Source organism: Globicephala melas, chromosome 2 (assembly GCF_963455315.2).
Source record: "Globicephala melas chromosome 2, mGloMel1.2, whole genome shotgun sequence".
Lineage (NCBI taxonomy): Eukaryota > Metazoa > Chordata > Mammalia > Artiodactyla > Delphinidae > Globicephala > Globicephala melas.
Window position 1 is genome coordinate 23,666,752 of NC_083315.2, and position 144,179 is coordinate 23,810,930.

The 144,179-nt window shown below is 44.1% G+C and overlaps 1 protein-coding gene and 1 non-coding gene across 2 annotated transcripts; both read left to right on the forward strand.

Moving 5' to 3' along the window:
* Positions 1-20,564: 20,564 nt before the first annotated feature.
* Positions 20,565-95,230, forward strand: ITIH5 (inter-alpha-trypsin inhibitor heavy chain 5). The gene is made up of 14 exons (XM_030836910.2): positions 20,565-20,750; positions 29,818-29,862; positions 40,322-40,485; positions 41,423-41,524; positions 43,351-43,601; positions 57,419-57,588; positions 61,179-61,295; positions 80,233-80,401; positions 83,817-84,126; positions 85,157-85,713; positions 88,615-88,668; positions 90,635-90,751; positions 91,482-91,859; positions 93,427-95,230. The coding sequence occupies exons 1-14, from the start codon at positions 20,661-20,663 to the stop codon at positions 93,714-93,716; spliced, it is 2,814 nt and encodes a 937-aa protein (XP_030692770.1). The 5' UTR covers positions 20,565-20,660; the 3' UTR covers positions 93,717-95,230.
* Positions 95,231-117,769: 22,539 nt separating this feature from the next.
* LOC115842349 (U6 spliceosomal RNA) lies at positions 117,770-117,876 on the forward strand. The gene has a single exon (XR_004035227.1). It is a non-coding gene; the product is annotated as a U6 spliceosomal RNA (small nuclear RNA).
* Positions 117,877-144,179: the final 26,303 nt, after the last annotated feature.

A 144,179-nucleotide genomic window follows, 5' to 3' on the forward strand; every position in this document is an offset into this window, starting at 1 on the left:
AAACCATGCCAAAAAAGATAAACTGACATATTAAAATATGCAAAATGATCTTTAAAAAAGGACAAATTTATTTGTTAAATCCAAGCACATGCCCCAAATAACTGGAAGTGCTGGTTCAAATGTAATATAAAATGCAAATAGATTAAATTTATCTGTAAGATTATGAAGGGTTACTGATGATTGTTTTAAAAATGTTCAACTGTATGCTGTTTCTAACAATTACACTTTATCTCCAAGAGACAAAAACAGACTGAAAGTTGAGATAGCATTAAAATCTATCTTATTTATTTCAAATACTTGAAAATGGGGGTTACAAAGTTGGTATAGGGTTAAATTAGATGTCACAGCAAATAATACTAAAAAGAAAGTCAGAAGAGAGAATTAAATCTAAGATTATTAATTGTATGCAAATTGTTGTGAAGTACCTCTCTAGAAATTGTTCATCTTGCAAAACTAAAACCCTGTCCCCATTAAACAATAATTCCCCATTCTGCCTGCCCCCAGCTCCCGGCAACCATCATTCTATTTTATTTTTCTATGAGTATGATTACTTTACATACATCATATAAGTGGAATCATCCAGTATTTGTCCTTTTGTGAATGGCTTATTTCATTTAGCATAACGTCCTCACGGTCGATCCATGTTAACGCCTGTCAGGACTTCCTTCTTTATTTAAGGCTAAATATAATAGTCTATCATATGTATATATCACATTTTCTTTATCCATTCATCCTGCTATGGACACTTAGGCTTTGTCTGTTAAACAAGTGTATTTTTAAACTTTTCTCTGAAATACTTCATAATTAAACATTTTAAAAACAATTTAAAGAGCAAAAAAAAATCAGTTTCAAATCAGTTAAAAATATTTTCAGCAAGGAATAAAGGTAAACTTGGTGGAATAAAGAAAATCCCTTGTTTTACGTGCCACCTCATTTTGCTTAAATAGAATAGAGATCTATAATAGATAGAATAGAGATCTAAGCTAAACAAATAAATCTATTAGCTGAAGGTGTTTGCTACGAATGAAGATGACGTGGGTTCGGATCATGTACGTTGATTTGGTTTTGTTAAGTGTGGACTGCATGATTTGGGTAGTGAATTTACACGCCCCTTCCCCCCCCCCCCAAATGCTTGGTCTCAGCTAAGAGTGAACGTGGTAAGCATTTCTGGGGACATACCAACCGATATGGATTGCACTTTCTCTCCATTCCCACTGTCACTACTCTCATTAATTTTTCTGGAATGATAGCGATGTTTTCTAGGGACGTCTTGGCTGCTGTTTCTGAATCCATCACACCACGGCTGAAGCAGCGTCCGAGTGCAGCTGTGAAGCGGTTACTCCCTGCTCCAAAGTTTTCACTCTCTTTCTATAGAGGATCCGGCCAAGACTGATTTTCATGGTGGTCAGTGCTCTACCTTTTCAGCCTGAGCTCCAGCCTACACACCACAAAACCAGATTATTGGCTCACCTCCAAACCTTTCAACCAAGTGCTTTCCCCGACACAGTTCCCCTTGCCTGGAATTCCCTTTTCCTCCAACGTCTCTCTATTAAAACCACATCCCTCTTTCAAAGCCCGTCTTAGTTGCGACTTCCGTCACCAACGTTCTGCAGATTCCTCTGGCTGACATACGTCATTCGTGTCATTTGGGGGCATAAGTGCAACACACACCTCCATGCCTTGCTACGTTTTCTCAAGTGTAGAGACCACACACTCCTTCATTCAACGCTCTTTATAGAGGAAGACAAATACCATATGATATCACTTATATGTAGAGTCTAAAATATGACATATGACACAAATGAACTTATCTACAAAACAGAAACAGACTCCCAGACATAGAGAACATACTTGTGGTTGCCAAGGGGGTGGGGGGTGGGAGAGAGAAGGATTGAGAGTTTGGGATTAGCAGATGCAAACTATTATATAGAGAATGGATAAATGACAAGGTCCTACTGTGTAGCACAGGGAACTATATTCAACATCCTATGATAAACCATAATGGAAAAGAATATTGTAAAAAAGAATGCATATATGTATAACTGAATCACTTTGCTGTACATCAGAAACTAACACAACATTGTAAATCTACTATACTTCAATAAAATACACTAAAAAACCCACTCTTTATAGACAGCCTACTATGTGCCCAGCACTGCGGACAGTACTCACCACAGTGCCTTTGAACATAACTGGCCCTTAAGTATCAACACTGACTTGAATCACTGTTGGAAGGTGACCTGGGCCCAAGAGTAATAATTCTTTCCTTTCATACATTGTCCTTTTCAAAGTATGTCCACATCGAGCTATTTAGCTCCCAATAATGGAACATAATATTCAATACCATCTTCAAAATCTAGAGTCTACCTCTTACTAGATTAGTCACTGTAGCAGGTTACTTTATCTCTCTGTAAATCAGTTTCTTCACTTGTAAGATGGGGCTATCCCATTCACGTCATGGGGCGGCCATGAGGAAGAGTAAGTGAAGAACAAGATAGGTGCCTGGCGCAAATCTAGGAGCTCTTCTGTGCTTGTATCATTACTGTCACTGTTCTAAACAGCAAAAGAAGCCCAGCTTGGAATGTAAGACAGAATCAAGGGCATATAACTGAGAGTTGTCTCTAGTTTTCTGCCTAAGTTTTCCCTTCAGCCTTTGAAATTGCACAGTGCTATACCTTCTGGAAAAATGTATCTTCTGGATACCGGAAGCGGGAAAAACACCCCTCCCCTCCCTTGTGTAGCGCCGGCTGGGGGAGTTCCCAGCCCAGTGGGTGCCTCAGCCTAGCCCTCATGGAAAAACCCTGTCACAGCTTTGCATTCTCTGCTGAGATAAAGACAATTAAGACCTTATGGGTTGAGTACCAAACAGAACCTCCAAAATTTGAACAAAACCATCCTCACCTAAGAGGTCCAAGATAATCTCTCGGTGGATATCTTTAACAGTTATTAATGTTGAAATAAATTCCATAGTATACTGTGGATACTGAAGTTGAGAAAGCAAAATTAACACGGTCTAAAAGAAAGTTACTTAGCACATTTTGCTGTTTTCTGAGATTGCTAGTGTGTTGGCGGTGGTTGGCTGTGGGCCAGGATAATGTGGAACATTTTTGTTGGTCTGCTAATAAAAAAAAAGACCTTATGGCATGTTTTGCAAATATAAATATGATTTCCAATCTTCTGGCCCCTTCCATTGGTCATTTCATCTCTGATGACTATAATCTGATATTTGGAATGACCTCAGGACAAGCCAAGCTAAGGGCAGCCTGGGTCACGCTTCTCTTTTTATGCTGACAGCCTATCTCCAAATTCCAAGGTCTTGGGAAAAAACCCACCACGTTTGATCTCTCCTGCTGTCCAGAAGCGCCAGGCTCCCTATCAGGGCAGGTGTGTATTCAGGTCACGGGGTCCTGCACCTGGGGCCCTTCCACCAGCCCTGGCCCTGGGCGGCTCTCACTGGTGAATGGAATGTATCGGTTGGTACTTACATTCTCCCGATGTATAGCATGGAAATCGCTACCACAAAGGCTGCCAGAATCTTCACTTTCATAGATGTGAGAATCAGTAGGAATCTAAGAGAAAAACATTTCAGTACGCTTCATAATGTTTAAATAAAAGAATAACTCATTTCGGGCCCAATGAGAATTCTCGGGAATATCAATACACTTGGCATTTGTGGCTCTGAGCATAAGGCATGGTGGCTTAGATAACGGTGCGGCGATAACTATCACACATTTACAAAATCCAGTTCTAGTTCTATCATTGTGAAAGAGTATATTTTTAAAAGTCCAAAGTCAAAGGTGAGCTAACGTACAAATAGCTGTATCTGACCCTTACCTGCTTGTTTCGCTAGTTCAGATGGGGCATGACATGGAGCAGGTCTGTTGTCTACACGTATTTGAACTCTCATACCTGCCTTCTAGTAGTCAGGTTAAGATGTTCTGTCTTAGGTTCTTCAAAGATTATTTGTTTTAATTTCTCAAGATGATATTCCATTATTCTGTCACATCTTTTTTCCTCTCTCTTAGGTGTAGGTGTGGGCTGCTGTAATTTGGGACCAGAACACAAAGAGATTTCAGAAGAAAAATGTTAGACATTGGGTAGAGGTTTCATGAGCCAAAAACACAAAGTTAGAGTGTGGGGGGCTGATTTCCTTGTTCATTCTTTTTAAAAAATTGTTTATTTTATATTGGAGGATAGTTGATTTACAATGCTGTGTTAGTTTCAGGTGTACAGCAAAGTGATTCAGTCATATATATGTATATATACAGATTCCGATGTTCTTCCCATATAGGTTATTACAGAGTATTGAGTAGAGTGCCCAGTGCTATACCGTAGGTCCTGTTGATTATCTATTTTCTATATAGTAGTGTGTATATGTTAATCCCAAACTCCTAATTTATCTCTCCCCCCCCCCACCTTTCCCCTTTGGTAACCATAAGTTTGTTTTCTACGTCTGTGAGTCTGTTTCCATTTTGTAAATAAGTTCGCTTATAGCATTTTTTTTAGATTCCATATATAAGTGATATCATATGATATCTGTCTTTGTCTGACTTACTTCACTTCATATGATCATCTCTAGGTCCATCATATTGCTGCAAATGGCATTATTTCATTTTCTCTCTTTTTTTAAAAAAAATTTGGGGCTTCCCTGGTGGCGCAGTGGTTGAGAGTCCGCCTGCCGATGCAGGGGACGTGGGTTCGTGTCCCGGTCCGGGAAGATCCCACATGCCGCGGAGCGGCTGGGCCCGTGAGCCATGGCCGCTGAGCCTGCGCGTCCGGAGCCTGTGCTCCACAACGGGAGAGGCCACAACAGTGAGAGGCACCCGTACCGCAAAAAATAAAATAAATAAATAAATAAAAAATTTTTGGTTGTATTGGGTCTTTGTTGCTGTTTGCGGGCTTTCTCTAGTTGGCGGCTAGCGAGGGCTACTCTCTGTTGCGGTGCACAGGCTTCTCATTGCGGTGGCTTCTCTTGTTGCAGAGCACGGGCTTTAGGCACGTGGACTTCAGTAGTTGTGGCACATGGGTTCAGTTGTGGCACGTGGCTCATGGGCTTAGTTGCTCTGAGGCATGTGAGATCTTCCCGGACCAGGGCTCGAACCCTTGTCCCAGGCATTGGCAGGCGGATTCTTAACCACTGTGCCACCAGCGAAGTCCTAGTTCATTCTCTTTTTATGGCTGAGTAATAGTCCATTGTATATATGTACCACATCTTCTTTATCCATTCATCTGTTGATGGACATTTAGGTTGCTTCCATGTCTTGGCTATTGTAAATAGTGCTGCAATGAACATTGGGGTGCATATGATGTTTCCAAATTATGGTTTTCTATTCCTTGTTAATTCTTGAGCCACGAAAACTTGGCTTTGCCGTTGAGTCGTTTCCATTATTTTCTGCTCTGTGTTCCCTGTCTCAGAAGTTTGCATTCAAACCCATTGCCAAAAGGGAGACAGTTGGGTCCATGGGTGCCTGGGGACTGACCAGCCGTTATAGGTCAATTCCAGTGTAGCGGCTTCCTGCATCCCTCCCAGGGAATCTGGGTGTTTCTGGCGGGGAAGGGATCACATCTGGAAGCTGCTCTCACTATGACACTGACAGCTGGTATTGCTGTCCCAGGTTGGGAAGCACCTTCATATGAGCTATTGTGGTTGCCTCTGAGGTGTAAATAGGGCAAGGAGTATGTGGGTATCTGAGCCACAAGGGATGCTCCAAGTCCTCTAGCTGAGAGTCTAATTTAAAAGATGATGAAAGTGAGGCTTGAGAAGCTAAGTCCGGGGCTAGAGTGATACAAGCTGGTCGTGGACAGAGGAGTGACATAGGGTGGGGGACAGACTAGTGGTGGCAATGGTGTCTGAACTGGGCAGACTGGTTCCTCCTCATTTCCAGCCCCAACCCTAGCCTGCTAACTCACCAGCTGTCTTCATGACTTTGGGCAATTTTCTGCGTGCCTCCATGTTCTCATCTGAAAAATGGGGATAAGAAATAGTACTCAACTCTGAGCACGTGTAAAGGGCCTAGAACAGTGCCTGCAACATATTAAGTGCTCAGTTAATGTCAGCAGTGATCAGTAGTGGTATCAAAGCACATTTAATCCATGGAATTCTGATCTCCAGGTAAGTACTCGGTGGTTTTTTTCATTTCATGTTACATCTCTTGTGTCCTCAAGGGTGTCTCAAGGGCATTTCAAATGGAACGAACACAGCCAAGGAGAAAGGCTGTCCTGTTAGCCTTGCATCAAGGAGGGGCCTCATGAGCCTCCCTCACTCTCATCCCTAACGTACCTCTTGCAGTTTGGTGTCGGGGCAACAGGGTAAACTCTCTCCCTCTTTTCCAGTGAGATGGCAGGTGAAAGGGACTTGGAAGGAGAGGTGGATTGAAGGGGTCATTACCAAGAAGACCAGCACACTTGTGAGAGCAGTGCTGGGAAGTCTAAAAGAATAAATAGATGTGTGAGAGATCCCAACACCAAAAGGCACCTTTAAAGCTGTGTTTGGAGCATGTGGGGGACAATGAAGAACAATGCTAGGCCTACAGCCGGGGAAAGAAGCGGTAATGTTAACTGGGAGTTTATTTAGCTTGGTTTTTCCTTGGAATAGGATAACCAACTGGAAGGTGTAGCATGAGCAATGGGTAACACCCAGGAGGAATGTACCAGTAATAAGGCTGCACGGAACTAATTCAAATTAATCATGTCTCGGCCCAGGACTAATTACATGCCAGGGAACCACAAGAAATTCTGGAGAAAGAGCTTGTAAATGATGCTCCTTTGGCTCCTTCAATTTCCGAAAAGGAAGCCATTTAGATTCTATAAATTATAGGTTGGGCAGCTTGAGGTTGACTTTATTTTTTTTTAGAAAAAGTATGAATGAATGAAACCATTCAAAAGAGGGTTTGAGAACTCTTGAGAAGGAAGCATTTTGACAAAGTCATGTGTGCGGAAGGGGTTTGGTGACTAAGGCTCTCTAGATTCTATGGGATAGGAAGAAAGTGGGAGGAATCAATGTGAGATTTGGGGGCAGATGGACCAGAGATGGCAGAGGAAGACAGCCTGGGCTCTGAAGTCTTGGGAGGTGGGCACCCAGGAGGCAGAAGGGGAGTCTGAAAACCACGGGAAGGTGCAAGAATACTGTATAAAGACCTTCTCAAGGGTCAGGAAGTGGGAGGAACCAGCCACCTTCCGGTGCGTGCTGCTGGTGGCTGGAGTTGAAACCTGAGGCATGGGCCCAAGCCTAGTCGGGTCCTGAGATGCAAACTAATTTGTCAGCAGAGTCAGGGGCTGGTAACACACACACATAATCCATTAACATGCCCGTACTGTGTATCATAGCCTAATTCTTCCCCTTGATTTGTAAGCTTGTGAATGGCAAAGGGCCATTTCCTGCCTAAAGGATCAGTGATTAAGCAGTGCTTGATTGAACTAATTTCACTTCTTTTTACCCCAGTGTTTCTATGCTAGAGACCCAGACTTCTTATAAGCACAGATGGTTTCCAATGTGCTTATCATGGATGAGGTGGAAAATGAAAACGAATGAGCTTTAAACTGCTTAATTACAGAACCCGTTGTTTGAACAAATCCAAGCAGAAGAGCTTTGATGAATAGATTGATGTTAAATTGAAGGAATGGATTTTGTGGTGAGAAACAGCATTCTAAAACTCACAGAGGGACTTCCCTGGTGGCACAGTGGTTAAGAATCCGCCTGCCAATGCAGGGGACACAAGTTCGAGCCCTGGTCCGGGAAGATCCCACATGCCACGGAGCAACTAAGCCCGTGTGCCACAACTACTGAAGCCCGTGCACCTAGAGCCTGTGCTCTGCAACAAGAGAAGCCACCACAATGAGAAGCCCGCGCACCGCAATGAAGAGTAGCCCCCGCTCACCGCAATTAGAGAAAGCCAGTGGGGAGCAACAAAGACCCAACGCAGCCAAAAATAAATAAATAAAAAATAAAACTCACAGAACTTGTTCAAATAAAATATACTTGAAGTAGACGTGAATGAAACACTGGACAAAATTTCAGATGACAGGTTGTTGGAAAGAATGCCTAATATTCTGGTGGACAGATGGAGAATCCAAAGACATCTGGATAGGCCAAAATAAATTCCAGAAGCAGTGAAGACTCAGTGCGTTCACCAATGTAGACTCTACCTGGAATATTGCATTCAATTCTGAATGAAATTCAGAATTTGACTCTCTTCTCTGTGGCCTCCCCACGTGACCTGCACTTCTCCCTGCATGGCTGCAGGGCCACAGGAGTATTCCTGGTGTGTGACAGTGGAAGCTGTAGATGGGTAAGGCCCGTCCATGGAAATTACACAGTCACACTTCTGCTGCATTTTACTGGGTCAAGAGAGTCTCCAGGCTCCCCAGATTCAAGGGCAAGAATTCCACTCTGTAAACAGCAGGTTCACCATAATCAATGATCAATCACGTCACTTCTTTCACGGTCTTTCTGTGATTGGCCGCTAAGCGTCTGTTATTGGGTTCAAACACAGACAGCAAAGCATGTACTTGTGTTTCCTCCTTGTCTCCCGGTGATAAACCCATGTGACATTTTACAAACACGGATGATCGAAAGGGAGAATTGGCCCAAAAGATGAAAGTGCAGGAAGAAAATGAAAAGCAATCATGTTGGGAGTGGAATTTGGATTTGAACGTAAATGGAGTCACAACGAAAAGCTGACATGGGGGATGTGGACACTATAGCTGGGCAGCCACAGAAATTCTGTGAAGGTGAATTTATTGCATAAATGAGGAAAGCAGTTGTGATGGAAAGAAGGATGTCTTTTAGAGAAAGTGACACCGCCAAAAGAACATACTTAAAGGAACCCTTGGAGGTGTTTCACAGCACTGAAAGCTCAAAGGAAGAAATTTGGGAAGCGAACCCAAACTTAGAAAGAGGTAGGGCAATTTCCCCAGGCATAGAGAGGGTGCTCACTTAATGTCAGAAGTTACACAGCAGGAAGAAGGCCAGCACTGTTCAACTACTATTGGTAAGTTTTTACCAAAAAGTGAACCACTTTCTCAATGTTTTTGATGTCTGAACTTATGGTGTATTCAATAAATACTAGTTTTACTCTTTTTAAATTTTCCTATGCATTTGTAACCAACAGTAAGAGAGTTTTTAAGGTTTTGACAAAAAAATTTTAAAGGTCAAGGAATAATCATCATTTTTCCCATTTATTATTCATTGGTTTGCACAGTATTAGCATCTAGGGTCATGTTTATGGTCTCACGTTGCAAAGGGAGGACCACCTCTGTGTGTGTGTAAATATGAAAATAAAAATAAATACACATACACATGCACACAATAGCTTGCTTTATGGTAAAAAATGGGGCCCCCTTGGAATGTTTTAGAACCATGAAGTGAGCCTCCGCCAGGGGCTACTCTGGGAGTTTATGGGGCCACCTTCTGGTTGTCTTAATGACTCTAAGGTGCTGCTAGCAATTGGTGGGTGAGGTCAAGAATAACAAGTGTCCTGCTTTGCACAGGACAGTGAAGGCCACAAGGCATCTGAATAACCCACCAGACATCTGTGTAAGTGAAAAGCATGTTTAAAATTATTTGGTCTTCCAACCTAATTCTATTTCACACGATAGTTTAAAAATGTTTTAATGTAATTGAATTTGTGGGAATGCAACTACTGTGCAAATTAATGAATGATTGTACTTTGAACCAAGAAGTTTGCACCATTTTGGAAAATAGCATCATCGATGACAAAGGTGATAATGGAATCTGTATCTTTTTTTTTTTTCTGGTCAAACTTTTTTTTTAACATCTTTATTGGAGAATTGGTGCGTTAGTATTGGTGCGTTAGTTTCTGCTTTATAACAAAGTGAATCAGTTATACATATGTCCCCATATCTCTTCCCTCTTGCATCTCCCTCCCTCCCTCCCACCCTCCCTATCCCACCCCTCTAGGTGGTCACAAAGCACTGAGCTGATCTCCCTGTGCTATGCAGCTGCTTCCCACTAACTATCTAGTTTACGTTTGGTAGTGTATCTATGTCCATGCCACTGTCTCACTTTGTCCCACCTTACCCTTCCCCCTCCCCATATCCTCAAGTCCATTCTCTAGTAGGTCTGCATCTTTACTCCCGTCTTGCCCCTAGGTTCTTCTGACCATTTTTTTTTCTTTTTTTCTTTTTTTTTAGATTCCATATATATGTTAGCATACAGTATTTGTTTTTCTCTTTCTGACTTACTTCACTCTGTATGACAGTCTCTAGGTCCACTCACCTCACAACAAAGAACTCAGTTTCGTTTCTTTTTATGGCTGAGTAATATTCCATTGTATATATATGCCCCATCTTCTTTATCCGTTCATCTGTTGTTGGACACTTAGGCTGCTTCCATGTCCTGGCTGCTGTAAATAGAGCTGCAATGAATACTTTGGTACATGACTCTTTTTGAATTATCGTTTTCTCAGGGTATGTGCCCAGTAGTGGGATTGCTGGGTCGTATGGTAGTTCTATTGTTAGTTTTTTAAGGAACTTCCATACTGTTCTCCATAGTGGCTGTATCAATTTACATTCCCACCAACAGTGGAAGAGGGTTCCCTTTTCTCCACACCCTCTCCAGCATTTATTTTTTCTAGATTTTTTGATGATGGCCATTCTGACCGGTGTGAGATGATATCTCATTGTAGTTTTGATTTGCATTTCTCTAATGATTAATGATGTTGAGCATTCATGTGTTTGTTGGCAATCTGTATATCTTCTTTGGAGAAATGTCTATTTAGGTCTTCTGTCCATTTTCAGTAGGAAGCTGCTGTGCGAAATCAGGAAGAACAGTCTGGCAGAGTCTGGAAGAATGATTCTAGAGCGCCTGCTTACTGGGGAAAAGATTTTAGTTTAATTCGAAGTTTCTGTTTTTACCGCGATTCCTAAGTCTAACCAAAGCGGCTTTTGGAAGGTGTGGATCTGCAAATCTCAGCCGTAAATAACTGGAAATATTTTATATGTGTCTCCACTAGATGGCGCAAGGTGCTCACCTATTTTGAGGCGATCCAAAGGCCCTTGGGCAAAATAGGGACCAAGAACAGTAAAACACTGACCAGGTAGTGGGTGGATACGAACTCCTGTGTCATTCTAGAATAATCATAGGAGCTCTACTGTAGTGGCACTGCATTAGCACACGCCTAATATCACCAGTCAACCATGCAGTGTTCCCTCCAAAAACGCTGGCATCGCCACGTATTAAAATTATTGATTCTGACATACAACACATAAAACTCATGAATACCCAAGAGAGATTCACTTCTAAGTCTTATTTAGGAGCCGCACCTAGAAAACAGAAGATGTGGATAATTACTTATAGTAAACTAATCAGCCAGTCGAGCAAGGCACATTTACTGAATAGTGGAGTCCCACATACCCTTAACTCGACTTCCCTGTTGGTAACACCTCACATAATTATAGTACAAGATCAAAATCAGGGAAATTGTCATTGGCCCAATCCACAGCCTTAGATTTCACCAGTTTTATATGCACTTGTGTGTGTGTGTGTGTGTGTATGTGTGAAGGGGGGTCAGTTCTTTGCAATTATATCACGCATGTAGATGTGTGTAATGACCACCACAGTCGATACAGGACAGTTTCATCACCACAAAGATGTCCCTTGAATTGTTACTCCTTTAGAGTTACACCCAATCCCTCCATCGCTCAGCCCTTCCCTGCATCCCTAAACCCTGGCAACCAGATGGGATGATGCACGTGCCAACATTAATGGGTGTATTAGTCAGCTCAGGCTGCTGTAACAAAATTCCACAGACTGGGGGCTTAAACAACAGACATTTATTTCTCAAGTTCTGAAGGCTGGAAGTCCAAGATCAAGGTGCTGGCGGATTCGGTTCCTGGTGAGAGCTCTCTTTCTGGCTTGAAGACAGCTGCCTTCTCACTGTGTCCTCATAGGGTGGAGAGAGAGACAGCTCTGGTATCTCCTCCTCTTCTTATTAGGAGGAGACCCCACCCTTATGACCTCATCTCACTCTAATCACCTCCCAAAGGCCCCACCTCCAAATACCATCACATTGGGGGTTAGGGCTCCAACATATGAATTTTAGGTGGACACAAACATTCGGTCTGTAACACAGGTGATGACTGAGGACCAGTGGACCCTTCCTTATACCCCCCAATCCATTCCCTAATGACTTGATGGAACTTAAGACCCATCCAATGGAGAGGAAGGAAAGCAAAGAACCCTAAATTGACTAAGAAAACAGTAATTTGATTTTTAAAAGACCCATATGGATGGTTTATCATGAACAGGCAAGAGTAAAGTTCGTTCTACACAGGAGGTTGGGAACTCAGTATGGAGAAAACCTTGAGATACAGGGTAAAAAGGATTACATATTTTGGTTCAGCAAGTCTGCACCTGTGAGATTCAAACCTGCTGCATGTGTTACAGAGACAAGAGAATTTCTCCCTCACCAGCCAGGCAGCAAGCCTGTGAGCACCGGAGAAAAAACTCGATGACAGCTCTGTTGTTAAGTCTTGATTTCAGAGAGTGCGATCTATCTCTTGGCATCAACCACAAACCCAACAATGTTTTGCTTTAGTCAAAACCCTTCCAAAGACACACCTGTGGCTTTCAGTGAAGTTCTCTGGACATCTCCCAGCATCTGTCTGGAAAGGATCCAGCAGGTCATCAGGGAGAAAACTCACACTGTGGATGAACTCCAAGTTTTGCTGGCTTCTCCATCTTCAGTGCCTGAGAGAGAAAGAAAAAGCCTGCTGGGGCATTCACGTTGGGTACTGAGGCAGGTTGAACTGATCCTCTGTCCCTGTTGTAGCATCAGCAAAGCCTCTGTGCTATTTCAAGTCTTCTGTGGTCCCCGGTTAAATCCCAGAAAACCAGGACACCTCTCGGGGCCCTAGGCATTCTTCCAAAAGATAAGATTAATTCCTAACTTTGCACTGAGCTTGTTCAGTGTTTAGTGAGCACTTCTACAGAAACAAACCATTGCTCAACGGACAAATATTTCTTCAGAATGATTTGCCTGGCTTTGAATTACTCTTTAACACAGATGCAGAAAAGTAAAGACAGCCATCCACAGCTAATGCCGAAGAGTGAGGAACTGGCTTTGATTTTTTGTGTGTGTGTGCATTTCAGGAAATAAGGCCAAATTCATGCTAGTTGTGCCTTCTGATGACCTCGGGAATAATAAAAATACATTACTACATAATCCTTAAAATTTTTCAAGGGAAGGCGATGATTTTAGTCCGTATGTTTGGAGAAAGATGATAGCAATTTCTGAGAGCAGATTTTTGGGGGGAATCTTTGAAGGGGCAAGGGTCTCCAGCACAGAAGAATAGAGGTAGGAGTGGGGAAAGTGACAGATTAGAACTCGCTTCTCTCACCATGAGAACTCAAGCCCATCAGGATCTAATCCTCTCAGAGAAGATTAAACATCGGATAGAATGTTATATTGCAGGTCAAATTCAGTTGTCTTTCCCCTGTTCTTTTAATTATAACTCTCACAAAGATGAATAAATAATAAAGAGAGATGACTGTTGGCTAAAAACATTTTCAGCCATTGAAAGTCAATATTCTGCTTTTTCTTGGAAAATATTCACCCCCAGAGAGGTAAACACTTTGTCTAAGGTCTTATGGCCATGCAGGCTGGTGTGGTAGAAATTCCCAATGAAAGGCACACCGTGAAGAGCAGGCCATTCTGAGTCTTCCTTACTGAGTCAATAAATATTTCTCAAGCTTAGAGGACATGCTGGGGGCTGACGAAGCATACGAAGATGAACAGAACACAGAGCCTGCCCTCCGCTGGGTCTTGGTTTAGTAAGGAAGACAGACGTGTAAACAAAGAGATGAGGTCTCTCCTAGAGGCGCAAATAGCACTCACCAACCTGATGAGTCAGTGGAATGCATTCCGTGCAAAGCAAGGAAGAGAGACAGAACAAGGGAGTGTATAGGAAACCAGAGTCATTGAGTGTGTGGAGGATGTGTGTGTGTGTGTGTGTGTGTGTGTGTGTCTGTGTGTGTGTGTGTGTGTGTCTGTGTTTCGGGGCGTACAGGTCCCTCCCGTGTGTGCTACTGAGGTTAGCATTAACCCAACAAGCCCAAGTGAGATCAAGTCTGATGTGAGAGAACCCTCAGGAGTCAGCTTTTCCATTATTATTGTTGTTTTTGTTGCAGCTACAATTTTAAATTAATTGATCAATTGAGCCCGAACGGGTAATATATTCACAGTGTTCAAAAGTAAAAAAATCAAATATTATGTGTAAGAACAAAATTCTTCCCTTCCTCTCCTGGATTCTGACCTGTTCCCACCCTCTCACCATCCTGCCTTCCCCAAACACGCTTCTTCTATGTCTATGTTTCCTAGAATTGCTCTATGCAAATACAAGGGATCATGACTACGCTTCCTTATCTTCTTCTTTTCTAACACTAAAAACGGCACACATTACACTTGCTCTTTTTTCTTAATTTTATAATATATTGGGTATCTCTCTACAGCAACACAGAGGAAGCTGCCTCATCCTTTCTTCCAGCTTCATGCTATCATGTTATATTTAACCAGACTCCTGTTAATGAACGTTTGGATTCATTCCAGTTTCTGGGCATTACAAACAATGCTGTGATGAATAACTTTGTACCTACACCATTTTATATGTGAGCAGGTTTATTTGCATGATAAATGCCCCAAAGTGGGACTGATGGGTCAAAGCGTAGATGGATGTCCAGATCTGGTACAGACTGCTGCCAGAGTTACATTTCTTTGGCTTTTCATTAGTGGGCCTACCACGTAAATCTATAGAGAGTTCTACATATATGTAACCATAGACTGGCATCACAGTCACTTAGCCCAGATGAATCCTAGGTGGGGAGTCCACAGCGTGGGTGTCATTAAAAAGCATGTGTGTTCTTCTCAAGACTTGTCATTGCCAAGGAGGGGGTAGGTGGGGGAGGGGTGGATTGGGAGTTTGGGATTAGCAGATGCAAACTATCATATATAGAATGGATAAACAACGAGGTCCTACTGTATAGCACAGGGAACTATATTCAATATCCTGTGATAAACCATAATGGAAAAGAATATGAAAAAGACTGTAAATATATGTATAACTTTGCCGTACAATAGAAATTAACACATTGTAAATCAATTATACTTCAATAAAATAATTTTTTTTTTTTTTTTTTTTTTGCGGTACGCGGGCCTCTCACTGTCATGGCCTCTCCCGTTGCGGAGCACAGGCTCCGGACGCGCAGGCTCAGTGGCCATGGCTCACGGGCTCAGCCGCTCCGCGGCATGTGGGATCTTCCCGGACCAGGGCACGAACGCGTGTCCCCTGCATCGGCAGGCGGACTCTCAACCACTGCGCCACCAGGGAAGCCCTAAAATAAATTTTTTAAAAAGTATGTGTGCTCTTGCAAATGCATAATGCATCACATGAAATGTTTATTGAGCCTAATTTACACTGAGAGCTTTGGAGGCTGTGTAAATGTCTCTGTCAGATTCCTAAACAACATAACCTATCAATACAGCATGTGGCAATGAGCCATTTAATTTAACTTTAATGGTTTACTAAGAACAAGTTACTTGATTTACAACTGGTTGCTCACTTCTACCTGGCTGTACTGAAATGTCAAGTTGACTTGATTTGAAATTGTACTTTTTCCTTACATGAGAAGGTTAGACCACATGTTTATCAAGTAAAAATGTATTTTTTAAAAGTTTCATTAACATGAAAGGTTTATTCGAAAAAGCAAAAAATATATATATTTAACTACTCATTTTATAGTACTAATAATGGCAGCAAGTATGGGTCACTGAAACAGTAATAGTTTTTATAACATCTAGGTATACGGTGCCGTTTGTGGAGGGTGTGGGCGGGATTTCAGAATCATCTGGGAGATTTCCCAAATGGCAAGTTTTCCCCCCAACGCCTTCCTGAGGCTCTGGTTCACCGCCTCCTCCACTGCACCACCCCTGGGGACATACTCTTCTCACCCAAGGACCCCCAGTGAGACACTATCACTAATAGGAGTGACAAAAACACGATCACTAATAGGAGTGACACTATCACTAATAGGAGTGACAAGGACAGTTCTTTAAAAAAAAATTAGCTTGATGAAAAAAATATACCATAATCCCTCCATTTATTTATCTCCTTTTGCAAGGGGCTGTAGAAAACGTTGTCACGAGCCTGCACTGGTCTGCAGGTTTGCCCCTGGGGACTACTGAGATCTCCTTTCCCACCTGTTAGCTCAGGAACATTCTACAGGTAACTCCCCAAACTTGGACCTTTCCTCCAGCATTCTGTGTTCTTTTCCCCGATGTCAAAGCCTTTTCCACTCTTGGACCTTCTCCTTCCCCTGTCTCCTGAATGCCCTGTCTTCTCCACCTGGCTTTCAAATCCGATTCACGCAAAGAATAATTTCCACTTCCTCCCCGAGGCCTTTTCTAATTATTCTAGACCACAGTCACAATCTCACCCTCCTCTCCACTTAGCATCTCACCACTGAGCTCAAATTATGTTGTCTGTTAGTTCCACCTTCGTATCTAAATGGTAAATTCTTCCAGGTTGTGGACTGTGTCTAAAACCCCTGTTATAACACAGCTAGCACAGGGCATCATAAAGCCAGAAACACATTCTTTGAACCATCCATCAAATGCACTGCATGTCGACTCTATTCCAGGCAGACTGGGAATATAAAAATGAGCATGAGACAATCCTTGCCCACGAGCAAATCAAGTCTAATTAGGGTCTCAAATCTCTAAGCAGATAATTAAAATAAAATATGATGTGTTACACTTTGTGAATAGTTGATAAATTCAGCAAATCATCAATCAGAAGAAATTGGAAAACTGTATTCTCTGCTTCCAGTTTCACAAATCTTCTGTCTGGGTAAAACTCACTGTCTGTAAACTAGGTGAACAGTGGGTATAACTAGACTCCCAAGATATCAAGGGCTCCTGAGAAACCGTGGAGCCAAGGCCAAAATGAATCCGTTTCCTCCCCAGTCTTCTTGATTAAAAAAAAAAAGGCAAGTTGTAAGAAACTGTCAGGATTATGCAAAGTTGTCAGGGGTCCAGGAGAAACACAAGGCCATGTAAGTAGATAAAAAGGTGAGACCAGGGAGGTGAGAAAGAGCTGGCCCAGAAGAGAACAATGGCCTTGCAAACACTCAGAAAGGAACACAGACAAGGGAGGGACTGATGTGGGGGCCGGAGGAAGGGCTTGAATCTCAGAGCAGCTGGATAGAGGGACCAGGGGGTGACCCTCGGGGGTAAATTCAAGGGAGAAGAAAAGAAACCAAATGGACAGCCTGCCTTCCCTCTTCAGTCTCTGCCCTGGCTACGCTAGCTGGGCCCATCAGTTGGTGGTCTCAAGTGGGGGACCAGGGGAAAGACCCTAACGCTAATGAGTCTGATTCTAAAATTCTGGAATCCCTGGCCCATCCTTCAGTTACACAGGGGAGCCATTTCCTGGCAAGAGCCGGCACGGGGGCCTCTCCGACCGGCAGCTCCTCTTCGTTCTTGCACTATGAAGCCCTTGCTGCTGAGCCCTGGACCCAGATTCTGCCAATGAGCACCTGGGTCCTGGCTGGAGATTTGTGCCTAACTGGAGTGTGGGCCTGGTAAGCCCCTGACCTGTCTCCTTGGAAAAGTCAGGATAGGGTTTTGGCTTTGAGGTTCTAGAAGCTTTGTGGTCTCAAACTGCAAAGTCAGCAACTCCTGGCATCAAAGGACACATGCACGGGGATACCTCAGCCCCTTTTGGGGGAGGACAGTTAATTTTTTTTCATCCATATTTATAAGGTCAATATAAATCACTGTCTATGCTTATCAAGAGTTTTGTAAACCTTTCACAGGGTTCTTTTGGTTTTTTTGTGGGTTTTTTTGGCAGCGAGTCATGTGGGATCTTAGCTCTCCGACCAGGGATCTAACCTGCACCCCCTGCATTGGAAGGTAAAGTCTTAAACACTGGACCGCCAGGGAAGTCTCACTGTGTTTTATTTGTATCACACTACCTAGTTTTTAAAGATCATCCCTATCTGGTCGTGCAGATGCTCTGACATCACACAGAAGCCTAGGCTATTACAGTCTGCAAATACTAGGAAGTTTAGAAACTCTCTCAAGTCACATAGCTAGGAAGTGAATACAGCCCAGGCCTCCTCTGCCTCAGCACAGCCAGCTTGGCGGCAGGGGTGGGGGGCACCCTCAGGCCTCCAGTCTCCTAATTCCATTCATGGAATGCTTCTTCAATGCTAACTGTACCCTCAGCACAGTGTTACAAGTTGTGGAAGATGCTTGCCCTCAGGGAAGGTGGGATCCATTTGGTCAAAGGGGCCACAAAACAATGTAACAACCGCTAGCACCACAGCCTAGAGTACAATTGGAGAGTCCTACCAGATGAAGAAAATAAAACTCTTCTCTTGACTGTTTGACCTCTGCTGAAACCAGTTGGGACAAATTGGGACCAAGAGCAGATATAAGGTCAAAAATAGAGTCCAGTAGGAGAGGGATGGTAGAGACAAAGACCGGGTCCCAGTCCTGTTGGAGGATTGATGGAAATAACAGTAGCTGTTACTGTTTCCTTTCAAATAACCCGGCTTTGTCCAAATTCAACTTTCAGTTCACCAGTAGGTACTTCCCTTTGGCGGCGAGGGGTGGGGGGGCAATAGGCAAACCTTGATTCCAGATTTGGGGCTCTCCTCCTTAGTTTTAAAATGAGGATGGGGGTAGGCAGGCTTTGTAGGCTGCAAAGTTTCTAAGTGCGCCTGGGATACATCTGTAACTCACGGTTAGTAAAGAACTAAAAATAAAAATCCTTTGACTTCCTTCTCCTTTACCAGTGTTTTTGTTGCAGAAACTCAGCTGGACCAGCTACTGTCACTTCATGTTGGTGGCATTTTTTAAAATTAGTCAGTGGTTAGCCTATTAAATGTTCAACTGCTAATGACAATGATCTTCCTTTCATTTATTTCACCATAGCAACATTTCCCCTTCTCTTAATGTCTTTGTTTAAACAATCAGCGTTTCAACAAGAGTAAATAAAATATTTTAAAAAGAGATATCACCATAAGCTAACCCACCCACGGTTTTCATTTTTCCCTGCTTCTGATGTCCATGCATATGTATTTTTACCTAATTACACTCATACTCTCGAGACGGCATGTGATCTGACTTTTTCCTTTAGATTATGCTGTAAACATTTTCCCTGTTTCCACAGACCTCGTGATTATTATTTAATAGCTGCATAACATTCCACAGGATGGACGTTCCATCATTTGAGTTAACCATTTCCCTGTTCTTGGCCACTGAGATTGATGCCAACTTCTATTACTCAGTGTATTGATTTAGATGCAATTTTTACAGAGACATAAAAAATGTCTTTGAGGTGCTTGTCTTTTGGAAGAGGAAACAAACAGCTCCAACTCATTGTGTGTCTACCAGGTACAAAGATGGAGCCCAGGGCTTCCCTGGTGGCGCAGTGGTTGAGAGTCCGCCTGCCGATGCAGGGAACACGGGTTCGTGCCCCGGTCCGGGAGGACCCCACATGCCACGGAGCGGCTGGGCCCGTGAGCCATGGCCGCTGAGCCTGCGCGTCCGGAGCCTGTGCTCCGCAAAGGGAGAGTCCACAACAGTGAGAGGCCCGTGTCCCACAAAAAAAAAAAAAAAAAAAAAAGATGGAGCCCAGACTCTAAAAGGCCAGTCAGTGGGTGAGTGGTTGCCAGATAATTATTCTATGACAGACAGAAACATCACCGATAGTTTGTAACTATGATAACAATGACATTCACTTTCATGATTAACAGCCAAAAAATCAGAAATACTACGACATGGTGCCAATCCTAGCTTCCTCTTTTCTGTTGCTTTACGCCAGAGCCACATAAAACGGGACCACATTGCTAATGCCATTCTGCATTAGACTACAAATTAGCACCCCTTCATTGGGCCTGTGAGCGTCAGAGTTGGACGCCAAGGGGAATGCGCTGTTCTCTCAGAAGAAGGCAGAAGGTCTCTTGTTGCCTTTAGGCTGGCAGGTGGGGGAATGGTGGTGGTACATACAGTAGGTGAGGGGGTGGTATATATTAGCAGTGGGAGGGTGGTACATATGGGGGGTATATATAGCAGGTGAACGGGTGGGCTGTGTACCGAGGGTCAGGCTGGCCCTTACCGTGTTCTCCTGCGACAGTAATGAAGTGAGTCCATGAAGAAGCGGGAGAGGAAGAGAGGGTCGGTCGGGGGCTTGGAGGTGGAGGGAGGTGCCACAAGAAGCCGAGGGAGGGGCGGGGCTTACGGGTGGGGGGGGAAGGACAAGGGAGGGGGTGTGAGCTGTGCGCTCTGGGCGGGGTGGGGGGGTAACCGGTGTGGGTGCACGGGCGCGGGGCAGGATGGGGGCGGAGCTCGCGGGAATGCTGGGCCGGAGCCAGGGGTCTCGCGGGAGTGCAGGGTCGGAGGGGCGGGGCCGGAGGGTGCGGAGGTGGGGCCGGGGAGGGGTGCGCGGTGGGGCGGGGTCTGTGGTGGTGAGGGGCCCAGACGGGGCGTGCGGGGGGCGGGGCCTGTGGGGCGCGGGGGCGGGGCCGCGCGCGTTCGCAGCCGCGAGCCCAGCGCTGCACCTCGCGCTGTACCCCGCGCTGTACCCCGCGCGTCCCGCCGCGTCCCGCCGCATTCCGGTGACACCACCCCGGCCCTGCCATGCTCCCGCTGCTCGGGCTGTGCTTGGCCCTGCCTTTCTGCGCGGGGTCGCTGGAAGAGGTGCAGAGCTGGGGGGACACTTCGGAGCAAGTAAGTGGAGTTCGGGGGGCCCAAGGCGGGCCCCGGACGCGGGCTGCCGCCCTTTCCCACCGCCTCCTTCGGGCGCGTGGCTGCCGGACAGGATCCTGGACGCTAGAGAGGGAGGGTTCACCCCCATCTCCTGTCACATCTTTCCTCCACCTCCTCTCTGTCCCCAGCCTTCTGCTCGGGAACTTCCCCATCTACTGGTCCCTCGAGGAGAGCGTCTGGCTGGCGAAGTTTCTTGCAGAGTTGTGTCTGCCACTTCAAAGTCCTGCAGAACCAAATCTCCTTGGCTCCTGTTACCTGCGCGGGTTTCTGCTAGTTTTTTGTTGTTCATTTCTGAGCCAGAGCCCCAAGTTAACTACAGGATTCTTTAAGACTCGTGTGTGGGGGTAGTGTGTTGTTGCTGTCGGTTCCTAGTTGTTCCAGAGAGAAAGCACATATAGGAAAAGTTCCAAACTCCTGGAAGCCTCTGCTTTTTCCATCTGAAAACCGGGAGAACACAACTTTCCATCAGGTTCTTATCAATGCTTTAGCAGTTTAAAGGTGGCCAGATGATGGGCAGAGGATCAAGAACCAAAGGGTCTCAGTTACCCTGGTTAATATTCTGTGTATCTGCCAGAGTTTTTTAAATGGCTTAACCTCACAGGTGAATGAAACCTGCAAATATGAAATCTCAGTACAACGCCCCATGGATAGGAAAGCTCTTTGAAGAGTATAAAACAGGTTGGAACAGTTTTCAAAGCACAGACCTTATAGGGAGAAATGGCTCTGTCCTGATTAAAGTAGACAGTGCATTTCTAAAGTAGACAGTGCATTTCTGTGTCTCCTGGTGCTGTTTACACACACGTATTTAAATTGTTTAGCTGATAGCATGCTTTCACAGGATGGGAAGAAGAGATAAGCAAGTATACTTTGTGTCCCCTTTCCCAGCACCTTGGTTTGAAGAGCAGATCTGGAAAACAGAATCTACCTAAACATCCCGTAGTTACTTTCATGTTGACACTCCCTCAAGGATGTGCTTATCTGTGAAATGGAAGAAATGGTCATTCTCTTGTAGGACTATCAGGAGGAATAACCCATAAAAATTCCAGGAGGCTGTTCGGTGGAGGAGAAACATGCAGGCTTCGGATCCAGAGAGAAAGGCTGGTCTCTCCTTTGCCTTTTACAGCTGTATGGTCTGGACAAGCTGCTTACCTTCTCTGAGCCTTCCTTTACTGTCCATCACAGCACGGAACACACCTCCTCTTGAGCATACTTGTAAGGATCCAGCTGCTAGTTTATGTAAAGGACCTGGTATACAGTGGGTGCTCAAGAAATGGTAGCTGTTTTGGTCAGTGGTTAAGGGCATAGACTTGGTGCCTGGGCTCGATTCCTGATTCTGGCACTTACCAGCTCTGTGACGCTGAGCAAGGTCCTGGGTGCTTCAATCTCCAATTCTGTGAAAAGTGAGAGAACAGGGTGATGAGGATTGGATAGTTAATACACCTAAGGTGCAGGGAATGGTGTCAGCACTTAATGTTGGTGGCTGCTGTCAGGCTTGGGCAGCTGAAATGCTGAGGGTAGGAATTTAGGGTAAAGATCCTAAAACTTTTTTTAGGGGGCGGAGGGAGAAGAATGTGGGAAGCACTGAAACAAAGATTCTGTTTATGAGCTGGGAGGAGGGATTAAAGCTCTGACATCTGCAAGTCCAAGTAGGCTTAACACTGAACTTCCCTGAATAGAAGAACATAGGTTTAGCCCATTTTAGTGACTTCATGCATTCGTCAACTCACGGCACTATTTATTCATCTGGAAAATGACTAAATCAGAAAAGACTCCAAATATAAAGTTCTGTGAAAATTTGCGATTTTACCTTTTTATACTCTATTAAAAAAATTTGTGTGTGTGTATAAGATGTAGGATTTGAGAGCACAGGCTCCAGAACCAGACTTCCTGGGTTTGAATCCTGGCTCTGCAGTTACTGGGGAGTTAATTAACATCTATGAGCCCCTATTTACCCATCTTGAGAATGGGGATGATGAGATTACTTAATTAAAAGGATTTTGAAGATTAAAATAGTTAATATACTTAGAATGGTGCCTGGCAATGCAGTTAGTGCTTTGGTCTCAATAATTATGGTCTTCAAAATTATATGTGAACAATTTTTTAAAATTTTATTTTTTATTCAAGTATAGTTGAATTACAATGTGTTAATTTCTGCTGTATAGCAAAGTGATTCAGTTATACATATATATATATTTACATTCTTTTTCATATTCTTTTCCATTCTGGTTTATCACAGGATATTGAATATACTTCCCTGTGCTATACAGTAGGACCTTGTTATTTATCCTTTCTGTATATAATAGTTGGCGTCTGCTAATCCCTAACTCCCAATCCAGACCTCTCCCACCATCCCTCCCCCTTGGTGACCACCAGTCTATTCTCTATGTCCCTGATTCGCTTCTGTTTCATAGATAGGTTCATTTATGTCCAGTTTTAAATTCCACATATAAGTGATATCATATGGTATTTGGTGAACAATGTTTAAATGTCAATGAATATGTAAATTTTAATGTACCTGAACTTGCCTATTAGCTTGTGTTACAATTCTTGTGTTGCAGCTTGCCTATTAGCTTGTTATATACCCTTTAATTGAAAATATTACTAATAATATCCTAGATTCAAGTCCCTTCCTCCCTCTCCACCTCATCTGTAAACAGTGTTACCGTAGTGTAATAAACCTACTATCTGCAGTGGTTTTCAAACTTCATCTTGCAGAAAGACGCTCAGGGGGCTCTTCAAACATTCAGATTCCTATGCCCCACCCCCATCAATTTCCATCCACTAGGTTTGGGTGGGACCCAGATGGTCCTGATGCAGGTGATGCATGGACCACACTTAGACTAATTCAGCTTTGAAAGAATCTTTCAGGAAATCAATATTAAAAAGCAAGACTCTTGTATAAAATCAGCCTGCTTTCAAATTGATATGGTTTCTTTTTTTTTTTTTAATATTTATTTATTTATTTTTGGCTGTGTCATGCCTTCATTGTGGCTCGCGGGCTTCTCTGTAGTTGTGGCACGCGGGCTCGCGGGCTTAGTTGCCCAGCGGCATGCGGGATCTTGGTTCCCCAACCAGGAATCGAACCCGCGTCCCATGCATTGGAAGGCGATTCTTAACCGCTGGACCACCAGGGAAGTCCCTCAAACTGACATGGTTTCTTTAACTAAGGATGGAGCTGTGTTCCCATTATTACAAAAGCAGTTTTTAATTTACATAATAGTAGTAGGCACCAAGTGTTGAGTGTCAGGGAGAGTTTGCTAGGAGCTCTGTGTAGAAATAATAAGAAGCAATAAAGTATATGGTTAAGAGCACCCCAAGTGGAACCAGACTGCCTGGGTTCAAATCTGGATCCCACCACTTACTGGCTGTGTGTACTTGGGCAAGTAACTTAACCTCTCTGGGTCTCCGTTTCCTCACCTGCAAGATGGCGTTGTTAATGGTTCCTACTTCATAGGCAGGGGTGGATCTAAGTTTTGAGAGAGGAGTCAAGTTTATATAATGGGCAAAGCCCTCTTAAAGAAAAATGCTAAATGCTAAAAGTGCTAAAATAAACATTTATTTAGAAGGATATAAATCACAGCAAATGACACATTTTGACAAACACTACGAATACCACCGTTTGTTAAGGGACCGTGCAAGTGAAGGATCCTGACGCTCACCTTTTATTAGCTTCTAAACAATCATAAACTATTAAATAAAAAGTAACAAACCCACTTCTGCTCCTGTTTGTTGTGAGGATAAAATGAGTTGATTTAGGCACAGCACTTACATATAGTAAGCACTCAGGTCCTATTAGCTATTTGGGTTATTTATGCACAGCCTGGTTGAATCTCTGCCACTGCAAGGAAGGCCTCAGCTAGCTTATGCTCCAGGGGAACTGTGGAAGTCCACCCAGGGGAAGTGATGCACGCAAGTGATATTTCAGAGCCTAGATTAGAACCCAGGAGTGCTGAATGCCAAGCCGGGCTCTCAATGACGCCTCCAAAGACCGCCACTTTCATATTTACAATGTAACGTAATTTGTTTAAACACGATTTTAATTTGTAGCTCCTGGCACATAGATTGTGTTCAGCGTAGGCTTCTGGTACCGCACGCACAGTGGTGATACATTTCTAATTCCCTGAATCGAGCATTTCTGCGGTTTTAAGTTTTATAGTCTCTCACTCAGAACCTTTGCATTTGGGAAAACAAAGAAAATCAAGACCAGTTTTGTTTTTTTCTTAACGCTTTGAAAAGGAAAGTCACGGAAAGATTCTGTGAGCTCCAGACCACTCGATAATGTCTCCTTTATGTGCACGGGTGTGATCGTTGCAATGGAGTCCTAAGGCTGGATGGGGAAGAAGGGTATTAACAGGAGAGATTCCAGAGATTTCCTCCCTCCCGAACCAGAGCCAGCCATATCTGGTTTCTTTGAGGGGGAGGTGGGGAGAAGGATGGGGGAGTCCTGCGAGCTGGGCGATGAGTCGTATGTGGCTTAGTGTTCCTAACTAACGTTCTCCTAAAGTCTTGGATGCGCTAACATAAAGCATCCGTGCCCACGGTGCTGTCAGAGGTCCAGCTGGAGGTCCTGTAAGCTTTCTGTATCTAAGGAGCAGAGGGTCCGTTTAGGAAAATGGGGCCATAGGATGGAGACCTGAGCTTTCTTTGTGGGGTTGGGGGGTGGTCCCACCCTCCTCATTATCTTCCCACAAACCAGATCCATTTCCCTTGTTTCTCACAGGTTAAAAGAAACAAGGTGACTTGCCTAAGGATAGTTGGTTTGGGTTTTGTTTTTGTTTTTCCAGCTGCCTGGAAAATTGTTTGGAATTTCAGCCCCCCAAAGAAGTTTCTTCTTCCATTGCTGAGGTTATGGGCCCCCCAAATGGCAAGAGGTTCATAGCAGGACAACCTGCAGCAACATTTCTCCAAAGGAAGAGAACTTTTGAGAATTGGGATCCTCCCAGACTAACTGTCCTCGGTCCAGGTGATGGGTGGCAGCTCCCGTGCTTTGCAGCCTGTAGCCCTGGGTTTGGTGTCAGGTCGTGTATCAGATCTCTGAGGCAGCAGACTCCTGAGTTCCTGGCTCTTGGTTTCAGGTTTTCAGCATGCCCTCAGAAGATGGAGCCCGGCAGGTAGATACATTTCTGGCACAGAGCCCGCCAGGAACTCATGTCTTCAGCCGTTTGATGGTGTGTGGCTGAGGCTGGCCTAAGTACAGCCTGAGGACGTGAACCCTGCCTTTCTGTCCCTCTTTCAGTGCACGCGGGTCACTAAAGCATCCATCCGTAATGGGCATGTGTGTGTGTGTGTTCTACGTGTTCACGATATCCCTCACCCTGGGTGGAATTAGGGTTCCCTCCTCTTCTCCTTTCCTGTGCTCTTTCCCATCTGTGGATTTTCTGGAACGCTTTCACGGTGCTTCTCTTCCCTCCCAATCCTGTTCCAACCCTGTGATCGATTCTGGCGGGAAAATACCATCTCTGTTATCCAAATTACGAACATGAAGCAGTGCCTGCTGTTTTCTACCTCTGGCTGGACTGTCCGATGATGGAGTGGATGGAGATTCCAGTCCTCCAGCTCTGACGGTGTTACCGCTACATTCTTTGTGCAGAGGCAGTCTTCAGCCACCCTTGCACATCCTGGTAGGGAATGCTGCTTGGTCCATGTGAGCTAAAGAGGCAGATTCTGAGCTTTTTCCCAGCATGCTTCCCGTATTGAACTGGATGCTCTGTAAATTTCCCTTCCCCTTTCATTCCACGCCAACAAACATCCTACACAACTACTTCTAGCCATCCCTCCCTCCATTGTAAAGCCTCTCACGGTCATCTGAGAACATAGTGAACTCTTCTTTTTTCCATTTCCTTTGTAAAAATTACCTCGTCTACTAAGTGTTCCTGAGTGTACTTCTTTCCGGTTAGGTAGTATGGTCCTTGATGACAAAGGTCATGGCTGGTATTTCGCAGTAAACACTGTGGTCTGGACATCTGTTCTGATGCTGGAGAAGCAAGCTCAGCTCAGTAGGAGCAAAAAATCCTGTTTGAGCCATCTCTTAAGTCTATTATCTGGCGGTCCATGCTCTGAGATTACTATTCATGGCAGCCCTTGACATTAAGCTGGAGTCGGTCACTCACCTGTCCTTAACCCACACTCCCAGGTTCTTACAAGGCAAGGGGAAAACTCTTGAACAATAAAAGGGATCAGGAATTCCTAACTAAAAACAATGAAGATGACTGCTGTCATTTCCACTTCTAATCCTAGCTGGTACCAGGAAGTTTTGATTCTGGTTCAGTCCGAGTCTAAATTTGGACTGAAGTGTAGCCATCGTGATCCCCTGAGAGGCCAGTCATCTCAAAAATGAGAAACCAGCCTCTCTTGTTCTCCTTAATGCTTGTTTATTTTCTTGGAAAACCTACTTTACAAAGGAGGAGACTTCAAAGAAATACTTTAGATCAACCGGAGAACATAATACCTGCGCAGGCCTGAGCTTCCCTTCTGACCATGGCTCTCTTAAGTGGTCCCCAGCCTATTCCACAATTTTAGGAAGGGAGAGGCCTGAGCTGAGCCTGCAGACCCGATGGAGACCTTGCCCAGGAAACTTATTCTGGCTTTCCTTGGACGGTCCCAATCATCCCATGTCATTTTAGAAATAGAAACCAGTGTCCTCCTAGTCATTGTTTGGTTCTCATGGAGCCAGGGCCGATGTCAACCTAAAACCCTGTACTAATTCTTTCTATTCCATGTTCTGTAGAATAGGAGACTCTATAATGGCTTATAATGGTAATGTACAGTAGCATTATCTATTTTCAGGAGGGATCAGGGAGAGGATAGTGGTTAAACCAGTTTCTGTCATACTTTGAGTTTACAAAATGGAAATATCTTTATTGTTTTTTTTTCCTATTTGGAAATGATACACAGTAATTTGTCCAAAACTGAGGTAGTCCAAAAAAGTTTAAAGAAGAAGAATTTAATCGCTCAAAGGTAACAGCCATTAGCATTTTGGGCACATTCTACATACGTAGACACTTATAAAAATGAGATCATGTTAAAGATAGCGTTTTGCTCCCTGATTTAATCACTTAAAATATGGCTGAATGTATAAGTGAGGACAGGCCAGGCTGTACTGGGGTAACAACCCCCAAATCTCAGTGACTTAAATGACAAACGTTTGTTTCTTGCTTGTATGACTTGTCCATCTTGGATTGTCGGTGCAGCAAGTGTGATCTTGGGCTTGGTGGAGCAGTGACCATATCAAACGTTGCTAATTACTATGCCGGTGAGAAAAGGCAGTTCTGGAGGACCTCACACCTGCGATCAAATCCTTGGCGCAGAAGTGACAGATGCCACTTAACATTCATAACTTATTGGCCAGAGCCAGTCCCGTGGCTCTGTCTTCCCACAAGGGGGCCAGGAAATGCAATCCTTCTGGCAGAGAGTTGGAGAAATATTTGGTGAACAGCACAGAAGTCTAGTAAAATTAACATTGATGTCAGTAAATATAGGCCCATAGTATTATTTTCAATAGCTATATTCTAATTAATCAATGTATCATAATATATTGAACCAAACCATTTTTAAAGGATATGTTAGGGTATTTCCAATGATTAGCAATTGTTTTAAAAGTTGCAAAGAATTTTTTTGTACATTCATTTTTTTTCCTATTGATTTTTCGCCCATATGATGCTTTTCTGAAACTAGGATTTCTAAATTAGAAGACGTGCATACTGGTGGAAATGTAAAATGTTGCAGCTGCTTTGAAAACTGGTTTATCTATTTCTTAAAAGTTAAATTTATCATATGATCCAGGAATTCCACTTGTGGGTATCTGCCTGAGGAAACTGAAAACATATGTCCAACACAAAGAACTCTATGTGAATGTTCATAGAGTTCAAGTTCCACATTATAAATAATAGCCAAAAAGTAGAAATAACCTAAACGTCCATCAACTGGCCAATGGATAAACAAAATGTGGTGTATCCACCCAATGGAATATTATTCAGACGTAAAAAAGAACAAAGTGCTGATAAACGCTACAAGATTACGCTAAGTGAAAAAAGCCAGTAATAAATGACCACATATGGTATGATTCCGTGTATATGAAATGCCCAGAATGAGTAAATCCATAGAGACAAAGTAGATTAGTGGTTGCCTGGGCCCAGGGCAAAGGCTGGGGTTGGGAGCCTTTCTGTTAGGACAATAAAAACGTTCTAACTTGATTGTCGTGGTGATTGCACAACTCTGTGCATACACTAAAAAACATTGAATTGTTTTAAATGAATGAATTTTATTGTTTGTAAATTATACCTCATAAAGCTGTTGAAAAAGGCATGCATACAGTCTAAGCACATTTTCCAAGTCTGTGATCGACATTGTCAAACTGCCCTCCAGAAAGGCCGATTCATCACTCACAGCAGCGGTAGTTAACACTTCTGTTCTTTAAACAGTGATGTGTCATGAGAAATAATCAGCAACCAGCTAGGACTTTTAAATTAGTCCAGAGGGGCTGGTTAATTATTATATGATTTTTAAAAATAAGGATGTTATTACCATCCCCTGCCCCTCCTCTGCATGTGGGAAAGTATAACAAATCATCCACAAAAAAACACAGTAAGAAAGTTCAAGGTAAGTTCAGTTTTGCTTCCAGAGTTTCCTGGAGTTTTGAGCAGAGTAAATGAGCCCATCAGAGTTGAGCTGACAGGTTTACTCGTTGTAGCAGACACAACAGCAAAGAGCCGATTTTTAAGCCAAAAATGAATGGAAACCGAAAACAGATATTCTAATGAACTCTGTCCTGGCCATTTCATCTGTCTTCCCCTAACAGATGTAAGAACCCTCAGGTGAGGAGGGGGTGTGACATCATGGGTTCAGCAGTCAGCCAGGTCTGAGAGGGATGAATTCTAATCCTGGCCTGGATGCTCCCTGGTTACAGGTCAAAACTGCTTTTCAGGATGGATAACCCTTTGCATGAATTTGAATTGGTTTTAACCCCACTCATGTAACTCACATGAGAATGACCTCACGATCATATTTCATGTCTCTTTTCTTCTTCTAGGTTGCACTCAGGGTCCCAAGGCAAGTCAGGCTGTTGCAAAGGCTGGTACGTATATTCACGTATATTCTCTTAAAAATCTGTTCCCCTTGCTATTCTGTGTATTTTGAACCAGGCAATAACTATGTTCGCAGCTCCCCCAAAGCTTATAAATTGCATGTAGAAGAAATCGAACATGAAACAGTGTAGCTTCTGTAAGGCTTTCTTTTATAGGCTTTTATAAGGCTTTCTTTAAGTGGATTTTTTTTCTGAAAAGAGACCTGATTATTCCAGTAGAACCGTAAGGACAAAGTATGGAGTTTTCAAAGACCTTCTTAGAAAAAAGCCCAACACCTAAGTGAATCTTTACTTTTTTATGATGTTCTTACACAAGAAATAAAGGCTGTGTTGTGAAGTCAACAGCTAAAGCAAGCAAAGAATTCCCATTTTTAGATTAAAGCTTTGTGTAATGGAAGTTGGTCCAGGCTCTCAGTGCATGCTGGAGGTTTCCAGATGGAACTTGGGCAGATGTTCAGGATTCTAAGCATTTAACTGAAATGATCTCAGTCCTTCCTTCCCGCTGTGTGTGCCGTGATCTATCAAAATGTGGGGACACGCCTTCAGTCTCTGAGGCTGTGGATTCCTCTGTACATCCTCAGGAATGAGCCATTTACCCAAGGCCTCCGCACTCCTGGCTGGTGGTCGAGTCAAGGCTGGATTGACCATGACCAATGTCGCAATCATTACCATCTTTATTTGGACCAGGACTTTGTATTCTCATCGTTTTCTGCATGGCCTCTTCCTCCCCTCCCTTCTCCTATCCTCCCAATCCCGACTCCCCATACCCCAGGTTTGCTAACCTCATTGTCTCATGTTTTTGTTCATGTTCACATCATCATACACAGACATATGTGAACATAAACGGGTAAAGAATTGTGAAGAGACTAGATTTTTACCCTACTTACAAGCCAATAAGCTAGTCTGTTGCTGTTTCATGGATGCTGGCACAAAACAGGAGACTCCTGGGCCAGAGATGAAGGATGATTTATTACTCACAGTAAGAGCAGAAGTCAGAGTGGCAGGATTGGTGCCTTTCCTCCAGCTCAGTTCTCATGTAGTGATACAGAGAGGGCCAGGCGACACCTACACACATGGTTGGTTTTATCACAAGAGAGGTACTGTATAGCACAGGGAACTCTACTCAGTACTCTGTGATGACCTATGTGGGAAAAGAATCTAAAAAAGAGTGGGTATGTGTATAGGTATAACTGGTGCCCTTTGCTGTACAGCAGAAACGAGCACAGCATTGTGAATCAACCATACTCCAATAAATATTAGTCAAAAAAAAAAAAGAGAGAAACGCTAAGCTTAGGGAACCTGCCTCTTCTGTAATGAACACTAAGCCTGCCTGATCTTTGCCCTGGAGGGAGACATTCTCTTTATTATTCTGGACTTTAAGCCAACCTGCCCTTTGCTCTGAAGGAAAACCCCACCTCTCTCTTCCCAAGCTGTTCATTATACAAATATCCTGGAAAATGCAGTACAAAACAGAGGTAGCCAGTGCCTCTGCACAGAAAATGTGCAGAAATACCAGACTCATGGACAGTAGTCTCCCAGCAAGACATGGATACACATATTCATTCATTCAACAAGGTTTTTGTTTTGTTTTGTTTTGTTTTTGGCCAAGCCACGCGGCTTGTGGGATCTTAGTTCCCTGACCAGGGATTGAACCCGTTGCTGCTTGCAGTGAAAGCGCCGAGTCCTAACCACTGGACTGCCAGGGAATTCCCAGCAAGTATTTTTTTGAATCCTTACTATCTGCCCAGAGATGTTCAAGGCATTGGGAGTATAGCAATGAACGAAACAGGCAAAAGACCCTGTCTTTCATAGAGCTTGAATTCTAAAGCGGGGCAGAGATAGACACAGTCAATAAATAAATGGTGAAGTGTGTTAGGAATAGAGAAGATGCCATGAGAAAAACATCATGGCAGAGGCAGGTGGGGGACCCTCGTGTACATTGGCATGTATGAGGGTTCTCATATTTGCTTTCAGACAGTGGGACCATGTAACCACAGCTACTGTTCCCTGCATGCTGACCACGTGCCAGGCACTGTCCTGAGCGCCTCATGTGTCATAGCTCAACCAAATATAGAGACATTTTACAGATGAGAAAACCGAGGTTCAGAGAGATTGAGCCACTTGTCCAAGATTCCACTTTCCGAAAGAGGTGGTTGAACCAGGATTTTGAGTCCCAGCAGTCTAGCTTCTGAGTCTGTGCTTGTCACTTATACACACAGCTGCCTCCTCACCTGATTGTATTTTTCTGTTTCTTATTATTTTCACTCAACAGTGCCTCACCTGGCCTGCCTCTATCCATTCTTTGAGATGGTGAAAAAATATTACAGGTTGTTGGCACACGATGGTTTATCAAGCATTCTACTATTGATGAGCTTTCAATATTTTTCCAATTTTTTTGCCCCTGTAAATGCTGCTGCAAAATTTTTTTTTTCTATTATGTGGGTGCTTTTAATTCTGTGGCTGAGATTTTCAGTCAGAGAATTGCTGAGTCAGAGTGCACACACACTTTTAATTTTGATAGATGTAGTCAGGCTACTTTTTGAATACACCTAGTACCTTATGTCTTAATTTCATTTCTGTCAGCAGTGATGAATATGTACGTTTCTGCCAGCAGTGCTATAATTACTCCTTTTGATTTGTCAGTCTCTTAGATTTAAAGTGATACCTCATTGTTCCTTTAATGTGCATTTCCCTGAGTCTGGACTTTCCCCCATATATTTATTGGCCATTCAGAGTCATTCTTCTGTGAAATTTTTCCTGCACCCATTTTTCTATTGTGTTTTTTTATCCCCTAATTGTCAGTATGTAAGAAATCTTTGTGTGCTGTACATACTCTGTCTTCTGAATTGGAAGAGTTCTCCCCTAAATCTGTTACTTGTCTATTAACTTTGTATATAGTATAGTTGCCATATAAAAGCTTTAAGTTCCTGAGTAATAAATAAGTTTATCTCTTCTTTATACCCTTCAAGGTTTCATTCTTGGTTAAAAAGATTTCCTTGGCCCTTTGGCTTAGACTGTTCTATACAATCTCTTAAATTTTCTTAGAAATCTAGTAACGTTAAAAGGCTCACTTTTATTGATGCATGTATTATAATTTTGTGATGTGGACTTGATTTACCCATCCAAACAGTACCAGAATGATCTTTCCAGCATAGGTCTGGTGCATCACTCTCTTTTGCAAATGCCTTCAGTGACTTTGTATCACCTGTAGGATTAACTCTGAGGACATCTATGGCCCCTTGTGTTCTGGCTCCTGCCTGCCTCTGTAGCCCTCGTTTACCCGAGTCTCCTTGTATTTTGTGTTCTAGCCATACCACACTAATCTGAATGTTCTCTACTCTAATTAACGAAGAGGACGCGGTGGCCACAGCTGGTACCCTCCTGTCACTGCCAGCTCATGGACCCCTGGGGATTTGCTTGATTTTATTCTGAATTAAGTAGATACTCTTTTAAGGAAGCCCTTGTATCACAGACGCCAAAAATGTGTATGTTTTGAAAAACAGGAGTATCTTTTTTTCTGAGTCTCCATGGTGCTTAACAGCTACTGGCCTGTTTTCCTAAAATAATGCACTGCCATCCTTTAACCTCCCGATGGCAGGGGCTATGTCTTGGCATCCCCTTCCTAGCAGATATTCTAAAATTTGTAGCCGGGATATGTTTTGAGCAGATGTGGTGAGACACACAGACACGGAAATGATCCTCACGAAGGAGGAAGTTTATACTCAGAGGTCCCAAGGGATGAGAGGCATGGCAGCGCTATGTGGGGAAGCACCGGGTCAGTCAGGGGGCAGCAGGGACAGAGAGAGAATGCGGCCAAGAGCCTTTATTGGGGTTTCTACAGGAAGAAATTGATGAGTCAGGTTAGGCATGCTGCTTAAGCTTAGGATTGGGCAGTTGGAATAATGTTGGCAGTCTCTGGGCTACAGCGATGGTCCCCAGTGGTTGGGTACCTGGTCCTGGGGTGATACGGGGCAGGGGGAATATTGGTTGGTGTGTGAGAGTTTGGTAAAGGAGGTGGTTGAGGTAGAGGGCTCTGTGCTGATTGGTTGTATCTCGAAGGTGTGCTTGCAGGGGCGTCATTTGTTATCTCTAGGAATCAGCTGGCCCTGGGTGGAGCAGCCTCTCCAAAATCAAAGCCCCAAATGCCAGAGCATCAGGAGTATCGAAAATAAGAAAATATAGTCAGTTCAGCAGGTAGTGTGGTGCTGGGCCCCATTACCTCACTGAGAGCCAGCTACGTACGTGTCTGTCTCCCTGCTCCCAACTCTAGCCATCGTGGTTTATCTGTTTTAGGGGGTATACAGAATGGAATTTTTCTTCTGCATAAAGATGATAATTGCGGGCTTCCCTGGTGGCGCAGTGGTTGAGAGTCCGCCTGCTGATGCAGGGGACACGGGTTCGTGCCCTGGTCCGGGAAGATCCCACGTGCCACGGAGCGGCTGGGCCCATGAGCCATGGCCACTGAGCCTGTGCGTCCGGAGCCTGTGCTCCGCAACGGGAGAGGCCGCAACAGTGAGAGGCCCGCGTACCGCAAAAAAAAAAAAAAAAAAGAAAAGATAATTGCATTTTGTGTTTCCTCTCTAAACATAATGAAATATTGCCCTATAGAATGTATTACCGCAAATAGGCAATTCAGAGCTGATGACACCCTCTGTCTACAGAAGGAAAATTATTTCCCCAGGGTGGTAAATACAGTCATCAGGGAGGTGCCCTGTCTGAAGTCCTCTGCTTCATGTAATAACAGCATGCGCTGTGTTTTTCTCAAAAGGAAGAAGCATTCAGGTTTAGTAAAGATCTCTGGACTGGAGTCAGCCAATTGCCAAGCTCCATAAAGTGAGAGGAGCTGATGAAGTTGTTTCTGAGGTTCTCTCCCACCTTTGGGCTGATTTCTTCTAGTGGTCGACAAAGAACTCTTAGACCAGGATAAAACAGCAGAAGGTCAGTCTTCTGGGAAGAGACCTGGCTCCTGGCAAAGGCCGTGGCAAACACTCCCCTGTCACAGTTCCAGATGGCATCTTGGGGGATTCAGGATGTCTTCTGGGTGACTTGATCTTAAGTGACTCACATGAGTTACACAGAAACCTCTGGTCCCCCAAGCAGCTAATTAAGACACTCCCTGCCTAAAAGTGCTTTTCCATCTGTTTCGTTTTTTCAGAAAAGATAATGAAGACATTATTATGTCACAGGAAGACTTGACTTCTGCCCCCTGTTTTTCAGCCCACATCCCCAAACAAAATACTGAGTTGAATGCATATATGGGAAGCATGTTGGGTTTTTAAGAACTGTGCTTTGGGAAAAACCTAGACCATGGTTTTATATCCTCTCTTTTATGACACATTTTCCTAAACCTCTCCCATTCCAGGTTCTGTGCTTGGCCTTGGGGTGGTGCATCTCCTCGCGATTTTATGTACCTGGCCAATATTCTTCGCCCCATGTGCCCTCCTTTCTAACTAAACTGCACTATTCTTGTGCCAGGAATGGGCTATGGTTCCTTCCCATTTCTATGTCTTTTGTGTTTTTTGTTTTTTCTATGTCTTTTTGTTTTCTTTCACCACATGTAAATCCTACATCTCTTTAAAAGCCTTTTCTTACTTTTATGGTCTTCACTGTTTTCTCTTCCTTCTGAGCTCTGGAAAGTCTTCTAGTCAATCAGTAAATATTACTCAGTCATAAAAAGGAATGAAATTGTGTCAGTTGCAGAGACGTGAATGGACCTAGAGACTGTCATACAGAGTGAAGTAAGTCAGAAGGAGAAAAACAAATATACATTAACGCATATATGTGGAATCTAGAAAAATGGTATAGATGATCTTATTTGCAAAGCAGAAATAGAGACACAGACGTAGAGAAGAAACATATGGACACCAAGGGGGAAAGGAGAGGGGTGGGATGAATCGGGACATTGGGATTGACATATATACAGTACTGTGTATAAAATAGATAACTAATGAGAACTTACTATATAGCACAGGGAACTCTACTCAGTCCTCTGTGGTGACCTAAATGGGAAGGAAATCCAAAAAAGAGGGGATATATGTATACGTATAGCTGATTCACTTTGCTGTGCAGCAGAAACTGACACAACATTGTAAAGCAACTATACTCCAATAAAAAAAAGTAAATACATATATCTCCCTATATCTTCCTGTGCTTCTCTCTATTTTTTGCACTTTCTTCCCACCGCGCCTTGAGAGAACAGATCGTGTGTAATATTTCTTCCCAATCCATCATAGAATCTAGAGTCGTGCTTCTGAAATACTAGTTTATTACTATTTCCCTTTGGAGGATATCTATTTTTCTCTAATTGTTCAAGATTCCGAAAATTCAGTTTTACAAATGTTTTTGATTTTGATTCTCTGCTGAGAGCTGTGGGCGAGAAAAAAGGAATAAGTCATGGCCCCCGTTTTCCACGTGTTTACAGGCCAGGAGGGGCAGGGGAAGGGAAGGGTAGCTTTCGGGGATGGGGGATAGAGTTGCACATAATTGATGTTAATAGATTTTTGGCGGACAGCGCAGTCACGGAAAGGCAAGGGCTATCCATGTAAATAACACAGGGACTCCTGTGGGAAAACACTAACTGGGCAGAAGCAGTAAAGCTAAAATAGTTTCTTGAAACTTTTCTCAGCCTGTCTCTCGGGGCTACAGACCATAAACTGTGCTTCCTCGTGATGTAATGTTGTGGAAAATTCTGCTACATCCATAATCTTAAGGCAAAAGAAGATACCATAGTAGTCAAACTTAGCATTTTGTCAGGCGTCTCCTAATTTTCACATTTTAATTGCAGTGAGATTTTAAGTGATAATTATCTCATAAATGAGAACAAATCAACATGACATCAAAGATAATCTCAAGGGTACCAAGTGCAGAAGATCTTTAAATACTTTAGAAATAGTCCAGGGCAAGGACTCTTTATGGTAGAAGCTCCGTTTTGTTTGGAATGCCGTGCAGCTAGAGTTGTATGCTCTGTTTATCAAAGACGTAAACTAAACAAGATTTTTTCCCTAGTAGTGCTCGACTTTTGTGTAAAGAAGTGATAAGTTGATAAGAAAAATATTGGGGGGGGGGCCAAATTCCCCGGTGGTCCAGTGGTTAGGACTCCGCGCTTCCATGGCAGGGGGTGTGGGTTCAATCCCTGATCAGGGAACTAAGATCCTGCAAGCTGCATGGTGCAACCCAAAAGAAAAAAGAAAAAAAAGAAAAAAAGTTTTAGAAAATGTCAGAATGTGGCACTAGTGCAGAATGGATTCAGCTCCCTGCCCTGTCTGGAGTGTTTACAGTTTAATGGGGGGGATAACTGAGGTTTACAGGTAACTTTTGAATTGAACCAGCATTGCATATACTATGCTTTGGCAGTTCTGTATTTTACTGGCTGTCTAACAGTGACCGCTGGGAAAAGCCTTGATCAGCCAGGCCACCTCTGGAATCCTTTTACAGAAGAGGCAGGATTGGAAGTCAGCAACTCCATATTCTCATGCTGGATTTCTTACCTCCCACCTGTGTGACCAGGGGCAAGTACCCTAGCCTGGTCTTAACGTTGGTAAAGTGAGGGGATTGGACTTGAGAGTTTCTTTTTCTTTGTATTTGTCTTGATAGCTTTTACTATAACTTCTTCATTTCAAGGGTGTTTCTAATATGCAGAAGTCTAGTTCCCAAAACAAAACCAATAAAGCACGTAGAGATCAGAAAGAGCATAGAGTTCGAAATAAATTAACAAAATGACTAAATCCAGCTCAAGGGCAACTCACACTACAGTAGGGTTGTAAACTCAAATGTCTAAAGGTGTCCAGGTCTAAAGGTCCAGGTCTAAATGTCTAAAGGTGTACGAGGAAGGTGTCCAGTTTCTGTTGTTGTATGAAAATCTTCTCTCGGCGGCTAAAGCAGCGGATTTTGTCCTAAAGAGACGAGATGTTCATAAAGAATGTTTTGTCAACATTGCTTTACAGTGTTGTGTTAGTTTCTGCTGTACAGCGAAGTGAATCAGCTATATGCATACATATATCCCTTTCCTCTCGGGTCTCCCTCCCACCCTCCCTGCTCCATCCCACCCATCTAGGTCATCACAGAGCACCAAGCTGAGCTCCTTGGGCTATACAGCAGGTTCCCACTAGCTCTCTGTTTTACACATGGTAGTGTATATATGTCAGTCCCAATCTCCCAATTCATACCACCCTCCCCTTCCCCACGCCGTGTCCACACATCCGTTCTTTACGTCTGTGTCTCTATTGCTGCCCTGCAAATAGGTTCATCTGTACCATTTTTCTAGATTCCACATATATGCGTTAATATACAATGTTTGTTTTTCTCTTTCTGACTTACTCTTTGTGACGTTGTAAAGCAACTATACCCCAATTTTAAAAAAAGAGGACTTCCCTGGTGGTGCAGTGGTTAAGAATCCGCCTGCCAATGCCGGGGTCACGGGGTCGAGCCCTGGTCCGGGAAGATCCCACATGCCGCGGAGCAACTAAGCCTGTGCGCCACAGCTCCTGAGCCTGCGCTCTAGAGCCTGCAAGCCACAACTACTGAGCCCGCATGCCACAACTACTGAAGCCCGTGTGCCTAGAGCCCGTGCTCCACAACAAGAGAAGCCACCGCAATGAGAAGCCCGCGCACCGCAACAAAGAGTAGCCCCCGCTTGCCGCAACTAAAGAAAGCCTGTGTGCAGCCATGAAGACCCAAAAATAAAATAAATAAATAAATTTATTTTTTGAAAAAAGAATATTTTTAAATAAAAAATATAATCATATATATGATTATATATTATATATATATAAATATATATGTGATTATATATTTTATATATAAAATCATATATATTTCATCGATTCTTTCTGATTTCAGGAATAATTTCCTAAAACCCAATGTTTTATTCCTTACTTTTGACTTTGAGTTAGATTCTTGGATCTCAGAAGAAGACATAATTTAGGTGATTTACAAACCCTCTCAATTTATAGATATAAAATTCTAGCAGAAATACATGAAGTGTCACCTAGTTATATTAGTTTAAAAGAGTGCTTCTCAACCCTCAGAATCCCCTGGAGGGCTTGTTGAAACATAGACTTCTAGCCCCACCCCCTGAGATGCTCGCTCTGTAGGTTTGGCATGGGGTCTGAGGTTCTGCATTTCTAATAAGCTCCCAGGTGATGCTGCTGACGCTGCTGGTCCAAGGACCACATCTCAAGAACCATTGTTTTGAAATACCTCCTTCCCAGGCCAAATTGGAGAACTTGTTTTCTTTCTAGGGGAAAATCTTTCAGATGTGTTTAGATTTTTTTCTGCTTCAAGTTCAGCCACCAGATGAACAGTCTGGTGGAACTCTGCCACCACCACTGCCCACACTCTGGCCTGGCTCATGCGGTGAAGAAGACACTTAGCAGGAGTTATAATACCATGAGGTAGAAGCAAATGCATATATTATAGATGCACAGAGAACTGTGAATAGTTTAACCAGCTTTTAAATTTGCACTGCCTAGCTACTGCCCTTATCAGAAGTTTGGGGGATAAATTTAATTAGCACAGACTTCCCTATTTCTGGGTTCTAATTCCCCAAATACTTTCTTGAGCTCAGTATTGATTCTTATTTTACAATAATGTGATTGTCATCTGAAAGGAAAAGCCCCAGAGTATAGTTTCTCTAAGTGGATATTGAAATTAATTAGGAAATATGAGAATTTCTTTAGGTGTAATCTGATGTTGTGGTCAATTCAGTGAGTCTAGAAATGTGATCTAAACATTTATAACAGAAAAGTGTTATATACTTCACATACTTCTAAAATTCCAATATTTTATTAAATTCTTTAAGTAGAGTATATTCTCTGTTAAATTGGAAATCTTAACTGTGTCCATTTCTTTATGGTTTTTTTTTTACAGTTTTTAAAAAAATTTTATATCGGAGTGTAGTTGATTTACAATGTTGTGTTAGTTTCAGGTGTACAGCAAAGTGATTCAGTTATACATATACATATATCTATTCTCTTTCAGATTCTTTTCCCATATAGATTATAACAGAGTACTGAGTAGAGTTCCCTGTGCTATATATACAGCAGGTTCTTGTTGATTATCTATTTTATATATAGTAGTATGTATATGTTAATCCCAACCTCCTAATTTATATCTCCCTACTGTGTTCATTTCTTAAAGCTGGGCTAGATAATTTGTTTCTCTGTCATGTACTGGTTGTTCAACCATGACTTTTACAACTGAGGGGAAAATCCAGAAAATCAGCACAAGACAAAGAAAGAAGAAAACAATCACAAGTCAAGGGCTCCCAAACTGAAGATGATTTCTCTTACGGAAAAAAAAAACAAAAACACCTACCCCCAAATGGTTGAATCATGCTTTCATGTGCCATTGAAAATACCGTTTTTTTAAAAATTTTTATTGAAGTATGGTCGATTTACAATGTTGTGAGAGTTCCAGGTGCACAGCATACCATGTGTTTTGATTCCAACAGAAAACCAAACCCTTGATGACAGAATTCTCAGTGAAGTCCACCATCATTTCCCGTTACGCCTTCACTACGGTTGCCTGCAGGTTGCTGAACAGAGCATCTGAGGACCAGGAAATCACGTTTCAGATGCAGATTCCAGCCGCAGCTTTCATCACTAACTTCACTATGTAGGTGACACCCTGGTCAGAGACCCTGGCTTGAAGGTTTCTAGGCAGGAGGGTCAAGGGGAGCCTGAGATGCTGTGAGGACCACAGTCTTTGGCCGTGAGAATTTATAAATTCTCAGTCCAGTGGACAGTTCGTGGGAAAGAAGGTTGATTCCCTCCCCCCCTTCCTCTCCCTTCTTCCTTCTATCTCTCCCTCTCCCCCTTCCACCTTTTTATTACCTCTTCTTTTATCCCATTACTCTCTTCTTTCCTCCCTCCTTTCCTCCCCCCACCTTCATTTCCTCTTTCTTTCCCTCCAACAAACGGGTACCCACCCTGGGCCAGGTGCGCTTCAAGGTGATTGGTCTACTTCTATGAAAAAAGACAATGTTGCTCTGCTCCAGAAGTTCCACTGGGGAGAAACAATAAATAAGCAAACAGATGAATAAATGAGATAACTTCAGACAGTAGCAAATGCTGTGGAGATGGCAAGTAGGATTGAGGCGGCTTGTTTAGTTGGGGAGGTGGATCAGAGGAGTCAGTGTTGAAGTTGAGATCTGAAGGACGAGACACCGTGAAACCTTTGATGTACCAGATAGAATATCTTTCTTCTTTTCTCCTGAACTAAGAGGTAAAGAGATGCAAATGAGGTGTGTGGGTTTAATTTTAGGTCTGGGCAAGGTTCAAGTTGGTGAATCTTCTTGGAAGTTTGAGCAGGTCTTCTGATTTCCTCCTGGAGAATCGGAGGCCCCCTGGCTTGGATCTTCCCATTTGGACCTGTTGAAAATCGCCCTAGAAGGAGATGAGTGATACAAGGGGAGTGCCCTGGCCTGGAATGCATTCTTTCTGCACATCCAAGAGGCAAATAAAAATATTTTCTAGGGTTGTCATGGTTATGAGATCCATGTTGGAGTTTGTCTTGGACGGCAAGCTGGCAACGCGGCTGTCTTGTGTTTCAGGCTTATTGGAGACAAGGTGTATCAGGGAGAAATTACAGAGAAAGAAAAGAAAAATGCTGATAAGGTAAAAGAGAAAAGGAATAAAACCACAGAAGACAGTGGGTAAGTACCATTGAATTAAGGAATTAAAAGTCCACTTTAGCCAAGTGTCAAACTTTCTACCCTGCCTACCCATCTTGTTCTCACTCTTTTCTTCAAAGGTTTATCTTTTTATTTTTTTATCATCATAATAAATAATTAAATATACCTGGTTAGGGACTTCCCTGCCCGTCCAGCTGTTAAGACTTCACCTTCCAGTGCAGGGGATGTGGGTTCGATCCCTGGTCAGGGAGCTAAGATCCCACATGCCTCAGGGCCAAAACATCAAAGCATAAACCAGAAACAATACTGTAACAGATTCAATAAAGACTTTGAAAATGGTCCACATCAAAAAAAAAAATCTTAAAAAAAATACAGATATTTACCTGGTTAACAATATAGTAGCTAAGGGTTTATGATGAAGAGGAATATTTTATTGCTCCCATTCCCCAGTTCTCACTTTCTAGAAACACCCACTTCTGATATTTCTGTAGATTTCTGGTAGTTACCTCCCTCACTCTAAATATTATGATAGTTTGCTTTTAAAAAATTTCGTGATAAAAATCAGATATTATCTGTCGATTCTGTGCTGTGAAGAAAGAGGATTTGCATGTTTACAGTACTCCCACTTTCTCTCTGCATTCCAGTTTTTTGTATTATTATCTTTTTCTTCTTCAGTTAATTTAAGCAGTTACACCATCTTAGACGAGCCCTGTTATCTTCAGTGATAATACTCTCTCTCCTTCATGTCATCCTACCTTTTCATTTCCATCTCCAGCACTCATCTCTTCCTACTTAATCATTTATTTTTGCATCATCAGTTATCACCATTAAAATTCCGATCTGTCCTGGTATTTGTATTCTTTGTCTATAAACTGAACCTAAACACTGAAAACCAATAAATCAATTCACTTTTAATGACTCCGTAGATAACATTAACTAGAGATCCACCTAGTATACCGAGAATAATCAATTTCCCTCTCTACCAGCCCATTTGAAAAAAAAGTCATCTGTTCCCTTTGAAGAAAAATGACCTTAGTATCTAGAGGAAAAGGTGTGGGCTTTTTGAGGATTATCTTTTCTTACACTTCATAAATTGTGCAGAATCAGGCAAGCCACGGTTCCGTTTAGTCGGATCACAGCAGGAATCTGTTTTTCCTGGAGGTCAGCTGTGTCAGTCCCCCTCCCCTTTGCTCCCTCGGGTCTGACACAAGGAGAGGTCGGAGAGTTCAGTAGTCTTTGAATTCTCTGCTCTTCAGAATTCCTTGAACCTGTCTGACCTTCTTCTAGTGCAGGCCTTTGCTACTCCTCCCAAAACTAAATTCTAGTTTTTCTTTCTAATGTCAACTGAAAAAAATATGCACAACCTAAAAATCAAGAATTATGTTTTATTGGAGGCATTACTGAAGACTATAGCCTGGGAGACAGCTTCTCAGCTCTGAGGGACTGTTCCAAACAGGAGCCAGGATATAGAGGAGTTTTTGCTGAAAAAAAAAGAGGTAGTCACACATCAAAAGATTACTGCTAATCACACACACTGAAAAACAACAGACATCTCGAGTTGATGAATTCAGTGCTTCTGTGTATAGGAAGATGCAAGAGTCTGGGCTCATTGAAAGTATTCCTTAGATATGCATCTTAACTATCTAGGGCCAGTCTCCTGGTTTTCTCCTTCCTGAATCCCCTCAGGATGCATCATGGGGGCAGCTGCAGTGGCTGGTGGCTTGATGATGGGGAAACATTGTGGTCCACGCTAAGGCCTCTCGCTGAGAGAGTTTGGCCGGGGCCCTGGAGGACTCGAGGGAACGTGGCTTTCTCCGATCCCCTGTTCCCTTTTCTCTTTCTTCCAGGGAGAAGGGGACGGAGACCTTCAGAGCCTCCGTGGTGCTTCCCAGCAAGGACAAGGCTGCCTTCCTCCTGAGTTACGAGGAGCTCCTGCAGCGGCGGCTGGGGAAGTACGAGCACGTGGTCAGCGTACGGCCCCAGCAGCTGGTGGGGCGGCTGACGGTGGAGGTGACCATTCTGGAGAGGTCGGGCATCGCGGCGCTGGAGGTGCTGGGGCTCCAGAACAGCCGTCGCCAGGGCAGCGGGCGGGGGCAAGGTGAGCGGTGCTGGCCGGATGCACTCAGGTGTCGTGTGCTGACTCCAAGCTGGGCGCTGGCATTAAACCAGATGGCACCCCTGCAGCACAGGCCCCAAGAGGAGGGGGAATCTGAAGGACAGCAGCAAAACAAAGACAGTGTCCTGTACCTTTTTTTTTTTAAGCCAGGCTCTATCAGGAGATTTAAATGTTCAAATCATTTGACACTGTCGTATCACTCCTGGGAATCTAACCTCGGTGAGACATCTAGAATATCGGTACTGTTACACGTACAAACCCGTTTGATAATATTTGTAGTAGCAAAAACATTCCTTCATCCTAAGTATTCAACCACACAGACGTGATTAGTAAAATAGGGTTACAAAAACAATTCAGCACGTGATAGAGAAAAAAGAGACACAGTTGTATATACACTTTAATGTTAAATATGTTAACTGTGAAGCTGACAAAAGACCAGGAAGTTATATAAAATAATCATTTTATACTAGGGGTAAGGGAGTATGTGGTCATTTTCTAATACTCTTTTTTTATTATTTTATTTTTCAATACTCTGTTTTTAAAGCAAACTTTTGACATTAACGTAAACATCTAAATAATGTGCTATATCTTTCTAAATTTAAATAATGAAAAATACGTACTGCCAGTTTGACTTAAGACACAGACATTTTTTCTTCATTAGTAAGATTGCTCAATTTGCTTTTTTCTCAAATTTTAATTTTTTAAATAGCACTCTGTTGAAATGATAATGAAAAATTCAATCTAATCTAATTTTAACCACTGTATTAATTTCCACTAATAGTTTACATTAAATGTTCACTTGCATTGTGCCTTATCTTAAATATATCAGTAAGGCTTTATGTCAAATTGGTGACAGCATAGATGTGCCCCCAAATTCACCGAGGTTAGAATGACAAGATTTCGGACATCTGTGACACTGAGATCAGGGAAGTGCTGAGTGCTAAGTGATCATGGAGTGTGCAGAATCTGAGTTCAACCCCTGTGACTGCAAGGAGGGTCCAGAGTCTCCCAAGAAGGCTTCTCGTACAAGAATATTTAGGGATGAGGTTGGAAGGAGAGGAGAGAAATAACTTGACACGAGGAATAACAGAATGTCGTTATCTTACATGATGCAAAAACAGTCAAGAGCCGGAGCTGGTACGTGGGAGAGTGAACAGTACGGAACATACGCGTTCTGCCCCCAGCACGCAGTTCAGTGAGTGACTCTGGACGTGACAGTATGGAACGTATGTGTTCTGCCCCCAGCACGCAGTTCAGTGAGTGACTCTGGACATGACAGTATGGAACATACGCGTTCTGCCCCCAGCACGCAGTTCAGTGAGTGACTCTGGACGTGACAGTATGGAACGTACGCGTTCTGCCCCCAGCACGCAGTTCAGTGAGTGACTCTGGACGTGACAGTATGGAACATACGCGTTCTGCCCCCAGCACGCAGTTCAGTGAGTGACTCTGGTCGTGACAGTACGGAACATACGTGTTCTGCCCCCAGCACGCAGTTCAGTGAGTGACTCTGGACGTGAGAAGTCGTTCACCCTCAAAGACTGGAGTGTGGATTCAGGTCTATTATAAGTTGACTCCAGACAGTGGGCTGGCAGTCCATCCAGATCTCGTCAGAAAGTTACAGATATCATCAAGGGACCTGACATTCAGAAATGGCATGAGATACATGACACCATTCTTAGGTCATCTAGGTCACTGTGTGTATGGTTAATGGATTTTCAATCAGTTATGAACTATGTCCTTGAAAAAAGCTGACCTGGGCCGTGTGAGACTCAGCTTACGCATCTGTAAACAGGGATAGTAACTGTCTCTTAGGGTCATTGGGAAGCTTTTGTGTACATGTGGTGCCGAGTAAGAGCTTAATCATCATAATTATTATCCCCTTCCATTTACTTTTTTTCTCTGCAAATCTTATCTCCCCTATTAGATCATAAGTGATTGTGAAGCAGGTCTTTGTCTGATTAACCTTTGTCTCCTTACAGTATTAAACAGGATGCGTTTTGAAGAGTAGATAGCTAATGAGGTGTCTGCAAAGTAGAGAAGAAAAGGAAGAAAAAAAAGGAAAAAAAAGAAAAATACACACCTAATCTAATAAGAAAGAACATTTTAAAATTTCATTTCTCCCTATTCACAATTTAGTGGGAAATTTTCCCACGTGGGAAGTATGGTCGTCCTGCTGTAGGAATGAAAAGGATGTGTGTCTTTCCAGGTTCAGAACCACTGTGACTCTTCAGAGGTGTCTGCGTTGTGGTGTGTGGGTTATGCTTGGAGGGGACAGATCTGAATCCCGTTGTTAATCCTGTTACTGCTTATCTGCAGGGCCTGTGGGAATCTCAGAGGAATTTTTCCAGACCATTGACCTCTTGGGAATCTGTTTATTTTTAAGAAAATTGTTTTCCTGGCTCTTTGCACCAGAGTAGATATTTTGCCTTCCAGAGTGAGAGGTCTCACAGGCCATTACCCAGGCCAGGTGCAGTGGACCGGGGCCCTTTTGCCCCTCATTCCCATCCAGAGCTCAGCTGTTCCTCTTCCTGCAAAACGGCAGCCCCAGGAGCCAGAGGCATAGGATGTTGTGATTTTGTCTGGACGCTATTGCGTGTTTCCAGAAAGCATCCAGGATAGAGGTGCAGCTAGAATAGCACTTAGACCAGGATGTTGGCTGTGATCGTGTGAATGTGGACCAGAGCCAGCACATGCCTCTGATAGATCTGGCTGTCCTTAAGAGGTCAGATTTCTGGACTTCTCTGACCGCTGGACCCATTGACATCTTTACGGAAGCAATTCTAGATAAAGATGACTACGTGCTAGCTACTAGACTCGGCCCTTGCACACAAGATTATCTCCTTCAGCCTCTAGAACAGCCCTCTCTGGGAGCTTTTGTAAAATACTGAGGGTGTGAGTTCAAATTCCGAGTCTCTCCCTAGTTACGAAAAAAGAAAGAGAAAGGCTAAAAGCAGTGGAACCTACCTTTGCCTCAGTTTACTTGTCCGATGTATGGGGATTGGACCCACGGCTACTGAATCGTAAATGAATGGGCTTTTTCTCAATGTGAAAGCCAATTCGGTGAGATGTACTTTGGAAGCCAAAGCATTATACTTTCTGGATTATTAAAATAGTTAACTCAGGTGCATGGTTCAAACTCTAAAAGGATACAAATTGGTATTCGGTACAAGACCAGACTCCCTCTCTCATCTGTCACCCTCCCTTCTCCTCCAGTAACTCCTCTAAAATATTTTTATGATTTGTGAGCTCAGTGGAACAGAGTATTTGAAATTAAAACTTTCCTGGAACATCCCTGGATGTGTGATCTTCTCAAGTCATACACCAGGATAGATATTCCATCTATGTTTAAAGCTGGTTATTTCACTCTCTAGGTTAAAATCTCAAACTTCTTATGGCCCTATGGCACCAAAATTACTGCCCTTTCCATGCTTAAAAAAAAAAAAAAACTGGAGGGGGGCATAAAACTTTCATTTATGATCAGATCCCTGATGGCTAGGAGTAAAATAAAATGAGATAAACAAAATAAGAAATAAGGTACCTTGCCTGTTTTATCCCCTTTTGCTTTACATCAGCGATGCTCAAACCTGGCTATACCCTACAGGCACAGGAGAGGTTAAAAAAAAAAACAAAACAGATGACTGAGTCCTACCTGAAACACGTGAATTAGAATTTATCTGGGTGAGGCCTGGGTAGCTGTATTTTTGGGGTTTGATATTATTTGAATTTCTATGAGAAACAGATTTTTTATGAGCGCTTTTTAACATGCTTATTTATTTGTAAAGCTAAAGAACAATGTTGAAAAGTTTTTCTACCACTAAACAGATACGGTTCTGTGACTCTCATTGTTTATCGCTTATATTCTTTGCTTTTTGAAAAAGCAGTTTTTATTGAAGCTCAGTTTGCATAGCATAAAATTTTCTCATTTTAAGTCTATAATTCAGTGATTTTTAGTACATTTGCAGAGTTACGCAACATCAGCACAACCCAACTTTAGAACATTCCTATCACCCCGAAAAGATATTTGTGCCTACTTGCAGTCACTCCCTGTTCCCACCTCAGCCCCAGGCAGCCACCAATCTACCTCTGTCTCTATTTTCAGACAGCTGCATTTTTTTTTTTTTTTTTTTTTTTGCGGTACGCGGGCCTCTCACTGCTGTGGCCTCTCCCGTTGCGGGGCACAGGCTCCGGATGCGCAGGCTCAGCGGCCGTGGCTCACGGGCCCAGCCGCTCCGCGGCATGTGGGATCTTCCCGGACCGGGGCACGAACCCGTGTCCCCTGCATCGGCAGGCGGACTCCCAACCACTGCGCCACCAGGGAAGAGCTCCAGTCACTTTTGACTGCAGACTAGCCTGTGTTCTGCATATCCGTAGATGCACAATGAGGGGTTGGTTGAATCTGTTTAAAAATCTTATTTCTCTTTTTCTTTGCTTGGTCTGGTAACCTCATGACTCTGCCTTTTGCTGTGAAGGCTCTGAGGATTGTAATCAAGGCACCTAGTGTGGTGCCTGGCATAGAGTGGGTGCTCAGTGAATATTTGTTAAAAGAATTTAGGAATAAATAACTGTCGGCAGTGAAGATGCTATTGGATTTTCAATACATTCCTGGCTTAAGTTGGTCAATTTTGTCAGCTCTTGGGTGTAGCTCTTATTCTGTTGTGAAGGAGGGATTAGGAGACAGAATTTGGTTCCAGAAGACTGGTTACAAGAATCTAGATCCCTCCCTTTTCCAGAATTGCCAGATAAAAGACAGGATGCTCCGTTACAGTTGAATTTCAGATAAACAGTATATCCTGTGCAGTATCTGAGACATACTTATCCTAAAAAAAATCATTCGTGGTTTATCTGAAATTCAGATGTAACCGGACATCCTGTCTTTTTATTTGCTAAATCTGGTGCTCTGCCCTATTAAAGGCTGCATTGTGACTAACGGCTCACCCCCAGCTCCGGTTCCCCACTGCTGTGTGTCTTTCCCCTGGATCCAGTCTCCAGTCTGCAGCTGGAAGGGCATGGCCCCTCTTGGCCTCTGTACATTTGCCAGGAAGCAATCTGGTTGTTATGTGAGGGTTTCCAGCATTGTTCAGTGCAGAAATTATTGAGGTATGAATCATTTGGCTCCATAGTTGGATGTGTTTTTTTTTGTTCTGTTCTTAATGCTGATAGGAGGACCCATGTTACTTGTCTGTTTGGACGTTGGCTCTAGTTGGGTCGGCGCTGGCTCTGAGAAGGGTGGCTCCGAGACACCGGGGAGGGTAGCCTTCTCTCTTTCACTTGGTACTGGTGACCCTCCTGCTCTTCTCTGGGAGGCCTCACTCTGTTTCTTCCTTTCTCCTGCTGCTGTCTTAGTTTGCTGTGTGAGGTGGGGTGTTGTCCGGGTGAATGGCACTGTCCACCACAAGTGTGGCTGCAACCAGAGGTGGATGCAGGTGACCTCTATCAACTAGAGCATCTGCCACGCCCACCAGCACACTTTCAAGGTGACCCTCTTGAAGGGCCCTTCCATTCATCTGCCCAAGTATGTGCCAATGTGCTGAGCCGTGTCCAGGTTAAATGTTCCGCAAGCGTACCTTGAGTCCTCACCACGTCCTGTGCTGAACGCCTGGCACCTGCAGATGTCCAAGGCATTGTCACTGCCCTTGAAGAGCTTAGAGCGGGCAGTTTTGAAAAATCAATATGAGTTTTTTTGTAATTGAAGTGTAGTTGATTTACAGTGTCGTGTTAGTTTCAGGTGTACAGCACAGTGATTGTTATACATAAATATATATATATTTTTTCTTTATCAGATTCTTTTCCCTTATAGGTTATTGCAAAATATTGAGTATAGTTCCCTGTGCTATACAGTAGGTCCTTGTTGTTTATCTATTTTATATATAGTAGTGTGTGTATATTAACCCCAAACTCCTAATTTATCCCTCCCCGCCTTTCCCCTTTGGTAACCATAAGTTTGTTTTCTATGTCTGTGAGTCTATTTCTGTTTTGTAAATAAGTTCATTTAAAAATGAACAAAAGTTTTAAATTGTGGTAAAAAGCATATAACATTAAATTGACCATCCTAGTCGTTCTGAAGTGTACAGTTCAGTAGTGTTGAGTTTATTCAGAATCTCCAGAATGTCTTCATCTTCCCAAACTGCACCTCTATATCCATTTAACAACTCTCCCTTCTCCCACTGCCCCAGACCTTGGCAACCACCATTCTACTTTCTGCCTCTATGAGTTTAACAACTCTAGGGACCTCGTATAAGTAGAATCATACAGTACTTGTCTTTTCGTGACTGATTTATTTTACTTAGCATCATGTCTTCGGGGTTCGTCCATACTGTGGCACACAACAGGGTTTCCTTCCTTTTTATGGCCGACTGGTATTCCATTGTGCATATAGACCACATCTTGTTCATCCATTTATCTGTAGAAGGACACTTGGGTTGCTTCCCCTTCTTGGCTATTGTGAATAGTATTGCTATGAACATGGCGTGTAGGGTCTTTGAGATCCTGCTTTCACTTCTATTGGGTATATGCCCCAGAGTGGAATTGCTGGATCACGTGGCAGTTCTACTTCTAAGTTTTTGAGGAACCACCATACCGTTTTCTGCAGCGTTATACCATTTTATATTCCCGCCAACAGTGCACAGGGGTTCCAGTTTTTCCACACCCTTGACAACATTTGCTATTTTCTGGTGGGTTTTTTTGGTTTCTTTTTTTTGTGTGTGTGTGTGTTTTATTTGGTAGTAGCCATCCTACTGGGTAAGAAGAATTGGCAGTTTTGAATAGTAGTATAAGGACACCCTCTGTAAGGTTGCATCTATAAAATGCCACCCAGGTTTTCTCAGTGATTGGGTCGTGTTCTGCCTGAGTGCCAGAGGACAACGTAGAAGAATTTACCAGAAACCTCTTAGTCTTATATTCCTTTGCTGTCCTAGCACTGCTTTTGCTGGGCCTTCATTTGGTCCAGTTTCAGGCACTTAGAGCAGCTAATGTTGGAGGTCATCAATGGACACAAAATGGTATCAGGAAGGGGTAATTCATGTTTTTAGGGGTTATCTGCATTTAGAATGTATGAGGTAGCTCTACTTGTTTTCATGCATAGTTTCTCTGGGCAAGTCATTCAAACAGGGAAACCTGAGACTCAGTAATGTATCGTTTTGGGGAAAGAAAGAGCTTTGAGTAAGGAGTGAAGTCGTAAGCTAATTGGCTAAGAAATCTGGGCAAACACTGCTTACCTATACAGTGATGGAGTTGAATTTGAACGCCTTCAGCTGTAAATTTGCATTATCATTCTATGCTGTATGTTGTCATATCTATATGATGCTATTTTCAAAAGGATTTAAAATACCAACTATCAATATAGAGGAGAAAGCCCCATTCCAATAAGAAAACTGCATGTAATAGGGGACTTACAATGGTATTTAAATTCTTTTCCGTCTTCATTGCCTCAACTTTACCACTTTGTTTTTCCCCGAGACCTATCCAATATAGGTACTGTTGACATACATTATGTTAGTTTCAGGTGTACAACAAAATGATTTATTTGTATCTAATGCAAAATGATGACCACAGTAAACCTAGCGACATTCCTCACCATACGTGGTTACAGAATTGTTTTCCTTATGATGAGAACTTTTAAGATCAACTCCCTTAGCACCTCTTACATATGCAACACAGTATTATTAACCATAGTCGCCATGCCATAATTACATCCCCATCACTTCTTCTTTTAATACTCTGCCAGTTTGCTTGAATGTTGTCTTTATCGTGACCATTGAAGGGTAGTTGGCCAATTATTCACATGTTTTTGACTTGCCCTTTATTGAAGAAATCTCCCCACTGGAGCCCAGATGAGAAAGTTACATAAGCAAGTATAGACAGTTTAGCGTCTTTTCCAAGGGGAAATGAGTAGACAGTGTTTGTTTGGAAATCCTTTTATAAAATCACCAGGTGTTGGCTGTTTTTCTCCGACAGTTGGCAAACCCAAGGCCCACAGGAAACAGAGGCCAGGAAATCCCCCATCAGTTGACCCAAAGAGGTGTGGCTTTCAGCTGATGACTTTGACTGTGGTTCTTTGCTCCTAAATCTTTTCACCTTTAGACACTGTACATAGCAGTCAGCTTCCCTTTTCCCCCAGGTGGTTGTCTAGGAAGGGAGTGTTTATTTGTGAATAACATCCCTGTTCCCTTCATGCTTTATGCAAAATAGATGACGTGCCTTATTATTACAAGATAGAATCAATGGGAAAAATAGGAATATTTAATGGCACTTGTATGCATGGCTCTTAACTTTATGCGGGCTCCTTGGAGAATCTGGTGAAAGCTACGGACATCTCTCCAGAAAAAAATACACATGTACACTTTCTTTTTTGAAAAAAATATTTATTTTATTTATTTGGTTGTGCTGGGTCTTAGTTGCGACAGGTGGGCTCCTTAGTTGTGGCATGCGAACTCTTAGTTGTGGCATGCATGTGAGATGTAGTTCCCTGACTAGGGATCGAACCTGGGCCCCCTGCATTGGGAGCACGGAGTCTTAACCGCTGCGCCACCAGGGAAGTCCCTACATGTACACTTTCATGCCAAATTCTGTATATAATTTCAGGGAGCTCTTGGGAAGCTACTAATTCCATTATACTTTATAAAGATCATTCTCTGTATCAACATTCTTGAATTCCCTGTTAAGAATGTTCATTATGATGTGCCTTTTTTCCTCTAAATAATGATTATTTGTTTTTACTAAGCTCTTAGTGGTGTAGAGAAACCTGTTATGGGAAAATGTAAACTGTGTTACCAAAGAGTTTTTCTTCCCTCATGAGTTGCCTTTCATCCTAGACAAAAAGAATAAGAAGGTACTTCTGAAGGGGGAGAGGCTGGGGCTATTATGTGTTGAGCATCTACCATGTGCCAGGCACCATCCTCACTTGCTTTTATATATGATGTCACTTAATTCTGACTGTGATTCTATGATGTGGATTTGCAAGATGTGGAACTGAGGCTCAGAGATATTAAGTCTGTCGTTTTGAGTCTCCCAAACTCTAGAGCCCACTTCCTTCGGTATTATGTGGGTTCTAAAATAACACGTATCTTCTTGTTCGAAAACATGGGGCTTTAGACAGGAAGAGGGCATCGTGGGGATGCTAATGACCTGAGAAGCAGGGAAGGGTGGGTGGGAAAAGGGCAGTCGGTGAATCTTCTCAAGGATGCTCTAGAGGCAGTCTTGTGCCCCCGAAGGTCATCTTACACAAGACCACTGATGCTTGGACTAAAACAGGGGGATGACATGAGAAGACACAGTTTCCTTCAATTCAGAGCAATCACCGAAGTTCACTGCTATCCCTGACCAAGTGGGCACGAAGGAGGGCAAACCAATAGGAGGAAAAAATATGTGGTTTCTCATTAGAAAAGTAGGTCAGATTCTCACTCTTGGTCTGCTCCCAACCTGTTGCCTTGCACTCTTCATTATGTTTAGGACACATCCCGTGATCGCTGAGGGCCCTGCTAATAAATTAGCTCATTGTACTTACGATTTTGTGGCGGTCACCAGGATGAGCCCCAATTCACAGTCAGGAAAAGCTAAATAGTACTATTCTCCTTTGAGATTTTGGTCAGTAACTGTGGGCAGCCTATACTAATCTCATTGATTTTTTTCATTGTCTAATAAATTTTTTATTAAGATTTTTTCCTTCTCTAATAAAAAGAGGATTTTATTTTCTAGAGATACTACTCTGGAATTTTTCCCAGCAGACCTTTTTTTTTTTTTTTTGATAGGTAGTGGAAAATTCCTTGGGTCACATTGACTGTCTGGTACTTAGTGGGTGGAGGTCAGTCTCAGGAACTGGGCTTCTTGGTGAATAACCCAGCTGGGAATCAAACCACTCTTTGGGCACATAAAATAAGCCTATTTAGAGGAATCTCATGAATTTTCATCACGCACTAGCAAACATCAGAGGTCAGCAGGAAACAAAAATAATAATACACTATCCTTTCTCATGGCTTATATCAAAGAGCCTAGTCAATTAATTATGAAGAGAGAAATTATACTTTTTAATCCTCAGTACTTTCATTCCACCATGAATGGTATTAATTCAGGGTAATTGTAAAGACCATTTCAATGAGAGAGACTTGAAACATGAAAAAGTAGGTATGTCCTGACAGTGTAAAGAGAGTCAAATCTCATTCATGTAGAATTTTAAGGTTAGAGAGAATCTAGTGGCGCCCAATTACATATATCAAAGGCACATGACCACTGTCTTTGTGCAGGAACCAGAATCACCTGGAAGGATTGTGAAAATACAGATTCCTGGGTCCCACCTCCAGGGTTTCTGACTCAGAGTTTCTGGGATGAACCCAAGAATTTGTGTTTCTAGCAAGTTCCCAGGTGATACTGATGCTGCTGGTCCAAAACTACGTGGTAGAGCTGGTCTGCATCACCCCTGCAGGTGATGAACCCATCCAGCGTTTGCTGGAACACTTCTAGTGAGATGAGTTGTGAAAGCTGCTTCTGCCCACAGGACATCCTTCTTAGAGCTTAGAGATGCTGCACGAAAGTGCTTCCTCGTAACTCTGTCCCTGGTCCTCATTCTGCCAGCTGGAACTACAATGAATACACCTAATCCCCATATAAATGCCTACACAACCAGACTTACCCTAAGATAGAGGTTTATTTGGCAAATAATACTGTGTTCCATCCCAGGGATTGTTTGTTCAATCTATTGGACTATACAGCTTTCAATGAGTTTAATTTTTTTTTTAATTTGGCTATGCCCAGAATAAAGTGTATAAATCTTATGTGTGCAATTTAATGAATTTTTACCTATGTATATACCCAACCAATTACTTTCAGGTCAAGAGGTGGAATATTTTCAGCACCCCAAAAGGTCCCCTTATCCTCTTTCCCAGTCAGTATTCACCCCCCAAGGGAACCGCTAGGCTCCTTCAATTGCCATGAGTGAGTTATGCCTGCTCTTGAGTTTTGTGTAAATGGAAACATAGTGAATACTTCCTTTTGTATCTTGTGTTTTCACTCAAAATGACTCTCAGATTCAACCGTGTTGCGAATAGCAGTAGTTCTTTCCTCTTCGTTGCAAGAAGTATCCCAAGTTTGACACGTTGTGTTGTTTTAGAATTCACTGGCCCTTCTATTTTTTGTACCCCTTTGTGGTTGATGATAATGTTAGCTAGCGTGACTGCCCACCATGAATCAGAATGATGCTAGGTACATCACATCACAACCATTTCAATTGTGTGTTTGGTAGACCATTCATCCATTTTATAGATGAGATAACCAGGGCTCAATAACCTGCCCAGAGCCTCAGAGATGATGAGAGGCAGACCCAGTATCAAATGCAGGTCCTTCTGACTCACTTGTGATCCTGAGTTCTTAGCTAATGTATTATCATACCTCTCACTCTTGGGGCTTTGCCAGTAATGACAATGAAAGATTGACTCCAGGGAACACAGGCTGGCACTTGTCAGCATGCCTTTGAGATTTTCACAGCTCCTTCTTCAGATGAGCAGATCTGTTGGAAGTATGTTCTCTTGCATACAATTGACTTTCTGTAAGAACAGACTTTCTGTTTGCTAGCTCTCTGGTCACTCCTGAAATCCCTGCCCTTGATAAGTACAAATAATAGAAGAGTCAGTTCTGCCTGGTGGTTCCTGTTAAGGTTACACCTAAATGGTCTCTAAATAATAATTGTCAGTTCTGTTGAAGGAAATGTCTAAGCTTCCTTTGACTTTTGTCTAATAAGCCCTTAGCAGAAAGAAGTTTATTTATTTATTTTTTTCGGTACGCGGGCCTCTCACTGTGTGGCCTCTCCTGTTGCAGAGCACAGGCTCTGGACACGCAGGCTCAGCAGCCATGGCTCACGGGCCCAGCCACTCCATGGCATGTGGGATCTTCCCAGACCGGGGCACGAACCCGTGTCTCCTGCATCGGCAGGCGGACTCTCAACCACTGCGCCACCAGGGAAGCCCAAGAAGTTTACTCTTAAACACAAATTACCATGGACAAATTATGCCTCATTTCCTTTTTTGTTTTGCTAATTAGGGATGGAAAATTGCTGGTCAGCTTACTCCATGGTACAACTTGAATAGATTTAAAAAGAGAATCAGATGCTGTGCAGCAGTTTTAATCCGGGCTTTGATTCAGTATCTGGATAAAAAGTCCACATACTGATGTTTACGAATTCCTCATTTTGTTTTCATATTCTTCATGATGCATGCAGATCTCAAAACTCTGGGTTTCTGTTGTTCGATATATAGACATGGTGTATGGATATACAAAGGTGGGTAGTCCACGAAATAATTCTCTGTAGTGTGTCCTACGGAAGGAATGAAGGTTAGGAGTGAAACGAGACGCTCTTTGTCATCACTAATTTTTCTTAAATCACATAAAATCCATTGATCCTCTTTCTGGAATTCAATTTATATCCTAAGTTTCATGCTGGGGAAAGCTTTGGGAAATTTTTTCTTTAAAGAGTCATAAGTTTTCTGGACAAACAGTATGTTAGGGCAACCAAATGATTGATGGAGGAAAAGTGTTCCTTACTGAAGAATTCCATATGGAAGGAATGATAGAATTAGAAAGCAGCCTTCTGCGACTCTAATGAAATAGTGAACAGGCAGACATCATCAGTGATTGATAAAACTATTAAGGGAAAGACTGATGAGGAACTTTATCGTGGGTGGTCAGAACCCACCATGAATCTTACTGCAACTAAAAGTAGCCAACTAGATATTGTGTACTTTCTGATGTGATAAAGTAGTAGGGACTCAGCATCACCAAGAAGTGTTCTTGTCCATGGCACTGAAGCTGAGTGTAGCCTGTCTCTAGCTCTACCCACCAGAACACAGGAACTACAGGGGACTGAGCTGTGATTCTCAATCTTAACTGAGCATTAGACTCCCACGGGGAATTTAAACATCTTGATGCCTTGGCTGTGTCGCAGACCAATTAAATGAGCTCTTGGCCCGGGCATTGGTATGTTTTCTACTCCCCCAGATGCTACACTCAACCCAAAATTGGGGACCAGGGCTTCAGAAGAGCAAGTTAAAGGACAGGACAAGTAAACAATCACAAAATACAGAATGTAAGAAACTCCATAGGACAAATAACCAGTGTTTTACAGCACTTATGTGTAGCATTAGAAAAAAGGTGAAGAGGGGGGACACTAGTGGGTTAAAAGAGATTTAAGAAACATAAACCAAATGTGATGTGGGGACTTTGTTATGATCCTGATTCAAACAAAGCAACTGTTCCCAGATAGGTTCTAGAGACTCAGGAAAATTTAAATACAAACTGAGTATAGGTTGATAATTAAGCACTGAGCATTAATTTTGTTACTTGTGCCAGTGGTTTTGTGGTTACACTAAAAGTGTTCTTGTAGTTAGAGATATATACTGAAGTATTCATGGATGAAGTATTCATGGATGAAGGGCTCAGATTTGTTTTAAAATTCTAGGAAACAATTGTGAGAGGATACATAAAAACAGATGCAAAAGATTGGTAAAAGGTTGATAATTGTTAAAGTCAGGTGATGGGTACATGGGAGTTCATTTTACTGTTCTGTCTACTTTTGCGTATTTTAAAAATTCTTATAAGAAAAGATTTAAAAGGAGGCATAGAAGTGAAATATATGCTAACATACCTGGTGCATTGTGATATGTTATCTGTACAAAGTTTTGGGAGTTCATATGAAACATAAACCTGCACTAAAATAAAGTCTAACCCTTTGTGTCCATGCAAAATAGATCTTGTTTCTTTTCAGAAAAAATTTATGTATTCAGTTATTAATTATCTTTATATCTTGCTTACAGATGATTCTGGGCCACCTCCTTCTACTGTTATCAACCAAAACGAAACTTTTGCCAAAGTCGTTTTTAAACCTACTGTGGTCCAACAAGCCAAGATTGCCCAGAATGGCATTTTGGGAGATTTCATCATTAGATATGATGTTAATAGGGAACAGAGCATTGGGGACATCCAGGTAATGGGTTCGTTGTTGCTGTTTCATGTTAGTTGCTTGATACTCTTAGTTACACCCAGAACTAGGGATTTCAATACTTACCTATGGGAGAGAGAACTTCCAGTTCTTAGGAAATCTGTTTTAACCCCAAATATGTCTCCAAGAAGACCAGCAGTGTTCCCTTGCTGGAGGCTGCGGCTATCTGTTTCCTGAGTCAGTAATCTGGAACCGAATGAAACCTATAATTTTCCCTGCGGTGTTTTAGATGAAGTTAGAACTTAGTTCATCTTTAATTTTAACTTAGAGAGACTGGCCCATGGCTCCTTTTTCTTAGGTTATGTTGCTCCAAAGACAGGGCGGGAATATCAAAATGTATTAATGTGCATCCAGGATGTAAGCAGTCTTTATGTCTTAACATGAAAGGTGGTTAGGAAAAACCAGATAATGAAGGGAGCAGGATTCTCAAGTGACAAGGGTCAAGAAGGGATGGATAATTTAAATTGATTTAGTCAGTGTAGTCGATATACTTTTAAGGAATGACTTTATACAGATTAAATTAGCAATTAGTCAAAGATGTCACAAAGAAAGAAAACTACAGACCAATATCACTGATGAACATAGATGCAAAAATCCTCAACAGAATACTAGCAAACAATCCAACAGCACATTAAAAGGATCATACGGGCTTCCCTGGTGGCACAGTGGTTGAGAGTCCACCTGCCGATGCAGGGGTCACGGGTTCGTGCCTCGGTCTGGGAAGATCCCACATGCCGTGGAGCAGCTGGGCCCGTGGGCCATGGCCGCTGGGCCTGTGCGCCCGGAGCCTATGCTCTGCAACGGGAGAGGCCAAGACGGTGAGAGGCCCATGTACCACAAAAAAAATAAATAAAATAAAAGGATCATACACCATGATCAAGTGGGGTTTATCCCAGGAATGCAAGGATTCTTCAGTATACGCAAATCAATCAATGTGAAACACCATGTTAACAAATTCAAGGAGAAAAACCATATGGTCATTCAATAGATGCAGAGAAAGCTTTCAACAAAATTCAACATCCATTTATGATTAAAAAAACTCTCCAGAAAATGGGTATAGAGGGAACTTACCTCAACATAATAAACGCCATATATGACAAACCCACAGCCAACATTGTTCTCAATGGTGAAAAACTGAAACCATTTCCTCTAAGATCAGGAACAAGACAAGGTTGTCCACTCTCACCACTATTATTCAACATAGTTTTGGAAGTTTTAGCCACAGCAATCAGAGAAGAAAAAGAAATAAAAGGAATCCAAATTGGAAAAGAAGTAAAGCTGTAACTGTTTGCAGATGGCATGATACTATACATAGAGAATCTTAAAGATGCTACCAGAAAACTACTAGAGCTAATCCATGAATTTGGTCAAGTAGCAGGATACAAAATTAATGCACAGAAATCTCTTGCATTCCTATACACTAATGATGAAAAATCTGAAAGTGAAATTAAGGAAACACTCCCATTTACCAGTGGAACAAAAAGAATAAAATACCTAGGAATAAACCTACCTAAGGAGGCAAAAGACCTGTATGCAGAAAACTATAAGACACTGATGAAACAAATTAAAGATGATACAAACAGATAGAGAGCTATACCATGTTCTTGGATGGGAAGAATCAACATTGTGAAGATGACTATACTACCCAAAGCAATCTGCAGATACAATGCAATCCCTATCAAACTACCAATGGCATTTTTCACAGGACTAGAACAAAAAATTTCACAATTTGTATAGAAACACAAAAGACCCCGAATAGCCAATGCAATCTTGAGAAAGAAAAACAGAGCTGGAGGAATCAGGCTCCCTGACTTCAGACTGTACTATAAAGCTACAGTAATCAAGACAGTATGGTACTGGCACAAAAGCAGAAGTATAGATCAATGGAACAGGATAGAAAGCCCAGAGATAAACCCACACACATATGGTCACCTTATCTTTGATAAAGGAGGCAAGAATATACAATAGAGAAAAGACAGCCTCTTTAATAAGTGGTGCTGGGAAAACTGGACAGCTACATGTAAAAGAATGAAATTAGAACACTCCCTAACACCATACACAAAAATAAGCTCAAAATGGATTAAAGACCTAAATGTAAGGCCAGTCACTATAAAACTCTTAGAGGAAAACATACACAGAACACTCTATGACATAAATCACAGCAAGATCCTTTTTGACCCACCTCCTAGAAAAATGGAAATAAAAACAAAAATAAACAAATGGGACCTAATGAAACTTAAAAACTTTTGCACAACAAAGGAAACCATAAACAAGACCAAAAGACAACCCTCAGAATGGGAGAAAATATTTGCAAATGAAGCAACTGACAAAGGATTAATCTTCAAAATTTACAAGCAGCTCATGCAGCTCAATATCAAAAAAAACAAACAACCCAATCCAAAAATAGACAGAAGACCTAAATAGACATTTCTCCAAAGAAGATATGCAGATTGCCAACAAACACATGAAAGGATGTTCAACATCACTAATCATTAGAGAAATGCAAATCAAAACTACAGTGAGGTATCACCTCACACCAGTCTGAATGGCCATCATCAAAAAATCTACAAACAACAAATGCTGGAGAGGGTGTGGAGAAAAGGGAACCGTCTTGCACTGTTGCTTGGAATGTAAATTAATACAGCCACTATGTAGAACAGTATGTAGGTTCCTTAAAAAACTAACAATAGAACTATCATAAGACCCAGCAATCCCACTACTGGGTATATATCCTGAGAAAATGATAATTCATAAAGAGTCATGTACCACAATGTTCATTGCAGCTCTATTTACAATAACCAGGACATGGAAGCAACCTAAGTGTCCATCAACAGATGAATGGATAAAGAAGATGTGGCACATATATACAATGGAATATTACTCATCCATAAAAAGAAACAAAATTGAGTTATTTGTTGTGAGGTGGATGGACCTAGAGTCTGTCATACAGAGTGAAGTAAGTCAGAAAGGGAAAAATACCATATGTTAACACATATATATGGAATCTAAAAAAAAAAATAATGAGGTTCTGAAGAACCTAGGGACAGGACAGGAATAAAGACACAGACATAGAGAATGGACTTGAGGACACAGGGAGTGGGAAGGGTAAGCTGGGACGAAGTGAGAGAGTGGCATGGACATAGATACACTACCAAATGTAAAATAGATAGCTAGTGGGCAGCAGCCACATAGCGCAGGGAGATCAGCTCAGTGCTTTGTGACCACCTAGAGGGGTGGGATAGGGAGGGTGGGAGGGAGAAATGAGAGGGAGGAGATATGGGGATAAATGTGTATGTATAGCTGATTCACTTTGTTATAAAGCAGAAACACACCATTGTAAAGCAATTATACTCCCATAAAGATGTTTAAATAAATAAACAAATTAATTCATTAATTTGCAGTTAGTTGGAGGAATCAGGACCATGGATACTTTTGCTCTGGGTACGGAATCTGGCCCTAGACTCTGTTTCATGCTACCTTTGACTTTTATTAGAGATCGCATAGACTATCCATTTTGGTTTGTTTTCCTACCTAATCTGGGTACTACCATTTTTACATTCTTTTCCCTCCACCAGGTTCTAAATGGCTATTTTGTGCACTACTTTGCCCCCAAAGACCTTCCTCCGTTACCCAAGAATGTGGTGTTTGTGCTTGACAGCAGTGCCTCCATGGTGGGAACCAAACTGCGGCAGGTGAGTGAGTGCTTCCTGCCCGTTTTTTCCTCTCTCACATTTGCCTGGGACAGTGATGTTCTCAGTGAATAGAATTCAACTGATGACAAATGTCTGCTTTACCATTCAGCTGTTCCTGCCTGTGGGGAACCTTCCTGAACTGATTCAGTTAAGCCATGGGCATAAATTATCATTTCAGCCTGGGGGTTTTACGAGAGCAGAGGGCTGTAGAAACACCTTGAAATAAAGGGGACTGGCAGGGTGGATAATGTGAATGAGATGGGAATTCGACGAGAAGGCCACTCAACAGCACCATGGTTGATGGAGTAATTCCTTTCAGTAGTGATGTCCTTTGAGAACAACGGAATAAAATCATTGGCAGCCCCCTTGGCCTGTGGTTAGAACCAAGGACTTGTATCTCAGTAATTCAGGACTAATATTCTCACAGTATTTTGGATGAATCTTAGAATTCCAGGGATGAGGGGACATTAAGGGGACCTGTAGTCTGTGCTGAAAAATTAAATTATCCCCAAAATACAACTATTTACATTTTTCACAAACCATAGGAAAAGGCTATTCCTTATCCTACTCTTGTATCATAAATATCAGAAATTTGCATTTATAGTATATTTCCAACTCACATAGTGGAAAACAGAACTTTTTCTGTACTGGTTGCCAGACCAACGAATATCTCTACATTCAACAAAGAACTAGGTCTCTTAGGTTTCTTTCTTAATTCATTATCTGTTTCTATCAATTAATGATAAATATGTGGTCTAATGAGTAAAATAGTATCTGAAACCTCTTAGGAACCCTCTGTCCCCCCTGTTTCCACCCCTAGGTGCCCCTCCACATAGAATTCAACCTGATCTTAGCTGATAAATTATTGCAAACATTTTCTGTTATTACTTTGTAGTTACTTTCACCATTTATATTTTTAAAAAGATGCAGTATTATATGTATATATAGACCTCACCATGCGGCTTGTGGGATCTTAGTTCCCCAACCAGGGACTGAACCCAGGTCCCTGGCATTGGAAGTGTGGCGTCCTAACCAGTGGACTGCCAGGGAATGCCCAGTATAATATATTGATCTTTTCTCCATGACGTCTGATTTTCCCCCACCCAAAAATAGTGAAAAATATATTCCAAAATGTGATACAAGGATTTGTTTTAACTCTTTTCTTTTGGAGGATAGCCAAATATAATTTTTAACTTGAATAAGGGGAAGATAACCTCTCCTGTAAGCTAGATTTTCCTGGTTCTTCTGCATCACATTCTTGTACAGTCAGCCTGCTGACTCCTTCCTTTCTAATACTTTTTCTTCATTCAGCATCTCTGACCTTCCATCTGGGATTCCTTTTTTTTTTTTTTTCTTTTTTTGCACCTGAAGAACATTCACTGGTATCTTTTTAATGGTGGATCTGCTGGTACAGACTTCTCAGTTTTTGCTTGTCTGAAATGATTTATTTCCCTCTCCCTCTTTAAGGATATTATTACTGGGGATGTCAGTTCTATGTTGGCAGTGATGTTCTTTCAGCCCATTGAAGGTATATTCCATTGTCACCTGGGTTCCATTGTTGCTGTTGAAAAGTCCATAATAATTTAAACTGTCGTTCCTCTAAAGGTAATCTTTTATGGTCAACTGTCTTTAAGATTTTCCTCTTCATCTTTAGTTCTCTGTAGTTTTAAAATGATGGTTCTAGGTGTGTATTTCTTCTTATTTTTTTCTCCCTGAAGTTCCTAAGGCTTCATGAATTGGGGGATTCATGGGAAAGGCGTCAGCTGTCATCCATGAAATTGCTTCAACTCACTTTTCCTCTTGGGATTCCCATGTTAGATTTTTTTTCTCCATATTCTCTGTGTTTCCCATGATGTCTTCTGTATATTCCAAATTTTGCCTTTCCATGCTTCATTCCAACCTGTCTTCCAGTTCACAGATTCTCCCTTCAGGTCTGATCTGCTGTTAAACTCACCCATTGAGTTATTTCAGGTATTGTGTTTTTTAGTTCTAGAATTTCCATTTGGTTCTTTTTCAGATTTGCTCTCTCACTTTTTAGAATGTTATGTACTAAGTTTTTAATATTTTTTTATTTTCTCAAGCACAATACACATAGCAATTTAAAGTCCGTATCTGATAATTGCAAACTCTAGAGCCACTTAAGAGCTGTTTTGATTGTCACTCATCTTTTCTCCAGTGTGACTGGTTATCTTCCATTGTGTGATGGACATTATATTGAAAATGTTTTGTAGAAATAGTTTGAGGCCTAGGATCAGGATCTATTCCTCTAGAGAGTTTTGAGTTATTTCTGTCAGGTTCCTGGGGGAATAACAAACTGGGATCATTTTAGTCCATTTTCAGGGCTTGAGATTTTTATGTGCAGACCAGATGGCTCAGAGCTGGATTGCAGTCCTTTCAAAAGCTGGTTTATTTCTATCCTTGGAGGTCTCTGGACGTCAGCTCTTGGATGCTTAAGCTAAAAAGTGATCCCAGATGCTGAGCCCACCTCTTTAAATTTTCATCTTCTCCCAGATATTTTTCTCACTATTTTATTAACTCTTTGATACTTTCAAGATTTAAAAATATATACATTTTGTTTAACTTTTCAGTTGTTCTTAGTGGGAAGGTTGAGTACGAATTGCATGTAGGTTTTACTTATGGGCATCATTTTCCAAAGTTTTATTCACATATAAGTGAAGCATTCGTTTGTTGTGGTTGATTATTTATTGATGTTTCAGAGGCCTTATAACCTTTCCATATTTACTAAGTACTCTGTAAAGTTCCTTGCTTTATGTACTCCAGGTTCTTAAATGCCATTTGTTTGCTAAGTTGTTTTTGTGCCTTTGGTGGATAATATCAATAGATGTGGACAGAAGGATAATCATGGCTTCTTTTGAGACCACTGTTGGCCACAGAATACAGTGTTAATTAGGCCTTGTATATGATCCAGTATAATAATTCCCGTTTGGAATTCCAGTCAGTTAACAGCTGCAGAGTAGGTGCCATGTGCTACATTTCCCTGTGTATCTCATTAAATTCCTATGCACCTATTGCACTTCAGATTTTCTGGGTTTTTTTTTTCTCTTTTCTTTAAGACAACAAGCTTCGTGAGGGCAGGGTTTGGGTTTCCTCTATAGAAAACAGCATTTGATGAAGATATTGATGATTAAAGTTGCTGCAACCAATCTGAATTCAGTAAATATTTTATATTTTGATATTTTTACTTACCATCATATTATAAATTATCCAATGGTTTTAAATATTCTTTCAAAACCTGATTTTAATGGCCACAGAGCAGCACTATTCCACAGAAACCTCTGTGAGAATGGGGATGTTTGGTACCACTGCTATCCAGTATGGTAGCCACATTGAGCATTTGAGCAACTGAGGAGCTGAATATTTAATTTTATTTAATTTTAATACATTTAAATTTAAATACCGCATGTGGCTGATGGTTACCATTATTGGACAGTGCAGCTAAACAATATTTACTCCACCAGCACGAGAGACTTTGAAGTTATTTCCATTTTTTGCTAATATAAGCAGCATCGGAATGACTGTCTTCAGTAGAAATCCGTGGCTGTATGCCTGATCATTTTCTTTAGTTACATTTTTTAGAAGTGGGGCAAGGAACACCAACCCATTTGTGGTTTATAATTCGTATTGCAAAAACATCTTTCCAGAAAGACCAATTTATAACATTTAAACCTGTTACCAGACTAAGAATTCTAAATAAATTAAGCAGTTAAAAGTAATCAATGAACCACATGCCAAAATATGTAAGAAAATATAGGTGCACATTTAACTACTTTTGAAGTAAGGAAAGACTTTCTAAACTTAAAAGCAATGAAAGTAATTACAAAGGAAGAAGATCAATAACTTCAGCTATATAAAAATTTCAAACTTCTGTTTTAAATAAAAAGGGAACAAAAGACTGGGGAAAACTTTGCAGCAAAAAGAGGTTTATCTTTAATATATAAAGTGCTATATGAGGAGGAAAGGAGTTTATCTTTAATATGTAAAGAGCTACTCCAGATCAATGAAATTAATTCTGTATAAGAAAATGGGCAAAGGATGTGAAACAATTTACAGAGAATAAGAAGATTCAATAAGATTATGAAAAAGAGTCAATTGTACTAGTAACTAAAGAAATGCAAGTTTAAAGAAATACGATTTTCATCTTCATAATGTAAATTACTTATAATGACAGTTTCTATTGTATGCATTTGTAGAACTCAACAAAATTATAATATTTAAATGATTTCCTAATAAATATTAAGAAACACCCAAATGGTAACATGCATGATCAGTTCTACTGCATGGTCACAAGAAGGCCATTCATCACCCAAAGGCTACAGCAGCTTGAAAGCCTCTCACATCTTCAGGAACCTGAGTCACTTCAGGATTTAACCTCAAGCCCAGTCCATTCCAGCGCACATGGGTCTTCTCCCACTTCTTATGGGAGAACTATCAATAACCTTCTTACCAAATAACCCCCAGAAAGATAAATCCGGCCCCAAGTTGTGCAGACAAAATCAATGAACTGAACCAGGGGCTCCTAGACTTACCTTTAATGGTAACATAATTCAGGTGCTTCTTAAAAATGGAGCATGAAGCATTGTCAATATGCTAAGGCAATTACATGAATTATTTAATTAATGAGTATTTAATCTTTATAACGATTTGGTTGTCATCCCCATTTTACTGATGGAGAAACTGAGGCTTTGCAAAGGTAGATAACACAGCTAGTAAATGGCAGGGCCAGGCTTCAAAGTCAGGTCTGACCCTGAAGGCCATAAATCAAACCAAGATGCTGTGAGGTCTCAGTGAAAGTAACGGGGTGATGAGACAGCCTTCCCATGTGAAGTGACAGATGTGCAGATGGCAACACGGTCAATGCCTTTACATTTCAAGACTCAGTTGAGAAGGCTGCATCTAGAGGGAGGGATTTCCTTACCAAGTGCAGTGTAATGATAGATGTCACTCTGTTATTCTCCCCTCTTCCTTCATTCCTGGATAGGGAATCCCATTCCTTGCAAGGCACTGAACGTCTAGCATGCACTCTGCTGCCTTCTGAGCCGCAGTGTGGCCGCTTTCCAGGAGAACCACCCTAGAGCAGCCAAACACATGTCAGAAGCCTCCAGGCAATTTCTAAAGCCCGTGGCTGCCTTGAGTGGTTTTGAAAACCGCTGACTGTTTTAGCAGCTCTCATCTCCTTGAAGGCCACAGCCCTGAGTGAACAGCTTAGCTGGCTCTTTGTAGAGTCTGGTACACAGTATTGTGTCCCCTGGTGAAGAGGGAGATTACCCCCAAACACAGGGCTTTGGTGATATGTCAGCAGGCTTGACAACATCAGCCATGTGTCTCGGGTCCACTCTTGTGCTGTGAAGAATCATGCATTCACTCTCATCCTGGATGTTCTTGGCTCCCGCATCTTTGAAGGGCCCGAGATACTTCACTGTATTTATCACAATGTTGGGCATATAGTTGGTATTGAGTAAGTACTTAAGCAACTGATCTATAAGGAATTGTAAAGATCATTTCACCTTAAAATGTATTCTTAGTCAAGGGTCTGTCAGTACCTGGGGAGCGCCCCGAACTGTGTGCGTTTGGCATTTTCTCGTTCTGGTCCTCACATCCTGGTAGGAATGTGAGCCTGGATGCCGGGACTTAACCAGCCTGGGGGCAGCTTCAGCAACTCCTGCAGCTGCTGGCTCAGGGCTCAGCTCCGTTTTCTCTCCACCTGCTCTTGCTGAAAAATATATTGAGATGGCTCTGGTGTTGGGTCAGGCAAGATTTCTGCCTCCCAGCTTGAGTTTGTGAAACTTCTTAGTGAGACGGGGATCTGAAGAGGAACAAAAACCGTGAGCGGGTTAGACCTTTTTTACTCTGTCTGGTTACCTGCTTAAGGGATTGGCACGAGCAAACATAACGTGGGAACACTGAGGATAGTAGGTGTCTATTAAATACAGTCTTCTTCGACAAGGGTCTGCATGTTCTTCTCTTTCTTTGCCCTAAGCTATATTATTGGACCTACTACTTTTGCCTTCATATGAAGGAGCTTGGCTAAGGGACCCGCTTTGGCGACCAAGCAGTGGCTAACACATGAGTTAACAGATGTCTTTCATGCCATAACTTTCTGCAGACTTGCTCCATTCTCTGCCAATCCTAGACTCCCATGTGGCTTTGGGAGGTTGTCTTCCTTTCTCCGTTTAATGTAGTCAACAGTTTTCGAGGGCAAAGAACAAGCGCAGAGGTGCTTATCTGTAATTGCCAAACTAAAATGAGGGGAAATGTGAGCTTGTGAATCGGAGAACTCGCATCTGAATTTCATTCGTGCTTCCTTCACTGGCTTACTTCATGCTCCAGAACCTCACTTTCTTCTTCTCTGTGCAAAATTGGGCTTCCATGTGCTATTTGGACATTCTGTGTGTAACCTTATAGGCAAATGGTCTGTAAGCTCCATGGGTTTGGGAACCATCTTGGTTTTGATCGTTAGAGAACACAGTCCCAGCTCCTAGCATGGTACCTGGCATGTAGCAGGGTAGTGATTTTTGCTGAAAAACCCACCAGAGCATAAATTATTAAATGTAACTGGCATTTTTAAAGGTAGTAGCTACAGCCCCTGAGTGACCAGCAGGTACCCAGCACACTAAGGGTTTTCCATACATTTGTTCATTTCATCTTCCAGCAATCCATCGAGATAGACATGTTTATCCCTATTTTGTAGATGAGAAGGTGAGGGACAGGAAGGTGATGTAAGTGCACTGAAATATACAAAGTTATATGTAGAAAAGTTTGGAGTGAAGCCCGGTCTACCCCACCCTGAAGCTCTTCCCCATAACATTCTTCACTGTATCATGAGGGCGGAACTTCAGGCCGGCGCTCAGGCTTTCGGGCTCTACCTGTTCTTTTTCTTTTCCTGTTTTTTTTTCTTTCTTTTTTTTAATTGAAGTATAGTTGATGTACAATGTTGTATTAGTTTCAGGTACAGCAAGGTGATTCAGATATAGATATTCTTTTTAAGATTCTTTTCCCTTATAACAGCAGTCCCCAACCTTTTTGGCACCAGGGACTGGTTTCGTGGAAGACAATTTTTTTCTTGGACCAGGTGGGGCAGGTATGGTTCAGGCGGTAACGCGAGCCATGGGGAGCGGCAGATGAAGCTTCGCTTGCTCGCCTGCCGGCACTCACCTCCTGCTGTGCGGCCTGACTCTTAACAGGAGACTCCCCACCCTATAAGGCAGGGGCTGGGGACCCCTGCCTTACAGGTTATTACAAAATATTGAGTATGGTTCCCTGTGCTAGATAGTAGGTCCCTGTTGCTTGTCTATTTTATATACAACACCTATTCTTACGCCAAGTGAGGAGATCACTTGAACGCTGCCCATCTCAGGTGAGTGCACAGAGGTCACCTGCCCTGAGAGACTTCCCCCAGCAGCGTGCTGTTGTGAGAAATGAATGGAGCTGCTGCTCTGATACACAGAATTAACTGTTAGTGTTTCCTTATTTAGCTTTAAGCCTACCTGGGGCATGTGCAGGGATGCAGGCCGCTTTCCCTCTTATGATTTGGGTTGGACAGGCTGAGCGTGAGGATGGAGACCACAGAGGTGCAGAGTGAGGAATCTCTGGGTACCATGAGGTCCAGTGGTGTCTGCTGGTACATTCCTTTTAGCCGTTCTCTTCAAGAGCGGTGAGAATGCTGGAAAGACGTTAAGATGTGGAGAGAGTACCTTTGAAGTGATGGGGATCAAAGGAGGGCAGTCTGAGTTTCACTGAGCAGCCCGGAAGAATGCTGGACAGGGCCAGCCCGGCCCAGAAGGACCTCGGGGAGGTGATCTGGTTGGAGGAGAGAGCTCCCTGCACATGTGAAGGAGCTCAGAAAGGAGGGATGCAGGCGTACAAAGGAGATCATGTCTAAGAAATTTGGAGTCTCCAGAGGTTGGCACCGTGCACCTGTCATGCAAGTAAAAAACGGACAGTGTAAGGTTTGGGCCCTCCTGCCTCACTTTTTCAGGCTGCAGGCCTTGTGGTGAGCCTCTGAAAGCATGACTCCAGTTAATAACACAATGCCCAGTTTCCCTCTTTCCAGTTTTCTGGGACAGGGGTCAGCAAACGTTTTCTAAAAATAACAGACCAGTGAATATCTTAAGCTTTACAGGCTGGATGGACTCTGTCGTAATGACTGAACTCTGCCGTTGTAGCGCAAAGGCAGCTGTTGCAACGTGCAAAGAAATGGGCTTGTCGTCTTCCCATAAAATTGTACTTATTCAAAAGAAGTAGCAGCCTGGATTCGGCCCCCAGGCCGTGGTTGGCTGACCCCTGGTCTAGAGTGGCGGCTAATTGGTGTTGTCTAGGAATACTGTTTCAGTTGATGGCGTTTATCCTCATCTCCTCAGATGCCTTTGTCCAGACAGTGCTACTAACAGATGCATGTCTCAGAAATACATTGCAGAACAGAGGTCTGGGACTCAGGGCCGTGAACAGAAGGCAGTGGGGGAAACTGGTGTCTTTGGGCTCAGACTCAGAATATGAGGAAATAAATGATGGGCAGAGGGCAAAATGTTTTTACCCTGGGCCACCAATGAAAACTTGAATTTTTTTGTTTCCAAAAAAAAAAAAACTTGCTCTTCAACAAAGATCATATAGATAATTTTAAATAAGTAGGAGGCACCCATTTAAAAAGTTTGCTGAGGCAGTTAAGACTGAGCTAAATGAGGTCATGTCTAAAAAGTTTTGAGGATCTCTGAATGAAGGTACTATGTGGCTATCGTAGGAAGGAAACATGAACAGTACAGAGCTTTGAGTACTCTTGTATTATCTGTCCAGAGTGCGGGCCTTGTGGTCAGCATCTGAAAGCATGGTCTTTGTATAACCCAAAGCCTAGCTTCCCCTTCCTGGCATCCTGACCTTGCACTTACGTCCTTCCAGTGGGGATTTCGATCAGCAGACCTTCTCTGTAAGGGGCTAGATAGGAAACCTATGCTACAAGTAACAACGAGATAAATGCTATAAGTCAAAGAGGATTAAATGAGGTAACAAATGTGGAATGATTATCAGAGTGTCAGAAAGCATTGTTATTCCTGGATTGCATCCGCTTGGTTGGCTGATGGAAAGGGGGTACAATTCCTAAGACCTACCCAGGTCTGACATCACAGCCACCTCATTCTCTTGCTTAGGACCCCACTCTCCCTCAGGATGGCATCTTGGCTTTGACTCCAGACTTCAGATTCTCCAAGAATGAAATACATGTGGATTATGTGCTATGGGAGAGGTACGAGGCATGGGGATACAAAGATAAATAAGACAGAGCCTTTTCTCCCAAGAGGTCCAGAGAAGAAAAGTCATGTAGAAAATTGTATGCAAAGTGCTCCCTGTGATAGAGGTACATGTAGGGTCCAGTCACGGCACGATGGAGGTGCTGATCAGTTTTTTTGAGGGGTGGAGTAGGGGATAATGAATGCTTCCCAGGGGAGGGGATAGTTGAGTCTTTCAGAAGTTAATTCAAGGATGGGATAAGAAGGGAGAGGGAGAGAGAGATAATGTGCAAAAACACGGAGGCGAGAGGAAGAGTATATATAAGAAAAGCACCAGAGGAAGACAAACACTGTATGGTATCACTTATGCGTGGAATCTGAAAAGTACAACAGACTAGTGAACATGGCAGAAAAGAAGCAGACTCAGGTAGAGAACAAACTAGAGGTTACCAGTGCGGAAAGGGAAGGGGGGCGGGGCAAGATAGGGAGGGGTAGGGGAGTAAGAGGTACAAGCTATTAGGTATAAAATAAGCTAAAAGGATGTATTATATAACACAAATATAGCCAACAATTTATAATAACTATAAATGGAGTATAACCTTTAAAAATTGTGAATCACTTTATCGTACACCTGTAGTAGATATGTTTGTATATGAAGTATACTTCAAGTATATGAAGTATACTTCAATTAAAAAAAAAGGAAAAGCATCCTATTTAAGTCACTTTAATGAAAGACCTTAGAATTCTGCTGGGGAAAAGAAATATAGATAATCAGGTGTTAATCAAATCCAACATGCCATGTATTCTAGATAGTGGAAAGAATTTGGTGGAAAGGAAAGGGCTTGAGGTACTTGACAAAAGATTAATGATGGAGGTGACCTAGGAGCTAGTCCTTGAAGGTGGCAGGAAGGGACGGAGTGAATTCTTGGTTGGGGAAAAACATGAAGAAAGCTACGAGACGAGAGTGAATAAGTTATAGCCGTAAGTTTGTGGTAATATTTTGGATTAGATAACTTGAAAACCATTCTGATTGGAGAGGCAGGGATATTGTCCCAAGTCCTCAGGTGCACAGCTGAGCAAACAGAGGACACCGCAGATTCTCAGCATGGAAGGGGCACCAAGGGGCAGGGTGGTGACAGACACAGGGACACCGCCACTGTCCCAGCCTGCTGGAGGGTGACTCCGCTTGCTCGATTTCCTTGTGTGTACGATCCTCATGTGCTGATGTGCTGCGTATACTTCTCTCGTAACTGTTCCACTGTTTCTCACTGACTGTGGCCTTTTCACAGCCTCCCCACATCCTTCTGTTATATTCTTGATGTTCGCCAGGGCACATTTCTGGGTATTTAAAGCGAGTAGCCTAGGTGGACCTAGGCCAGGGACACAGAAGTCATAAGAACGCATACCTAAGGGAAAGTTGGATGGGTCAAGGGGTGGTCAGAGTGTCCAACACCGCAAAAGTCTGTAGACTGAAACGGGTAGGACTCTAGAATCCAAGCATGCAGTTGGGCGATATAAACTCCAGAATCTAGACCTGGCCCTGGGGACCAAGAACTCAGTCCTCTTAGTAGTAGGTGTGTCAGAACGTGGGTGAAGGACTCCATTTACAAAGATCTGTAAACGTAGGTGAACTTTTCTGGGTTAGCATCCTCTTATCTACTTCCTGCTTGAGCAGGAAGCCATACCTGTGAGTGAACACCTGGAGCCTATGACCACCTGGATAGAAGTGGTGAGGTTATATTCTTGGCCAGAGTAAGAGGGATGGCATCAGCCATGTGAGCAAATCGTGATAACTACTAACCTTCCATGTGAAGAGAAGTGAAAAAGATTATCTCTTTTGAGCCTTGAGTTATTTCTACATCAAGCACGGGAAATAGATGTGCTTACTACATCATAAAGAATCAAAGAAATGTTATTGGCAAAGAGCTTTTTAGAAAAATGTACCATGACATTGTTAGGTAAATACCTGATACATTTGTCAAAGCAAAGTCAAAACATTAGGTGATAGATTGTAACGTTATCCAGAGCATTCATATGAGAGTTTGCTTCTCAAGTTAGAATAATGTTATCCAAACACAAAGACTCGTGAAATATAGTTATGTTTATATTGCAAAAGATGCTCTAATATCTAAACCTATTCAGACTTTTTTTATTCAGCCAGAATTTAGTTAAAAACTATTCTCTTTTAGAACCAGTCCTGAAGTAATACTGGAATTTAGATCTGAACTTTTACTAGAACAGTGCTTTTCTCTTGCTATGAAGGGACAACCATTTAACATTTTTACACAGATTGGGTAATCAGAACCAGAGTTATAACATAATTTAGCACAGTATTGCATTGAAAGAGCATTTGAAATTAGAATTCAAACAGTAAATGAAATTACAATAGCTTAAAATAATGTATTTTTAAATACGGGAGCCTTATGATTTTGCTTAATTTTGAAAATATGCTCTTCGTAATAGTACAGACAACGTAGAGACCAAAGAAATAGTTTTCTCCATTTACTCCTAGGTGAAATTTCAAGTTAATATTTAGCACTTACTAAACTGTTTTAAAATATTGGAAAATCTGATGACTTCTATCCCCAATTTTCCAATTATATAAAGAAGGCTTCTGAGTTTCTGCTGTTTCTCTAAAAGGAACACTTGGGCCAGGAGAAAAATAGTTTTAGTTTCTTTCAACAAGATTCCTCATATTGGACAGAGACACACTTTGATGGTTTATGTTTGTTTTATTACAGCTTAAAGTTTTTATTTTTAATACAAATTATATAATGTGTTCCATTTCAGGAGCTATTTACGGCAGAGAGGAGACAGGAGGGCACCAGGCTTTGTGTTATCACTGTTTTCCTTTATGGGTTTACATAACCTCTTGAACTGTGCCTATACTGTCATCAGTGGGGTAACATTTTTAATATTTCAGGTTCTTCTCTGAAACCAATCTGTTGCTAGATTCTTTGGAAAGTGTAACAATGATATAGACACAAATATATTATGGAGAAATGGTCTTTCTCACTCAATTTATTGCCTTGCTCCTAAAATTGGGATTTTTTTTAAAAAACCCAATTACTTGGTGGGTCAGTCTCGATACAATTTCGGAAAAATTCCCTTCAGATCATTGAAAGACCTGTAGCATGTCCATGTAAGGTTGTGCTGCCTTTTGCAGAATCCGTGTGAAATGCCATGGTCTTGGAATACTGCCACTGAAGCGTAATTGCCACCCAGGGACTGGCGGCATCCAGCTGGCTTGTTGTGGCTGCTCTGGTCTTAGCCGTGACCTTGACTCCGGGGTGACGTGGGCTGTATGCCTGCGAAGGGCACAAAGAGAGGCCGGGATGGTGGGCATCTCCGTCCTCCTCAGTGCCGGCTTAGACAGGTGGTTTGAGGGTGCAGGGAGCACCTAATGTTGCAAACTTTGATGGGATAACAGACTGTTTTTTATTTCTGTCTGTCCTTCCATTGGAAGGACTCCATTGCCAGTCGTGGGCACAGAGGGGTCCCCCTGCTGGCAACAGGAGGGACTGCAGCTCACAGGAGGATGAGCTGCACACGCTTCCCTCTGGTCCCCACCCGTGTCCCTTATCTCCACCCACCTGGGAAGGGAGAAGGCCCACCTGTGCCCAGTTCCTATTTGGTGTATTCCACTCCCCAATATTACCTCTCAGAAACTTAGGGCTGTTTGCAGGGTATGTATCTGCTGATCATGATTCTCTTTCATGGCTCAAGCAAGACTTTTAGAAGGTCTTAGATTTCTTTTGTTTTCGATGAGAAAAATCATAGATGCTTTTCTCTCGGGTTCATCCAGAAGGAGTGTGTGGACCCAGGAAAGAGAAGAGGTCAGCTCCTCGGTAAACATTTTAGAACAAGGCAAGTGATAGGACTGCTTCGGAGCACAGCAAGTCCATTCTGCTGAAAAGCATGGCGTGGCTAGTATCTAGGACCCTTGAACTTGGATTTCCTCTATGATGTCACAACCCAGGGTCTGTGGTACAGAAGCCTTTTGTGTCAGAGTTAGTTGCTGGTGAGTGTGGTTTGGCGGGGACACAGAAGTGTCTGAGAAAACTGCGTCAGCGGGCACCCCGATGGAGTGGGCAGGCAGCTGGGTTTTCCATGGGCTCCACTGATGGGTCAGCCTGAGGGCGTGACTGCACGATGCTTGTCTCCTGGGGGATGTCTAAGAGTTGTTCACGACACAGTGGTCAGCACAGGGGGTGCTCACCCCCCCCCCCCCGAGGCTGTGCCGAGACCCTCCAGCTGCTCAGGCTTAGTTTTGCAGGAGGGGGAAGGAAGGGCCATCCCTTGTCTGTAGGATGGCTTGATGCAGGGCCCAGAGCCTGCAGGACAGAGCTGCCCGCAGACACTCCCTTCCCCGGGAGCAGCCCTCGTGAAGGGCAGCGTGAGAGAAGGGTGAAAAGGGGGCTGTACCTCCCGGGGCCCAGCCCTGCGCCTTTCCACAGACACCATCAGGGAAGCCTACAGAGTTCTGCTTCCTGAAGACCCACTGGAGCAAGAGGGACCATCACCAACCATGTTGAATGAATAGAGAATCTGAAACCGAGAGCTCGTCTTTATTTATTCACATGCGCCTGAAAGAATTTAAATGGACAGAGATGAAAAGGCTTAGTGAATAATAAACCAAAGGTAGCACTGAAATTAACTTTTAAGACAGTTTTCAAAGGAAATACTTCTTTCCCCTCCTTTCCACCCGAGGAAAGTACCTATAAGAAGAAGGATTCCGGGCTTCCCTGGTGGCTCAGTGGTTAAGAATCCGTCTGCCAGTGCAGGGGACACGGGTTCGAGCCCTGGTCCCGGAAGATCCCACATGCCCCCGCGCCTAGAGCCCGTGCTCTACCACAAGAGAAGCCACCGCAGTGAGAAGCCCGCACACTGCAACAAAGAGTAGCCCCCGCTCGCCGCAACTCGCAGCAACGAAGACGCAACACAACCAAAAATAAAAAATACATAAGTAAATTTAGAAAAAAAAGGAAGAAGGGTTCCTCACCATGGAGTAGTTTCAGGCAGGGACTCATCCCTGTTCTCTGAGATTCTACGTGGCTCAGATTAAAAGGAATCTTGTCTAAATGCTCCTTCCAGGCCAAGGTGCTTCTTTACTATCTGAATAAGAAGAAGTTTTCCCTCTATTCGTTGTATCTGTGTGCCTTTTGTCCAAACACAACCTGGGATGTCAGAAGGAGCCCTTCTCGTTACATGTACAGACTGGTCTTTGCAGGTTGCCCTCTGGGACCCACAGGGAGTGGATCTGATCCATTGGTGCCTTCAGGGTAGCTCAGGCCTTCAAAGCAGCTTGGATTGTACATTCTCTGCCCTTCTGGGCTTTCTCTGATCTTTCTGGAATGCGCTTACCCTGTTTTCTGGGCTGTACTCTTGGAAAAAGTCTGACCAGGTTTCTGTTCATCTTCAGCCTATAAACGCAGGGTGCAGAAGTATAGCTGAAGCCCCCTCACGTTTACTCTTCTATCTGGACCCTTACCTTCCTCCTGCCTGTTCAGCCTTCTACAGAACACAGAGCTCCCCAGGCCACCCGCCATCTAAGGAGACGGTCGGAGCTCAGAAAGGGTTAACGGATGTCGGTGGCTCCAGGCACCTTCTGCCCAGGTCTCTTGGACGAGGCCTTGGAGACCAAAGGTTCTAAGGCAATTGGAAATAGAGCCACTGGGAGCCCACGGGTCTGCCTGCCCTGGAGCACATGAGGATAAGTTACAGCTGTGGCCTTACAAGGTCATAAGAAACCGGTCGTTGCTGAGCTCAGGGGAGGAGGGTGGAGAGGCTCGAAGGACTATTCCTAACGCAGAACATCCATCACGATGGGGAAAAAATCATCAAAGGAGCCAGGCCAGCCCCGCTCGAGGGCTTTCGCGCTCTATTTAAGGAACCTGAGGATGCCAGCAGCTAAACAAACGGCAGGTCCAGCCTGCACCCTGGGGTGCTCAGCCAGCTCTGAGCCCCAGCAGGAACATTTCCAAGTGCCTGCCTTAGTGTCGGGCTCCAAACTGTGTCGTCTCAGGGGTGGCCACCGCTTGCTGTGGTCCCACCTGTCACCTCCCAGATGTGGACCTTCAGACTTCCCAGAGGTCTAGACTCTTGGACTGAGAATGACGCCGAGCCCGTCTTTGCTCATGCTGGGGTTGTGTTGGCTCTGATTGGAAGGAAGGATGAGGGGTCAAGGTGAGGCATGCTTCCAGGAATTCCGTCAGCATCAGTGCTCAGGGCACTCCACCCACATCTGTTTATTGTCATGGTCTGATCTATTTATTTTTGCTTTAATGCTATCCATCATTCAGCTCTTGTTTCCTGCATATCATCCTTCTCAGTGTTCCCTGTCTTAGCTTCTCAAGGATGGGGGCTGTGTCTCTCTTACTTCCCTTGTATTCACGTCATAGAATTCCCTCTCTCTCTCCTCCATTCTGTCTCAATTACTCATTCAACAGATATTTACTGACATACTGACAGCCCACAATGCGCCAACTGTTGTATTGGGTGAGGAGGAGCAAGGGGACAGCTGTTTTGTGGAGTCTAGCGTGACAGATGGACAGTTCATTCACCATTCACTTTTCTCTGGAAAAATGTATCAAGACTCTGCCGTGTGGCCAGGCACAGCCGGGTATGACACAGGAGTGATGGAACAGAGAAAGCTCCCGCTCTCGGAGGCGTGGAGCTGGGTTGGACAGTCAAGTAAATGCACAGATATGTAATGACATGCTCTCTATCGACGCTGTGAAGGCAGAGAAGCAGGGTGCCGGGCTTGAGAGGACAGAGAAACGAGTGAGCCCAGAACTGAAGGATGCGGAGGGGCCAGCGGTCATGCAGACTGTAGGGAAGAGCATTCCAGACACAGGGAACAGCAGGTGAAGAGGTCCTGCGGTGGGAAAGGGCTTGAGGACATAATGATAATGCAGTATGATAAGTGCAGAATAGATGTGTGTGCTGAGAGAGGATCTCAGAGAATGGGGCCATTAATTTTTTGTCATTGAATCTTTTCCCCCCAGTTGTATTGAGATACAGTTGATATTCGGCACTGTGTGTGTTAGGTGTACAGCATAATGGTTTCACTTATTGTGAAATGATTACCACAATAGGTTTAGTGAACATCCCTCATCTCATATAGATCAAAAATGCTTGTTTTTCCTTGTGATGATAACTCTTCAGATTTTCTCTCATAAAACTTTTAAATATACCACACAGCAGTGTTAACTGTAGTCGTCACGTTGTACATTACATCCCCAGGACTTACTTATCTCGTAACTGGAAGTCTGGACCTTTTGACCACCTTTATCCAATTCCCTCAGCCCCCACCTGGTGCCTCTGGTAACCACAAGTCTGATGGCTTTTTCTATGAGTTTGGGTTTTGTTCTGTTTTTAGATTCCATGTGTAAGTGATATCATATAGTATTTCTTTGTCTTTATCTGTCAGGACCACACAGGTAGTAAGTGATGGATCCAGGGTGAACCCCAGGCCTCCTGCCCTTACAGTGAAGTGCTCTTCACCCCTGTGAAGGGTGGCAGAGGTCATAGCAATGACATGGCAATGACATTACATGGCAGTTATGTAATGAGCATCCCCTACCTCATACCTCATATGCCACATCTCTTTCAATGTCTAGCAATAATGCTATTTAGAGAAGGCAGTGCTTGCTCACAATATCGAGTTGATTGTTTTAGAAACTCTTGTCCAGGCTCCTGGAGCTTTTCTTTTTCTTTTTAATTTTTATTGGTGTATAGTTGATTTACAGTGTTGTGTTAGTTTTAGGTGTACAGCAAAGTGAATCAGTTATACATACACATATATCTATTCTTTTTCAGATTCTTCTCCCATATAGGTTATTACAGAGTATTGAGTAGACTTCCCTGTGCTATACAGTAGGTCCTCATTAGTTATCTGTTTTATATATAGTAGTGTGTATTTGTTAATCCCAATCTCCTAATTTATCACTTCCCCCCTTTTCCCCCTTGGTAACCATAAGTTTGTTTTCTACGTCTGTAACTATTTCTGTTTTGTAGGTAAGTTCATTTGTACCCTTTTTGTAGATTCCGCATATAAGCAATATCACATGATAGTTGTCTGACTTACTTCACTCGGTATGACAGTCTCTAGGTCCATCATGTTGCTGCAAATGACATCATTTCATTCTTTTTTATGGCCGAGTAATATTCTATTGTATGTATGTACCGCACCTTCTTTTTCCATTCCTCTGTTGATGGACGTTTAGGTTGCTTCTCTGTCTTTGTTATTGTAAATTGCACTGCAGTGAACATTGGGGTGTGTGTATCTTTTCGAATTATGGTTTTCTCCAGATAATATGCCTGGGAGTGGGATTGCAGGATCACATGGTAACTCTATTTTTAGTTTTTTAAGGAACCTCCGTACTGTTCTCCATAGTGCTTGTACCAATTTACATTCCTACCAACAGTGTAAGAGGGTTCCCTTTTGTCCATACCCTCTCCAGCATTTATTGTTTGTAGATTTTTTGACAATGGCCATTCTGACTACCATACTACTTATGGTAGTTTTGATCTGCATTTCTCTAATAATTAGTGATGTTGAGAATCTTTTCATGTGCTTTTTGGTCATTTGTATGTCTTCTTCGGAGAAATGTCTATTTAGATCTTCTGCGAGGTTTTTGATTGGGTTGTTTGTTTTTTGATGTAGAGCTGCACGAGCTGTTTGTATATTGTGGAGATTAATCCCTTGTTGGTTGCTTCATCTGCAGTCCTGGAGCTTTTCTGTTTTCAGTTTCCGATGGTTTCTTTCCTCTTTCCACAAGTCACGTCTGACTTACCTGTACACCTTTCATTCACTCAGCATCTCCGGAACTCACCTGTGTCACCTCTCTGCTTTCCTCCAGCTGTCTCTCTGACCTCCTTTGCTTCTTTTTGGGATGCCCTCCCTCATCTTTCAAGTTACCCAGTTCCTTTGAGTCTCATCCTCAATTCCCCCTTCTCTGTGACACCTTCTCACATCACTCCAGCCTGCAGTGCTTCGTTCTCTTTTAAATGCCAGTGGCATTTATTATGCGTACCCTTCATCTGTAACTCATGAAGCGTCCATGCGTTCGTTCATCCTCTGAACTTCTCTCTAGCGCCTCCTACGTGTCAGGAGTTCTCCTCTGCTCTGGGTGATAAGAAAATAGAGGCACCTGCCTTCAGAGAGCTGACACTGGAGGAAGGGAAAGAGGCATGAAGCAGACTGTAGTCATGACGGGTAATACGCACTTTTCTATGTGAGTATGTTGAGGACAGCGCTAGCCTACAGGAGAGAAGATGTGCACTCTCTTCAGAGGAGCTAGAAAATGTTGCAAATAGAGAATACAGCATGTTCACTGGGTTCTGAATGACGAGGGCCTTGTCAGATGAAACAAGGGCATGAGGCAGTAAGGAAGAACATTCCAGGTCTAGAGAATAGCGGTGGTGAAAGATACAGAGGCTTGATGTAACGTGGATTCCAGCAGATGTGATGGTTCATATATGAAACACCCATTCGTGTCTTACATAAAATTGTAACATGTTAATGATGGGTTTTTTTCCAGCTAGGTGACAAAGTTCCTTGACATTTATCCGAGTCCCTTTACGTAGCAGGCACTTAATTTTAACCCTGGGATTGTCCCCGGTGTGCAGTTTCCAGCCAGGGGACGCGTGGACTCATGCGCTCAGACGTGACTGTTTTTGCTTTTGTGTTTGCCTAGACCAAAGATGCCCTTTTCACGATTCTGCATGACCTCCGACCCCAGGACCGTTTCAATATCATTGGATTTTCCAACCGGGTCAAAGTGTGGAAGGACCATTTGGTGTCAGTTACTCCCAACAATATCAGAGACGGCAAAGTCTACATTCACCACATGTCACCGACCGGAGGTAAGCGCGCATCCCGCTTTGCCCATTCGCCTCGACGGGATACGTGAGTAGCTAACTTTCTGCCCAGAGACAAGGGTTTGAAAGCTGACGCTGATCACAGGAAAGGAGATAACAGGGGAGAGCTTTCCCAGGAGCTTGTTTCTCCTCTTCCAGGCCCCAAACTAAGATGGTCAAGTAAGTTAGGGGGGAGGAAATACCTGATAGGTTTTGGAGCCTTTCCTGGTTTATCTCACGGATCGCAAACAATGCAGCTCTTTTTGTAAATTGTTTTTGGGGTGGGGAATGAAAGCCAAATGGGTGATTCAGCGTTCTGTGTGTTTGAATATGAGCACCTTAGGAAGCAGCAGATGAAGCTGCCCTCCTGAGCCGTTAGATCCCTTGGACCCCAGGTGGCCTGGGCGGTGCTCTGGGTGGAAAGGGGAGGACTCTGAGGTTTTGCACACTTGGCTGGGGGGTCGTGATGAGGTAAGTACGCAGACGCGGGGAAAGGTTAGAGAGTCAGAACAGCGCGTTACCAGCCGTGCTGGATGTGAGTTCCTTCAACCCTGGACACAGAGCTGACTTCTGCTGTTACATCCATCACTAGGACAGCGGATGCGTGGCAGATGCCCAGTATTGGAGTGTTTATTGGACCTGAACCTGACCCTTTGACACCTTTCTTAAAGGCCCCTGTAGAGACACCATCTGCTGGGTGTCTCAGATAACTCTGCTTTGGATACCTGGAAACATAGAAAACACCCATTTCTGTCCATCCTCTTCCATCTGAGTTTCTCATCGCTCACATATTTGTTATTTTCCATCCAAGGCAGAGTTCTGGTTTCCCAACTGAACTTCATTTGGAACTTGATCTTGTTTGGATGGAATTTCGATTTACAAATGGGATTTCCTACCAGTCTCTACAGAAACACGATCTAGTTACTGTTTTACTGTAACTAAATAGGAGAAATGAAAGGTTATATTTAATATTATAGTGATGATCTACAGCAGGAAGTTGACAAGGTGGTCAAGTCTTTGAGGGAAGACACTCTCCTTCATCTTTGTTTAGCCCCTGTTTCCTGTCGTAGCTCCCGACCTACAGTGCATACCCAAAGAATATGCATTAGAGTTATTTAAATTATTTAAACGGTTCTGCTTGCTATGAGAATCCTTTGTGTGTGGGAGGTGGAGATAAAGCTTTAGAAAACAGTTGTGTGTATTTTGGAATCTAAACCATAGAAACCTTATTGGTTTCCTTTATTTTTTCTTGGTACTTCATTGTCCCAACCTCTGCAGGTGAACAGAAAATTAATCTACTTCTCTCAGAAAAGTGTCATTTCAGGAGATGAGCATAGATTCTGAAGCCAGACTGTCTGGATTTGAATCCAGCTCTACCAGCTATGAGTCATTTAACCTCCTTTTACTTCAGTTTCCTCATCTGTAAAGTGAGGATAATAATGGACTTGTTATTAGGATGAGATGAGTTAAAATATTTAAAGTACTTAGAAGTGGCTACACATAGGAAGTCCTCTCTAGGTGTCAGATATGGCCATTTTACCCAAGTGATCCCTGTTGCTGGTGCACTTGGGTCCTTTGATGACCCTGGGGGAGCTCTCGGCGGAATGGTTGTGTCAGCTCCCTGGGGAGAAAGCCCCCCGCCGTTGTTAAGCATGCGGGAGATGCCCCAACTTAACGGATGTTCAGTACCAAGCCGTGCTGTGCTTTGGTGTCTCGTGTAAGAAAAGCTAAGTGTGTCCTTTGCCTGGGCTTTCCTGGGCTTTAAAATGCAGTGAGAGGGCTTCCCTGGTGGCGCAGTGGTTGAGAGTCCGCCTGCCGATGCAGGGGACACGGGTTCGTGCCCCGGTCCGGGAAGATCGCACATGCCGCGGAGTGGCTGGGCCCGTGAGCCATGGCCGCTGAGCCTGCGCGTCCGGAGCCTGTGCTCCGCAACGGGAGAGGCCACAACAGTGAGAGGCCCGCGTACCGCAAAAAAAAAAAAAAATGCAGTGAGAGATTTGGCATCGTTGTTACGTTCTAGGTTAAAGAGAAAATAAACACCTGCGTTTTGGTTCATGCCCACATATCCAGAGGCAGCGTGAAACTAGGCTGGGCATTCAGAAAGGCAAGTGAGTGAACCCAAAGAAACGTTAAATACTGTTTCAGCTGTAACTTTCCCTTACGTTCGGGCCATGTGTACATCTTAGAACGAATTATCAATGTGTTTGCACAGTCACAGTCATATGTATTTTAGCCAGAAATTCTGGAGGATGTGAAGCAGTGGGGAAAATTGTCTGGTTCACTCAAATATGGTACATTTTGCAGGGAGATAAAAATCACTCCAGTCAGGGGGATGGATGGTGGTGATGGGTACACAACTTCATAAATTTACTAAAAATCATTCATTGTGTGCTTAAAATGGGTGAAATTTTTGGGACTTCCCTGGTGGTCCAGTGGTTAAGAATCTGCACTTCCTGTGCAGGGGGCATGGGATGGATATCTGGTTGGGGAACTAAGATCCTGCATACCCATGCAGCTCGGCAAAAAAAGAAAAAAATCCCTAGCGACCAGAATGCGTGACATTTTTGGTACGTCAATAAGGCCATTTAAAAAAAACCCAGTGGAGTCAGAAAAAGGAAGTACGTATTCACGGCGGCAGTAAGAACTCTCAGTTTTTCTTGGCGATGGTAGAACAGCAGCAGCAGAGTTGAATGAAGTTCTCAGCTAATCCAGAAACCTCACGTTAGTTGGCAGTTTTGACTTCCACCAGCCATCCGTCTCTCCATCCCCCAAGCAAAATACCTGTCCAGCACCTCCCACAGACACTGTCCCCTGACTTTAATCAGAGCTGCGATGACAAGCGTGTCTGAATTAGAAACGGCAGGGGTAGGAGGTGTAAACTTGAAAGCCTTCGCTTGGTGGGGTCCTAACAAGCAGGGGTGATCCTGAAGGGGCAGGAAGCAGGAAAGACGACAGCAATAAAAAAAAAATAAAAAAAAATTGAGTACTTTAACCAGCATCCTCCAGCCCCAGGACACAAGTGAGGTCACCGCGATGGTCTCCGCATCGCCACCTCCTCATTCTGTGCCGTTCCCTTCCCTCTGGGACGCTTGCTTTCTCTGAATTCCTGCACCCAGCACCCTCCTTCCCTTTCCAAAGTGATTCTCCAAAAAGGAGGTAGAAACCGTTCGTGTTAAGGGAGTGGAGATGCCTAAGCTGAAATGCCATCAGACACCTTCAGGACAAGGTTATATAATTCTCTGCTGTTCCTAGTCATTTGCCGAGTTTCTAGCAGTCTTTGTGACATGGAGTCACCCCAGGAATGCAGGTGGCTGCTTTCCCCACGCGTCACTGCTGCAGGTGCCTGTGAGGGGCCCGAGAAGGTGTGTCCAGGTAAAGGAGGTGGCGAGGCTCCTCAGGTGTCCTGTTCTATGTCCTGCAGGCACGGATATTAATGGGGCCCTGCAGAGGGGCATCAGGCTTCTCAACGACTTCGTGGCCCACAACGACATCGAGGACCGCAGCGTGTCCCTGGTCATCTTCCTGACAGACGGGAAGCCCACCGCCGGGGAGACCCACACCCCGAAGATCCTCAACAACACCAGGGAGGCCGCCCGGGGCCGGGTCTGCATCTTCACCGTGGGCATCGGGGCCGACGTGGACTTCAAGCTGCTGGAGATGCTGTCCCTGGAGAACTGTGGGCTCACACGGCACGTCCACGAGGACCACGACGCCCGCGCCCAGCTCATCGGGTCCGTGGGTCTGTCTGTGTCCTCGGGGCGGGGGGGCAGGCTCAGCGGGAGGCTCGGACGTGAGGACGGACCCCGAGTCTGATCATCACTCCTTTCATGGGAGACATCGCCATGGGTCTTGAAACTGGGTGGATCTGGGTTCACGTTCTGGTCCTGCCTTGTGACTTGAGGCTTTAAGACTGTCTGTGCCTTGGTCTCCCCAACTGTGAAGTGAGGATTCTGGTCAGATGATAGAATTTAAGGAGAAAACCTACGTGAAGTATTGGCAGGACGGCTTTCACAGGTTAGGTGTTCTGTTAGCTCTTATGGTTATAACTGTCTTACTGACACTTCAGAGCACTTCCTCATCTCAAGACGCACCTCAGAGATACTGCAGGTCAGTTCCAGCGATAAAGCAAATATTGCAATAAAGCGAGTCCCACAGGTGGATTGCTTTAACAGTGCACGTAAAAGTTATGTTTATATCACACTGTAGTCTATTAAGCATGCAATAGTGTCATGTACGTACCTTAATTGAAAAATACTTTATTGCTAAAAAATGCTAACTATCATCTGACAATGCAGGGTTGCCACAAACCTTCATTTTGCAAAAAAATGCTAGGTCTTTGAAGTGCAATAAAACAATTTATGCCTGTATTTACTCTAATTCCACCCTGAGAGGGAGGTGGGATAGGTAGCGTCAGCTCCACCTTGCCTGCTAGTTACAGTGATCGTGTTTTTATGTTGAAGCACGATGGCCAGTCGAAAGTGGTCGCTGACTGTGCTGTGTTCTGGGGTGAAGAGGAAACCAGAATTTAAGTCTGGCAAACGGCGAGGGAGCTTGTGAGATAGTGAGTTCTCCATCACCAGTGGTGTTCAAGCTACGGCCGCACGGCCTCCTGTCTGAGATGTTCTGCTGGGTGGAATGTTGGACTTGGTTGCTTCTAAGATCAGATCCGCCCCCCCAAGACAGCCTGTGATTTCCTCTGGGACGTGACCTGCCTGCAGCTAGTGCAGGCCCCGATCCTCCCTCTCTGTTCCTCCTCTCCAGGTTCTACGATGAGATCAGGACCCCGCTCCTCTCGGACATCCGCGTGGATTATCCAGCCGGCTTGGTGGAGCACGCCACCAGGACCCTGTTCCCCAACTACTTCAACGGCTCCGAGATCATCATCGCGGGGAAGCTGGTGGACAAGGAGATGGACCGCTTGCACGTGGAGGTCACGGCCAGCAACAGTAAGAAGTTTGTCGTACTCAAGAAGGACGTGCCTGTGGAACCCCGGAGGATGGGGAACGACGTCCCGGGGAGCCCCAGGCCCAAGGGGGATGGCCAGGAGGACCCGAACCACCTGGAGCGTCTCTGGAGCTACCTGACCCTGAAGGAGCTGCTGAGTTCCTGGCTGCAGAGTGATGAGCAGCCCGAGAGGGAGCGGCTGAGGCAGGAGGTACAGGCTCTGGCCGTGAACCATCGCTTCCTCGCTCCGTTCACCTCCATGACGCTCAAGTCAGCACCGCGGACAGAGACCCCGGAGGACGCCTACGGCACGTCGGCGGCCACAGGGCCCGAAACGGTGATGCAGAGCCTGAGGGGCGCCCACCTGCAGCCAGGTAAGGGCACTCTCGGGATGGCCCTTCTGTCTCCTTTTCAGGCCAAGGTCGTCTGTTTTACTTTCTCGTATTATAAATCTTATAAACAATGTTCTCTACCTGCAGCTCCTAGCCTTCAGAGAGTGCCTTAGCTTATGTTTGTGTTGTTATAAACCATGGATCTCTATAGAGAAATTCGAGAAAGTCAAGCCAGTCTATCGATAAATCATCAATATTGAGTGCCTCCCGTGAACCAGGCACTATTGGAGGCACAGGGATGAACAGACAAGTAAACAAATACTCATTTTTAAATGCCTTTCTATAGTTTAAGTACTTCAATTATGTCATTTTATGCATACGCTTGATATTATTTTCCTGAGAAAACAAACTATTTTATTTTATAGATAAAATGAAATTTTATTATATATTTTATTTACTCATAGTTTATTAATTTTACTTATAATTTTCTAAATTAAAGTTTTATTTTTTTAAATTTTAATGATTTTGTTTAGAATTAAATAAAATTAATAAAATTTTATTTTATTATAGATATTATTATATAGGAGGAACTAAGTCCTGGATTCTCAGGAGAATCCAGAGTTTAAACAGAAATTCTTATTATCTGTCTCAGTGCCATTTGTCAGGGGGAAATTAGTAGCACCAGGAATGGGAAAAGGACAGGAAAAGTAATCCAACCAAAGCAGAGGGTTATATTCTCAGTAAAATCTGTTTATGGAAAACAGCACTTTTTTATGTGTGACATTTTTCTTAACTTCCTGTCAGGTGCACACGCCCTAAGGTGAGGGAACTGACATTAACCCTGGGCCTCATTTGATCCTCATATCCTCAACTCTGAGAATCACCTGGGCATGGTAGGGAGAGCACACGGTTAGGATCCAGACAGAGTTTCAGCTCACGGCTCCTCCTAGCCAGCTGTGTGGCTTGGGGCAGGTTTCTGAACGTCTCTGAGCTTCCATTCCCTCACCTGTGAAATGGAGATAGTAATCTCTTCCCTGAAAGGTTGTTGCAAGGATTAACGGTGTAGAGGCCTTGGTGTATACTAAGTGTTCTACACATGTGAGATACCCTTTCCCATGAGGAGTGTAGAGCTAGAAGTTTATTGAAAAGTTCAGACCTGATGTAGGGGTGAAAAATGATATGTTGCCTTTTTAGAAAGAGTGGAACTTGTCTTAGCAAAACTAGTACAATATTTGTTCTGATGAAAAGGATGAAAAGTAAGTTGCATGATGTTGTTAACATCATGCTACAAGATCCATGCCACATCCAGGGAAGATGGCTTTTTGAGTAACATCTTGATTCAGTGTCAGCAACTCAAATCTCAACAGCTTCAGGAGAGAGCAAACTCAAATGACACGAGACTCAGAGGGCCAAGAACACAGATGAGGGAATAACTGACTGATCACTCAGAAGGCTTGCTAGACATAGGGTTTCCCTGAAGATGATTTTTTAGTTTTAATTTTATGATTTTTTTGAGTGTCTGTGACAATTTAAGCCACCTCAAAGCAGCCGTTCAGACTGAGATGTCGTTCCGCCTTCGTGGTCAGCCTGATTCTGTCTGTGTCTGGCTGACCAGGGACCAGTTGGAGAAGGGGACACTTAAAAAACATTGAGGGCTTCCCTGGTGGCGCAGTGGTTGGGAGTCCGCCTGCTGGTGCAGGGGATGCGGGTTCGTGCCCCGGTCCGGGAAGATCCCACATGCCACAGAGCGGCTGGGCCCGTGAGCCATGGCCGCTGAGTCTGCGCATCCAGAGCCTATGCTCCACAATGGGAGAGGCCACAGCAGTGAGAGGCCCGCGTACCGCAAAAAAACAAAACAAAACAAAACAAAAAACATTCAGATACTGTGATCTTCATTTTCTGGGGGGGCAAAAATCAGTTAAGAGGAGCATAATCTTAATACAGACAATTTGAAATAAGATATTAATTTTATTTTATTGACAGAAAGTAATTTACTTTTAGGTTATTCTTTAATTGAGTGTTTATTTTTGCCTGCTGCTTTGTGAATTGTACTTACACACATGGCTATAGACCTGGATTATCGCGTTATCGTTTACATTCTTGTATATTTTCGGTTGTTTTAAATTGCTATTTTGCAAAAAACACATAACGTAACATTTCCCATCATAACCATTTTTTCCATTCTTTCTTTTTTTTTTTTTTCCATTCTTTCTTTTTAACTGAAGTATACTTGCTTTACAGTGTTGCATTAATTTTTGCTGTACAGAAAGTGATTCAGTTATATTCTTTTTTTGTAATATTCTTTCCCATCATGGTTTATCAGAGAATACTGAATATAGTTCTCTGTGCTATACAGTAGGGCTTTGTTGTTTATCCATTCTCTATATACAGGCTTACATCTGCTAACCTCAACCTCCCACTCTATCCCTCCCCCAACCCCCTCGCCGCTGGCAACCACCAGTCAGTTCTCTATATCTTAACCATTTTTAAGTGTGTAGTTCAGTAGTGTCAAGTATATTCCCATCGTAACCATTTTTACGTGTACAGTTCAGTAGTGTCAAGTATATTCCCATCGTTATGAAACAGATCTCCAGAACTTTTTCATCTTGCAAACCTGAAACTCTGTCCCCATTAAACAACTTTGCTTCCCCCCTCCCCCCATAACTATACCTTAAGAATGATAGAATATTTTCTCCTATTATATACACAGAAATCGCAGACAAGAAGAATATTATCTAATTTATAGAGGAATAAGATAGTTACGCCTCGTCGTTTATACCTTCACTTTGTGTTGCGAGACCAAGAGCTTCCTTTAAAAGAGATGTGTTTAAATTGTCGCAAACGTATCTGAGAGCTGTACTTGACTCCTCTCAGCCCTCTGTACCTCTCACTTCCTCCTCTTTAATGAATAACGGTGGTGGATCTCTTCCTTCTCCTCTCCAGGACCTGCCCTCAAGAAACCATACAACCCAAGGATTAAAGTCTCCAAAACCTCAGGTAAAGGAAAGAATGTGCTGGTGTCTGATTCGAGAGTTGAAATGTTTAGGAAGCGGATGACCAGGAATTTCCCGAAACCAGTTAGAACATCAGCTCATAGGACGAGATGTGAGGACCCATATTTATTTAGTGCAAACCGGCAGCATGGGGCAGTTCTCAAAACCAGGATCGTCATTAAACCATCACATAAACCCCATGGGTAACACAGTCCTGAGGAGCCTGGCAGGAGCCCTGATAGAAGGGTGGGTGGACAGAGCTACACATGCGTCACGATTGAGCTGGAAAGACGTTTGTTTTTAGAGATTTGAAGTATGCTCGCTTCTAACTTCTGGTGTTACAAATATCTGTGACACTGCAAGGTTTTTAAACATTATTATTTTATTATTTTCATGATCCTTGGCTTTAGAAGGGAAGACCAGATTACAATACCCTAAAATTTCCCGTGGCCATATTCCTGGGATTATAATAAAAATCTGGATGGAATAAGGACACAAGGGCTGAGTTTTATCCTTCAAATGTACACATCTGCCTTTGTAAGTCTTTCTTATTGCCTTGCTGCCGACGTGCTGGGTGTCCAGGTTCACGTAGCCCAGGACAACCTGGAGATTAGCTCTGGGGAGAGGAAACACATGGTCTCCAGTGGGTAGCGTGTTGTTCCTTTGAACACACGTGCTTCATGGAATGCAGGAAAACTTTGCTGTTGGATGCAGCACGGAGTAATGACTTCCAGACCTCTCCTCTCTCTTTCGGAGCAGGCAGCATCTTTCCTTGTAAAGGGATTTGGAAGATTTGAGTAGAAATAATAAGGTATGAGCACAAGAAACTCTCAGAGAACTGTCACGTGGTTATATTCGTACCCACAGAGTGCCAAAAATACGGACTCTTATCTTTAACGGGTGTTATTTTTTCATCTACAAAAGACCCGCACCTTCTATTTCTTTATGAAGTTGCCATTCACTGGGTGCTTGAGGCACTTTACAGTGAGTTGAACCAGATTCTTCCAAAGGCCCTTCTGAGTCACGCTGGGGACAGAGAGGGTGTTTCGGCAGTTCCACCAAGAACATTGATTGGCTTGTAGCTTGAAAACACTTGAACTCCTGGCGCCTACCCCCCACCATATACAAATGCGTATACATACATGTACACGTGAAGTAGAGAGGAATTCGGGAACACGTTGTGTTTGGTGTACAAATTAGAGAGAAACTAATGCTCCAGTCTCGCGAGAAAAGAGAACTGACGTAGACTCTTGGGAAATATTTTGTCTGTACAGTGAGAGGCAAGACTGTTCATCTTTAGCAGAGGCAAAAATGAGGAGAATGGGTAAGGAACAGGGGCCAGCTAAACTCTGTGGTCTGATCCGCAGACACAAATTTGAGAGCAGTAAAGGCAGTAGGACCCAGAGGAGGGATTGCCACTGTCATCGCTGGCTGCACCACCTGACCTCCCGTTGACTCTGTGTCCTTTACTTCTCACCAGCCCTAAACGGGGCTTGGTCATTACTACTCATGCAAGGGCTGTGTCCATCTGGTGCTGTGAACGACTCAAGGGCCAAGGCACTCTGGTCACAGGACAGGAAGTTCTCATCCCCATCTCTTCACTGGGGAGGGCAAAGGGGGAAGAAAGTGATTAGCGGAAGCCGCACAGGGAATTGAAGAATGTGAGCTCAGCAGCCATGGGGAGTGTAGGGTGATGCCCCGCTTGCCTCTAAAGGTCAGTTGTCTATGACTGCAGTGTGGTGACAGGAGTACCATATTTGAATTTAGGGGACCTGCATTCAAATATTTACTTTCCACGAACTGACTGCGTAACTGGTGCATCACTTCACCTCCCAGCCACCTTCCTCGCGTAGACACGGAGGATCCGTTGTTGACAGGGTTAAGTCAATAACTCATGAGAAAATAGAAGAAGGTGCCCAATAAATGTCTTTTCTTTCTTTTTCTCTTCCGTTCTCATCCTGTTCTGGCAGCGGATGGAGACCCCCATTTTGTTGTGGATTTCCCCTTGAGCAACCTCACGGTCTGTTTCAACATCGATGGACAGCCCGGGCACATCCTGAGGCTGGTCTCTGATCATGCGGACTCTGGTGAGTTCTGCCTAGAAAGTGAAAGAACTTGAGTTTTGGGAGTGAAAAAAAAAAAAAAACCCTAATCTTCGCGTTCTACCCCCCTGCTCAGTGGTGTCCCAGGGTCTCCAAATCAGGAGCAGTGGAAACTGATGGGTAAGAAATACCGTGTCAGGGCCACACAAGAGTTTGGGGAACTATAACCAGACACTGGAATGAAAGGAGACAAACATGTCAACCCCCTTTTTTAGAATTTTTATTTATTTACTTTTTTTTTTTCACTTTAAAATTTTTATTGGCATATAGTTGATTTACGATGTTGTGTTGGTTTCAGGTGTACAGCAGAGTGAATCAGTTATGCATATACATCTATCCACTCTTTATTTAGACTCTTCCCATATAGGTCATTACAGAGTATTGAGTAGAATTCCCTGTGCTATACAGCAGGTTCTTATTAGTTATCTATTTTATATATAGTAGTGTGTATATGTCAACCCCCTTTTTATGATATTTTCACCCAAACCTACATCAGCTTCTCCTACCCAGGACGTTGGTCAAAAATCACTCATACCTTCATGCATTCGTTCCTTCCTTCCTTCATTCAGTGGGCACTGAGTGGTCCCTACGTGTGAGCGGAAGTTCTTGGTTCTAGAGGTACAAGAGAGGAAGGAAATTCGGATGAGAAGCCCTCTTGTGAAAGTGGGGGTAGTTTTTCTAACCACTGCTCTCTTCCCCCCCCTCCGCCTTCAAGGCGTGACGGTGAACGGAGAGTTGATCGGGGCCCCCGCTCCCCCAAACGGCCACAAGAAACAGCGCACTTACTTCCGCACCATCACCATCCTCGTCAACAAGCCCGAGAGGTCCTACCTGGAGATCACGCCCACCAGAGTCATCGTGGATGGTGGGGACAGGCTGGTCCTCCCCTGCAACCAGAGCGCGGCCGTGGGGAGCCAGGGGCTGGAGGTGTCGGTGTCCGCCAATGCCAAGGTCACCATCGCCATCCAGGGCAACGTGGCCTTCGTCATCCTCCTCCACCTCTACAAAAAGCCAGCCCCCTACCAGCGAAACCACCTGGGCTTCTACGTCGCCAACGGCCAAGGCCTTTCTGGCAACTGCCATGGCCTGTTAGGTAGGTGGCTGCTCTCCACGCTGACTCACGGCACAGAATTCAGTTTCCCAAAACGAAGCTGATGCTGCCCGTGTCTTTACTTGGTTGAGAGTTTCCACAGGAATGTGGTCCTTATGAAGCTCATGAAAAGTCTATTTCTTTTTCTTTTTTCTTTTTTTTGGGCACATGGCCAATTTTTCTTTTTGCTTTTTTCAAATACAATTTTTAAAGGTTACACTCCATATACAGTTACTACAAAATACTGGCCATATTCCCCGTGTTGTACAGCACATCCTTGAACCAGTCTTACACCAATAGTTTGTGCCTCCCGTTCCCTCACCCCTCTCTTGCCCCTTCCCCCTCCCCCCTGGTAACCACTAGTTTGTTCTCTATGTCTGCGACTCTGCTTTTTTTTTGTTGTTATATTCACTAGTTTGTTGTATTTTTTAGATCCCACATATATAAGTGATATCATACGGTATTTGTCTTTCTCTGGACGTATTTCACTTAGCATAATGCCCTCCAAGTCCATCCGTGTTGCTGCAAATGGCAAAATTTCATTCTTTTTCATGGCTGAGTAATATTCCACTGTGTACCATATCTTCTTTATCCACTCGTCCGTTGATGGACACTTAGGTTGCTTCTGTATCTTGGCAACTGTAAACAATGCTGCTGTGAACGTTGGGGTGCACATATCTTTTCGAATTAGTGTGAAAAGTATACTTCTTGCTTCCTGACACTTTTCTAGAATAGGAATGGGCTTATAAACTAATTCGCACAGGCCTTTGGGGAAGGGGAGCAAAGAAATGAGGAGTCCTTCTCTCCAGGTCTGGTTCTTTACTCTCAGGGAGAGGATGCAGACACATCCCATGGCCCAGCACCAAGTGGGAGATGCATGGCCCCTCCCGGGAAGCACCCCCATGGCTGGGAGCCTCGGGCAGCCCACTCTGCCTGGCTTCCCTCCACGTGCAGTTTCATGTGGGCGCTTTTCCCACAAGTAAAGAGGGAGCCTCTGCCAGGGCTCAGATTCCCTGGCACTCGAGAGGGATGCGTCTCTACGCAGCTTGCCTGGGAAGCTCCGCTCCCAGACGCAGACTGCTGTCCCTTCGGCCTTGGTAGTGCCCTCACTCGACCTGGAGGATTCTGACCCTGCCTTCCACACCCTCCGCCCAGTGCACACCCACTAAGTGCACACATGGAAGGGGTCCTCCAGAGGGAGGAGAGCGGGGAAGACCGGACCCTTCTTCCCTTGTTATTTGCCCCCATCTCATCCTCCCATCTCAGTAGGAGACTGGGCATCTCTTTTTGTGGGTTGGGCATCTTGCCCGTGGTAGCTTCCAGAAGTGGAGGCCACTACCAATACACTCAGGTCTCTCCTCCCCACACCCTCCCCGGACACTGGAAAAGGTGGAGCAGCTCTGGGAGACTCCAGCCGAGGACCACAGTCACTGCTCTGGTGTTATGCATCCCCTTCCTCTGGGTCACACCCGTGCATTTGCTGGCCATCGGTGCCCGAACTGAAGTTAGATTTTGTTCAAACACGTTGCTCGCACTTGACCTAGACCTGACGTCTCTTTTGTCCTCTCAGGTCAGTTCCTGAACCAGGAGGCCAGACTCGCCGGGCTCGGCAAGAGCCCTGCCCATCCTTCCGTCCCTGAGACAGGTGAGAGGTCTGAGGCCGTCCTCGAGGTAAAAGGACACCAGGTCCCAGTGGTGTGGAAGCAGAGGAAAATCTACAACGGGGAAGAGCAGGTGGACTGCTGGTTTGCCCGGAACAACGCCGCCAACCTGATTGACGGGGAGTATAAAGACTACCTGGCGGCCCATCCTTTTGACTCCGAGACCACCTTTGGCCCAGGCACATCCCGGGGACTCTGACGCCAGCAGCTGTAAGGCAAGAGCGTGTGACAGGGAAACGTCTTCGGGGACCCCGTGGTGTGGTTCTTGTCGCTTGGCAGGTAGCCGCCGCCCAGGACTCCCCCCTGGTGGCGGGGAGGTCTAACCTCTGCTTGAGCAAAGGGTGGGGTCAGGACGTTGAAGCAAGAATGGGATTTCCTGCTCTTCCCCTCCCCCTCCCCATCTCCAGTAGAGAACAGTGGTGGCACCAAAGGGACCAGTCACAGCTAAAAGCAAGTCTCTATCTTATACCCGCTGGCTTGTCCATCTCACTGCCTACCACAAGGTGACTCTGATGAAGGAAGGTGGCCATCAGGTCTGTTTTCTCTGTGGAAATGGCCAGGCTTGGGCACTCTGCTTTTTGCCTTATACTAATGCATAGGCATCTCTCCTCCTAGCCCGCTGCGTTCTCCGGATGTGCGGCCAACCTCTGCCTCAGGGGAACCTCTCCTTGGGCCCAGGCCACGAGTCATGAAATAGCATGTAGATTTGATCACTGTAAACCATTCGGTCTTTTCTTAGGAGAGGATTTTCTTCTACTGTGATGTCTTGCCCTTGAAAATTTGTTTTCGTTTTTTAAAAATTGACTCAAAATAGAGACTCTGCATCCCAGATACCGGTATTTTTCTAACGGGCTTTGTAAATCACTTAACTTTGCTGTTGGAGATTCTCCTATTTATTCCAGAACGCTGAGCGCTTCTAATAAACAGGGCAGCCCACGTGGGTGTATTTCACTGGCCTGTCTCAGTGCTGGAGCGTCGGCCAGCAGCGTGATGAATCTTTCACTCGGCTCTTCAGCCTTGGTCCTGATTCCGACCTGATTTGCTCTCGGTCCCCCAGGAGGTGATAAATTAGGCTCTTGCAGAACTGGGGTGGGGAGGTATTGGCAGCACAGAGCCGACCTACAGGAACCAAACTGCATGTTCCCAGCAGGAAGTGCGGACATGCTCACAGATCTAAGGAGCCCTCCCACATCCCAGACATGCGAGGCCAGGAAGTCAGCGTGAGCAAGAGGCTTTGGACAAATCTGATTCCATCAGGGAGGGGTTAAAATCAGGGGTCAGGGTGGTGTCAAGAGTCAATGACTGTCACTCCTCATGGTGGAACCTGTGAAGCCCGTCACATTATCAAGGGGAAGGGAGGTTGATGGTGGTCTTGAGACCTCCTCTCTCCCCCTCCTTCCCGGCTTTTTGCTGGACCACGGAGGTTCAGTAAGCCTGACCCTCACTGCGGTCAGGACGCAGATGGACATGGGGGGCACTGGAGCCGAACAGCAGGGAAAGGAAGGTTTGGGTCAGAGACATGGAATATTTTGACGTGAGACCGAATGAAATAAAAGCTTTTGTGCCGGCTTCATGGAACGTTTCTTCCAGTAGGGAGTGACTCTAGAACTTTCATGCCATGTGGAAGCAGACAGCACTAGGAGAGAAATCAGAACTAAGAAAATTGTTTACCACATTTGCCCTTGCCTTCCCGTTTTCCAATGGGAAACATTTGAGCAGCAAAATGACATCCACATGTTTTTGTGGACCAAGTGGCTGCAGGAGTTCAAGTTAGTGCCTGGGCCGTCGGGGGTGGGGGTAGGGGGGCGGGACCGGTTGTGTCTCAGAGTCTCCGTCTCTCTCCACCTTGGGAACCCACCAGACCAGGGCCGGCAGCTGTGTTATTTTTGACTCAACTCAGCTGCCTGTTTTCATGCCAGCAGTGTGAATGCACAGGCCCAGGCTGCTGACAGCTGCTTCCATATTTCAGAGGGAAAGGAGGAGCCGGAGCTGGGCTGGCCAGGACCTGGGCAGGCTCTGCGGGGACTTTCCTGTTACATAGACCTCGGGCCCAACTGGGCAGAGATCCCTGCAGCCACGATGCCAGCCCATTGTGTTAGCGCCTGGAGCCGGGATCTGTGTTCCAGGTGTGGCCTCAAAGCTGCAGACAGGGCTTCCCTGGTGGCGCAGTGGTTGAGAGTCCGCCTGCCGATTCAGGGGACACGGGTTCGTGCCCCAGTCCGGGAAGATCCCACATGCCGCGGAGCGGCTGGGCCCATGAGCCATGGCCGCTGAGCCTGTGCGTCCGGAGCCTGTGCTCCGTGGCGGGAGAGGCCACGACAGTGAGAAGCCTGCGTACCGCAAAAAAAAAAAAAAAAGAAAAAGCTGCAGACAGGAGGCTGTTACTACAGGACCAGATATTCCAATGGGGTGACCGTCCCTTACTCTCCTATTCAGAAAAAAAAAAAAAAAAGCACATTTTTAAAAGTATTAGGGATGAGCTTTTATTTTAGTGTTTTTACTTTAGACTCATCCCACTTTTCTTTCTCCTCCTTTTCAATTGTACATCTTTTTTTTTTTTTTTTTCGCAAAAGGTATGTATCAGGGCATTTTCTGTTTTAGCCAGAGACTGTGAGATCTGTGGGCTCCAAACTCCACCCCAAGGTCATACTTCAGGGTTTTTTTTAAGTTGACTGAGAAATGTCATGTTTTCGATTGGCCACGCGTGTTGTGAATAGCAAGGTCTTTTTACGTAAATGCAGCGGCAAGGAGGGATTCTCTTCTCAGGTGGGAAAACGGAGTCAGAGTGCAGTTGGGTGACTTCCCCCACATCATATAAAAGACTTAGAGCAGGGCCAGACTGAGCCTCCAGAGCTCACTGGTTCGCTTTGACACGATGTCACCGTATGGACAGTCGTTTATCTTCCTTGAGCATTTGTAAATAAGGTGGGGTCGGGGTTACGAAATGAGCACTCGAATGAGGTTGAGAAGTACGTTGCAATTAGAGGGGATAAACCTCAGGTTACATCATCACTAATGTTAATGGGTCCTAACAAGTTGACTGGCTGGGCTCTTCAGCAAGTCTCCACCCCTGGGACCCTAATCCACTCCCTCATCCGAAAAAGAGAGGCATCTCAAAGGGTCGTCTTCAGGGGTCTCCTAATGTAAAGTTTCACATTCCCCAAATAAAATGGGCTGAACGTTCTCTACCCACTCATGCTAGGCGCTTTATCTTCTTCCATTTGCCTTTTCAGTGGTTTATTAGTTCAGGATGGAGGGAGCGGGTGTTGAGAGAATAACCCATCCTGACCCTCCCTCACAGCTGGGCAGTGTGATGCAGGGCTCTGGGAATGGGAGAGAGCACCTCTGTTTCTGTGTGACATAACATTAGGTCTTTAATTGAATCATGTGTCCTCACGGGTGAATTAGGGACAGGATTCCTTTCTTTAAATGTATGTGTTGGCTGAGCTGAATGCTATGGACAGAATGTTTGTGTCCCCCCGAATTCATATGCTGAAAACCCAAATTAAACTCCCAAGGTGATGGCATTAGGAGGTGGGACCTTTGGGAGGTAATTCGGTCATGAGGGTGGAGTCCTTGTGATGGGATTAGTGCCCTTATAAGAGACCTGAGAGAGATGGTTTTTCTGTTCTCCACCCTGTGAACATGAGAAGAATGCCTTCTAAAATCAGGAAGTGAGCTTTCATTAGACACCAAGTCATCTGGCACCTTGATCTTGAATTTCCCAACCTCCAGAGCTGTGAGAAATCAATGTTTGTTGTGTAAGCCACACAGTCTGTGGTATTCTTGATATAGTAGCCTGAGTTGACTAAGACGCTGAATCATTCAAGATACGAATTCCTTTTCTTTTCTTCAAGCTACCCAGAATGTATACAAACAATGTTGTTATTTAATCTGGACTCTTGGAACCATTCACACATGTTCCAACTAAAATAAACAGCAAATAAAAGAACACAGCTAAGCAAATACTTAGAACTGTGACTTTAAATATTTATCTTAGTCAGTTTAAAATAATAAGTAGGGCACAAGATAGTTCACCTTCAACGGACATTTTCCATCAACAAAAATTTGTAACAGAATGACATCTAAAAACAAACAATACACTGGTATATATGTTTTGAGGGAAAACGGCTAGAGAGAATAAAACTTGTTGATTCTAACTGCACTGCTTGTTTGTAGGAATTTCTGAATTCCATAGAAATATATGTAAATGGAGCAAGTGAGTAATATTGAAAGAACCGTGTTAAAACAACACATTACTGGGACCCTGCTGTATGGCTCAGGGAACTCTACTCAGTGCTCTGTGGTGACCTAAATGGGAAGGAAATCCAAAAAAAAGAGGGGATATATGTATACGTATAGCTGATTCACTTTGCTGTACGGTAGAAACTAACACATTGTAAAGCACCTATACTTCAATAAAAATTAATTGAAAAAAAAAATAAAGTGACAGAGCCAGCAATAAAGCTAAAAAAAAAAAAACCCCAACACATTACTGTGTGGGACAGCCAGTGTACAGCATCCATTTCTGACCTTTTATAAAACCGTCAAATTTGTAGAGAAGTGTCTTCAACCTCAGTCCCTTATTTTCTGGGGACTCGAGCATCCCAGAGCTTCTCTCACCTTCTTCTTGGGTCACTTGTTTCCCCACACTGACCATCACCTGGCTCGGTTCTTCCATTGGCACAGGGCATTTCTCTTGATTGTCATTCTGGCTTCTCTTTCTCCAGTTCCTGTGGTCAGGCCAGATCTTGCTTAGATGTTAGATCCTGAATTAGAACCAAAGCAGACCTGGAGCAGGAGTGAGAGAGACATCACTGGGAGGTTGTGTTAAAGAGAAAACTAGCCAACTCCTCATCTCAAGGGCATGAAGTCCACCTCTTCAGGCTTTGGCTTCTTCGTCTCTAATAAAGGGACTGGACGAGGTCATGTGCTCAGATCCCATGATCTTTATCTTCTGCCTGCACATGAAGATACGTCCTGAACGTCCTAAGTAATAAATGCAAAATGATTCAGTCAGTGACTCCAGTCTATTCTGGGATCCAGTGTTCCAGGCTTGGGGATTCAGAGGAAAACAAAGTTCCTGCCTCCATGGAGCCCACAGTTTAGAGCAGGAGATATGCAAAGATTGGAACAGAGTGTGAGAAATCCTGCAAGAGAACTCTGCAGAGGCCCAGCTGAAGGGAGGAAGGAGGTGGGGAAAACATTCCAAACATGGAGAGTACTGAGCTGCAAGGAAGAAGTGCATATACAGAGGGACCCACGTGAAATATTTCTTCTGTAAGGTTAAGCAGCTGGGAACAGCTTAGGAATTGAAGCCATCGTCTTCATTCAGTTTCAATCAGTTTTGACCTGTGCCCTGTAGATTCGGGGGTTACTGTGAACCCACAGTGGATGACACTCAGTGAATCTGCAGGTTCCTGGCTCCCTGGACCCTTGCCTGGGTCTGTCTCCAGCCCCGCATCCATCACTCTTGTCCCCAGGTATGGAGAATGCATCGGGGAAGTCAGAGTGCCACAATGGGTCCATTCAACCAGCAGGGCTCCCGCAGGCATTTAGCAAAACTGAAATCTGTTTTCCTTGAACTGCATTGGCCTCCATGGCTCCCGCCTTCTGCTTCAGCTTTCTAGACCACCTCACTCCGCAGCTTTCCCCAGCAATTCGCCTCCTCTCGTGCTGAGAAAACTGCAGAAGGAGCTCCCTCGCTTACTCTGTCTCATAGCATCTTTGTCCTGCTGCCTTCGGGGTATAACGGTCCACCTTCTTCCAGGCTCTATCCTTCTCACTCCATCTGGGCAGTTGCCTCAATGACTCCTCTTCTTTCTAGAATCTCCAGACTCTTACTCCCCAGAGGTTCTTTCCTCTTGGTTTTGGATACCCTTCCAGACGAGATCGGGTGTGTTCAGGGTGGTTCGTCCGTAGACTCGGACACCCTTCCAGAAGTCTCCTCCAGGCTGAAGCGCTCCTCCCTGGCCAGGCCCCTGGGGCTTCCATCTTCTCTTTCATTTCAGTGTCAGGCTTGTGCTAGTGGTCGGTGTTTGAACCCTCACTTTTTTTACCTCCTAGTCAGTTGCTTAAGTCATCAGATTCATCTTCTGTCTTTACCACGTTCATCAAACTGTGTCTCAGACGTCACATTACCATTTCTGACATCCAGTCCCAGCGATGGGTGTCTCCAGCCCCTACTACATGATACTTTTGGCCTCTTCCTCTTTTTTGAAATGTTGGATCCCTTTGCTTCTCTTACGAGATTAGAATTTTTTTTTCCTAGTCTCCTTTCCTGCATGTCTTTCCTCCTACCAACCTGTGGACATCCCCCAAGGTCATACTGGTCCTTTTTTTAAATTTTTTTTTTTTTAGCCATGCCGTGTGGCTTGCAGGATCTCAGTTCCCCAACCAGGGATAGAACCCGTGCCCCCCTGCAGTGGAAGCGCAGACCTAACCACGGGACCGCCAGGGAAGCCCCCATACTGGTCCTTTATACTCTCCACTCCCTCCACCTCACGGGCTCACCCACTTCACGGTCTCAGCATCTGGCTCTGCGTGGACTTGAGGACACTTCCCTTCCGTTATTCTGGCATCACCTCAAACTCAGGAATAAAAGCAAACTTTCCCATCTTCAAAGTCTCTGTATTTATATCAGAGGAATTTGGGATCTGGGAGGAAAGGAAGAAGTTCTAGCACCATCTTTTAAAATTTTTATTGTTGCGTATAAACGTGGAAATGTGCGTGTGTGTGTGTGTGTGTGTGTGCGTGTGTGTGTGTTGGGTACATTTCCTAGGCCAACTCAAAATTAATTTTTATTGACACAAGACTTCTTCCTGAAAATTCTCTGTTAATCATATTATTTTCTCAAAACAACAGCTGTGTTTGTGTAAGCGAAGGGCTGATGTCCTGACTGCTCACTGGGAATTTCTGGTTATATAAGAAGAAAATCACAGGTCCTAAGTTTATCGATGTGTCAATTAAATCACTTCATTGTACTACAAGTATGAAATGCATTGTAAATACATTTTAGTGTGCTTTTTTTTTTTTTTTTTCAGTACGCGGGTCTCTCACTGTTGTGGCCTCTCCCATTGCGGAGCACAGGCTCCGGACGCGCAGGCTCAGTGGCCATGGCTCACGGGCCCAGCCACTCCACGGCATGTGGGATCTTCCCGGACCGGGGCACGAACCCATGTTCCCTGCATCGGCAGGTGGACTCTCAACCACTGCGCCACCAGGGAAGCCCTAGTGTGCTTTTTTGAAATGAATAAATTTTATTTGAAATGTATAGAGGCCATGTAGAAAATACAATACTGCAGATACTTGAGCGTGAATGAATGTCTGTATGGGAGACCTGTACCGTTGTCCCATCTGGGACATTTCCTACTGGAAGTCTGTTCAATCACTAGGCTCTTGCCTCCATGAAAGTAACATAAGCTCTCTAAGTGTTACAGAATGTTACAAAAGAAACAGACCTTTCCTGGGGAATGCAGAAACAGTATGTCTGAAGGCTCAGCTCCAACATAAAGTGTATTTGCTTTTGAAGAAGGCTAGAGTCCAGGAGTATTCTAGAAACTAAAAGTTCTCCTGTCTAACTTGGAGGCAACTACATATCCTTTTGATCTCTTCATCGGCCTGGAAAACTAAATAACACTTTGAGACCTTGTGATGAAAACATAGGATAAAACTTTGTATACGATTGAAGGACAGGAACATTTTGAATTGTTCAGTGCAAATTTCCCAGAAGAGAAAATGCTTCAAAACAAGTACATTCACTTATTCATTCATTCGACTAATAGCGAGTGGGTGCGAACCACCGTGGAGGGGATAGAGGGGCCTCCCTAGCCCATCCTGGAGATACTGTTGTGTGTAATTACTTATAAACAGAGACAGCAGTGTGCCCTTAAAAAGTTCAGAAAAAAAACGTGGGTGGGAAGGGGTTTAAAAAGGAAGAGACTGCTTTCAGCCTGGGTGGAAGCGGTACTGGTATTTGATCTGGGTCCTACAGAACGGGTAAGGATAGGGGGGAAAACGTCTAAGAGTATTTTATATAATAAGTTATTTATTCGTAATAAAAACACTATAAAGGAAAGGAAAATAAATTGTATAGAAGAACTAAAATTTCAGGGAGATGGAATGACCAGCCCTCATCACAGAGCTGACATCTGGCTTAGCCTGGATGCAGGGACTCTGCTCTTCTCATGACCCTGGCATGCTTTGGACAAAATAGAAGCAGCTTCCACAGTGATGGCTGTGATTGCTGGACACCGGATCCAGGATCCCACCTGTGTGTATCAGCTGAGCATCACAGGGCGAAGAAGTAAGGCTGGGGAAGGGGGCTCTCTTGCGTGTCCCTGAATGTTGGACTGCTTTTTTTTTTTTAACATCTTTATTGGAGTATAACTGCTTTACAATGGTGTGTTAGTTTCTGCTTTATAACAAAGTGAATCAGCTATACATATACATATGTTCCCATATCTCTTCCCTCTTGCGTCTCCCTCCCACCCTCCCTATCCCACCCCTCTAGGTGGTCACAAAGCACTGAGCTGATCTCCCTGTGCTATGCAGCTGCTTCCCACTAGCTAGCTATTTTACGTTTGGTAGTGTATCTGTGTGTTGGACTGCTTTTTGCCACTGGTCTGGGCTCGAACTGGGCAGGGAATTCTGTGGGCTGGAGACACAGGACTGCGGCAAGTTCATCTTTCTCTCTCTTTCTTAGAAACGACATCCTAGGAAACATTTCCTAGTCGGTAGCTTCCTGAAACAAATCACCCTCCGTGCAAAGGACACAGAAACACATCTGGGGAGCTGGGGCAAGGAAAGCCCGCTGGGGAAGGGGGTCCCAACCCCCCACCCGGTTAAATACACAGAAATGGAGAGAGACAGAACTCACGTGCACATCTGGTGGCTTTTAAACGTCACTTGTGTTCCTTGGGAGAGGCACAGGCAGCTCTTGATGTGATTTTTTTTTTTTTTTTTTTTTTTTTGCGGTGCGCGGGCCTCTCACTGTTGTGGCCTCTCCCGTTGCGGAGCACAGGCTCCGGATGCGCAGGCTCAGCGGCCATGGCTCACGGGCCCAGCCGCTCCGCGGCATGTGGGATCTTCCCAGACCGGGGCACGAACCCGTGTCCCCTGCATCGGCAGGCGGACTCTCAACCACTGCGCCACCAGGGAAGGCCTCTTGATGTAATTAATGAGCCTCTGGCCGCACCTGGCAGAGAGAGACGGGCTGAGGAGGTGGAGGCGTCAGCAGCTTTCCTTTTTCTCTATCAGACGCTGAGCGCCGTGCTAGGGCGATGTGCCCTGGTTTCCACGGAGGCGGTGAGCAGGCTTGGCGGAGTGGAAGAAAGCAAAGAGCCGACACAGACCAAGATCAGGGTCCACAGGCCAAGGAGACTTAGTTCCCAGAGGCTGGAGAACAGGAGGATGGGAGGTGCTGGGAGGGCTCCCACTGCCCGAAGGTAAAATAACTTGAAAAGCAAGTCTCCTGGGTCCCTGCCAACCTCGTGAGCCCTTCCTTTTGTCACCGCAGATCACGTGAGCCACGCACAATTGAAGGACGACCTGCCCATATTTAGAACCGGTGACAGATTCTGAGGTTCTACTGAGGTCCTGCTGGCACAGCCCTGGCTTCTGCACCCATGCAGCGTGGGTGCACTTTCCGACCCCTGCTCCCTCTTTCTTCCCTGCCGTTTGTCTGGGCCACCCTCGCCCCAGGGCCTGAGACCCACAGGGGAGTTTAGGTCCTATCACCTCTGATCTGCTTGCTCGTGTTTCCGCTCCAGGCACCGCAGTCTTGTTTGGAGGAAGAGTGAATGCGGGAGGGGCCAGGAGAAGTAAGGACGTAACTTCCCAATCATTAGGGAGCCGAGAGGGAGCTAAACAGTTCACAACATCTGGTTTTTTCTTTTGTTTTACTTTTATGAATTTATTTCATAAACTCACATAAATTCACAAAGCAACATGTACAGGATGTTACTTGCCACTTTCTAGTAATAATAAAAACAAACACATAGACACTATGAAATGGCTTAAATGATTAAAATGTACACACTACTATATATAAAACAGATAACCAACAAGGACCTACTGTAGAGCACAGGGAACTCTACTCAGTATCTTGTAATAACCTATAATGAAAGAGAAAGTAAAAAAAGAATATATATTTATATATGTATATATATAACTGAATCACTTTGCTGTACACCTGAAACTAATACAACATTGTAAATCAACTATTTCAATAAATTTTTAAAAAATAATTATAGTGAAATGAATCAACTTGAAAAAAAAAGATATGGCCTAAATGGTCATCAGAAGACAGTCATTAAGGGCACATTAATACCACAGTTTATAGCTATTAAAGCTAGCTATGTATTATACAACGTGGAATACAGAAAGCTGTGTAACATGCATGAAATTAAAAACCAAGCTTCAGAAGAGCATGTACAGAATGACCCTCTGCTAGATCACAACCCCTTTATGTTCAACATCTTTGGAGTCACAGGCACTTCTGAGCACCTGACAAAATAGGACGTCTAAAATATGAGATCTCTCTCTCTCTCTTAAAAAAAAAAAAAAAGCTAGCTCTCAGGATAATTCCTTACTAAAGCTCTCCAAAGCAGAAGCGCTCTTGCTGCCGTATTCAGGTGGCAAACCGCAGCCAAGCCTGAGTACCTAGTGCTATGACTTCAGCCTGCTTCACCCAGGATGGGTCCTTAAGTGACCCTCATTACCCTCGTCTGCTCCCAACTGACTGTCCCTTTAAGGGAGCAGAGCCTCATTCTAGGCACAATACTTAGAATTGTTGTCGTTGTTTTCTCCCACCAGCTCTTCAATTCCTTTCCTCTGCGGGACTTTCACATTTAGACTAAAGCAGTTCCCAAGCCCTCCCTGCAAGTTCAGGAGAGGCAAGCCCATTCTTTCTGGCTTCTGGGGTCACGGTGGAAGCTGAGACCTAGTGACCCGCCGATGACCACACAGTCTGGGCAGCCGGGTCTGCGTTATCACCCCTGGCAGAAGCCAGCGCCTGGGCGTCCCTCTGCCTGGGCAGCTAGGGTTTCTGCTGAATGGACGGCGGGAAAGGGGAGAAGAGCCGGGCGGCTTCAGCCGAGCCTGGGGTCCCAACACGGGCGGTCCCTGCTGGGGAAGAATGGGGCTTATTATGTGTGGAGGGGGCGGAGAGGTGTCAAGTGGAGAAAATGGTTGAAATCCAAGTGTCGGGGATGCTGGCAGCCCGGCGCCTGCTGTTAGACGGTCAGATGAACCCTGATAAACCCCGAGGCACTTTCCCCTCACCCAGCCTGTTCCCCTCCAGGCCCGGAAACTTTAGCATCACGTGGAGAGCGAAGGGTCGGGGAGGGGTGGGGGAGATAGTCTGCTGGGAGCCCAGGGAGGGGGCTTTCTGCATCACCAGGGGGTCAGCGAGAGGCTGGCTGTGCTCAGGTCAGGCTGACAGCACTGGTCGGCTGACATAATGGGGTCTGCAGGGGAAGGCGCATGGCCAGAGGGGCCCTGCTGTTGGGCCCCAGGCAGGGGCAAGGGGGGGGGCAGCAGGGGGGCTCGAGTCCAGGAGGGCTGCCATGAAACCACAGTGGTGGTGACCAGAGGCTGGGGACGGAGGACAGTGAGAAGCCCGCCTAAAAAACACGCCGTGGGGCTTCCCTGGTGGCGCAGTGGTTGAGAGTCCACCTCCCAATGCAGGGGACACGGGTTCGTGCCCCGGTCCGGGAAGATCCCACATGCCGCGGGGCGGCTGGGCCCGTGAGCCATGGCCGCTGAGCCTGCGCGTCCGGAGCCTGTGCTCCGCAACAGGAGAGGCCACGGCAGTGAGAGCCCCGCGCACCGCAAAACAAAAACAAAAACAAAAAAACACGCCATGGCTCCTGGAGATTGGGGTGTCCTCCCTGCTGGGTGGAACCCAAACTTGTGTGCTGGATCCCAGAAGCCTCAGCCTCTGTGCACAGCAATGTGAATGTACCTAATGCCACTGAATTATACATTTGAAAAGTGGTCAAACATTGAACTACCATGTGATCCAGCAATCGCACTTCTGGGTATACGTCTGAAGGACATGAAATTATGATCTCGAAGAGATATGTGCAGCCCCCCACCCCCCATGTTCATATTATTCACAAAAGCCAAGAGCCAAGTTATGGAAAGACCCTACATGTTTGTCTGTGCAGGAATGGATAAAGAAAATGTGGTACACACACACACACACACACACACACACACACACACACAGGAATACTATTCAGCCTTGAACAAGGAGGAAATCTTGTATTTGCAACAACGTGGATGAACCTGGAAGGCATTATGCTGAGTGGAATAAGCCAGACAAAGAAAGACCAAAAAAAAAGATTTCGTAGAAAGTAGAAAAGTGGTTGCCAGGGCCTGGGGTGGCAGGTGTGCCGGGGGAGTATAGGGAAGGGTTGATATAGGGGTACAAACTTTCAGCTATAAGATGAATAAAGTCTGAGGGTCTCATGTATAACGTGGTGCCTATAGCTGATAACACTGTATCATATAATTGAAATTTGCTGAGAGAGTGTTTAAAAAATGGTCAAAATGGGACTAGAACAGATATTTGTACTTTGAAGCATTTTTTACAATAAACAAGAGACGCAAGCAACCCAAGTGTCCAGCAGTGGATGACTGGATGAGCAAAATGTGGTCCATCCATATAGCAGAATAAGATTCAGCCTTTGAAAAGGGCATCCTGGGGCTTCCCTGGTGGTGCAGTGGTTGGGAGTTCGCCTGCCGGTGCAGGGGACACGGGTTCGTGCCCTGGTCCGGGGGAATCCCACGTGCCGCGGAGCGGCTGGGCCCGTGAGCCGTGGCCGCTGAGCCTGCGCGTCCGGAGCCTGTGCTCCGCAGCGGGAGAGGCCACAACAGTGAAAGGCTCGCGTACAGAAAAAAAAAAAGGGCATCCTGACACAGGCTACAACATGGATGAACCTGGAGGGCATTATGCTCAGTGAAATAAACCAGCCACAAAAAGACAAATACTGTTTGAGTCCACTTATACGAGCTATGGAAAATAGTCAAAATCATAGAAAGAGGAAGTAGCACGGTGGTTACCGGGGGGGTGGGGGAGGGGGAGGGGGAGGGGAATGGCTGTTTCATGGATACAGTTTCCCATTTGCCAGAGGAAAATGTTAGGACTTCGCAACAATGTGAATGTACTGGGTGCCATGGAATTGTACACTTAAAAGAGATTAAGATGGTAAATTTCATGGTACTTTAAAAAATAGACTACTTTTAGAGCCATTTTAGGTTCACAGCAAAGTAGAGAGAAGGTACCCAGATGTCCCACAGACTCGCTGCCCCCCACGCCGCCGCCGCCTTGCCCACCATCAGCATCTTCCGCCGGAGGGGGATGTTTGTTACAATCGATGAACCCTCACGGACAAATCACTGTCACCCAAAGTGCTATATGGGTTTTGCCACAGTAAAAAAAAAGTGGGGGAGAAAAGTGAGTGCAACATTGATAGAAAAGCCTGACAAAATGCTTAATGAGAGGAAATTATAGACAAAACTTTTAGGAACATGGATGCAAAACTCTTCAACGCTGGCTAAGAGAATCTAACTACGTTAAAAGAATAACATACAAAATATGGTTAAAATGGTAGATTTTATGTTCTATGTACTTTACCACAATTTTTAAAAAACGCCCCGAGTCCTTTACTTTCCAACCGGAAGAACAAAACCCTCAGGGGCTCCAAAGTGAAGTGGGAAGACCAGCTGGGCATCAAGGCGAAGCCCATGACCATGGGAAATCCCAGGCAGGCACCAGGACGTTCTGGCTCCCAGTCAGCGGCACAGCTGGGTGACAGTGGGGCAGGGCCCAGAGGTTCACACGCTCCTAGGATGTCTGTGACTCATGGTTTAGCTTGGCCGATTGGCGGTGAACATCTGCGGGTGAGAGGGGACCCCAGGCCCCTCAAAGCGGGGGCCTTGATCCTTAAGAAGAGGGCTGTGTACCGACAAAAAGATTCTTGAGAGGCAAGAGGCAAAGAGAAAAAGTACAAATGGAATACAGAGCCAGAAATATATATTTTTTAATTTTCGAAAGGAATACCTAGCTTCTCTGTAGGATGGGTTAGGGTAACTCCTCTCTCTTCTCTTTTCTTTTCCTCCTCGTCATTCTCCTCCTCCCCGCTTGCACCTCCTTCTTCTCCTCCTCTTATTCTCCATATGAATCCTTTACATCTGCTCCCATGTTATTTCATAAGTCACCCAAGTGTTTATCCATAAACCATACAGCATATTAAATTAGATATGTATATACATATATTTCATTTCCAACCTGAAGGCGTGCTGGGATTGACACACTCGGGTGATCACGTGACTGATCACATGATCCGCTTCTTTGACCCAAGGCAGACACTGTGTCCGTCACCTCCCTTTCCCATCTACACACCCAAGACACTTGACCTCTCTCATGGCAAGAAGCTAAACCTGGAAGACAAAAACCATTTAAAATGACTAGTATTTGTCATAATTCAAAATCATCAAAATGGACCACCGTTCAGACCATTGCTTCAACAATTTTACATCATTTTTTTCAAAGAAAGAGGAAGGTACTTGGTTGGTGTGGTTCTGTGAGTTGAGTAGTAGATACTCCAAAATTACTTCTATAATTATTGCAAATATATTCAGCTTTCTCGTCTATTATTTTAAGCTACCAACTGTTGAGAAGGACTTTGCTTCACTTGTGAGTAGTTGGCAAGAGATAGTGTGTGTGAGAGTGCTTTGTTCTTTCACTAGAAGACATTGCGTTAGCCTCCTCGTTGGAAGAACTTTGAAAGGAACATTCCATGAAGCACGCTCTCCAAGGGGAGGGGGTGCGGCGGGGGAGAGAGAGAGACAGAGAGAGAGAGAGAGAGAGAGAAAGAGAGATTTGAGAGAACACAGTGCAAAATACCCCTCTGTGCTCCCACTGGCAGTTGGGCTGAAAGCCCTCTATTTTCAATGACCAACAAAGCACAATTGTTATCTGATTGCAAATAATACACATTCACTGTTAAAAAAGAACACCTTGGAAAATGAGAAGACCACAAAGAATCAATTTCTTTTTGATTTTTAAAATCTTTTTGGGGTCCTTTTGGGGGGAAAATGTTTTCAAAAGAGACCCATTTCCAGGAGATTATCTACAAGGAATAAAACACCTCTTCTGACAGTTTAGGTAAGCCGTGCCAGTACACAGCAGGAACACGTATTCTCTGAAGTGACATTCAGGATCTTTAGCCAAAATTGAGAAAAACATTGGTTCCCCATAGTCCTGTATTATTGGATTTTCTGCTTGTGACAAAGGCAGAAGGACCCCTGTCCCTCTCCAATGAATGTCTATCTGACCCTCAAGAAAGACAAGTGACAAGTGGAGAACATTCAGTGAGCAGTAAAGGATCTGGTCCTCCCTGGGCTGTGACTGACCACGTGGCCTTGGAAAGGTCCACGAACGCCTCTAAAGCATGTTTCGTCCCGTGTACAATGCGGAAGATCTTAGTGACTGCCTCCCGGTGGTTGAGAAGAATCAAGGGGCTGATGCATGGAGAGAATCTGGGGCTGTATCTGGCATATACTAAGTAGTCAAAAACGATAGTTACGTATCCGATAAATCGCCAAGCCACTGAATTTCTCTACTAAGCAACCTGCCTTGAATCATCACGCATGCCTCTAGGTAATTAGGATACCAGTTCCGAAGTAGCCTTTCTGAATAAGACAACAAAGACTTGGGTTTATCCGAGGAGTGGCCAGCTCGCTCCCAAGTGATCTTTTTCTGTTTACTTGGCATCTGGTGCCATGAGTCTGCCTGGTGCCATGAGACTCGCGGGATTTGGGGGAAGGTGCCAATCGTGGGGGTGGAGGAAACCTCATCTTGTTTCTATCTCTCTGCTCTGCTGGGAGTGAAAAGTGTGTGATTCCCTGGACTATACTCCAGAGAGAGAGTTAGAAGGTGCCTCTCCAAGGATGGGAATGAATACTGCACCCCTGCCCTGAATTCTGCGGCAGACACTCTATCCCCACACATTGTTCCAAAGGCTACTGCTGCCGGCGGGAAAAAACAAGATGCAGCGATAGGACTGAGCTGACCCTTTGTCTACTAATCTGCAAGGCTGAAACCAATCCGGTCTGACACGTACTGTAATTGACAGGAGTGGAATGGATAGGACCCCTGCCACCTGCGCCGTTGGGGCCGCCTGATCGCACTCTTTCTGTTGTATAAATGACGACACTGAACCCCTGTCTCGGTTTTGTTCTTAAAATTGGAGTTTTAGTGCCTCCATGAACCCCTACTTATTTCTCATACACAGCGCCGAGACTTCCTTTGTTGTATGGTGTCTTTGTCAGCTCTGGCCACCCTAACAAAATACCACAGACTGGGTGGCTTAACCAACAGATATTTATTCTCACAGTTGTGGAGGCTAGAAGTCCAAGATCCAGGTGCCAGCCAATGTGGTCCCTGGTGAGGACCCACTTCCTGGCTTGCAGATGGCCCACCTTCTTGCTGTGTCTTCATATGGAGGAGAGAAAAGGTGATCTTCCTGATGCCTCCCCTTATAAGGACACTAATCCTATTAAATCAGGGTTCCACCCTTATGACCTCATTTAACCTTAATTCCTTCTTTACTTCAGATACAGTCACATTGGAGGTGAGGGCTTCAACGTATAAATTCTGTGCGGACACAATTCAGTCCATAACCTGTGGTTATAACTCAATCTCTACATTCCTAGATCCATGCCATTCATGGAACTGGTGAGCTGACAGCATTCAAGGCAACTAACCATGGGAAGAAAGCCTTCGGGGAGGAATGAGGAGGCTTGTCCCTCATTCCCTGTCTTGTCCACCAAAGCTAGAAACCTTTAGGCAGCTCCTATGTACAGGGTCCACTAGGTTTCCTTAACCTTGGATGGAGACCACTAGTGTGGCAATAAATGTTTTAAGAGCCCTACAAGTTAGTATCACTATTAAGGTCTGACCCCATGAGTTAAGAGGGGAGGAAGGTACATTCTGCAGCGATCAGAGCTCTAAGCATGCCTCGGCCAAGAACAGCTTTTCGCTCACAGGAAATGATCATCACGGTGACCTGGCTTCTCCCACAGAGACGTGAACACAGTTCGGGCAGCTTCCACACACTTGGGGCCAACTTGTGCTTCTCCCCATTGTCAGGAAACGTGAAGGAAAATTATCATTAAGCATATAGTTCACAATTATATATGGCAAAGGAAGGAATGATGCTTTGGGGACAGTGAATTGAAATCGAGTAGAGGCAACTCTCAGTTTTTCATGGCAATGGAAATCACAGAGATAAGTCATGAAATCTACAAAATCCTCCCAGGCTCAAGGGAACTCTACTGAGGTTTCTTTTCTGCCCTAATATGTGTTTGGTCAAAACTGCTTCAAAATGCATTAAATGGACTGGTTTATGTTCCCCTGGAGGACCAGAGAAATGGCTCAAATGTGAGCGGCAGGTTGAATCCCTATAATTAGTGCTTGAATAGCCAAGAGGTGGCCAGATCTAATCGTCATCCTGGCTCCAAACCTCACCGCTCCCTTGAACACCAACCCACAAGACTGCCAGAAATGTCACTCGAATTCTTACCATGGTCCAGCCTAGGAAGAGTAGAACGAGGTTGGTGGCCACCGTCACAAACACCATGGTCAGCAAGTTCAGGACGGACGGCCCAGCCCAGGCCGTGGCTTGGGGAGAGTCACCTGGAAGGATAGGATGAACCCAGTAGTAACCACTGACTAATACCCACCCTGGGGGAACCCACGGGATCACTTCAGGCCAACCAGGGAAATTTTTGGTGAATTCAAAGCTTGACTTCTGAGACATCTCTACTTCCGGGCCTTGGAACTTTAATGACCAGCGCCACCTGGTGTCCAGAGCCGATACTCCTCTTTCATAGTCAGCAAAACATACATAGTGAAGCAGGGAAAAATACTTGTGCCCTGGCCCAGAAAGTCAGGGGGCCTAAGCAGCGTGACACTGTGTTCTATTGTCCTAGATGTGCTGGTTTGATTGTGATTACTTTCCATTTCCCAAGGTACTAGAATCCTCTATCAGGGTGACTGCTTTCTCCCCATTGCTACCCCTGGTCCTCCAGAATCTGATTCGGGTGACTTCCTAGTAGACCCTACAGCTCTCCACGCACCTCTCTGTTTTCTGTGGAACTAAACAACCCCCCCAGGACAGTGATTCTTGTCCTCATGGCTGATACATGGGAGGCAAATAGTACACATGGAATGGACGAGAGAACATAGAGGGACCGAGAGTAGGGCTGATTTTAACTCTGATCATTTTTTTTTTCAAAACTATGTTTCTCACATAGTGGAGAGAAGCAAGAGCCTGCTTGCTCTTGCTCTTTTGTCTCCTTTCTTTCCATCTGCCTCCAATTTCCCTCTACATCACCTTCCAACCGGGTCTGCACGTAATCATGCATGGATTCTATCATCATTTCCCAAATAAAGGGACACAGGCCAACATTCTTTTAGGTTTTATACATAAAAAACAATTATATGGTGTCAAGAGTGAGAAAGTTATTCCCCGTCCAATCGTCTTTCCATTTTTCTGATTCTGACGAGGAAAAAGACAAGGTCCCGGATCATGTTACTATGCCTTTAACACCTCTCAGATATCCTCGTTAGCAAAGGCAACCGTCACAGGCAAAACCGTCAGCAGGCAACAATATCCATCTATAACCGAAAAGTTTTACTTCCAAACCAGTAAGACTAGTGTGTTTTCGGTACCGATTTTAGTGTTCTTTGCAAAGTAAACTTACAAAGTTTACCAAGTCAGCTTAAGGTAAAATATTAAGTAAATCATTGTAAAGGCAGTACCACTTTATGGCAAGAACAACAGGAAGGTGCTATATGGTATGGGAATGACTTAAGTTGGGGAAAACTTGGACAACCAGACATCTTTTCCTTCTTCTCGCTGCCTTTCTGCACATCTGCACCTGGCGTGCCTTTCCAGGACTTGCTTGGCCATTTCAGGAAAGGTTAGGAAACCGGTGAAAGGTCTGGCCAGAGGTGGGCATCACTCAGACGGATGCTTCTCCCATCAACACATTGTTTCTGCACTGCATCCTTGCAGCGACAAGGCCGGCCTGTGGACCACAGTGAAAAATTCAACCCCTCTTTAGTTTTCCCAGGGGCTCCCACTTTGCAGCGATACTCATGAGCCAGGCTCAGCTTTGTAGAATCTCATTCATCAGAATCACTTGAAGGCTAACAAGCCGGCCCCTCTGCCGGGGCCACATGTGGGCGGATCGGATGTCTGGTGGCTGCCGATGCCAGCAAGATTGACAAAGAAACATGTGATGACTAAAGGTCTCAGGAAAGAACCAGGGGTTTCCATTATCCTAGGCTTTCTGGGTAATGCAATCTGAAAATCAATTCTCATTAAAAACAAGTGATACTAAGACCTCTGACAGGTTACATCTTAAGTGATAATTAAAAGCATATTTCCTGACGCTTAGCTGCTATGAAATGCATCCCTATTTATGCCACAGAGGGGGTCTCAGGCTAAGACCCTGTGGAGAGTCATTCGCTCCCCCAGGAAACCTCATAATTCCTGGAGTGTCATTCATTATTTTAATCTGATTTTCTTTACTTAAGTGAAATAGAACCTGGCATTGGCATTCTCTCTCCAATTCCACCAACAGTCCTTAAAAAGCAATTAATATCGTCATTTATTTTGCACAAATACAGTCTTTAGTGCAACGTGTGGATGGACTTCATGAATCATCAAAAGCACCCCGCTAAGTTTTGTAAACCTTCCTCAATTAATACAAGGAGACGTGGTGGCTGAGACGTTAAACTCGATGTGAGGTGTCACAGTGGAGATCTCAATGTCGGGGGCCCAGAAGTGAGGAGTAGGGCCGACAGGGAGGCTCAGGCTTTCAGAAAAGTATGAGAATATTCACGACAGCCGATAATAGTTACTGATTTGCCCTTTTGGATATCAAGATTCGAATTTTATCTCAAAAACTATTGGCAAACATGAAAATGTTCAGGATCTCTTTCTCCTGAGATTTGCAGATTATCAAAATATCTCATTAAGGCACAGGAATGAGCCACCAGGTCAAAAGAACAAAAATGTGTCCGTTATATGTTGCTTTACCTTCCCAGGGCCGCCGTAACGAAGTACTACAAACGGGGTGGCTTCAAACAGCAAAAATGTATTGTCTCACAGTCTGGAGTCTGGAGTCTGAGATCAAGGTGTCAGAGGCCATGCTCTCTCTGAAAGCCCCAGGGGAGCATCCTTCCTCACCTCTTCCAGCCTCTGGCAGCCCAGGTTTCCTTGGTTTGTGGCAACATTACTCCAGTCTCTGCTTCTGTCTTCTCACTGTGTTTCCGTCTTTTCATCTTCTCCTAAGGACACCCGATATACTGGATTAAGGGGCCCGCCCTATTCCAATATGACCTCAACTTTTGTTTTTTTTAGACAAAGACTTTTTTGCTAGTTACAGCAAAATTAATACATATTTCCTACTAAATATTTAAGAAGCATGGAAATCCATAAAAGCACTTGAACTTTTATTATTCACTTATTTTATTTACTTTTGGCTGTGTTGGGTCTTCGTGGCTGCACTCGGGCTTTCTCTAGCTGTGGCGAGAGGGGGCTACTCTTCATTGCGGTGTGCGGGCTTCTCATTGCGGTGGCTTCTCTTGTTGCGGAGCACGGGCTCTAGGCGTGCGGGCTTCAGAAGCTGTGGAGCACGGGCTCAGTAGTTGCAGCACGTGGGCTCAGTAGTTGTGGCTCACAGGTTCTAGAGCACAGGCTCAGGAGTTGCTGTGCACGAGCTTAGTTGCTCCACGGCTTGTGAGATCTTCCCAGACCCGGGCTCGAACCCGTGTCCTCTTCATTAGGAGGTGGATTCTTAACCACTGCGCCACCAGGGAAGTCCCAGCACTTGAACTTTTGTGTTCTTCTTTTTACTTATGTTGTGAGCTGGCTGAGGGGCGGTGGGAGTAATCCAGGTCATTTGGAATCCTAGTCCCGAGGCCATGGAGGCAGAACATGCCTGGAAAGGAAGCTGTACTGGTCTTCAAGGTGTTCTTGTGTTTGTTTTTGTTTTGTTTTGGCTGCACTGCATGGCATGTGGGATCTTAGTTCCCTGACTAGGGATCGAACCTGCGCCCTCTGCTTTGGAAGCGCGGAGTGTTGACCACTGGACCGCCAGGGAAGTCCCCAAAGGTGTTTCCGTCAGACGCTCGTGAGTCCTGGAGGGGTCCAGGGTGGAAAGAGTCCTCCTCCTGCTCTGACTCTGCTGTCACAGCTGCCATAACATCTCTTTCCACAACTACAGGTCCCAAAGACTGTATTTGCTTCCTAGGGTTGCTGTAACAAAGTACCGTAAATGCTTGACTTGAAACAACAGAAATTTAATGTCTCACAGTTCTGGACACGAAAAGTCTGAAACCAAGGGGCAATATGACCTCCTCTTAACTAATTACTTCTTCAAGGACCCTATTTCCATAGAAGGTCACATTTTGAGGGACTGGAAGTTAGGACCGCACCCTCTCTTTTTGGGAGACACCGTTCCACCCATAAGACACGTGGAAAGAGAGATTAGTCCCTAAATGATGTTTGGATAACTGGCGAACCTTTAGGGGAAAAACGAATTCCTTAATTTCTTACACACTCCTTACACTAAGAGGCCAAAGGGATCTAAGTTTTAAATGTGAAAAGTCATTAGCACAAACACTTCTGTGCAGGCATGGTTTGAAGAGCTTTACACGTAACAAAACTGAATCCTCACAGCAACTCTGCTATTGTCTCCGTTTTACAGCAACAGAAACTGAGGCACAGACAAGTTAATTAATTTGCCGGAGGTCACACAGCTGGTAAGCGCTGGAGCTGGTTCCAGAGTCCAGCTGGTTCCTGGCAGCTTGGTTCCAGAGTCTGTGCTCTTGATCAATTTTATATGATTTTTTTTTTTTTTTTTGGCTGTGTTGGGTCTTCATTGCTGCGTGCAGGCTTTCTCTAGTTGTCGCGAGCAGGGGCTACTCTTCGTTGTGGTGCGCGGGCTTCTCAGCAGTGGTTTCTCTTGTTGCGGAGCACGGGCTCTAGGCGCGCGGGCTTCAGCAGTTGTGGCTTGTGAGCTCTAGAGCGCAGGCTCAGTAGCTGTGGCCCACGGGCTTAGTTGCTCTGCGGCATGTGGGATCTTCCTGGACCAAGGCTTGAACCCATGTCCTCTGCATTGGCAGGCGATTCTTAACCACTGTGCCACCAGGGAAGTCCCAAATTTATATGATTAATACAGTCTTGGAAGAGGGCAGCTCTAAAGTCCATTTCTTTAATGGTCATATGTAGTGTTTAAAATTTTGTAATAGGGACTTCCCTGGCAGTCCAGTTAAGACCCTGTGCTTCCAATGCAGGGGGCACGGGTTGGGTCCCTGGTCAGGGAACTAAGATTCCACATGCCTTGCAGCTCAAATAAAATAAAATAAAATATTGTAATAGATATGCATCACTTTAAAATTAATGGGAAAAATAGTTTCACCTTTCTCCTTTTCTTCTTTTCCTGCCCACATACCCCTGCCCCTGCCAGGGCCAGAGAGATGGTTAATCTGTTGGAGATTTGCAACTAAAGGAACCCAGAAGCTTCTAGGATGGAGTGTTTGCTGTAGAACTGCTCTCTTATATCTGGAATTCTCTGTCTTCCTTGGTGCTGAAACTGTTTCTGACTCGGCCAAATACAGATTTCTTTCACAGTTCTGAAGATGGCTGTGTGAGCTTTTCTAACCTTTCTTCTCCAGCATTAACCACTTACGAATCACCTGGAGAACTTGCTGAGCTGTAGGTGTAGGTGTTGAGTGGGGAGGGGGATGAACCTGAGATCCTCCGTGTTCCAGCAGCCCCCAAGGGAGGCCTAGGCCATGTCCTTGGACCACACTGTGAGCCGTGAGGTCCAAACCTCTCCTTTCTCCATCAGCCCTACCTCCCATTTCTATTTCCCTCTGAAAATCGGGACTGCAGAACTTGAACTTGAAAAAGCACAAAGGACCAAGGCTAAATCTTCTCCTAAGACTCTGTCTTCCCAACAAGCTCCTCTTGGGAGATGCCTGGGGAGAAAGAAAAATGAGAAAGGGAGTACGGAGCATTCCTATTCAGCTTGTGGAAATATGGGCCCGAGAAATAAAGCCCTCCGACACTTCCACGTGGGAGACACCACTCAAAGCGAATTCGCCAAAAGTTGGGCTTCTGCCCATAGAAGCCAGATGGCCAAAACATGACGTGTCACCACACTGATAGTTTGGGGGCTTTGTCTGTTCATTCACTTGGTCATTTTACTGCTTATTTGCTAAGTGTGGGTCCCTGTATCAGACACGCGTTTATTTTATTATTAACAATAGAGAAATAATGTGGGGTCTTGAGCACTCTTTTCTTCTGGGATCACAAAGTGTGTTAAATAAAGCACCTTATTCCTGTGCAAAACCAGCCATGACTCCCTCTTAGCAGATGAAGGAAACTCGCACATGATTTCCTGACGGTCACCTGAGCAAGGCAGCAGAGTCAGAGCCAGCACACAGCTCCAGGCTCTACTTTCTGCCAGTGCTTGTTGCTGAGTTCTTCATAGCAGGGGAAGGAAAGGTATCAGCTTTTATGGATCCCCTGTCCACTGGGCAGTATGTCAGGCCCTTTATATAGGGGACCTCATCAGAGCAGATAAGTGGCCAGAGTCAAGCTACTAACCCAATCTGCTACCGTCAAAAGCAAATCGAAACCACGGTGAGATATCACCTCATACATGTTAGGGTGGTTATGATCAAAACAACAACTGCAGCGAAAGACAACAAGTATTGGTGAGGTTACGGAGAACTTGGAACCCTTGCACACTGTTAGTGGGAATGCATTACAGTGCAGTCTTTATGGAAAACGGTATGGAGGTTCCTCCAAAAATTGGAACTAGAACTACCGTATGACCCAGAATTCCAATTCTGGACGCATATCCACAGGAATTAAATTCCAGATCTCGGAGAGAGACAACACTCTCCTATGTGCACTGCAGCATCGTTCACAATAGCCAAGACATGGGAGTAACCTAAGTGTCCACTGATGAATGAATGAAGAAAGAAAGTGTGATGGACACATACAATGGACTATTACTCAGCCTCAAAAAAAGGAAATAAAATCCTGTAACTTGTGACAATACGGATGAACCTTGAGAACATTATTCTAAGTGAAATGAGCCAGTCACAGAAGGACAAATACTGCATGATCCCCCTTCTAGGAGGAAATTAAAACAGTGCTCTCTTCGGAAGCACACACACTAAAGCTGGAACGGTACAGAGAAGATTAGCATGGCCCCTGTGCAAGGATGACACGCAAATTCATGAAGCATTCCATATTTATAAAAAATAAAATAGAAGCAGATAGTAGAATGGTTGTTGCCAACGGGTACACAAGACGAATAACTTCTAAGGCTGTGCTGTACAACACTGTACACTGTTAACAATACGGTATTGTGCACGAAAAATCTGTTGAGGGTAGATCCCATGTTGTGTGTTCTTACAAAAAAAAAAAAGGATGTTTCTGGGAATGTGAGTTGTATGCATGAACCAGGACAGTGAGATTTCAGTGAAATCATGTGTTTACCACACTGTCGTGCATAAAATATCCAATGTAAAGACACACGTAGAGGGACTTCCCTGGTGGCGCAGTGGCTAAGAATCTGCCTGCCAATGCAGGGGACATGGGTTCGAGCCCTGGTCCGGGAAGATCCCACGTGCCACAGAGCAACTAAGCCCGTGCACCACAACTACTGAGCCTGCTCTCTGGAGCCCACGAGCCGCAACGACTGAGCCCTCATGTCACAACTACTGAAGCCTGTGCGCCTAAAGAAGCCATCGCAACGAGAAGCCCGTGCACCACAACAAAGAGTAGACTCCACTCGCTGAAACTAGAGAAAGCCCTTGCGCAGCAATGAACACCCAACGCAGCCAAAAATAAGAAGAGTCAGGTACTGTGGGGGAAAAATCATCTATATGGTCGCCAAAAAATTCCTGGTAAGTCAAGGGATTTGCAAATGGTACCGTTGCCTAGGAGTTGATACTGAAAGCATTAAGCTATTTGACTTACACTATGTAAACAGATATTTACCCCGTGCTTATTACGTAAATACAAACGTGTTTCAGTCCTCAAGGAACTTACCCTCTAATTGGGAAGATAAGAAAAGCAGATATATAATTATTTCCTATTTTACCAGCTGGGAGAGTTTGAACAAAAATATTCAGATTTCCTCTCCATTGTGGTAACTAGGATGGATGATGCAGTCAACCAGGACTGAGGGAGGAATGGTGAGATGGGGCCAACTTGGGGAAAAGGTCCCCCTGGCACGCTGAGAAGGGGATGCCTGCCCGTGCCAGCGGCCTGACCGTCTTCATAGACGTCCCTTGCAGAGTCATCAGCAGGAGGACACCTCTCGGCCCAATTCAAGTTTTTTTTCTGATTCTGAGTAAACGCAGTTAGTGGCTTTTGTTCCCTGGATACTTGTTACTCCAATAAAATTGCTTATTTAAGTACGATCTGAGCCCAGTGTAGACTCCAGCCCACACTCACCACGCTCCGTTTATGACAGGAGGGAATCCCTCCTCTCAGTGACATACACAAGCCCCAGATGGAGGGTGTTTTGCCACTTCCCGGAAACAAAAAGCTCTCCTTAAAATCAAGTTTAAATTACATTCCCGAATTCCTTTTTATTCTTTTGTAGAAAAGGCTAAAATCTTGACGCTGCAGAAGTTCATCGTTGCATGTCCCCCTGGTCATTAGCTCACTGCCCCCCTCACTTTTTGTTTTCTCACTCTGCTCTCTGCAGCTACCCGGATCTCATGGACATGCAAACCCCTGCAGCTGAAACACTCAGCTCGCCCTGCAAAGGAAAGGAAAGCAGAGACAGTGTGTTCATTTAATACCTTCCAAGCAACTCCGTGTCTTCCTCCGGGATCACCCCCTTTCGCTCTTGAGCCTGCGCTTATGTACATGCCTGGCTCGAGCCGCAGTTAAACTTTCACACACAAAAATCAGAATAGCGATCCCCAAGGGCCCTCGATCCGCTTCCAGCCTGACTAGCATCATGCAGGGCAAACGGCCCAAGTTGACTTGCCCAGAAAGTGGGAAGGCTGTGTTATGGAAACACTGCCTGGTGTCATGGCAACAGAACAGATAGCATCCCCCACGCCTGCCTCCATGGCCGGCTGGATGTGTGTCTAAGACATGACGGCAAAGGACCAGCCACATTCAGAATCAATCTTATTTTAGGGAGGAATTAAGTCTCCATGTCCTTTGGATGATGAATGACTGCAACCCCAAGGGCCATATCTATAGAGACAGTCACAGGAAACAAACAAAAAAGACCCATGACTTGCTTCAGTTCATCCTTCATCGGAATATAATATATAGTTTTATTTTTACATAAGGAGGAGAATTTATGTCAGACTTTCATCCTGTTCTTTGTACATGATCTTATTGAGTGTTCACCACCAGCTACCCATGCATACGCTATTTGCACAGTGTTGTAGGACACTCCATGGGGTTTATTCCTAAGAGAGCAACGGTCTCTGCCCTCAGGCGTCTATCCTCAAAAGTGCAAAAAATGAAATGAGGCTTCTCCTTGAACCTCAATCTTTGCTTTAAAAATAGGGAGGGAGTGAAAAGGTTGCCTAGCATATTGGAATAAACATTTTCTCACCTTTTAATCAATCACATAGTTGTTAATTGTCAACTAAGGATGGAGAAGAAAACCCATCTGTTATCTGTGAATGGAAACCTGGTACAAACTTGCACCATCCTTGAAACTAATGTGGGCAAATTTCCCTGCCACAAATTGGCATGTGCTTTAGGCAAATACAGAGAAACTGTAGAATTAAACAGGAAGAACGTAACTGGAAAAGTGGAACTTGACCTGAAAGCAGCACATTATATTCTAAACAAAGAAGAGCAGAATTTGATGATCCCCTCTTGGATAAGGAACGTGATCATTCCGTTCCTGTACAACTCGTTCTGGCTACAGCGCATCCCAGGCCCCCAGTCCTTCTCCTTCTTGCCTCCAGGGTGCCCACCCCTGTGAAGCACGGCTTGTGGTCTGTTTCTCACTTCTAATCAGGACGTATCCTCCAAGTCCCAACAAGAGCAGTTCTGCCCTGCCCCCTCTGCCAAGAACAGAAGACAGCTGGGAGCAGTGTTATTAAGCAAAGAGGTAGGAGGAGAACAAATACATATTCTCTCCCCATTGGGCTTTCAGATGAAGAAAAATGCATAGCCCTCCATCGGCAGAGAAAACTAAGCCTCAATAAGTCAATGGAAATTACCTGTGAAAGTTCATAAGGGTAACATTACGTAGAGCTGGATGATTTTGTTGAAAGGACTTTTAAACTCCTTCTAAACAGATGAATGTCAAGGCTCACCATCACTGACTTCCCTGAGTCCAACAAGCATGAACTTGACCTGACAGTGACTTTATTCCCACCCACTCCCAGTTTTTGGAGCAAGTTGAAATAGTTATTTCTTCCATCCTCTGGCCATCTGCTCTCCTCCCGCACAAAGGGAGTCAGTGAGGAGCGCCCCCGCCCCAGATTGCATTAATTCTGACCCTTCCCAGCTTCTTTATATTTTTACCACCCCAGAGTTACATGGCTAGTGCCTTTCATGCTTAATTCCAAGCAATTGTGAAACATCCAATTCTTTCTATCTTCAGAAGTACAAAGCCAGGACGGCAGGAAGATCAGAAAAGCAAGAAGACAAATCTGACATTTATTTTCTTGTTTTTGAAGGACATCACAGCACTCAGATGAGATGTCAGATTTGTAAATAGGTCACGGGGCTGCAGTTTTCTTCCATGTTGGTATGTAACCCATGGAGACGAACTTTACACCGATGTAATGAATGTATAATCTAATCAAGAACAACTTATTGCATGCCTGCTCTGTGTTCAGCAGTGTAAGAGGTGCCAGAGTCTTCGTATCTAGTCAAGAGGTAAACATACACACAAGGAAGTCAACTCCTAATAGAAGCAAGTATACGAAGGGTTCTGCCAGTGACATAGAGAGTAAAAGTTCAGAGGAGGGAGAGGATATTGGGAAACAGAGCAGCCAGGAAAAGCATGGGAGGCGATGTGGCTGAACCTTGAAAGATGGCAGGATGGCAGAAGCCAGAAGGAGAGAGAAATGTCCAGTGCCACTGTGAGAGGACAGCCCTTCCCAGGGCAGCAGAAAGCTGGCATTGGAGAGCAATGCTAATGTTGGCATGGAGAGCCTCTGAGTGTGGGTTTAGCATCTCCTGTTTCCTTTCCTCTTTGCTTCATTACCCAGGGAATTTTGTCTTAGGTGCTGCTGTGGGAACGCAATGCTGCATATGGACTGGAGTGAAATTAGTGCCCTGGTTAGTGGAATGTCGGGATTATTCCCACTGGTGTTGGAGAGTACAATGAGTGACAGATGCAACTCAGCTCGGGAGGATTTAACCTTTGCAACAGAGAAAAGAGACACTGGCGTCAACTTTCTGTTTACCCAGAGCGTCAGCTTTTCTCCCTACGCAGTGTGGGTCCTCACAGAAGGTTTTTGTGGGATCCCTGCAACTCCTGTGTTCAGTTAACAATAGGGGTTTCAGGAGTTTCCACACTGATCAGGGTTCCCTGGCAAAGAGAACAGTCCATTCTGGTGAGCTTAGGCAGAGGATTTGTTACCGGGCATTACGTGATTCCCAGGATCCTCAGCGGGACCGAAGAAATTGAAGAAGCTCTAGGCTGAGTTTCCAGGAACTCCTCCCAAAGTCACAGCACAGAAACGGGCCACCATGGAGCTGCCATGCAGTCATTGTCGGAAAGCCACATGTCATTTCAGCTGGGACTCCATGAATTCGGTTGTGTCCATTCCAGCACAAGGCATGCCTTGCACCCTGCTACTCCCCCTAAGTCAGTTTGGTCCTTCTTTGTGATAAGATTTGCACCGAGAGAGATGAATCTATTTTTAATTTTATTCCCCATGAAGGGAGCACTTTTCAGATGGTACTTCCAGCTCTATCCCTGACTGGGGATTGGCTAATTTGTGGTGGCCTCCCTGAGCTCAACTGATACCCACTCACTCTTTGTCACACTGGTTTTACGGGCTGTTAAAGTGGCCTTCTAGAAAGTTACAAAGACTTGAGCTTCAAGAAATTGAAGAAGCTCTAGGCTGAGTTTCCAGGAACTCCTCCCAAAGTCACAGCACAGAAACGGGCCACCACGGAGCTGCCTCTCCAATCCACCGGCATCCATGCAGGGCCTACTGTGCGCCAGACCTTGTGCTTTTCGCGAGGCGTTTTCTCCTTTAAGCCTCCTAACAATCGAGTGAAGTACATTTTCTAATCTGCACCTTAAAGATGAGAGGACGCAGGCTCTCCCAGGCTAAGGGATTTGACCAGAGCTGAGACTCCGGGGCTCAGACGCATGGCTTCACCGCCACAGTTCTTAATCACCCGGCCATCTATTTCCTACTGAAAACTCCTTTTAAAACTGTAAATTCAAAAAAATTCAAGCTAAACCCACACTCGTAGGCTTTGCGCATCAAAAAAGACCCATACACGGGTCCCCCCAGTGGGAAACAGAGCTTCTCTTTCATTGGCTTAAAAAAAAAAACTAAGGCTTTATGTTGGCGGCCAGTTCTGTATGGCAATCCCATTTTATTGAAACGATCCAGTCTCTTCCCACAGTTCTTTGGCTAAAAAACATGAACACCATCCTTTCCAGGCAACAAAAACTTGGTCTCTCCCTGAATATCCATCCTAGATTCACTCAGCATGGCTAACTGCTGGCCAGAGCCCATTTTCAGCTGTAGGGCAATTAGTGACAATTAGATATATTATGCATATTTATCTGTAGACAAAATTCAATAATTATGGTTGCAAAGACAATGGCACGTTTTAGAGAACTCTGTATGCGCACAGAGATTAGGGTCTTGTTCTACAAGATGTTATAGGGAGATGGCGAGATGCATGGAAAAAGGCTCTTACTATTTGCTTTCAGGTATCATAGAACTGAGAAAGAGGTTTCTTTAAATCTCATCATTTTATTATACCATTACAGTTTACCCTGTACTGTTCTATATCGTACCTTTGCAAATGCATTTGATTCTTTGCTATTCATATGGGCAAACATTTAGAAATGAATGAGATGGGCATCCAATATAAATATATTACAGCTCTTTATACACTATGATGTTTGTCCCAGTTACTTCGATGGAAGAAGTGAATTATAATATTCATATTTTATTTACATTCAGAATAACTCTGATGATAAGTCATCCATTTTATTTTTGCAAAATGAGGAAATTATGCAGAGTTTAAGAAACATTCTCAGACAAATCGGTAGGACAGTTGGATAAAGTGGAAAAATCTAGAAAACATCCAAATACCCAAGCAAGGCCTTTTAAAAATAAAATGAAGTTAAAGAAAGTCAAATGTATTTCTGAGATAATTTTAGGCTTTTTGGGTAAATATTAGGTTTATCTCATTTGACTTCCATGTGTGGTAGGTAAAAGGAAGAACAACATATTTTATGTTAGAGGTTATTATATAAACTAAGAAAACATACCCCCCAAATGGGTCATGCTTGGAATATCCAGGAGAAAAAAGTAATATGATTACAAGTTATCATTGAGGAAAATGCTCTGGAAACTTTCATCTTCTTCAGATACACATGAAAAGCGGTCAAAACCGACGAGATTCTCAAGCGTGTCTTTCTTCCTTTGGTTCCTTAAAATGTTCCACTAGAAGAGAAGGCAAAAGAAAAATCAGAATTCCACCACAATATTTTCAGATCCACCGAGGTAGGAAAAGTTGTAAACAAGGACAGAAAGATGAAAGACCTGAACCTACCCTATAACTGTGTAAAGTCCTTTTTCTTATTGTTATTAATCACAAGACCAAAACCTTTGAAGTGATCTCCCTTTCTCCCCTGGGGGGGCATTTGCATAACCTCCCCCATCACTGAGCATCTCCCTGGGGCCTGATCAGTTTCAGTAAAAATATTCGAAGCATGTGGCATTGTAATCAAGTGAGCCCATTGTATGTACACCAATCCGTAAAACAACAAATCTGCTGTTTGGGGGATCCTTTTAAAAAGCAGAAGGACTGGGTGGACCTGGTCTTAATTAATCATTGTTATTTTTAAAGTGGCTTCTTCAGGGCACTTATGCAGACTTGAGGGATGCGTAAGTCCCAGGATGTGTCTAAGACCGCTAGAGAAATTGACAAGAGCCTTTTTAAAAAAAATAATAAATTTATTTGTTTATTTATTTTGGGCTGCATCGCGTCTTCATTGCGGCGCGTGAGCTTTTCTCTAGTTGTGGCGAGCGGGGTTTACTCTTGGTTGCAGTGCACGGGCTTCTCATCGTGGTGACTTCTCTTGTTGCAGAGCACCGGCTCTAGGTGCATGGGATTCAATAGTTGCAGCATGCAGGCTCAGTAGTTGTGGCTTTCGGGCTCTAGAGCGCAGGCTCAGTAGTTGTAGCGCATGGGCTTATCTGCTCCGCTGCATGTGGGATCTTCCTGGACCAGGGCTCGAACCCGTGTCCCCTGCATTGGCAGGGGGATTCTTAACCAGGGAAGTCCCAGAGCATTTTTCTAATGTGACCTCAAGTTGAATACTTTAATTTATGAACCAAACGGCCAGAACTCTACCAGTAAAGCCCTCCCATCAAAATCTCCTCTCTTCCTTCAAGAGTCCACCTACAGAGCACGCTTGGGTCAAAGAACAGCTTTCACAGGAGGACATCAGCCCGCACCCCGAGGGCTCTTTGCGGTGGAGACACAGACTCCATCCCTTGGAAGCGTCCTAGGACCTCTGTATTCATTCTTCTGCTTCTGAATTCTTAACTCTGCTTTGTCGCTACAGAGAAAAGCCCTCCTGCTTCCCAACAGCTGCCCACCTTCTCCATGGACGGAGCTCACGGCCATCCCAACACTGCAACATCCCTGCAGCAAACCAGAGACTCTATAGCTCGTTTTACCAAAAATATGTTAATAGGATTTCTCTGTGAAGTTAACTAATAAATTATCTGTGCCTTTTCTTTGGATTACCTTTGTAGCTATGAAAAATAAAGTGGAGTATAAAGTTTATTTATCCATCTTCCACTTATCTATCACCTATCTATCCATCCATCATATCTATCTATCTTCATCATCATTATCATCTATCTGTCTATAGATCTATCTATGTGTCCATAATCTACCCATCCACCTATCCATCCATCTAATCTATCAATCATCCCTCTCTCACTCTCTCATCTTTTTGGTTAAATAAAATGACCACAGTCAATGAACGCTTCCAGTGACGCTACTGAGGCTGGAAACCTCACCCTCGCTTCCCCACACCCTCCCTTCTTCAACTTAAAAAATAAAATCACTTTTGGAAAGCACCCTAGATGAGTGCTTTTAGAAAACTCAGGCCATGTCTGCCCAATGAATGTCACAATTACCGTAAAGCCACTTCAGATAGATGGAGGTGAGGGGGTGGGCGGGAGAGCTTAGCAGAGGGCCGAGGGAGCGGCAACGTGTGTGAGGCCACACAGAGTGGGGGTGGGCGGCCTGTTTGCCTGAATTCCTCCCGGAACACGTCTGAGCCGCCTTCCTGAGGAGCTACGAGGCCTCAGCGTCCCAATGTTGACGTTAATGCAAGTGGACGCACCCTGGGGTGGTCTGGGGAGAGCTGTCACCCTGCATCTCATCAGCCTGATGGTCTAGTACAGGGAGGACCACTCCTCCCCAGCTTCCCTGCCCCCTGCCCCCACTGCCAGGTGGAGGGGTGGTCCTGGGCACCGAAGGGTGTGGTAAATCATAGCCCATCAAGGACAAGTCCAGTTCCTTGTGAATCTGAAATAATCAGATCCTAGTTTTTAATAATAATAAAAAAAATTGTGATGAAACTTTCAAAAGGAAAAAAGAAAAGAAAGTGGCAGGCTGCTTTGGTCAGAGATCACAAAAGAACAAGAGGCTGGTAAGAGGGGAAGGGGACAGAGGGAGACAGAAGAAAAGCGTGGAAAGAGCGGGGGCAGCTGAGGTCAAGGCCAGGGACCGGACAGAAGGCCCAGCCCACCCTGTGGTTGGAGCTGCCAGGACACCCCTGTATGCAAATGTTCTCTTCCTCTTGCTAATGTGCCCTTGGAGCTCAAACCCAGGGAAGGGCCTGGAAACTTGAGCGCCATTCACAGAAGTGACATTAAATATTTCCCAGAGTGGCTTGATGACTTCCAGATGACAGCCCGGGCTCACGGGAGGAGGGAACCGGAACCCTCTTGCCCCGGTGGGCAGTCAGGTGAAATGAAGCACACAGGTCTAGGATGCATTTTCCAGGCAGTCACAAAATTTACTGAAACTTAGAAATGGTGTTCCGTGGAATCTTAGCTTCTTTCCTTGATGTCTTCTGTCCACCTCCAGAAAGGCATCACAAAACCCCCTCGCGTCAATTGCTTCCTCGTGGCAAACTGAGCCTTGCAGCTGGGAGACTGGGACCTTTGTAGGCGTTTTATATTCAAAGCGGTCTTTATTTTACTTTCTTTTTAATTGATAAGTCATTTCTGAGGAAATCTTGCCCTCTAGCTTTCGAGTCTCAAAATTGGATTCAACCCAGTGGAAGGGCTGCGCACTGACAGATTAAACAGATGGATGGCGCCATCTAGTGGATGATTGTCATGTGGCACCCTGAGTCCAAGGAAAAATTAAGCATAAGAGGAAGAAAGGACAGTGGATTTTCTCACGGCCGAAGATGACGCTCACAGCTATATTGTTTCCACTATTAATAGATTTCCCATTTCATTTCTTTGAAGTAGAGCTACATTCTTTGGATCATCTATAGGTACATCCTCTCTCCATGGTACAAAGGTGAGCAGGTGAGCCGCTGAGAGACCTCTGACCTGCCTGAGGCTGACTGATTTGATCCCGTCATTTACCACCTGGCACTAATTATTTTCTACTGCTGAGTAAAAGATGCGATTCATTACCAAACATGAAAGTGCCTGTGGGAGCTGGAAAAACGCAGCAATTTTCTAACCTAGATGGGAGTGGGCTGTGAGAAAGAGTTGAGGCTATTGTTGTAATCAAAATCTTTTAGGGGAAGGACACTTCCAGACGTCAAAGACCCTCAATTTCATTCTCATCCATAAGTGATGTTCCCTCTTTTGGTTTCCCTTGAACTTTGAAATCACAGGCACTCACATAACTCTGCTGCAAATTCTAGTGATTTTTCTCTTGTTTCAACCTTTTTCACAGCCTAGGCTTATTATTTATTTATTTTTTTTAGTTAAAAAATTTAAGACTTGGGCTTCCCTGGTGGCGCAGTGGTTGAGAGTCCGCTTGCCGATTCAGGGGACGCGGGTTCGTGCCCCGGTCCGGGAACATTCCACGTGCCGCGGAGCGGCTGGGCCCGTGAGCCATGGCCGCTGAGCCTGCGCGTCCGGAGCCTGTGCTCCGCAACGGGAGAGGCCACAGCAGTGAGAGGCCCGCATACCGCAAAAAAAAAAAAAAAAAAAAAAATTTAAGACTCTACAACACTGTGAATATACCTGGCACTGCCAAACTGCACCCTTAAAAATGGTTAAAGTGGTAAATTTTATGTTATATTTTTTAAAGCACAATTTTAAAAAAGTGTATTATCTACTAGATTCTAGAAACTGAAAAATTATGAGAAATATCTTACGTGTGAACAACATTAAGATCTGGTTCTAAGCAGCAAAGTGAACCTACCTTTCCTCCATGTCACCTAGCTTTACACACTCTTGGGATTGGAAATATTTCAAACAACTCAATTCAACAGCCCTAGATTAGTGGGTAACAGGAATCCCTGAACTTGACCTTGTGGCGTGTTGGTCTACCTATGGGTGAGGTGGGCAGGGACGGTTTTCCAGAAGGAGCCTAAACGCCTTCTCATGTTGTCCCCTCAGATGTTCTGGAATGTTCTTCCTCTGACCTCATGGCTGCCTCCTCATTCAGGTTTTGGATGAAGTGTCATCTCCTTGGAGACCTTCCATGACCCCCTCATCTAGCACGGCTCACCCCTCACTCACCAGCCTGCATAAGTCTCCACCCCAGAGCCCTGTTTTATTGTCCTCACGGCATTGTATCACAATTTGCAATTATCTTGGTTATTTGTACGTGAAGGTTGTCTGCAGGCTGCTCACACTGGAATGTAAGCTCCATAAGAGCTGAGCTCCTGTCTGTCTTCGTCCCACTGCATCCCCATTCCTTGGGACACAGCCTGGACCCCACAGTTCCTGGTGGGGCTACAGAAGGGCAAACCCCTATTTGAAGGGAATCTGACCTCCCCAAAATGCAAACGCATGTACTCTGTGATCCAGCAACCCCACCTCTGGACATTTATTCTACAGATGCACTTGTATAATAACACGTGCACAAAAGTGCACGGTGACAGTGTTTGTGTTACAATAACAGAAGATTAGAAACAACCCATGCCCCGCAATAGAAAACAAGTTGAATAAACCATGGTACTTATGGTAATGGAATACTATACAGCTATAAAAAATATCAGGAAGACATCTATGCGTAGATATGGAGAGATCCAGGTACAAAACAGTATATAAAGGGTGCTTCTTAACACAGGAACTCAGATTTATATATTTCTATTTGCTTATAAATTTTATTTTATTTTTTAACATCTTTATTGGAGTATAATTGCTTTACAATGGTATGTTAGTTTCTGCTTTATAACAAAGTGAATCAGCTGTACATATACATACATCCCCTGCTTATAAATTTAAAAAAAAGTAACAGTGCTTTTGTACGGGGAAACTTAGTTTATATCTTTTTAATCTAATTTTGGACTTTGAGTTGTGCAAATATATTATGTTTTAAAAAAAGAATAGTTCCTGGTGCTTGACAGGTGCTCAGTTAGTTATGTTGAAAGAAAGAGTGGATTAATGAGTGAACGTATGAATTTGAGAAGACAGTTTGACTAGGTAAGTCGAGGTTGCCCTCGTAACCAGCTGCTAGAGGAACGGAAACCTCACTCAAAGTGAAGGAACGAGGGTCACTCATCACTCAATATTCTGAGGAGTGTCCCTGATGGAGGACCTGATGGCTATAGAAGTGGGTTCCAGTCTGCAAGGTCGGGGGAGGGGCTACCAGGCAGGCACCCGTTCATTACTCATTCATTCACTCAAGAAACACTTGCTGGGTGTGATTCCATGCAAGGTGCTGCGCTGAGCACCATGGACATAAGGAGCCTAGGGAAGACGTGGCCCTGTCCCCAGGGAGCTCACAGCCTAAGGCAGACAGGACTCTCGGAGACCAGCTCCCCTCCTTTGCCTTTGAGCCAGCCCAGCTCTCTTTCAGGTGAGTGTTCTGGGGACAAAATGGCAAAATCACGAGGAAATCAAAAACCAAGTGAAGGCTCTGCAGTTTCCATGTGAAGTTGTGGGTCTGGAGCAGAGGGACCTTGTTACCCTAGAACAGGGCTCACTAACTCACGGGGACCCAAGTCTCCCAAATCTCTCACTCTATTCCTTTGTGAGAAAAAGAAACTTCCAGCTGGTTGTCACAGACCAGAAGGAAACACCCCGGCAGTAATGCTGGGACTCTAAGTGACAGTGAGGGAACAGAGTCTTGTGGTTTCCTTTGGGAGGGGTGGTCCTGAGCTTCCTGGGAGCCAGCAGTCCCCAAGGCCACGGGAACACCCAGCGTGGTCGACCTTGACTCGGCACTTGGTCCCCATGGTCTTCTGCTTTGGGCTAAGAAGGGATTTTTGAGGATAACAGTGCAATGGTCTTTCCAGACTTGGAAGCATGGAAACGTAGTTTGTTATGTTTATTATAAACTGATCAAGTTCCTAAGGCGATAAATGTGACAAATGACTTGATTTCGTGTCTTCCGAAAATAAGAGAAATCTGTGTGCCCAGATGAAAACCGACCTTCTATGCAGGAAGTGTGTTTGAGATTCCTTCTGAGATCAGAGCAATAACCCCGACAAGATGGAAAGCCTTCCCTGTGCTCTTGCCACTGAAGTTCATTTATAGAAGCAGACTCAGAATGAGCTTGGAAGCAAATAAATAAATAGACCCCTACTCTCCCACTCCCAAATGATTCGGGAGTGATGCAACAGAAGATCGGTACGGGGGAGAAAGAAAACCTAAAGAAATAAATTTTTGATACCATCTTGACCCCATATGAATTTATACCCTAACTCATTTCAAAAGCAGACTGAAGGGAACTATCTTACTTTTCCTTCCAGGCTGATGTTGCTTGGCAACATAGGTAGCAATGAACTCATTTAGCTTTTGAGACAACCCTCAGAAGTCTGTTGTTCGGGAAAGGAACTAGGGCCAGAGAGGTTAAGTGGTTGGCCCGAAGCCACACAGTTGGTGAGCAACAGCTCAGCAAGACTGACTCAACGTCTTTTGACTAAAGCCCGTGCTCAGTGCATTACTTCTCCCTGCTGCTTTCGGGGGCTTTTGAGACAAAACATTAGAATTCCTGGGAGCAGAGGATGAGAAAGCAGAGGACCCTCCCTAAAGGTCTTATTGTTGGGTTAGTGGAACACGGATTTATCCCTCAGACAGGTTCCCTCAACCTGGATTGTGACGGGGGGGGGGGGACGGGGGGGGGGATAAAAGGCAGGATTGTGTGTGGTCCTGGAAGTTTATTAAACACCACTGCTAACTGACCTGACAGCAGGTCACTTCACACTCTTTTGCCAATGACAAGTGACCAGTGAGTGCCTGGTTGGTCATGTGGTGATTGAGGGTGACAGGATGACACAGAGACAAGAAGCTAATGACGTGTGGCCTTGTTAAGCAGAGCTGGCCACACCTCATTAGATTTAAAAGAATCATGGAGACAGAATAATTATCAGAGGCAGTAAAACTGCTGTATTAAAAGATGAAAAAGCCAGTATCAAAGAGAAATAATTAACTGCTAAATAGGGCATCTGATGAGCGGCTTGGTCCAGGGATCAGTCCCTGGGAGGCTGCAGCGGGGGGCCTTCCACCGGGTGGAGCCTCAGGCAACATTAGTCATTCTAGACCAGACTTTTTTTTTTTTTTTTCAATTTTTTTTTATTGTGGTAAAATACACATAACATGAAATTTACTACCTTAACCTTTTTTAAGTGTACAGCTCAGTGGCATGAAGTACTTTCATAATGTACAGTCATCACTACTATCCTTATCAAGAATGTTTTCATCTCGCAAAACTGAAACTCTGTCCCCGTAACAGCATAACTCCCCACCTCCCTCCCCGCCCAGCCCCCGGCAACCACTGTGCTACTCTCAGTCTCGGAAATTGACTATGCTAAGTACCGCATAGAAATGGAATCATGCAGCATTTGTTTTTGTCTTTTTGTGGCTGTCTTATTTCACTTAACATCATGTCCTCAAGATTCATCCGTGTTGTAGGATGTATCAGAATTTCTTTCCTTTCTAAGGCTGAATAATATTCCATTGTATAGATAGACCACATTTTGTTCATCCGTTTATCTGTTGAGGGACATCTGGGTTGCTTCCATCTTTTGCCTATTGTGAATAACGTGCACAAATATCTGCTCAAGACCTTGCTTTCATATTCAATATCCTGTGATAAACCATAATGGAAAAGAATATAAAACTAGAATGTGTGTATGTGTATAACTGAATCCGTTTGCTGTAAGGCAGAAATTAGCACAACATTGTAAATCAACTGTACTTCAATTAAAAAAATGAATGAGTATCAGGAAAGAAAAAGACCTTGCTTTCAATTCTTTTGGCTTTATATCTAGAAATAGAGTTGCAGGATCACGTGGTAGTTCTATTTTTAATATTTTGAGGAACCACCAAACTATTTTCCACAATGGCTGTAACCATTTTACATTTCCGCAATGGTGCACAAGGATTCCAATGTCTCCACATCCTTACCAATTCTTGTTAATTTCTGGTTTTTTGATAGTAGCCACCCTAATGGGTATGAAGGGGTTAGATCATCCCATCTTAAGTGGGCCCCAAGTGTATAGTGGGATCTAAGTTAAGGAATCCACATAGAAAAAAATCAAGGTCATCCTTCATAAACTATATTGATGGAAACTTCAATTCGGTTTAATTCATGCATTTATTGGTCACTTCCTAAACGACTAGGGGTGAGTGAAGTTGTTCATCTGTCTCAAGGAACGCTTGATCCCAGGAAAGAAACTGGTTTAGGAGGATCAGAACATGTCTGAGGAGTTTTGTTTATTATATGGGCATATCTCCTTACCCACTAAAGCATTTCATGAAACAGTAACGCCACCAGTTTAGGTTGGCCCTATCAAGCCCTGGTCACAGGTAGATACCTAGTGAAATGAATCCATTCACTTTTTTCTCTTCCTCTTCCCTTCTCATTACCCAGTCCTCTCTTTTACTCTCTCTGTTATTCATCTGTCCAAACCTTTGGTGTGTCCTTGGTGTCACAGGTACTGACTGATGCTGGAGGTGCCCAAAGTTAAGGGGATTCTTCCCTCTTGCTGGGAGTCCATCCTCTTCACCCCTTCTTTCTCCAGCAACCAGTGTATCAGCAAGGCCAAGACCCAACCCTTGCCTCCAGCAGCCCCAGGTTCATCCCCTCACCCTCCATTTTCCACTCTCTTCCCGGCCAACTTCAGCCCGTCCTGTAAATCCTCTCCCCGTTTCCGGGAGAGCCTTTGTTATATTACTGCCCCAGTTTCAAATGCTTTCTCCACCTCCTGGGCTCCATCCAAGTATATCTTTAGAATTCTGTCTTTGACTGTTTCAGTGCCTCCAACTCAGCCCTCTTCCAACTTCCTGTAGATTTTTAAAAAATTTTATTGGAGTACAGTTGCTTTACAATGGTGTGTTAGTTTCTACTGTACAGCAAAGTGAATCAGCTATACATAGACATATATTCCCTCTTTTTAGGGTTTCCTTCCCATTTAGGTCACCACAGGGCATGGAGTAAAGTTCCCTGTGCTATACAGTAGGTTCTCATCAGTTATCTATTTTATACATAGTATCAAAACTGTATATATGTCAATCCCAATCTCGTAATTCATCCCACCCCCCCACCCCTTGGTATCCATACATTTGAATGAGCACGTGCTTTAAGCCGAACTCTATTCCACATGTGGCTTCCTTGCCGTTTCAGAGAGGCAAAGCCCACCTGCTCAATGAGACTGAACGCTCCATGGGGTCAGACAATCACATTTACTTCCTTGGTATTTCCCCCAGTGTTGGTCATTCAAGAGGTGACCAGTAAATACACGAATTAAATGGAATTGAAGTTTCTACCAATATCGTTTCTACAGGAATATCTTGATTTTTTCACCTGGGTTTGTTACTTTAGATGGCTGTATGCACTTGGAGTCCATTTAAATGGGTACGGTTCAAAGTGACTATTGCAACTATATTAACGTGATTCATTTTGCAGATAGTGGGGGAGAAAGGAGGAAACTTCCTGGCATATACTATAAATTGCATTATATTATACAGGTCAGATGTACTCAATCTCTGTATTTACTCAGTTTCTGCCAATATTTTTCCAGGAGACATTTTATACAGTCAAAATTCAAAACTGGTGAACAGGAAGGAGGAAAGGGGAAGGAAAAGGGGGTGTAAGATTGCACTAAGGTGATCTGATTTGGTAGCTCAATTGTAGATCTAGAAAACAGGGTTTATAACATTTTTCTGTTTGTTTGCTTGATAAAGAGAGAAAGAAAAAACCTATAACCATCTTCCCAAAAGACATGCAATTTTTTTTTTAACATTCTTTATTGGAGTATAATTGCTTTACAATGGAGTGTTAGTTTCTGCTGTATAACAAAGTGAATCAGCTATACATATACATATGTCCCCATATCTCCTCCCTCTTGTGTCTCCCTCCCTCCCACCCCCCCATCCCACCCCTCTAGGTGGTCACCAAGCACCGAGCTGATCTCCCTGTGCTATGCGGCTGCTTCCCACTAGCTATCTATTTTACATTTGGTAGTGTATATATGTCCATGCCTCTCTCTCACTTCGTCTCAGCTTACCCTTCTCCCTCCCTGAGTCCTCAAGTCCATTCTCTATGTCTGCATCTTTATTCCTAAGACATGCAATTTTAGAAAGATTGCAAGTTCCAGGATATTCACAATCTTGTATAAATTCATTCTACAAAAGGATTTTCTTAAGACCAAGAAATGTAGCATGTTAACTTTGTACCGAACAGGTCACAAAGAGACGCTCAGGACGGGAGTACACAGATGTCTACAGACTGGTAGAAGTTCTGATCTACAAAGTTGACAGTTCAGAAATTTGAGTATTTTTTAAAACCTAGGCACTCACTAGTTCAAATGAAGACCTTAGTTTAATTCAAGTAATCTAGCTACTATCAGCTAAGAAAGTGGAAAAATAAAAGAGAAGTCCGATATTGTGAGCAAGTCAAATCCTTTAAATTAATACCTAGAGCAGTGATTCTTACCCTTTTGAAATTATGGTTTCCCTTGAAGATGGGATGAAAACTTCGACATTTTCCCCAAGGTTAAAAAAGATTACAGGTATAGACAGACACTTGACGTCTTTTAAACTCTATTTAGAGGATTCAAAACCATTTTATACCATCCAGAAGGGAAAGCTCCTTAGGTGGGGTCCATGCTCTCCAGGTTAAGAAATGCTAATCTAGAAAAATCCAGAAAGAAGGCAGCTAAGGAATCCATATTTCATTCTGTTGTTTAAAATATATCAGGAGTTGACTGCAAATCGGAAGAGGTAAGATTTCATGCAGAACAAAATGTATTTAACGTAATATATTTATTCTAGGACCTGTGTGCAGAATTTTCATCTTTGGGTGGATGAAATAATTTGATATTCAAGGCAGAACGAATGAGTGAGTGTCTCTCTCATAAACGTTGAAGAGAAAAGAGAGTAGCTCCAGACTTAACACTTTATGCTTAATGTTTCGGAAAAAGCAGCTTGAAATTCAGGAACCACTGGTGCTGAAAAAAAATGGAACATCAGAAAACGACCCTCTTCATCCCTTATTTCACTTTGAAGAGACGAGTAAGGGAGGGTAAAATTTCTCAAATGGGAAAGGCACAAAAGATGACGATCTGGTAGATAAGGTTTTGTGGGTTTCTTTAGCTTTTTTAAAAATGTGGACCATTTTTCTAAAGTCTTTATTGAATTTGTTACAATACTGCTTCTGTTTTATGTTTTGGTTTTTTGGCCCTGAGGCATGTGGGATCTTAGCTCTCCGACCAGGGATCGAACCCGCACCCCCTGCATTGGAAGGCGAAGTCTTAACAGCTGGACTGCCGGTGTAGTCCCTATATAAAGCTTTGAAGGGCTATAGTTTATTGGTGACTCCCACACAGTTCTCCTTACAAAACTCCTCAGCCTACATATTTTCCCCTGTTGCAAATTATAATGTAATGAAAAAAGTATTTTATTCCATTGTGCACCTAAGTTGCCAATTGTAAATATGTTTAAATATTTGTCTTTCATCCTACTGTGAAACGAAACCAGAACTCAGGGCATGTTATCATCCTAGAGCCCCGTGCCTCTAATTCAAACTCTTCCTTTATATTGATGAGGAAAATAAGACAAAATTATTTGCTCAAGGTCACCCAGTGACTCAACGTCAGAGCTGGGATTCGAATCTAAGCAGTCCCCACTTTCTGTCTTGTTTTCACAGCCACACTGGACCCGGTCCAGAGACAGTGCATTCTGGGTACTAAGTCTATGGTTTTCAAAAACTCCATTTCTTGCAAATCAAAACTTCAGCAAGGTATCACCTCACACAGGTCAGAATGGCCATCATCAAAAAGTCTACAAATAATAAATGCTGGAGAGGGCGTGGAGAAAAAGGGAGCCCTCCTGTACTGTTGGTGGGAATGTAAATTGGTACGACCATTATGGAGAACAGTATGGAGGTTCCCTAAAAAACTTAAAATAGAACTACCATATGATCCAGCAACTACCATATGATCTGGGTATATCCCACTCCTGGGCATATATCCAGAGAAAACTATAATTTGAAAAGATACATGCACCCCAGTGTTCATTGCCACACTATTTACAAAAGCCAGGACATGGAAGCAACCTAAATGTCCATCAAAAGATGAATGGATAAAGAAGATGTGGCACATATATACAATGGAATATTACTCAGCCGTAAAAAAAGCGTGAAATGATGCCATTTGCAGCAACATGGATAGACTTAGAGATTGTCATCCAGGGTGAAGTAAGTCAGAAAGAGAAAAACCAATATCAGATGATATCACTTATATGTGGAATCTAAAATATGATACAAATGAACTTATTTACAAAACAGAAATAGACTCACACACATAGAAAACAAACTTAGAGCTACAAAAGGGGAAAATGGGGGAGGAATAAATTAGGAGTTTGAGATGAACAGATCCAGATTACTATATATAAAATAGATAAACAACAAGGTCCTGCTCTAGAGCACAGGAAACTATGCTCAATAACTTGTAATAACCTATAATGGAAAGGAATCTATATTTCAATAAAAATTGAAAAAAAAAACTTTATTTTTTTGTGCCTCCGTTTACCTGTATATAAAATGAGAGCCCGGACAAGGACCATGGTCACAGCATGAGGTGAATTCATAGGAAAATACTGCTGATGCTTCTTGGGAAACCACTTTTCACATGGTTGATGAGGAATCACTGACCATCTTTCTTGGGTACCATTGTCACAGTTGGTGTGAAAGTCCAGCATGGAAGGAGAAATGCCCCCCATACATCGAATTAAGCTTAGAAGCCAGAGGAAAAGGGGGATCTGAATGTAATTATTCTATGAGGAATCTCATTTTCTCAATCATACCGGGCAGCTCCAAAATTTGTCTTTGAGACTCTTAACCCCTTGAAAGGAGCCCTTGAAGCACTCAGGAGGGAGGAAAAGAAGTAAAGAGCAGGTTTACGAAACAAGGAGGGGGGATGTATGGTGCCTCCACAAGGTCATAAACTTCCTACATCCTGAGAAAACCGGGCTGTGGTGGGAGGATGCCTTTCTTTCCTCCTGTTGCATAAGGCAGCACATTGATCGTGCCTGAGCTTTGAAATGTGTCACTGAGCGGTCAGTGCTGTGTGCAGGGCCTCAGCCGAGCGATGTGGCCGAGCGCTGCCCCGTCGCAAAACAGAGTCCTCATCATTAAGGCAGCTGGGGGCTCAAGGTGAGAGGTGTGGCCACTGGGGCTCACAGTCATAGCAAAGGAAATGATGAGGATAGAAATTAGGCTGCACTCTCATTTGCTTGAGAATCACTTAAGAAATTATCGGCACAGTCAGTATCCTTTGTCCCGGCTGGCTTTTTATTTAGGATGGTGGAAAAATGGGTTGAGTGAAGAGATAACATCTGCACCTCCTGGGAGACAACAATATTGACTAAGACTAAGAAAGCAAATAGTATCAGATAACATACTAAAATAAAGCAGGGAAAGTCATTATGCTTTTACTTTATTGATCCAGTTCCTGGCTACATGGGGAAAAAAAACAACTTACATTGTTGAAGCTGGAGATCTCTAAGGCTACAACAACATGGTGTTTGAAAAGCAGTGCGTTTATCTGCAGTAAGAAACGAGACATTGTATCGAACGGTCCAGGGATATGCTTAACACCCAACCAACAATGGAGAAGAGGGAAAACCATTTGCTTTTAATTGTTGGACATGCTTTCTGAATAGATAATCATTTCAAATACATTTTTATATTAGCAGCATCCTTTAAATAGGTCTTGAGAATGGGGTCCAGGCCAGTCTTGTTCACTATTCTCTACCAAACTTATTAAATATTCACGAATAAATGAATGGTACCCAGTAAGAGAACATTTAAATGTTAACATATTAACTTTGATAATTGCACTAATTTATAAGTCATGACCGCAGAATAGGGAAACATGAAGAATTGCAAGGATTAATAATTTCCTGTATATACACACAGACACACGTATATATGTATATGTGTGTAAATACACACTCACACATTGTATATATTGCAGCAAATGTATTTTTATTTGACAGCCTTCTAGTTGCACAGACAGCATTTGCAAAGGGCTGTATCGGCCAGTAAAAGACCTTTGATAAAGTCATGGTTTCCTTTGTGGTTTTTAAGATCAGGTTTGTATACATTCTTTCACAGGTCGAGAGTCACTTACTCCTCCTTTTTCACAAGGACTTTCCCAGTCAATCAAATAACTAACGAGCATTTATTAAATTATGCATTCACTTCTGTGCTATACCCTGAGCTATATGCGATTCAAAGAGTTTATGATATTGTTCCTGCTACAAAGAAATATAGTTGAGGAGGGGGAGAGAGTGGTCTTTTCAGGAGTTTATACCTTCGGGGCTTTGGTTCTTTCCTATCATGAAACAGCCCAATACCACATGAGTCATAAAGACAAGAATTGTGCTAGGAGCCTCGAATTAGCTGAAGTCTGGAGCTGCAAGCGGGTGGCATAGGACTTGGACACTTGGAGAAGAGGGAGACATGGAGGCAGGGCCGGGAGCGATGTGTGCCAAACGATCGTAAGCATTTCTAAGGTTTTAACCAATCACTGCTCTAGATTTTATCCCAGGACCGGCCCAGAATATCAGAGGTCATCTAATTGGACTCTGCCCAATAAATTTAGCTCAACTGCAGAAAACAGATTTCCTCAACTGTGCTTGGTGGTAGGCTCCTGTCCGACCTAGAAGCAGTCGTCCAGAAAACGTTATTGAAAAAAAAAAACCTTATTAGAAAAGACTAGTGTCTTTTCAACAAACGGCGCCAAACAACTGGACACCCACATGCAGAAAAGAAAAAAAAAAGAATCTAGACACACACCTTACACCTTTCACAAAAAATGAACACAAAAAGGAAACGACCACAACCAAAAATCCAAACCAGAAAAAATAGGCGTTTACAAGAATCATGAATATTGTACTTTCTTGTTTGGCAAGCATGTACTGTATATCCAGACATACATCTGGAATGAGTGTGCGTATAAACCTTCTTTAGTGGTGAAGGATCTTACCGAGCGAAGACGACCTCTTCCGCGATACGTTATAAGAAAGCATATAATGACTCCAGAGGAAAAGTTTGATCATAGAGGCGCTTACAGAAGCATATGCCTCATCGGTCTCAGGAAGGATAAAACTCCAGACAGGCTGGTCTTCCTGAGGAGTGAAACTGCTCTTTATTGTTTGAGAAACACTGCGAGGAAAAGACGAGCCTGTTTGGAAGGTTCAGAGGAGTGATGCTATTCACTCAGACTTGTACAGCCTCGCGTGCTTGCACCTGGATGGCAGATGCGGACAAGAAGCAAACGGGGGGAGGGAGGGAGGGGGTGGTGTGGGGGGAGGGAAGGGAAGGTGGTAACTGCAAAGCAGAGATCAGAGAGCCAGTTCTCCTTGCAAGCAAGGAGAGCAAATCTTCCGAGTGTTCCGTCCACCCTTGTGAGGTTAGATACACTTTTCCTGAGTTACATTGGCTCAGGGCAATGGATTTTTTTTTTAAAAGAAAGAAGTTATGTATCAGTGACTTCTTGAAAATTTTTACTTACTGAAGCCGTTCCTCCAATGCAATTTAAATACCCCTTGATTTCCCATTTCCCTGATGACCAACGATGCGGAGCCTTTTCATGTACCTGTTGGCCATGTGTACGTCTTCTTTGGAAGAATGTCTGTTCCGTTCCTCTGCCTAATTTTCAAATCATATTCTTTGTTTTCTTGCTGAGTTGTATGAGTTCTTTATAGACTTATGTTCATCTGGAATATTGGTCTGTAGTTTTCTTGTGTTTCGTCTGGCTTTGATATCAAGGTAATGCTGGCCTCATAAAATGAGTTTGGGAAATGGTCCATTCACTTTCATTTTGGGGAAGAGTTTGAGAAAGATTGGCATGAATTCTACTTAAGATATTTGGTAGAATTCATCAATGAAGCCATCTGGTCCTGGGCTTTTCTTTGTAGGGAGATTTTTGATTACTGATTCAGTCTCTTCCTTCTTTATTGGTCTATTCAGATTTTCTATTTCTTAATAATTCATTCTTGGTAGGTTATATATTTTTAGAAATGTATCTATTGCTTATAAGTTACCCAGTTTGTTGGCATATAATTTTTTATATTAGTCTCTTATGATTTGTTTTATTTCTATGATATCAGTTGTAATGTTTCTTCTTTCCTTTATGCTTTTATTTATTTGAATCTTCTCCTTTCTTCTTAGTTGGTTTAGCTAAAGATTTGTCAATCTTGTTTATCTTTACCAAAAACCCCCCGCAAGTCTTAGTTTCATTGATTTTTTAAACTTTTAAAATTCTGTTTCATTTATTTCAACTCTACTCTTTATTATTTACTTCCTTCTGCTAATTTGGGACTTGGTTTGCTCTTTTTCTATTGTCTTAGGGTACGAAGTTAGGTTGTTTATTTGATATCTTTCTTATTTTTTTAATATAGGCATTTATTGCTTTAAATTCCCTCAGTCCTGCTTTTGCTGCATCCTATAAATGTTAGCGTGTTTATTTTCATTTTCGTTTGTTTCAAAATATTTTTGTACTTACAGTTTCTATTTGGCAGCTCAAATAAATTTCTCTAATTGCCAGGTTTAACTGGTTCACCTTCTCTGAAGTCCTTACATCACCACTAACTCTAAGACTCTATGGCAAACAAACATGAAAATGAGCCACAGACCGTTAGCGGCCAAGAGCTGCCAACAGGAGGCCTGGGAGGCTGCTAGTGGGGCAGCAGAGACCCAGTTTAGGAAGCAATACACCCGTGGCCGGTCCAAAGCACAGCTCTTCTAGGTAGGACCGCACCTCCAAGCAGTGGGCAAGTGGCCTGGAGAAAGAAGATGGGGACCTTGGCACACCTCCGGGTCCCTCCCCTCTACTGCTCCACTCACTGCCTCATACCAGAATGTGACCCCCTGTGGACTCCAATGATACTGACTTGCCCCCCTGGCCCCAGGACTCTGACTGTAAGATGTGGGATTCTTATTCCCATACGGCATCACGTTCATGAAGACAAGTATTAGGCTTCCTCCATCTACACCTTACAGCTAGATGGACACTGGCTGCACAGTCTGACCCTCTGCACCCCGGTCCTAGTATATCTGGCAGGTACAGGTGGACCCACAGCTGCCCGTTTTCCATCCTTTTTTCCTTTGTGGAGAGAAGTGAATGTCTTCTGCCCACCACAGAGTATCAGATTCCACGTTTAGTGGAATGTGAGGCACAGGACCCCTTGCCAGCTGCCCTGGAGCATTAAAACAAGAGGCGACGTGACTTGTGCAATCAGGGAATTTGTAATCTAGTGAGTCACAAACAGCGCAGTTGGACGATGAAGAAGCACATTGTTGCTCAAGCTAGAAGCCCGACGCTAAGAGCAGGGAAGAGGAGGGTCCTGCCCACAGGGAGTTGACAGTATAATGAACCAAGGGTAAATCATAAATAAGGTCAGTGGAAACTAACACAACATTGTTAATCTACTGTGCGCCAATATAAAATAAATTTTTTTTTAATAAAATAAATAAGGCCAATGGGTAACATCTCAGTCAAAGGAAATACTGATTCGAGCTAAACAGAAACCTGTCTTGGTCTAACACGAGCAAAACTGGTATCACACTCTGGAACTGTATTACTTCATTGAATAGAGGGCTCAGAACCGGAGGGCCGTTCTCACCTCAGGGCTGGGCGGCCCAATGAATACCCGCGTGGATGGTCCCAAGGTGATAGTCAACAGGAAGTTCCTATGGGTGCAAACCAGCTCTGCACCTGCCCTCAGGCCTACAGCCCAACTGCTCTCTTGGTTTTCTGCTTTGCAGTCTAGGGCTAGTGGGGCAGTGGCCAGGGGCAGGGGGAAGGGAAATTGGGTGTGGTGCTTTGACATCTTTCAGGATGGATAAAATGATTACTTATAATACAAATCAATCACATAGGGAGAGAGAGTCTCATGCCTCAAGGAATCTCTTTTTTTTTTTTTCCCCATTTTTTTTTCCAACTTTCCTTTGCGATCACAACTTTCACATCAATTTTTTCAAGCCTTTAATAAAGTCTTCAGAGTAACAAGCAGGTCAAAGACTTGAGGAAACATATGCCAATCCCACTTAGCACGTTTCCCTCCCCGCCATCCGCGTCCAACCCAACCATCTGCTGCTCTGTCAGCCCGAGTATTTATAGCCTCTTGCTTTTGCCTCATTACCAGGCCCTGCTTTCAGGGCTGTGGAATCCAGCTTTCTCTCCCCTACCCCGAAGAAATAGAAGAAATGAGAGTTAACTTCTAATCATTGCATCAAGAACACTTCCTTCCATTTCAGACATTAAGACAAAGTTAACCTTGCAAAGACTGGACTGAGGTCTGATCAATAATTTGCCATATATTCAGCCTCTAAAGAACAAGAATCACTTCCCGCCTTTTCTCATCCTCTCAGATGGACTCAATAATCATACTTCAGTAGAAGAGTGTATACTAAGCCATAGGCATTCAGTCCCTTTTTTTTTTTTTTAAAAAAAGCTGGCTTTTATTCACAATTTAGGACATCATATCATTGACCTAGAAAATCACAGGACTAAGAACAAGAGATGTGAATGCTCGCAACAACAAGTGTCATCAGATCTATTCATCCTGGTCAAACTGGAAAGTTCTCCTCTCTAAAGAGGAAATCATCCCCCACGGATCGGGACTGACCCAGAGACCGGGAGTCTGTGGTCCTTTGTAGTTCACGTGGCAAACCAGCTGGTGGACTCAAAACCCTTGACGAGGAGAAGCTTCTGGTTTAACCCCTTCCGTTGCTGGAATCCTGCAGGTCCAAGCAGGTTCTCACCACCCACAAGTTCTTCATCGTTTGATCCCAAGGAAAATTGCTAAGTAGCGCCCCCCTACACTGTCCACACTGATGGATCCCACCGTCTCCCTAATCCTAATGAAAACCTGACCAAGAGCTCCCTACCCCTTGGGAACATGTTTGCAAACAGCCCAAGTCTGAGTGGGACTCAGAATAAACTCTCAGACCACTTTTCTGTGTTTGGGTTTAAAGTACCAGGTTTCCCAAGGAAGTAAACCAGAACTCTCTACTTACACATCATGGTACTGGAGGCGCCCACAGGCAGGAGAGCTTGTAAGGGGACCCCAGGCGGTCCAAAAGCGCCCCATTGTTGCAGCTGCAAGGTGGGATCATAGGGAAGGCTGTGAAGAGAGGGGCGTAGCCAGGAGGAGGGTCTTTGAGGTTGGCTGTTTTGCAAAATGCCCCCCACTGCCATCCACCTGCGCGGGAGACTGGTGTGCAGGAGAAGGAACCATTCAGATCCCATGGCCCAGACACGCCATGTGCCTGGGGCAATGGCGGCCAGGAGGTGTGTCAGGGTGACCCCTGAGCCCCAAGAGCCCCCATGCCTGTGCTTAGGGTGTGCAGACACAGATTACTGAAAGGGATCTGGGACATCCTTCTCCAGTTCTGTCACTTATTCAGGCAGGGAACAGGCTCTGTGAAGTGAAGGAACAAGCTGTCATGGACATGGCAGTGGGAACTCCTAGAAGGCTGCAGGGGGGAATCTCCAAATGTTTGGGTGACCTGGGACCCCACAAAGAGAGTGTCCACCTTACTGAGTGCAAATCGATACAGCCTTTTAGCACAGCTGGCAACATATTCCATTGCCAGTGCTTGAAAACGTTCCTTCCCTCTATCCCAGCCATTCCACTCTGTGGATGGGGTACTAATCAAAAAAACCAAAAACCAAAACCCAA

Excerpts from the sequence above, each read along its gene's own strand:
- ITIH5 (XM_030836910.2), top strand. The coding sequence starts at position 20,661 with ATGCTCCCGCTGCTCGGGCTGTGCTTGGCCCTGCCTTTCTGCGCGGGG. Across the intron at positions 88,669-90,634 it reads TAAAGTCTCCAAAACCTCAG|CGGATGGAGACCCCCATTTT; the intron begins GTAAAGGAAAGA and ends CTGTTCTGGCAG. Across the intron at positions 91,860-93,426 it reads CAACTGCCATGGCCTGTTAG|GTCAGTTCCTGAACCAGGAG; the intron begins GTAGGTGGCTGC and ends TTGTCCTCTCAG.